At 38.7% G+C, this 142,301-nt stretch overlaps 12 protein-coding genes across 18 annotated transcripts; 7 read left to right on the top strand and 5 right to left on the bottom strand.

The window, feature by feature from the left end:
* The first annotated feature begins 10,154 nt into the window (after positions 1 to 10,154).
* Positions 10,155 to 21,439, top strand: LOC122653826 (sm-like protein LSM8). Its single transcript, XM_043847775.1, has 6 exons — positions 10,155 to 10,172; positions 10,301 to 10,386; positions 13,347 to 13,387; positions 13,477 to 13,551; positions 20,969 to 21,021; positions 21,144 to 21,439. The coding sequence occupies exons 2-6, from the start codon at positions 10,350 to 10,352 to the stop codon at positions 21,232 to 21,234; spliced, it is 297 nt and encodes a 98-aa protein (XP_043703710.1). The 5' UTR covers positions 10,155 to 10,172; positions 10,301 to 10,349; the 3' UTR covers positions 21,235 to 21,439.
* Positions 21,440 to 24,683: 3,244 nt separating this feature from the next.
* Positions 24,684 to 32,582, bottom strand: LOC122654228 (probable signal peptidase complex subunit 2). Its single transcript, XM_043848214.1, has 5 exons — positions 32,435 to 32,582; positions 32,099 to 32,250; positions 31,882 to 31,963; positions 27,423 to 27,565; positions 24,684 to 24,821 (listed from the first exon to the last, which is right to left on the bottom strand). The coding sequence occupies exons 1-5, from the start codon at positions 32,552 to 32,554 to the stop codon at positions 24,725 to 24,727; spliced, it is 594 nt and encodes a 197-aa protein (XP_043704149.1). The 5' UTR covers positions 32,555 to 32,582; the 3' UTR covers positions 24,684 to 24,724.
* A 3,445-nt stretch (positions 32,583 to 36,027) lies between these two features.
* Positions 36,028 to 37,155, top strand: LOC122654227 (probable 3-hydroxyisobutyrate dehydrogenase-like 1, mitochondrial). Its single transcript, XM_043848213.1, has one exon. The coding sequence runs from the start codon at positions 36,110 to 36,112 to the stop codon at positions 37,040 to 37,042; it is 933 nt and encodes a 310-aa protein (XP_043704148.1). The 5' UTR covers positions 36,028 to 36,109; the 3' UTR covers positions 37,043 to 37,155.
* Positions 37,156 to 44,268: 7,113 nt separating this feature from the next.
* LOC122654226 (hexokinase-1-like) lies at positions 44,269 to 51,184 on the bottom strand. The gene is made up of 9 exons (XM_043848212.1): positions 50,757 to 51,184; positions 48,589 to 48,739; positions 48,330 to 48,512; positions 47,078 to 47,152; positions 46,816 to 46,971; positions 46,494 to 46,592; positions 46,268 to 46,398; positions 45,121 to 45,202; positions 44,269 to 44,877 (listed from the first exon to the last, which is right to left on the bottom strand). The coding sequence occupies exons 1-9, from the start codon at positions 51,026 to 51,028 to the stop codon at positions 44,539 to 44,541; spliced, it is 1,488 nt and encodes a 495-aa protein (XP_043704147.1). The 5' UTR covers positions 51,029 to 51,184; the 3' UTR covers positions 44,269 to 44,538.
* Positions 51,185 to 66,296: 15,112 nt separating this feature from the next.
* On the top strand, positions 66,297 to 67,977 carry LOC122656186 (protein DETOXIFICATION 51). Its single transcript, XM_043850652.1, has one exon. The coding sequence runs from the start codon at positions 66,297 to 66,299 to the stop codon at positions 67,893 to 67,895; it is 1,599 nt and encodes a 532-aa protein (XP_043706587.1). The 3' UTR covers positions 67,896 to 67,977.
* Positions 67,978 to 77,569: 9,592 nt separating this feature from the next.
* On the bottom strand, positions 77,570 to 90,210 carry LOC122654557 (nuclear poly(A) polymerase 4-like). Of its 5 annotated transcripts, none has more exons than XM_043848689.1 (13): positions 89,500 to 90,210; positions 89,330 to 89,407; positions 85,659 to 85,766; positions 84,154 to 84,216; positions 83,895 to 84,056; positions 80,088 to 80,201; positions 79,938 to 80,000; positions 79,520 to 79,849; positions 79,273 to 79,437; positions 78,506 to 79,125; positions 78,217 to 78,445; positions 77,837 to 77,913; positions 77,570 to 77,739 (listed from the first exon to the last, which is right to left on the bottom strand). In XM_043848689.1, the coding sequence occupies exons 1-13, from the start codon at positions 89,626 to 89,628 to the stop codon at positions 77,715 to 77,717; spliced, it is 2,163 nt and encodes a 720-aa protein (XP_043704624.1). In that variant the 5' UTR covers positions 89,629 to 90,210; the 3' UTR covers positions 77,570 to 77,714. The 5 variants fall into 5 exon arrangements, with proteins under 5 accessions (XP_043704624.1, XP_043704621.1, XP_043704622.1 ...); XM_043848686.1 differs by having other exon boundaries at positions 78,121 to 78,445; positions 89,500 to 90,209; XM_043848687.1 differs by adding an exon at positions 78,121 to 78,216 and having other exon boundaries at positions 77,570 to 77,913; positions 78,313 to 78,445; positions 89,500 to 90,209.
* Positions 90,211 to 96,528: 6,318 nt separating this feature from the next.
* On the top strand, positions 96,529 to 98,631 carry LOC122653461 (protein IQ-domain 26-like). The gene is made up of 3 exons (XM_043847292.1): positions 96,529 to 97,125; positions 97,660 to 97,818; positions 97,907 to 98,631. The coding sequence occupies exons 1-3, from the start codon at positions 96,715 to 96,717 to the stop codon at positions 98,624 to 98,626; spliced, it is 1,290 nt and encodes a 429-aa protein (XP_043703227.1). The 5' UTR covers positions 96,529 to 96,714; the 3' UTR covers positions 98,627 to 98,631.
* A 2,005-nt stretch (positions 98,632 to 100,636) lies between these two features.
* Positions 100,637 to 103,259, bottom strand: LOC122653462 (probable pectinesterase 53). Its single transcript, XM_043847293.1, has 5 exons — positions 102,901 to 103,259; positions 102,444 to 102,633; positions 102,133 to 102,339; positions 101,490 to 101,725; positions 100,637 to 100,784 (listed from the first exon to the last, which is right to left on the bottom strand). Exons 1-5 carry the CDS (start codon positions 103,257 to 103,259, stop codon positions 100,637 to 100,639), a joined length of 1,140 nt encoding a protein of 379 aa, XP_043703228.1.
* Positions 103,260 to 110,081: 6,822 nt separating this feature from the next.
* LOC122655798 (probable glutamate carboxypeptidase LAMP1) lies at positions 110,082 to 130,345 on the top strand. Of its 3 annotated transcripts, XM_043850139.1 has the most exons (15): positions 110,145 to 111,105; positions 111,518 to 111,585; positions 112,376 to 112,457; positions 112,598 to 112,690; positions 113,551 to 113,703; positions 114,042 to 114,110; positions 114,325 to 114,415; positions 115,580 to 115,663; positions 115,980 to 116,068; positions 116,333 to 116,449; positions 116,537 to 116,680; positions 116,908 to 117,098; positions 120,435 to 120,440; positions 128,074 to 128,084; positions 130,313 to 130,345. In XM_043850139.1, the coding sequence occupies exons 1-12, from the start codon at positions 110,644 to 110,646 to the stop codon at positions 117,088 to 117,090; spliced, it is 1,635 nt and encodes a 544-aa protein (XP_043706074.1). In that variant the 5' UTR covers positions 110,145 to 110,643; the 3' UTR covers positions 117,091 to 117,098; positions 120,435 to 120,440; positions 128,074 to 128,084; positions 130,313 to 130,345. The 3 variants fall into 3 exon arrangements, with proteins under 3 accessions (XP_043706075.1, XP_043706074.1, XP_043706073.1); XM_043850140.1 differs by lacking the exons at positions 120,435 to 120,440; positions 128,074 to 128,084; positions 130,313 to 130,345 and having other exon boundaries at positions 110,082 to 111,105; positions 114,328 to 114,415; positions 116,908 to 117,159; XM_043850138.1 differs by lacking the exons at positions 120,435 to 120,440; positions 128,074 to 128,084; positions 130,313 to 130,345 and having other exon boundaries at positions 116,908 to 117,159.
* On the bottom strand, positions 118,998 to 122,270 carry LOC122655802. Its single transcript, XM_043850144.1, has 3 exons — positions 122,168 to 122,270; positions 120,187 to 120,410; positions 118,998 to 119,475 (listed from the first exon to the last, which is right to left on the bottom strand). Exons 2-3 carry the CDS (start codon positions 120,367 to 120,369, stop codon positions 119,203 to 119,205), a joined length of 456 nt encoding a protein of 151 aa, XP_043706079.1. The 5' UTR covers positions 120,370 to 120,410; positions 122,168 to 122,270; the 3' UTR covers positions 118,998 to 119,202.
* Positions 123,254 to 126,378, top strand: LOC122655800 (jasmonate-induced oxygenase 1). The gene is made up of 3 exons (XM_043850142.1): positions 123,254 to 123,810; positions 123,945 to 124,305; positions 126,160 to 126,378. Exons 1-3 carry the CDS (start codon positions 123,254 to 123,256, stop codon positions 126,373 to 126,375), a joined length of 1,134 nt encoding a protein of 377 aa, XP_043706077.1. The 3' UTR covers positions 126,376 to 126,378.
* On the top strand, positions 129,576 to 138,410 carry LOC122655801 (protein SAWADEE HOMEODOMAIN HOMOLOG 1). Its single transcript, XM_043850143.1, has 9 exons — positions 129,576 to 129,754; positions 131,378 to 131,463; positions 131,615 to 131,660; positions 131,819 to 131,960; positions 134,292 to 134,355; positions 136,815 to 136,866; positions 137,572 to 137,715; positions 137,817 to 137,936; positions 138,102 to 138,410. The coding sequence occupies exons 1-9, from the start codon at positions 129,698 to 129,700 to the stop codon at positions 138,165 to 138,167; spliced, it is 777 nt and encodes a 258-aa protein (XP_043706078.1). The 5' UTR covers positions 129,576 to 129,697; the 3' UTR covers positions 138,168 to 138,410.
* Positions 138,411 to 142,301: the final 3,891 nt, after the last annotated feature.

Here is a 142,301-nt window from a genome sequence, read left to right as displayed (position 1 = left end):
GAATAGAATAGGAGAGTCATGGGCCTCAGCCTAACACTTCCTTCCTTAATCGAGGGTTACTAGGAACACATAGCCGTTGTCCGAACATGAGAACACCACTCTCTGTTAAAGTAAAATCCAGCCCACGCGTGTCCCCCTTGATAGCCTCAATAACCTTTTGAATCTCCTCATCGAAGCCTCAGGCTGATTGAATTCGCCTACCAAGGTGGGATTGTATTGATAAAGCTGATAGAGATAAGGTAACACCATCAACCAAGAATTCCAGGTCCATCCTTCTAGCTTCCTCGATGAGTTTCTCACTGGCGCTAGTGATGCCAAGGACAAGGACCGAGATTTCGGCTCAGCGCATCCGCTACTACATTTGCCTTGCCTGGTGGTAATGGATAGTACAATCATAATCTTTCAACAACTCCAACCACCGCGCTGCCTCATATTGAGCTCCTTTTGTGTAAAGAAGTATTTGAGGCTCTTGTGATCACTTGTATATTTCGCTCTTCTCACCATATAAATAATGTCTCCGGATCTTGAGAGCGAAAACCACAAACAGCAAGCTCCAAATCATGGGTCGGGTAGTTCTTCTCATAGTCCTTCAATTGCCGAGAAGCATAGGCCACTACCTTCCCATCTTGCATTAGAACACAACCCAAGCCCATTTTAGATGCATCATTTGTAGACTACCATCCCTCCGCATTCCATTAGGAATGGTAAGTCTTGGAGCGAAACCAGCCTCTGCTGAGCTCTTGGAAGCTCTTTTCACGACTATCGAGACCACTCGAACTTCACTCCCTTTCGGGTCGGTCGTGTCATAGGAGCGGAGAGCCTTGAGAAGTTCTCAATAAATCTCCTGTAATAGCTACTAGTCCCAGGAAACTACGAATGTCTCGCCACATTCTTGGGTATCGCCACCAATCATCGACTTCACCTTGCCAGGGTCAACCTCTATACCCTTACCGAAACAAGGTGTCCTGAAATGCCACCTGTTGTAGCCAAAACTCACACTTACTCAATTTGGCGTACAAGCTGCTTCTCCCTTAGGCGTTGTAATACTAGGCGAAGATGGTCTCGCGTGCTCCTCCTCGCTCTTGGAATAGACCAAGATGTCATCAATGAAGACAATGACATACTTGTCTAGAACATCGTGGAACACCCGCTTCATCAACTCCATAAAGGCGTGGGGCATTGGTCAGCCCAAGGACATGACCAAGAACTCATAATGACCATAGCGAGATCTCAATCTGTCTTCTTGATATCACTATTTCGATCTTCAATCGATGGTACCGACCGGAGATCAATTTTCGAGAACACCTTCGCACCTGTAGTTGATCGAACAGGTCATCGATCCTAGGCAAAGGATACCGGGTTCTTGATTGTCAATTTGTTGAGCTCACGGTAGTCAATGCCAGACGCATACTACCGTCCTTCTTTTTCAAAACAACAGTGCTCCCAAGGAGATACACTGGGTCTAATGAAACCCTTCTTCAACAGGTCATTCAACTGCTCTTGTAGCTCCTTTAACTCGAGTTGGGGCCATCCGTAAGGTGCCTTGAATCTGGGGCTGCACCAGAATCGATCTATCATGAACTCGCTCGCGATCCGTGGCAACCGCGTTAGATCCTCGGAAAGACATCCGGAAAGTCTTTCACCACGTACAACTCTTCCAAAGGCCTCGCCTTTGGCTTCGTGTCATCACGGATGCTAGATAACACCGACATCCCTCTGCCAACAACTCGTACTTGGAGGGCGGAGATGATAACTTTCTGGGTCTCTCCGCTTAGTACCCATAAACACAAACTCTTCACCTTCAGGTTTGAATAGAACCTTCCTCTCTCGAACAGATTAGGCGGCTTTGTGAGTTGATAGCCAATCCATTCCCAAAATCACATCAAAGTCTTTCATATCCAGCGAGTACTAAGCTTGCTTGAGTCCGTGACCACCCACACATACAGGGCAAGGATCACAAACCGAGTTAAGTTCAACCTTGCTACCGTTGGTGTGTCGACTATCGGTTCGGGCCATTAGCTTTGGTTCAATGGACATCTTCTTAGCAAAACTAGGGGACACAAAAGAGTGTGATGCCCCGAATCAAATAAAGCATAAGCGGTGAGAGCAAACAAGAACGACACCGACAAGCAATGAGACAACCAATCATAGAAACAAAAGCTATTATATGCACATCTTAAGAGTAGAGTGCATTACCGTAATAACACTGGATCGGCTGGCCTCTTCATTTGTCACGTAATACACCCGACCTTGAGATCTATGGGCGAGCAGAAGAAGAGAACGCACAACCCTTGGCTTGGGGTGCCTTTGTGTAGCTGCACTGGAGGACCTATCATCCGCGGATGAGGACAGCCTCGAACCATATGCCCGGACTCCTTGCAATTGTAACATATGAGAGTCCTGGGAACCATAGTGAGGAGTTGATGTAGGCCTCAGGTGCTTGCATCGCATCTCGACCTCCGGATGGACCGGAAAAGTAGTAGTGTAAGATCCTCTCTTTTGGAATTTTGTGGATCCCCTAGGTTCGTGAGAGGTCATGGGCCTTTACCGGCTGAATGGCCCTGTAATTCTCTCTCTCTGGTCCTCAATCACCTTAGCGGCTTGGACCGTCTCAAGATAAGTAGGGTACTTGTGTAGCACCACGTAGTACTAATGCTAGGTCTAAGCCCCTTCTCAAACTTCCTAGCCTTCACATTCTCGGCCTTCATGTGTACCGGGGCGAAGTAAAACAGCTCCTCAAAAGCTTGCTGGTACTCAAGGACCGATTTGGATCCTTGAAAGAAGCTCATAAACTCGTGACTCCTTCCTATCACTAAGTTTTGAGGGAAGAAATTTTTGAAGAAGACTTCCTTGAATTGAGCCCAAGTTGCCTCTCGGGTGAGTTGCCCAAAAATGGTCTTTAGAGGAGAGCCACCACGCGAGAATCACCCCGAGCTGGTAGGTAGCACACCGGATCTTGTCCGTGTCATTGCATCAGATCATTCAAAGATTCTCTCAAGATCCCTTATAAATGTTGCCGGGAAAAAGGAATCATGGGCCATCTTGTAGAAGGTTGGAGGACGATGTTTCAAATCTCTCCGATAACCTAAGCAAGATCCACCTGCCGCCGAGTCACCGCTTGGACCAAGGAGCCACGATGGAAGGTAGAATAGGTGCTGGCACCTCTTGTGTCAAAGGAATTCCGGCGGTGGCTTGAGCCGAGAGGAACACTAGGTGCACAGAGAACCCACGAGGGCAGGTGGGGAGGATTGACTTGCACAGGAGGAGGCACTGGCTGCCTTTCCTAACAAAGGCTTGGAACATAGCCATCATGTTTTGCATAAATTGGCGCTGCTCTTGTTGCGCCTCCCTATGCTCTCGTTCCATGGATTGCAACCTATTGCTCAACAACGCGCGACATCCGCATTATTACTAATTGGCGGTGCTACTGGTAGAACCGTATTCAAGCCTCACCGGCCTCTTCCTAAGCAGAGAACGGTTGGCATTTGACCGTATTAACCATGGTTCACACCTGTTACATCAACACCACGCTTATAGGCACAATTGCAATATTAAGCAAACCAATCAAAAAATCGATTTGCAAAGGTAAACATAGGTTACACGAGGGGTAAGGGAAGCAATTATGAGGGTAATAAACATTAGAAACAAGTTGGTTAAGCAAAACAGGCCAAAAACCTTTTCTCGGCGGTCGGTTTACATGCGGTTTCACTAGGCCGCATCCGAGTGTAAATCCACCTTCACAGACCAAAGGATGGTCTCGGAATCCGCGGATTCACGGTCGGATTCAAAATCTTGCATCCGAGTGTAAAACCGCATGGCCTAAAAACAGTAATTTCTCACTCGAACTCTCTTTCAAAACCCAAATTTCTTTTTCCAAACACCCCCTACGCCCGGAGAACCCAAAACCGCACTCGTTCCTTGCTCCCTCTCCCTTCTAGGTGGATTTTGGCACTCAATCCACGCACACAGCTCCGATCGAGTTCGGGTATGCCTCTTCCCCTCTCTATCGATCTATCTCTTTCTCCTTTCGACTTCTATTATGGAGAAACCCCAAAATCCATTTCGGGTTTACAAGATTTGGGTTTTTTTTTTTTTGTTTTCTCCTAGCTATTTAGATGGATTTTTGTCCATCCTACCTTCTGCTTCCCTTCATATGCAACCTAGTTGGGGCATTTCCCCAATCTTGCACCATCACCAAGGGTTTGGGTTGGATTTTGGAGAAATCCCCAAACCCTAACCGAAATTCTATGTCTTTTTGCCCAATTCAAGTTCGGTTTTGCTAGGTAGGCTTGGTGTATATCATTTGGGGTTGTCTCAAGCCATTACTTATTTATTTCTTGCAAATTGGAACTTCAAGAATCACATCTGAATTTTCTTTTAGAGATTCAAGCATTATTTACCACAATTTAGCTCTATATATTGCTTGAACTAGGTATTTAGTATAAACTTCATGTGTTAGGTGTACTATGGCCATGTATGTATATTGTTTACCATGTCATTCAACTTCCAAACACAAAACTGAAAATTTCCTCTTTGGATCTCTTAGTATATTTCTTATCAAATCAGTCCAACTTTGTTTGAACTAATTGCTTGTATGATATAATGCTTCTCCAAGCATAATGTGGCCATGTACATTTATCCTCTATGAGTGCATCTACATGTTGGCCATGCATCAAGGTCTAGGTTCTAATTCCTTGTTTCTTTTCATTGTATATCTTCTTAGGCCTTAATATCCAAGCATTAACTTAATGTGTTTCTGTATTCTTGGCCTTCCTTGGTTGCAGGTTAGGGAATCTAAATGGCTCCTAGAACAAGGCGTGCACGGGCCGAACAAGCTGCCCCAGTTGCTTTGGATACGCAATGGTTCCAAGACCTAGAGAAACAGGAGATGTACCAAGACCACTTTCGCTTTAAGAATATCTTGGAGGGAAGAGATGTGGTATCGGAAGACCTCAAGGCCTACAAGGTAGGGCCGAGATTTGAAGCACCTGGGGTGGTCCAACCTCCTCAACCTTCCGAGCCATTCTATCCCAAGCTCGTTCGTCACTTCTACGCCAACCTGCACACCGAGAACCTAGGCACGCGAGATTACCGGATCTCTCTTATGTCAGGAGTCACCATATCCTTCACAGGGCACACGCTAAGGCATCCTCAATGTAGCTATCTCGGGAGAGAAGACTCATCACGCACCATGGAAGAATCCCTACTCCTTTCTCGGGAGAGAGGCATACAGGAGTTATACAGGGAGCTTACACGTGGGGCATTCGAGAAGAAAGTGCCCGAGACTTCTTTTGCCAATTCTCCCGGGCATCGAGCGGATTGTGCAGCACAACATCGTGCCTATAGCCGGTCACCGCACCATGCCTTCCATCTTCGTAGGCTATGTGGCCTATCACCTCTACAAAGGCATTCCCATCTCGCCGCCCTACATCATCATGCGGACCATGGATCATGCGGGCGAAATCCCAGGAGGAACTTAGATTTACCCTATGGGAGGTTGCTCACCACTATTTTCCAAGATTTTGGAGTTGACCTGAGTGAGGAGGATCAAGACTTAACCGAAGATCCACCTCTAGATCGTAACGCAGATGGCGAGGATGCGAGTGCGATGGATGCATATAGTGATGGGGAGCCATTGGTCCCAAGCAGAGGTCACGGGCCCGAGCCTCGTGCAGGAGCCTCCTCCTCAGCCGGCTGTGCATGCGGCCTCTTCATCCGGCTTGCTCCTAGTGGGTCTAACATCGACGGATTCTTGCAACTCGGGCCGGATGAGCACCAACATGGCTCGGGGTTTGAAGGAGTGAACACTAGGCTCGATGCATCGGACGGACGCATGGAGAGCCTCGAGCGGAGATGGAGGACTTGCACTCCTACCTCCATGATGAGGGCACGAGGGGACGAGCCTGGTAGTGATGATGAGATGGAGCAAGAGACCTCCGTCCATTCCCACCATGCTCTCAATGGACCCCTAGCTATTTGTCTTACCATGCGAAATTTATTTTTCTTTTTCTTGGTTGTAAGAATTTGAAGTCTACAGTCAAATGAATTTTGTTGTAATCACTCGTTTGGCTTATGGAAAATGTTTCACAAATGGAATTAAGGAATATATATATAAATATATAAACATGTCTTTTCCTTCCACTTGCCTATTCTTTGCTATTGTCTTCTGCTTTCTCCCTAAACTAGTCTTCTCCTAGCATTCGCACACATTCCAATTATGCATTGTTAGAAGCTTTTATTTTAGCAACCTATCGTGTCGAGTAAATCACAATTCCGCTAGATCAGGGTGGTGCGAGCATCTCGCTCGATACCACGCTGTCGCCCCTATTCCGCATAAGGAATATAATATCATATAAAGGTGACTAGGCGACGCGTGTCATCCTACTAAACCGCCGGATCACCGACACGGTGTCCCAACGCATACATATCCAATATTAACACAATGTAACATTAGAATGCGAAAAGAGGAATATTACATTCCAAGGATCGGTAGTATTGCGTGAAGCGTATAAATCGAATAGTTACAAGATGTTCAAAGCTAGATGATAAATACAAGAATTAGTTACATTTCCAATGATCATCTAATAACTATCAAAATGGTATTACAAGAAGTATTTCACCATAGGCCTTAGCCTCAAAAGTAATCAAAAGGATCGAGTCCCGAATATCCTCACGCCCGTAGGCACAATCATCGCAAGGACACCTGTCGCCATGTTCCTCAAACACGGCCTCCGGTTCCTCCTCACCGATCTCATCGTATCCCGAGGGCTGAACTCCAAGTCCCGCGAGATATCCGTCACTCGCACCATAATCTAAAAAAATGTGCGCACGAGGGGTTAGCTCCACGAGCGCTGAGGGGATGGGAATGCACAAACACGCATTCACATAGTCCAATGATGCATGCACATGTTAAGTCCATTTTTCCACCTAACAAACAACTAAGTCAATGGCATATGCTACTTGTGACAACTGAGACACGTGGGTCACTTAACTTATCGCCACAATGAAACCTCAATTGTCACGTGGGACCTACGCCGATCGAAGCCTCCAAGACCACTCGCTGGCACCCGATAACCAATACTACCATGATGGCCTCTCCCACCTCCACGAATCCGTGTACCGATTACCCAACACCTAAACCCTCGTTGGTAAGGGTCGAGCATAAGGGTGTGAAATCCTAGCCACAATATACTACATGCAAGTCCTATCGTCCCGAGAGGTAATCCGGGCGCATCAACTTTTCATCCGGTTTAGTGCCGGTTACCAAGACGCACGGCGCATACAACTCAACATGACATTCAACATAATTTCTTCATAAATGTTTATAGAGTTCGGGTTCCAGACCGTATCCACCAAGATCCGAGACCCATCAAGATACAACATTACCAATCAACATTATAACAAATAGATATAAAATTATGCAATATGCGCAAACATGCTTATTAATTATAATGAGTACATAATATATAATGCAATAATAATAACAAGCCCATACAACCAAACCCACTCACAACGTATACGCCACACCCGCTTATCGCTTGTCGCCTCGATCAAGCAATAAGCCACAAAGTGAATATTTTAACCTATACAAAGAGTGGAATAAGGTTAAACGAGCGAAAGGAACGGATCCCCAAAAGATCTCCCATAAACACTTAAGTATAAGGTTTCGTAGACGAAGTGGTTGCAGGAGTGGTTTCATGCCCAAATTCGCAACCACATGTAAATCCTAGGAAACCGGGACAGCTTTTAGTCAAGGTCGGATGCGATGTGGTTTCGTAAAAACTGAATCCAAGTGTAAATCCGAGCTTCACAGGGGCTCAGACAATTTTTGCCAAGGTCGGATGCGATGTGGTTTCGTAAAAATCAATCAAGTGTAAATCCGACCTTCACGAATCCTTCTCGGGAAGGTAGTTTCGGGGGGTTTCTTGCAGTCCGAAATCACATGTAACCCTCACACCTTCAGTGTCCAAAATCCGAAGGATTCCCCTCCAAGGACCCCATTTCAAGTGGTTTTTAAGGCACAAGGACTTCTAGAAAACTCTATCCTAAGCTCCTTAGGGTCCAACCTTAAATCCCCCAAATGGCAATGAGAACCTCACATTAGAGCTCATAATGGAGTGAACTAACTCCACCATAGCTTGGCTTTAAAGCTCCATCTACACCCTAGGTTCCAAGAGAGATCTAGGTCAATCTCTCCCATTACCCAACCCCTTTTGAAATCCAAAAATAGAAGAAGGAAGAAGCTTACCTACCCCCAAGATGAGAGCTCCACAATTTCGCCCAAGAGATGGGGTCTCCACCTTCCTCCAAGCCTCTCTCTCCTTCCTCCTTCTCTTTCTCTCCTCTTTCTCTCCTCTTTCTCTCCTCCACGATTTAGGTAGAAGAGGATGTTGAAGAAGAAGTAATGTTCTCTCCCCCTCCTCCTCTCTATATAATAAATGGGTCTATGGGTACCCTTAGTCAAATGGGTCATGAGGCCTAATGGGTCAACCCATTAGTCCTATGTGGGTAAGTGGATGGAATAACCCATCATTGGGCCAATAGGTTAATTGGGCCTCCACAACCTTAATTAGGGAAAAGCCCATTCTTAGATGGGCTCATATGAGATGGGTATAAGTCCCCAATGTACTTCCTAAAGGCACGCGGGACCCGAACTTAAATTATTCCCTTCTCTCATGAAATAGCTCGAGCGGTTCAAGCCCGGACCCGCACTTGAGGTTACCAAGGGAAGAATAATTAATAAGACTTGAGGCTAGAACTTACTTTTCCCCCCGTCATGGTTTATTACCCATGACCCCAAGCCTTTGCCACGCAACGCTAAGCTCATCACCGAACGAAATATCCAAATGAGGTGACGGTCCAGGATGCTCTCTCCAACTCCTCGCTTCCGCTGGTACTTGGAGGGTAGTCGACGAAGTCGCCACAACGAACTTTCCCATCGCGGTTGAGGAATCTTTCCTCCACAGGCAAACCCGTGTGGTCAACGATTTTGTAGCTAGGTTTGACCATCATGGAGAACAGTCACCGAGATACATGGCAATGTATCTACACGTCACGAGAAGAAATGATATTTAATTATATCCCTGGACGTATAACAGAAACCCTAGAAGAAAACCACACAGAACCTTAGAACCTGATGATCAATTAATATAAATGACATTAGAGCATACTTTGCACCTAGGTATGTTGAAGAAGATATCGTATAGCATCCTTACGATGAACACGATCAAACCCTTGTTTTGGATCTTCCACAGTCTTCTTCGCCCATTAGCACACCTTTTTTTTTTTTTTAATGTTTTTTTATGAGAAGAACTGAGAATGAAACCAAAGGGATTGCAAGGACCCTAATCGTATATTTATTATACAAACCTATAATCTTTATTCACCCCCACAACAGAAATGACTAGAATACCTCCATTAACTGTAAAATGGTCTCAAATCAGGTTTATGCCCATGGATCCACACCAATAGATAGGGTATAATTAATTAAGCCCACCAAGAACTCTAACACGCCATTCATCCTCTTGCCTCTTTCCTCCTCTCAATGTAGTGAAAAGGTTAGTGGGTATATGTGTTGAAAATTGTTAAACATATGAGTACTCACTACTCGACTAGTGAGGGGTAACTTGACATTTTGAGAAACTAAGGAGAGAAGGTGAGGTGAAATTTTACTTTATGGGAGAATGTTCTATATGCCACAGAGGCTGCACCCAAACACATGGACCTGTCACTCAGGGGGGCAGGGTGGTCATTACACCCACCACCATGTGCCTGGGCGCAGCCTGTACTGCGGCACGGAGAAGAGTGCCCCTTACTTTATTTATAAGAACAGAAGTATCCACTGAGGGAAGTTTGGGTAAATGGGTGAAGTTTAGGGGATCGGTAGAAATTTCCTCTTGAACCATAGGCCTCTAAAACCACCTCTAAAACCCACGTTTTCTCAAAATTTGATGCTGCACCACTTTCAGACCAGAACTTGTCTCTCTAGTCTCTCTAGTCTCTCTAGTCTCTCCTACCGGGATATATATTCTCGAGAATTTTGGAGAGCTTATGCTGCACAAGTACGCGAGATTTCCTGGATTATCTAATTATGGCGTGATAATATGTATTCTTGCCTTTAAGTGTATCGCCCCTGTATCTGTTTGTGAAATTATCTCAATGGTTGTTCATTGCGGTTTATTGCTTTTAACTAAACTATGTTTGTCGAGATTTTCACGACTATGTTGATCTCATTCTGTGGAAACTTTTTTTTGAATATTCCGAATAGGTGATGTGATCAAGCTTGGCTTATTTATTTTGCCGCAGAGTCTTCTGAAGTTTGGTAATTGATTTTCAGAGGGGGTTTGGAGATGTCAAGCGGGCCAGGACTCGAGTCGCTTGTTGATCGTAAGCAAACTATCACCGATTCTTTCTTGTTCCTTGTTTATTATGTCAGCATTCATTTTTTATTTTTTGCTGTTTATGATTTATCCGTTGACAGAATATTGGGTTGATGTAACTATCGACAATCTTCCGTGAAAAAAAGAAATTAACACTTAAATATTTGTGTTGTGATTATGGTGAATGGGAAAGTGATGGATGAGAACAAAAACTAGAGACAACTTAAGAAGTTTTAGACAGGATTTTGAAGTAAATTTAGTTTAAGAACTAATTTTTGCATATATGATATAAAGATGACGAGGCACATAATCCAGGAAGCTAGTAGGAAGCTTGATGACAGTACTCAGCCGGTGTGTCTATGGTATTTCAAGTCAGTTGTGGAGGACTACGGTAAAAGAAGTGATATTAGGAGTTTCATGAATTTAGGTTTTGGTTGATAAAATTGGGCATGGAAAGAAAGAGGGTAAAATTTGAAGGTGACAAGTTAGGTTTGGCTATATTACATGCATATGAGTTCAGCTGTTCGAATCTGACAAAGACATGAGTTTGCATTCAGCAAAGCATATTTGTTAAGGTGTCGCCTAGGAGCCGCCTTGGCGACAAGGCGGTCCTGGAGGAAGAAGGGTACTGCTTGCCAAGTTTCCTAGGAGCCCAAGACTCAAAACATAGGGGACAAATTGGGGGGGGGGGGGGTTGAGAAAAAAAGATGGGAGAAAAGAAAAGGATGAGAAAAAGAGCAAGAAAGAGCAGCAATGGCACAGCCACAGGCACCACTGATGAAGGTAACAGCAGAGTCACTGCCATTGTCACTCCAGGAGAAGAAGAAAAGGTAGCGGCAGCAGTAGTGACCATCATAATCGCCGCTTCGAGAGAAACTGCTGTCATTGCTGGTGCTGGAGAAGAAGGAGGAGAAGCAGCAGCAGCAGCAAGAACAGCAACAGTCATCTGCCAACGCCAGAGAAGTAGTAGTAGAAGATGCCTTCGAGGAAGCTTGCCACGACCTTCATTGGAGCCTTGCACCTTGTTTGTTGCTTGAGTTACAGAAACAAGAGCAACCATCGAGTTGCAGAGGTGAGATAGAGAGAGAGAGAGAGAGATAGAGGGGCAGAGGATTTGGGTTCGTCATTTGTGGATAGGAACGGAAAAGACAAAACTAGAAGAATATTTGCTTGATATATAATAGGAAATGATATCATTGATGCGGGTATGCAGCCAAACTATAGACCATCTCTAAAAACTGATGCAATGGTTTCATTTAAGGGAGGAACCAATGAAATATGTTCTTAACTTTTATAGGGTGCCTTACCTGCCTAGGCATCACCTAGGCGAGAAGGTGCCCAGCCGCCATGACGATTATGCAGCAAACCCAAAAAATTACGATTCCGGAACTCGGGACACCGAATTTCCAAATATTTTAATTTTACTAGTAGCTACTTTTATTTTATAAAAATAAATTTTTAGTGTTCTTAGAGGGATGAAAGTAAATATAAAAGTAGAAAATGCAAATCAATGCAAGCGCAGTGGCAGTTTTTAAGGACCAAGGACAAGCTTGTTTGGTGGGCCTCTGGATGCACACCAACTCTGGTGGTGTAACAGCATCTTCCATTTGTAGAAGTTGGATGACTTTTTTTTTTCTTTCTAGATTCTGCCGTCTCTTTTATACAGCTGTTGATGGCCTTGTATGGCATAGTGGGGCCTTCTCTTTACTATTAATATAACTTGCTTATAGAAAAAAGAGTACAGTTGATAAACTGGTAAAGAACTCTGAACAACTAAAATGTTAAACATATCAGTTTCTAACCTTTGCATTTACATATCCTTCATCGAAACCCTATCCTTTTTTCTTAGTTTTCATATAATGTCTCGCAGTAAGCAAAACTCAAGAATTCATATTAGTCGTCCTCCCGTCAACAATCGTTATCCCTGCCTGTGGCACATCTTCTTCCCGTGTCTTTATCATTGGTCTAAGCTGTCCTCCTGTCCCTTGAGGTGGTCTGCCTCATATAGCGAATTTTCAATTCTTTGGAATCTTCTTGTCAATCTACTGTTTTGTATAGTATTTGTTCAGCTCCCGTGCCAGAAGCTGTTCGTATCTCTAGACCTTGGGGCTATTGCGCTCCTCCCATATGAATGAGCCGGTGATGAAACGCCGGAACCACCCATCTTCCTATCCTCGGGTTAGGGATTTCGGATGCGGCAAAGGCATTTGTAACTCAAAGCTGCCCACCCACACTCGCATTAAGGCTACCGCGCAATGCTACATTGATTCTATAGACTAGAAGAGATGATAGTTCATCTGTGAATTATTTTATACACAAACTAAATCCACTTATCCACCAACTCAACATGTAAACTGTGAGCAACTAGCAAGTAGCGAAGAAAAAGTAAAATTTAGATTGGAGTATGCATATTTGAATATTTTGAATTTTGATATGAAGATTTGATCATGTGGCTTTGAACTTCTCAATTGTATTCTTCATTGTAATAGGAGGTTTGCTTTGTACTGGACACATACTACCTACCCTAGGCCGTGGTACTAAGGGGATACTTTTATAGGGGTATCACTTGCTTATCTTCCATTTACGTTACCACTTACCACACTAGGTTTATACCTGGTTTCTGCTTTTTGGTCTCATTCTTTGATTTGGACTTTTTCCGGTGTATTGTACTGTTTTCTCTAGCATGTTAGTGATGACCTCTTGTTATCTGAATAGAAAGACAAAAGAAAATGGTGTAAGGTTCCTAAACGCAATGTTTTACTAGCCTAGAACTATAGAATTGCCAAACTCTTGATTCTTATTATTGATGACAATAAACTGGTATGTTATGCATTAATTCTTTGGCAGTTCTTTTGTTGGAATATCAGTCACTTTATTCATCTTCAAGTGTGTAATTCTAGTCTTGATAGGAAGCTAATAAAGCCACTGCTCTACTGCTTTTTTTAAGTTTTAAGATTTTATGTGCAGAAACAATATCAGTTATAACGAATGATGGGCGTAATATTGTGGTAAGTGCTTGAATTCTGGTGAAATTTATTGGTGAGATTTCATTGTGAAAATATCTATAATAGTATTATCTGCCATTTATGGACAATAGGGAATCCTGAAAGGTTTCGATCAGGCTACAAATATCATTCTTGATGAATCTCATGAGCGGGTCTACTCCACAAAGGTTTGTGCCTCTATCTCCTTGATATAACCTCATGTTAAATCCTTCAATTAGTTCTGTTGAGAGAAGCACTTTTTTGTTTCCACCCTATTTGTGATATTGTTTCACCATTCCGTCCTTTTTCTTTTTTGTTTGCTTGTAAAAGATTCTAAGCTCTCATTAAAAAAAGTATTAATGTTATAGTTTTGTATCATGTTTACTAGAAAAGCTGCAGTTGTGATATGTCTCATAACTGTTACGACAATGGAGTGATAGACCTTTATGATGGCTGAGAAAATAATACGAGATGATTAATTTTAAATAATTATACCTTTTTTTTTTGTAAAATGGTATTAAATAACTATTTGTTTAAGTTATTTTCTTTTCATAAAGAAAGTGGGATGGATGAAGTGGAGAGGATCGGAGTATTGTGTGATCGGCGTATTCCTTTAAAGCTTAAAGGAAAGTTTGATAGGACTGTTGGCCGACCAGCTATGATGTGTGGGGTGGAATGTTGGGCAGTTAGGAAGTGCCATATAGAGAAGCTATGTGTAGCAGAGATGAGGATGTTAAGATGGATGTGCGGCAAAATTGGAAAGGATAAAGTAAGGAATGAACGTATTAGAGCTGATTTGGGAGTTGTCAATCAACGACAAGCTTCGAGAATGTTGTTTGAGGTGGTATGGCCATGTTCAATGGAGGCCTGAGGACACCCCCAGTAAGGAGGAGTGCTCTGATCCAGATCGAAGGAGCTAAAAGAGCTAGGGGCAGACCTAAAATGACCATAGGAGCGGTTGTAAGGAACGACATGCGTAGTCTGGGTCTTGTACCAAGTATGACCTCGGATAGAGCCTATTGGAGGGCAAGGATCCATGTTGCCGACCCCATTTAGCTGAGATTTTCCTGATTTCCTGAGTTGTGCCTCTTTCCTCTTCCTTTCATTTCTTCATTTCTTCATTCTTCTTACTTTCAGTAAGTTTTCCGTACTTCCTTTCCTTTCCTTTCCCTTTTTTTTGCAAGGATCCATGTAGCCGACCCTATTTAGTTGGGATAAAGCTGACTTTGTTGTTGTTGTATTTTCTTGTCATAAAGTATTCTGTGTAAGTAAAAAGGACACCAAGGGGTATAAGTAGATTTTTCCAAAACCCATGGGATCATACATACAAATGATGGGATCTTGTCATTCCCATTACAACAAATCCTGAGCTAAAAAGTGAACCAGTATTTGGCTTCTTCATAAAGGCCGAGCTGGGAATGCTTCTCCATCCATGTGATCTTAATATCAAGTTAATTGAAGTTAACTTCATACATTTTCTAGTGGAGTTTGACAGAATTATTAGTTTGTTTTTTGTGATTCGTAGGTTTTATGCCACCAATTTTTTTTTATTGATATTAATCCAGAATGATTGTCTTGATTATTTAAGTAAGACCTGATGTACTTTCTCTCTCTGTCCCCCTTTTTATTTGTTAAGCAGTGTAATTTTTTTTTTTACCAAAACAAAGAAAGAAATACAAGAGATTGTGCATCAACAACAATAGGGGACAAACTCTAGGGAACTTTTTTTTGGGGGGTGGGGTGGAGCTACTCAATAAGATAAGAACGCCAATATAGAGAACTTCTGGTCCCCCTCACCTCCCAGGGTTCAGCTAAGGAATTATCTGGCTACAATATGAATGCATATACGCAGCTCACCATCTAAAGCTTTTTCTGTCCAAGTTCGTCTTGTAGTTTCTTTGTACTGGTTGTCAGCAAGAGACTTGGTTTCCTCTTAAAACCCTTTCGAAACCCATAGACACTCCCAACATAACAGATTCCTTGTGCATGAAAACATTGAACACTGGGAAAAATGGTGCTATCTACTCATGTCTGGATGATGGCGTTTTGCAATTGGGGAATATACAAAGATAGCCGTTGCAGCTTTGTGTCATCCATCTGCTTTTGCTTCTATTTCTTATTTTGGTGTATCTTGGGTTCTTGTTGGAGATACTAGGTAAGTATTAAGTGCTATTAGGTGTTAACATTATTTTAAGAGTTTAATTGGTAGTTTGTGACCAAGTGGTCACAGGTTTGAGTCTTTGGAAACAGCCTCTCCGCGAAGTGGGGGTAAGACTGCGTACATTATGACCCTCCCCAGACCCCACAGTGGCGGGAGTCTTGTGCACTGGTTATGCCTTTTTTTATTTATTTATTTGGTAGTTTGTAACAAGTTAGGGTACAGTTGTAATTTATTTACTTAAGTCATGTCCTTGTCATTTTATTCAGTCATCTATAAAGACAATGTGGAGGTATCGGTTAGACATGCAGTCTAACCCAGACTCGTAATTTTTCCTCTCTCGATTCCTTCTTCTTCTCTCTTTTGTTTGCTGCTTTATTAGGATTTGATACTATTACATGGTATCACAGAGCCTAATTAATCCTCCTCAGTTACTGTTTTGATTGTCTACCAAGGATCCTTCATTTGTAGTTTGCAGCAACCTATGCTGCTATACCTTTTTGAAACCCTAGTTTGATTATGTGGAAACAAACTAGGTTTCCCTTCTACATACTATCTGCAACAGTGCTTCCATGGGTTTGTCTGGTTACAAGAATCAAGTCCTACCAAAATAGCTGCTGGCGGCACTGTTACTCTGAAGTTGGTGTTGGAGGCAGTAGAATTTCCAAACCATCAATTCTGGTTGGATCCATAGTTGTCAAGGCGAATAGACGACCTAAGGCGTTGGAGGGGCGCCACCTAGGTAGCTCTAGGCAGGCATTAATGACTATATGTAATTTAGGAATGATAATTTTATGTAAATATTTTTATATGTAGCATAAAACCCATATCATGCAATATGATATAGTTATGCTAGTAGTGGCCTAATGTATGAGAAAACCAACATATAATAAACAAAGCGTTGGATATAATATAAGCATATTCATCAAAAAACAACGCAATACACATAAATCAATGTAAACTGGTGAAGTGTCAAAAGGTGTGCTGTTTCCTTGGACCCAATAAAGAGCCTAGATGCTTAGGCACCGCCTTGACAATTATGGTTGGATCCGCCTCCTTGCCTCCTAGATCTGGCTTCTAAAAGCCCATATGCAGAAGCTCAATAACTGACAAGACTTTGCAATGACAACTGACGTTTCTTAGAATGCAGCGATCTTATATTGCTTTGATAGTGGTTCTGTTAAAGAAAAAGTTACTTAGAGATTATGATACTCTTAGAATTTTGGAGACTGAATCTTCCATTTCTCAGTTTATTAACTGAAACAAAAACTGGCTCTGGAATTTAAAGATTGACATATTTTTTGCTTTGGCGGGGATGGGTAAGTGTAGTCTATTGAAATGGTTGAAATAAAAATAAGGAAAATGCAAACCTAGATAGATAGTCTAGGAGAGTGTTCCCAGACCATCATCCAGCTCGGGAACGCTGTTCCCGTTTTTAACTATTCCAATGCTACTCCAATATTCTAGGAGTGAAACGTGGAGATCTCAAGCTAATTTAATTTAATGGCATGCCTCCCTCCTCTATCAGCCATTGTATATCACCAGAACATGTGTGATCTTCTTTTTCATGGTTCCTTCCCCTTCCCCAACCCTAACTTTGTAGACATGGACAATTCGGGCAACACTCGCACCAGTCCAGCAATTAGATACCCCATATATTTCTGTTTATGCGTGTGTATCTTTGTGGTGGTTCCTTGCTATGAATGGGTTACAATGAATAAAAGGCATGGAGCTATTGAGCTTAACAGAACTCCATTTAAAACCATCCTCTCATGTCTCAAGCCATCTCCCTCCTAGGGGTTTCCAATGGTGCAAAATGCATGGGAGCCCAAGCTTTTGTTTTAGTTAATTTTTTTCTTCTTTATAAACAATTGTTGCCTTTCTCTTTTTGTTTAAACTTATTGATTCTGCCTGGTGGGGCTTATCTATTTGTGAAATTCGCTATTGTTCAAGGGAGAGAGAGAGAGAGAGAGAGAGGGAGAGAGAAGGGTTTGTTACCCCCTTTTTTTTGGGGAGGGGGGCTAATAGAGGGAGATGGGTGTTTGATCATTGGATTGCTGTGTGCAGTGCCAGAATCATCACGGTTCATAATATCCTGCTTGGGCCTTGTTCACCTCCTTTGGGCACATAGGTGTTGATGAGCTTCTTTCAGATTGGCTCTGGGAGAGAAATTTCGTGAAACCCCTAGTCAGATGTCAAAAGAAAGAAAGGATTTCCTGAAGACTTTTCCCTCTCTCTAATTTGAGACATGGACTCTGAATCTCGACCCCAAAGTAACGGAAAACTCCTGCACCTCGGCTGTTTGCTGCTGATGCCAAATCAGTGATGATGGTGTTTTGGAGCTTGCTCTAACCACCGTCTGTTTGCATCTTTTACATGAAAAAAAGGGCGTAGGGGGGTTAATAGAGGGAGATGGGTGTTTGATCATTGGACTGCTGTGTGCAGTGCCAGAATCATCATGGTTCATAATATCCTGCTCGGGCCTTGTTCACCTCCTTTGGGCACATAGGTGTTGATGAGCTTCTTTCAGATTGGCTCTGGGAGAGAAATTTCGTGAAACCCCTAGTCAGATGTCAAAAGAAAGGAAGGATTTCCTGAAGACTTTTCCCTCTCTCTAATTTGAGACATGGACTCTGAATCTCGACCCCAAAGTAACGGAAAACTCCTGCACCTCGGCTGTTTGCTGCTGATGCCAAATCAGTGATGATGGTGTTTTGGAGCTTGCTCTAACCACCGTCTGTTTGCATCTTTTACATGAAAAAAAGGGTGTACCCAGTGCATGAGGCTCCCGCCACTGCGGGGTCTGGGGAGTATCATAATGTACTCATCTTTTACATGGATTTTGAATTAATAGCAGATTTGATGTGCATGTAAGCGTTTTTGTAATTTAAAAAACAACCGTGTTTTCATATTTTTTATGTTTAAAATCGAAAAAAGTGAAAACTGTATTTCTGTTTTCCTAGTTGGGGGGAGGGGGAGGAAGTGGAAATGACTGATATAACCATTGGAAAATTGATTTTTTTTTTTGGTGGGGGGGGGGGGGAGTTGGAGTAGGTAAGAAAATTTATTTCTATGAGGTGTAGTGGCACTGGGGATGCATGTATGGCAGGCAGGAGCTGGTTTTTTGAAATCTAGGCCCAGCCGGTGTCCCAAGTCAGCCCAACCTGACCTCAGGTTGGGATTAGGTCAGGTTGGGATTTCCAAATCCTATTCCAGCCCATGTGACTTGTGAGTTCAGCACAGGCCTGAGATTCTAGACCCAGGAAAAAAAAAAGAAGAAAAAGAGGATCCTACCACTGACAAACTTTTAGAACCCAAATAACCCTCATTTGGAATGCAAGGGAAATTTTGATCTGTTTAGGCTAGGTGGATAGGGTAAGGGTAAGAGCAAGGGCAACCGCTTTACCTGTTTATCCACCTAAAATAACAATAACAAAATCTAGTATTATATATAGAATACATAGGATTTAGCACATTACTTGCATATAAATATTAGGTCCAACCGACTCCACCATAGGCCCGACTGCAAATTTTACCAAAATACTAGATAAGGCCATAACCTGACCCCTCCCTGTTGCTGCCGTATACTAAAATATCTCATCTATTCCACCCCCTCTCCCAACCACCGTCCTTGTATTTCGTTTTCAAGCGTTTCATGTGCTCTAGTGGTGGATGTTTAGAAGCCCAAGGAATCGTCCTCCAAGGAAAGAAGTTTACAAGTCATTGCCTTAGGCTGCCATTGTTTGAATTTGCTTGACCCGAAGATTCTTGATGCTGGTATCTCTGGATGTCTAATTGCCATTGCCAGATGAGGAACATCCAAAGAGAAGTCATGCAGTTGGAAGTGGGAGGAGACAGGAGAGACTAAGAGATGGACGGTTTCGAGGGTGAGGTGTTGCTCCTGTGAGCGAATCCAAGCCCTAAAACCCATTGAAGAATCTCCTTCCGCTATTCCTTTTGCTAACCAGATATGAAGGTACTGTTTATTCATGTTTTCTTGACTAGATATGCTTAATTATTGGCATGTATACCATATATGTTATACATGTATAAATACAGATGCATACTTGTATTTATCAAAGAAATATACGTTACATTCCTGTATACATGTATAAATTTTTTGATTAGGGTCAGGCCAGGCTGGGCTGGACCCGAGGCCACCTTAACACAGACTAGTCTGACCTGGGGCTGGGATTTCTCAACCCTATCGTGGCCCATGGGCTGAAATCCCAGAAAACTTTCGGTGTGCTTGGATTTCTTGAGCCCAATTTTGCATTCTAAGTAGCAAAAGTTTGTTCTATGACTCTTATGCCATTCTGCTAAAATGACAAGAAAATGCTTTTAGTAATGTAGGGCTTGTCTACCCTTGCCTCGCTATTTTTTGCCTGTCAATCTGTTGTCCATCACTGACTCCACATTCTCAGCTGGAAATATTTCCAACTCTGTTTGATTTGCAGTGACAGGATCAGGGTTCACATGATTATAGTCCTTGATCCTAAGTGGCTTATGGAATATTAGTAGAGCCGTAGAGGTAGAAGAACACTTGTTTACTTTAAATAAGATATATTTATGGGTTTGAAAGCTTTACATCCTATCACAAACAATGAGCTGAAAGGGTACAGTAGCAGGATCTTTACTTGTATGGAATCTCCTTCTTGTCCAATCGGATTTTCCTAGAATAGGCTTCTCTACTTCCTTCAGCTGGAGCCGCCACAATATACAAGAGGGGATGCACCCGCACGATTCTACTAGCACTTGATGGGATGGCAAGGATGGCACATTTGTTAGGATGTTTAAAGAAATGGGTGGGAATGGATATTCTACTTAAACCTGATTTTCGAAGCACTAGGTAGTTTTTTTAATTCTATTTTGGTTTATTACCTTCTTGTATGAATTCTTTTAATCTCTGCAAATATTTTGAGAATATCTGGGTGACTTATGTGGAGAGTTAAGAGTAGAGTTGAAGATGTTAAGTTGTAGTCTAACATGCATCAATGGTTATGGGATTCCAGTTGGATTTTACACATCTGCAAATAGTTTGAAAATATCACATTTAGTAGCAACTAGCAATTCCTTCGTTATAAATTTGTTAATTTTCTTGCATTAACAAATTTAATGTTGAGCAATCAAATGACATGGTCCTGATTTATGGAGGCTTGGATATATTTACTATGCCTTTCTCTTCTGTGGATTATGGTGGGTATTGCTTACTGCATGGAGTTATAAACTTATAATTCATATTATGAACTTACAATTGGTGATGACAGATAGTACATATTGGCATGATCATGAATTGTTGTCATCTTTACAACCAGAGCTCCAACATTTTTTTTCACATCCTTACCTTTTCCTTTCCTTAAACTTTGGAGTTGTTTTGAATCTGAAAGTTCCTGCATCTCTTTTAGGTAAAGAACTCAAGTTATTGAATTGTCTCTTATTTTTTGCAGGAAGGTGTCCAGCAACTTGTATTAGGGTTGTACATCATCAGAGGGGATAACATGTCTGAACATTTCCATCCATATTAATCTTCATTTCAAAATTAATTTTTTTTATATTCATTGTTTACATTGCCTTTATTTTTGAAGTACTCATGTATAATCCCTGTTTTTTTTGCTATTGTAGAAGCATCGTTGGAGAATTAGATGAGGAGCTTGATTCGAATTTGGACTTGTCGAAACTGAGAGCACATCCCCTCAAGCCTGTAATCCACTAACTGGTAAGAATGTAGTGGAATTCTATAATTTTCTCAACTGGATCAATGCAAAATATGCTAAAACAAGGGATGTAACCTAAACCCAACACAAGTGGGCCTTGTTCCAACTAAATGAGGATGAAACAATGTTAAGGAATGCAAAATTTTGATGTTTACCAGCTACCTATATTGACAGAACGGTTCCTCCCAATTTCATTAGATGCTCCATTTGCTGTCTAATTTGTACATCAGTATGTATTGTCTTGTACTACCTAAATTCCTATCTAGGGCATAAAAAACATGCCTGATTTTGGACCTGGATACCTGATTGTAGATGTGAAATTCTGCAGATCCGTACGTCACTTGTATAGTTGTATCCATGACGAAAAAGAAAAGATGGATCCTTAAGTGGAACATATACATACATAAGATTTGATTAAATTTAAATGACCCTTCCCCGGTCCAACAAATCCTCAAATTGGGCCCGGTGTTGAGATTCAGACCCGGTTAGAATGGATGGGTTGCTGGGATTGTTCCTGCTTTTATGGTTACACATTTCTCAAATGGAAATGGCTATAGAATGCTGTGAACATGAGCCTTGTCTGTAAAAGGGGCCATGAATGATGAGGATATGTAGTAGCTGCCGACAAGGTCCCACCCTTGTATGTGCAGTACACTACTAGGCATTGAAATGATATGTGAACTGTTGAATCCAATGTTCAAGAGTACGGGATCGGTTCTGGAATAGGCCGGATGTGGTTGAAACTTTTAGAAACCTAGAAACACAGTTGGAATGAAGAAATTATTTCACAAAATCTGTGAGATTATTATTCAATAAACTTGGGGATCTTACCATAGGAGGTAAGCTTCATTGATTTTCTAAAGTTTTACCGACTAAAAGAGGGAAACGATGGCAAAAAATGAAAATCAAACATCATTTAACACCGATTCAAAAGAGGGGCTAAGATATCAGCTGGAACTAGGATCAGGTGCTGCTGATTTCTATTCGAATTAGCATTTCACCCGATCTGATTCCGTTTCCTCAGATCTTGTTGAATCACACCGAGCGGTTGTGCTGCCAACCCTAAAAATTATAGGACAATGGCCTTTTCAGACATAAGGATGAATACCTTGATTTTTTATTTGGGAATCAGAAGTGTTTCTCTTAGTAGTGCAGCTAGGATTATTGGGTTTCATAGAAAATCTTATTTTTATACAACTCAGCTCAGCCATATATGTGGTTTGTTTTTTTTTTCTTCCCAATCAGCTCTATTCTTATAGTCTTAAGCTATGCATGTATTTTTTCACCATTTCTCTTAGAGTCAATTTAACCTATCCGGACTCTTTAGCTCATTCAATTATTTGAAGGCCTCCATTGCACATGTCTATGCATCCTCTAATGACTTTCTTGCATTTTGTTAGTTATCAGAGCTACTCCTAATTTGGTCTTCATTGCCCAACATCCAGCTATATACATTATTGAGTGTTGTATAGTTGCTGTATAAAAAATTCCTTTGAATTTTAAAAGAATACACATATCACACAACACTTTGGAAGCACCTCTCCACTTCATCTTACCCTACTCTAAATTTTTTAGTAATTTCATCATTTATTTTTATCTTTTAATTAATTGTGATAGGTTACCATGAGAGTAGGAATGTAGGATATGGAGTCCTCGGCTTTATATTGGAAGTATGGGCTATATATTGATAAGATTCAATGCAAAAAAATATCTCTAGGTATTGGTTTAAACACCACAGTCAATTCAATTTCAACCCTTGCTACTGACCTGTTCAATTCAACTTCAACCCTCATATCCTAGAGCTTGCATTGGCATAGACACTAGGGATGTCAATCGGTTGGTTGGTATAGTTTCGATCGAGTAGGCTCTTATTGGGCCAAACTCTTCATCGTTTTTTTGGGGTTTGGTTCAGTTTAGATTGGTCCAGATTGATTCCCATCTGTTTCATAAACTCAAACCGATTAAGGCTCAATAGGGTTCAGACTGAACCATCGATTTCGATTGGTCCAACCAATTTGGGCTTGAAAATGACATTCCTACTCATCGATTTAGCATCAGGCCTCTCCAATTTTGGCCTGCTTTAGACGGCCTTGTTCATATCAACTTTTAACACCAATACCCCACACCTTATATTGGCATATAAACAAACCTACGAGGATGAATCAAGTTCAAGTCACTGTTACATTAGCTATACAAATAAAGATCAAAATCAGTTTTGTGTTTCAGAACTGCTAGAGATTGACTGGTTCCAAATTAACTTACCGCCACACCCTACTTTGTGTTGGAAATTGGCTTGGATGCTCATATCTAGAGATCGTATGACCATATTGAAGCAAAGGAGAGTAAACGGAATGTATTGGGTTAGCTTGAATCTTCAATTTCATGATTCACCTCTGGACAGACAATAAAACCTTACTAATACGATCAAAACAGCTATATAATTCTTCCACACGGCAAGAATGTAGTATAAACCTGGAGATTCTTTTATAGGACGGCCAAGACTCTCAACAGTAAAATGGCTGTTATTGCTACCACCCACAAGTGAACCTACTTCTTGTAAGTTTTTTATATCTTTCTTATTTTCCCTGTAGGCTCCAGCATTTTAATGCACAGTATTGGTTGCCGCTGATACTGATACTGATACTGATACCGATATGGATCAATCGTATTGGGCCAGGTCAAACTGTTTTTCCCCTCTCCTGTTCCGACTTCTGATAACAACAATAGGAGTGGCCAATACCGATATGGATCCCAATACCTAAAACCATGGTAGGCTCCGTTTGTTTCCGGACTTTCCGGGTGAAGGCCGCATTAACGGGAAATTAATAGGTCGTGGTGAAAAATAATAGGATATTATGGAACACCTCTGCTTTTCTATGGTAAGTTTCTTAATTTCAAATGCAATAGATACTCACAATGAAACAATCCCTTCACTGTGGTTGCCAAACACATTCTTATCGGTATTGGCCACTCCTATAGTGTTCACTCTTCACAGTTGCCCACCGCAAACACAAGAAAATGTGCGTGCATATTATATTCGGGATAAAAGATTTTACCTACAGTAGCAAGTCCTTTGGCTTGCTTTTTCAAAAAGAGGAATAACAATCATAGGGCCTCTCCCGTGAAATTATTCCAGAATTGGGAAACCCCTTCCCCCACCTTTCCATTCCCAAACATTTCTGGTCAAGCAACCAACATCAGAAAGAAAGGGGCTTCTATAGGAGCCCGGGTGGGTGGGGGGTGGGGAACCCTATAAAAAAGAGTGATTGCACAGATACTTAAGATGAACATCTATTCTATTTTAACTTAAAATTCGAGAAATGACACTCAGAGTTTGTGAGGGCCTTGGCTAACAATATTGAAACCAATATTAGTTTCTGGAACTGGGGGGATGTCTCACCAGAAACAGGTAATAGAAATTTATCAATACTCACTGTCACTGAAAAATCCCCCCTGGCCTTGATTCTACTGCATGAACTAGAAAACCATTCACTTGTTCTTCCTAGATTCTCCTGAATACTGGTTGATTAGTCCATCTACATCTTTCGAGAACAGACCCTCAACCAGAACTCCATCATTGGTAAACCTGCAGCATTACATACACAATCACCCATTAGTGAGGTAAACCCCAAGGTGCAGACGAAAATAAGATTTTCCATTAAGTTGCTCAGGCAAGGCCATAGTTAAAACAGGAATGTCAAAACAATGGTGTTTGTGTACGGTTCAAACGTAAACGTGACGGTCAAAAATACAATCGAACACTGCAAGAGCGGCAAAAAAAGCGAAATTGGACTGTATGCATTTTAAACGTTTAAAATTTTCAAATACGGGACCCAAAAAAGGGCAATGTACACACATCAATTGAGCAATTATTATCCAAGTGCCTGCATATGAAGTTCAAATCCTTTTGAGTTTCATTTTCAGTTATTGAGGTTGGAACGGATAAATCTGCAAAACCCCCAGTAAGATTCTGTTATTACTCATTACAAGCTTTGAGAAAATAGAAAAATGAAACGTCTCATAATATAACAAAACCAGTGATCCTTGTGATTCCATTCTTGAGCATGTGTCATTCCAGTGCTGTTCCATGTTATGTTTCACAGTTGGTATTGGTTGATTCATCCACTTTTTTAACGCTAGCTAGCTAGTAGATTGATTTGGACTCATAGGCATGCTCAATGGATTTGGTCTACACCTAAAGGGGGCTGTAAATTTGATATGTGGAAGCAGATCTTCTGTAATAGATACTTAAATATGAGGAATATTGTTTCCAGTCAGGTTTGATATGGATTACACCCTTGCACATTACATGCCTGAAACATTTGAATCCCTTGCATACAATGGCAAAATTAAGAAGCTGGTTTATGATTTGGGATACCCAGCAGAGGTTTGTATGCATCCTCCTGTGTGTGATCAAAGGGGAAGTGATTAGTAAATGATCTAATCAACACCCTGTGGTGGGAAGCCCGGGTGGATCTTTTCTTGTGTTCTTACTCTACTACTACTGCAAGCAAAGGATGTTGTCAAAGGTATTAAAAATCGTCTTGGGAGTAAGAATCCGAAGGTCCAGCTGCTTGCCCTCACAGTAAGCACCAAAAAGACCAAATATTTTTTGTCCACTCTTACATCCATTGTCTTACTTTCCTCTCCTCAATATAGCGAACAATGCAAGCTGTATGGAATTTTTATTTTTTTTTGTAATTAATGATGCCTTTTTGTCTATTTATTTATATTACAGTGAATCGTTACAGAAAAATCAACAAAGACTCATTCATTTAGGCTGTAACTTCCTATATATTTTTCTGGTTGAATTGAGAGAGAAGATCACTTTCTCCATTAAACCTGGGAAATTGGTCTACAGATGAGAGCCCCTGTCCTGATCTAAAGACAAGCCCATGCAGATAAAGATTTTTGATAATCATACTAGTTTAAATCTAAGAGGGTGGGCCTTGGTGCAACGGTAAAGGTTGCTCCATTGTGACCAAGTGGTCACGGGTTCGAGTCTGGAAACAGCCTCTCTGCGAAAGCAGGGGTAAGGCTGCATACATTATGACCCTCTCCAGATCCCGCAATGGCGGGAGCCTTGTGCACTACGTACGTCTTTTTTTTTTTCTTTTTTTTTGCTCTACTACTGGTTCTTGGTTTATCATTCTATTTCTTAGATCTTAGCCATTAACAGGTAAGCTTCATTCTGAATTTTCTGCAACTAGAACTCCGCCTTCTAGAAGTTCATATGCAGTACTCTTTTTTTGAGATTTAGCAAATCAGCCATTATATCATGTTGAGATTTGAATCACACGTTCATGAACACTAATGATGAACTCGATCCAAATTTGACCTCATTCTGATCATTCGATCTTGAGATATTTCAGATTTCCTATTTTGCCCCTACCCTTCATTAGAGCTACTGTTTAGGCCATTCCATATCTGAATCCGATTCTGATTTCATGAATCGAGCTACTGATTTTAGGTTATGTCTGAAATCAGCAACCTAATTTCAACCTTCAAACCCTAGCTTCAGTCCCTAAATTACTGTTTTACCCTATTCCTGTTGTCACTAGGAATCACACACAAGGCCTAACTACTAATCTACTCATTCAATTGAGGTCAGATCTCCAGCAAACCTTCCTAACCCTATTTGTTAAACTTGATATCAGTCCCAGCCCCATCCAGCCACCTGATTTTGTGTTATTTAAATCTCCCTAATCTGAACCTTTCCTTTGATTAAAGATCTTGTTATATTGGCTACTGAGTTGAGTGTTCAAATCAGTACTACATTAAAAAGCCAACACTGAAAGTGTCCTTCGTTGGCCTTATTGCCGACACACTGTCACACTCATGTGTAATGGTGGACCAACAGGTATAATAATTTATTAAATATTATACTTGTTATCTGAGTTTAAGAAAAGTTCTTTAAAGATTCATTTTTTATATATATAAAGGAATTCACGTTTTATTTTAAACGGTGGTTTCATATCTGACAGTTCTCAAAGGGGGCCTTAAGCCTTAGAGAACTGTCAGATATGAAGCCACCTGACAGCCATGTGTGTTGGCATGGATCTCTCAAATGAATAACTCTCACTAAATCCTAACACTAGAAATTATGAAAGAACCAGGAAATTTTGAAAAAACATTAGGGGGTGGAGAACAGACACACACAGAGAGAGAGAGAAAGAGAGAGACCGACCATTGAGTGACACTCTTTGTGAACTGGACAGGTTTCTTAGCAGAGACTGATTTTGGGTCTGCACTGGCTACTGACAATGTGTAAATGTCAGAGAATCTTGGCAACTTAGAAGAAACTACCAGCCCAGTGCTATTAAAGGATCCCTGCACAGAAAAAAACACAAGTGAAAAAAAAATAAAATAAATGAAACCTTTCCCAGTTTTATAAGGACAAGACATTTAAGATTTTCTACTGCACTATCTATAACTGTAGTGTGTTGTGACTGAAGGACCTGAACTAACAATTTATGAAGGATCTCATCATGTAAAACAACCAACAAAAAGGGAACAATTAAGATAATGAAGGATTATGTACAGCCCCGCAAAACATACATAAAGTACTTAATTTCAAGGTTCCAATTCTAATTTGGCACCGTATTGACAATGTGGGCCCCACTTGGAGCTTGAAGGATATACATTGTTTAGTTTGAAACATATTGGATGCTTTTACTTGGCTATTATTAGAGATATGAATCACTGTTTTGTTTTATTTATATATCTTATTAGTCAGTAGAGTCAGTTATGATTATAATTTTCTGGAATTGGATCCTAGTTCCTACCTTAATTTCAGAGCCTGTCAAAAAAAAATTGATTTAATACAAGACAATTACAAAAACTTCAGAAACCTGACTTTCCTTCATACACGGAACAGAAACTCAATCTCGGATTACCTTTCTTCATTGACTTTCTTTGGCAGAAGGAGGACAGAAAGAAGACATTCTTTCACTCTTTTAGTACGTCAATAGATGAGTGAAGCGAAGGAAGATAGAGTTGCGGTGGGGGTTTATGATGTGATACTAAAGTATGACCTGGGGAGATACATGCTAACTATGGGTAGGAAGCAGGAACCATTATGTCAAAAATGTCGGGGGGTTACAGATCTCCAGAACTACCATCGATCCAAAGGTATTGAGCTGATAAAGCCCCAACTTCCTGTTGGACGGCTTCGACGTGCTGCATAGAGCACACACAACCCATCACCGTTGGACATCTGCTTCTATCCTGGGCCAATAAGAATGCCTTTCCAGGTGAGCCAGAGTTTGTCAAAATTTCAAACAAACCCTTTTCATATCATAGTTCTAACGCTTTGGCACAAAACTTGGATCTCTTATTCCCCTTATACTATTCCACATTCGTCAAACACTCCCTGGCCCCCATTTCATCATATGCTGCAAGCTGATGAAAGGAATTTCACAAACAAGAAAAGAGGGACAGAGTAGGAAACAGACAAGAATAAGGATCGCAAGAACGTTGGTGTTAGTATGGCATCATGGCAATAGATGATTACCCATTCACTTGTCAAGAATTAATAATAATAGAAGTAAATGGCAAAGGAGAATCAAGTATTATAACTTTTTTGGACCTGGTTTTCTTACACAAATGTTAAGGAAAATCTCCTTAATGGGCACCTAGATTTGCCACATGGCAGGTCAGAGACCCAGATGGGGCTGAAATTTTGTGGACAAGTAGAAACTAAGGTCCTCTACTTACATTTCAGATTTCAGACCAATATGAGTTTGCCAAGCGGAAAATAAGAAATTGAAAAATATAGGATTACCAAGAAGGTGCATGGGCATACACGGGAGGGTATGGCATTAGAGATGGGAGGATAAATGCTTGCATTTGAGGCTGAAATTTGACAAATGGTCTTTTCAGACCATTCCCTAGATATCCAACGGTTAGATTCATCACATCACTCTTCCACATGTCAAAATTGGGTGTGTCTGTTAAGGATATTTCATTGTAAACAGCAGTGAGAGAAATTTTTTTCCTTTTCCCACTAATTTAAACTCCAAATAACAGTTTTCAAAGCTTTTAATTTTCTTGATTAAGTGCAAGGGGGAATCAGTGAAACAGGCCACAGGTACTACTAGGTTTGATGCAGATCAAGTAGCTAATAACGAACCCAAGAGACCATGTAGTGTTTATATTCATCCTCACACTTTGATGATAGTGACTTTTATATTCATGCTAACACTTTGATGATAGTGACAAATTTAATGAAGTTCACCGAGGCCAGAGGTATAGATAGTGTAATTGAGCTTTGGGCTTAGTATTTTAATGGGTGAAGTTTTAGTGTTCTGGTTCATAAATGATAAATCCCAATACTGGGGTTAAGTAGTACACACATATCTAGTGTTCTTTTGTCATATTTTTTTAATTTTAGGTTGTTGAGTAAAAGTGGGAGTCAGTCAGATCTAGTTTGAACTGTTTGATTATGATCTATCAGTTGCAAAAGTGGTCTATATGAAAAGGTTTAAATGTGGACATAAGGTTCTGTTCTGGTTTTTATAAATTGAATTGTTTGAAGATGATATATAAGGCCGAGGCTAGATGGTTTTTGGTTTCGGTTCTGCTGCTTTCTCATTCTACTTGTTGATGGTTCATACATGAACTACTCCAGGTCATAATATGTTCAACTGGTTGATTTGTTTCACTATTCCTCCAGACCATATTACCATTCTGTTAATCCTTCCCAATTCCTCTTTATCTATGATAAAATAGTGGTAGTTTCCTAAACCAATAACCTGCACATGCCTTGATTGATCATCTTCTTGAATCTGTTTTCAAGAAAATTTCATTATATGCTTTCAATCTTTCAAAATCCTCTTCGTAATTCTCCATCCGCTATAGTCAGCAGAAATGAACTTCCAATCCAATTGATTGGGTATTTGAGTCCTCATACACAGAGAACCTACCTAACTTTACTCAATAACTGGAAGGGGGAAAAAGTTCATAAGGAAAATTAAAGAGTGAAGGAAACAATATAAGACCTTCTAACTCAACAACATTGATCAAAAGGCACACTTTACAATACTCAACTACAGTGTCCCACTGAAAAGTTCTGCTGGAGGGACTTGGAATAGGAGATGTACAATCTTTTCTATTCTAAAGGAAGGAAGCTCAAAGATTAAAGATTCATTGAATTGTCAAATAAACAAGCTATTCAGCAACTTTTGACAGTCAAATCCTTGAAAACCCTGCATATAGCTTAAACATTAAAGTCTGATTGTCCTTGTAGTATCTATGACATCTTCATGCTTAACAAGAATAAGTATAACCAATAACCAGTTTACTAGCAGTCTGGAACTCCTTGGGAGCCTCAAGGTATTCAAATTTCAGGAAAACAAAACTGTTCAGAGATATTTGTCAATTATATGTAAGCCTTCTTATAAGTTAGAGTTCTCCCCAAATTGACAACTTCCCACCTCCGAGGGGTCAGTGCAGGGTGACGATCTTGAATACGTATCTTCACATCATGTATAAGAAAAGCCTGCAAAGATCTCAAATTCCTCTTTCAAACACCAGAGTCAGCATCACTAATGATCCATGTAATTTGTCAGAGATCTTTCCTACAGTCTCCCTCAAAAGGCATTCCACTAAAACTAACATCAGAACATCAGAAATTGGCAGAACTCCAGAGTGTCTGCCATTTCCTACTGGAAGCCCCAATTTATACGCTGCAGGAACCCATGGTGTTTTAGTTCTCATTAAAATTCAGAGATATTTAACTGCAAGTAAAAAATTGGAAGAAAAAAAAGACAAACCAAAGATACTCAACAGCGTTAAATTTCCCAATCCAGCTCTACACCCTAAGATCCAAAATACTCAAGTCTGCAACCCAATGCCTTGAAGTAATGACCTAATGAGTCAGCAGATGCCAGAATTTACTGTCATACACTTTTTTTATTAACACATGTATCAGATTGCCCAATCCCTACTCTTAGCCCGATGATTTGGCACCCTCGTTCTCCATCAATTCTCCTTGGGTTCACCGATTTACACACCTGTTGAGGAGTTTTCACCACCTCACTTGAGTTACCACCTTCCGTAATTTTCTTAAACCTGCTTCCCTATCCCTGCCCTTATTTTCACTCATGGAGCATACAATAGGATATACAAAGCTTTGTTTACTATATATATGTTTTCCCTATTGTAACTCTTTTCTATTTCCATTAAATCAATTTTTTTGGTGAGCCATACAGCGTAATCCCTGAAGTCCTTTCCTACGATGCTAGAGGGTGTGCATAACTTACGATGTAAAGAATGCTTCAGATCAAAATTTTGCTTCTACCCTCATCTTCCACATAATTTCATAAAGGTTAAGATTCAAGTCCAAATTACTAGTTCGTATGGGGACTTATCATTTCATAAAATAGAAAATCTCATTACGTAAATAATCTATTCCGCAAGTTCTAAGTACACAAAGAAAAGTTCCTTCACTAATCCTCCACTAGAGCTTACCAGCATAATGTAAAAAGGGAGTTTGCAACAAAAGAAGATGCACGCAACAAAAATTTGAATCCAATGAGGAGCTAAGAAAAGTTGTTGTACAACATTTCATATTTCAAAGTTTATATAACCGTTTACATACAATTGAGAGTACTGATTCAACAACATCCCTAATAAAAAATACTTACAGGGAGGGGATAGGTAAACAGGATTGCATTCTTCTCCTTAGAGTATGTGATCAGCTGCAACAATCCATTGAGGGCAATATACTTGCCAGAGTCAAAGATAAAACTTACTTCTCGAAGTCAAAATTATGAGAACGCAAGCATCATTTCGGACGACGTAACAATACAAAGGGAGAGAACGACAAATCAAATTACATCAACCAAAAGAAGAAAAGGATATAACATGATGCATCCGATTAGAAAATCTCTGTTCTCAGGGAACTTCTTTGGGTAGAACTGAGCCACGAGAGCAATGATTATGATGATGGCTCCCATGAACAATCTCACATTGCTCATCCTCACATCTTCCACGTATCCGCGACTGGTAACGATCTACGAGGAGGAAAAAAAAAAACAATAATAACTGAAAACCCCAAAAAAACAACAGGGTTTCAAATTAAAGGATAAACTGCTCGATATTGTAAGAGATAGAGAGTAGGGTTGTCGTGAATCCAATGGAGGGAGAGGAGAAAGATTTGTTTTTTTTCCCCCCGCTTTCCCTCTGTTCTGTTTTTACCTCTGTAGCGGTTTCGTCGAGAAGATGTTTGATAGAGTGAGGATCCATCAAATTCGCTTTTTTAGGGTTCTTGTTAGAAGAGTCACCGTTGCTCGCCATCTCTCCCTTCTTCTCCTGCATTTCAGAATGTTTGATTTTTGTCTGAATTCTCTTAATCAGAGCTTAGGGCTCTACAGAGTACAAAAGGGAGAGTCTATTTGAAGCCGGTTGGGACGGTTGGTTGAACCCATCAAACCGAAAACTCACTGACAATTCTGTGCTGTATCTTCTCCAAAATATTGGTTTTTCCGGATTTGGATTTGGATTTGGATTTGGGCTAATTTCTATAGGTTCTCTTACCAGAATTTATTTTTCGATTTCCTTAGAAAAGGTTTTTTGTTTTTTTGTTTGGTGAGAAGAAAATTTATTGAAAAACGAGGCATGAGGAGCACAAGGCTTCCTGGTTACAGAGATTTTGAAGCTAGTGAGTGGAAGTAGGCCAATATGTCTTACATGCCAAAGATATAGCCTTCTGAGCTAGGGAATGCACCACTGAGTTTGCATCCCTAGAAATAAGAGCAAAATTACAATCTATAAACTGAAAAATATCAGACATAATTCCGGCAATGCAAAGAGGGAATCTGGACATTGGATTATTCAAGGCATGGATCAAAGTGGAGTTATCCGATTTGACCATGATGAGAGTGAACCCCTTAGCCTTGGCCTCGAGTAGCCCTATATGAACCGCCTCCGCTTCACCTTGAAGAGCGCTGGATAAGGTGCTTGGCTCAGAAATGCCCAAATCCAGATGACCCAAAGAGTCGCGAATCACCACACCCAAACCTCCTCCAGGGGGGTCCAAAGAAAAAGCCTCATCGCAATTGATCTTCTTGTAACTCAGAGGGGGTATTGTCCACTGTCGCGGGACTTGCTACTCTACCATACCAAAACCGTGCATCGTCGAGGCTTGATTCTTCGATATGGACCAGAATTCATCGAAGGTCTTTTGAGCTGCATTAACGACATCCATTGGAGACTAGTCTTTTATGCCGAAAACAAAATCGTTCCTAGCAATCCACAATTGCCAACATATAAAGGCCTGCATGATAAGACTTTTGTTTCAGGGCCATGTTTATATTATAGAAATAAATTTTTTTATTTCTATTTCTGGTTAGATTTCTTGACAAAAATATGTGTTTGGTAATACATAGTAAATTCTCTTTCTAGGCTAGAAAAGAAACATAAATGTGTTTGTTATGGGAAATAATTTCTATTTATGGAACTTCGATAAATTTTAAAAAATACCATTGAATACCAAAAAATTTGGGGGAGGAGGAGTCTTGCGGAGATGAGAGTCATGGAGATAGGTTGAACACCCTCAGGACCCCTTTATTTCTCAATTTTTATTTCTGGAATAGAGAAGTTTGAAGTTTGAGCTTCTATTTTTCTAATTCTACGCTTCTTTTTTTTTTTTACCTGGTTCATTCCCAAGAACAAAAAAAATGAATTGGCATTAACAAACAGATTTCTACTATCTTTTTGCTCTCAATAACAAAAAAATAAAATAAAATTGAGAGAAATAGAAATGTTATCATGCATGTTCTAAAATTCTTCTTAATTAATTTCTCTCTTTGTAACTCAAAACTAGGGTTGTCAATTTAGGACCAAAACCGATAATCGGAACCGATCCAGACTGATAGGAACTGGAATCGGACCACCCAATAGCTTATTGGGACGGATTTGGTCCAAGTTTCCTAATGATTCTAGAACTAATAGCCCATTAAGGACCTGGTAGCATCGGAACCATTGGAACCGAATGATATGTAAACAAATTAAATGGAAAATTACATCTCTAAAACCCTAAAAGGCTTTAAACCTTAATCTATTAATAATATTAAATTGTTTGTGACTTTTAACTTACGCTCTTTTTTTCTTCCAAAAAAAAAAAAACTTACGTTCTTTTGTTTCTCTTTAAGTCATAAGTCTATGAATTGAGTTTGAAATGAAAATTATGAATTATTAAAACTGTTTCTTTATTATTATATATGTTTCTTTATTATATATATATGCATCAATGTCTTTATTTTGGGCTCTAGAAGACTATATCTATGTATGATGAAGCTTCCATTTTCCTAGAGAAACTCCCATTGTCCTTGTTTTAGGCTCAATAATGTTTCGAACTGATTAGGAACTGGAATCGGACCACCCATTAGTTAACGGTCCTGGGTCTCAGATTTGGATCTGGTTAGCTTATTGGTCCGATTATGGTCTGGACACCTTAGAGCCCAGAACCGGACCAATTGACACCCCTACTCAAAACCAAGATTGGGTTTCTTAGTGAGGGGTTGGAAAATGGCATTATCCACTACATAGGGCTCACAAGATTGGAATATGAGGAGTGTATAAAAGAATCTGTACAAGAGTAGTGTAACAATCTTTTTCTCTTTAAAACACACAGGTTATGATAATTTGAAACCAAGGCAGTATCTCCCTACTTCCTCAGGCACCTTCTTTGATACAATCTCTGATAGCCCCTTCCAAGAAAGTGTCTCGTGGAGAACTATTTCCATTAGGAGTGTCAAAAGTTGATCCACATTGGTAGGCGTAAACATAACCAACCAATTAGCAAATGGTTAGATCAAGCCATGGTGCTTGGTTGTAGCTTGATGGGTACCTGACCGAGACCGATTGACACCAGTAACCAAGAAAGACCATTTATACCCCCAATAAGCATGTTTAAAGCATAGTTAGAAAAATGGGTTTTGACTTCGGCAAGTGGCCCGAGTTGAGTCAGAAAATCTGATTTTCCATCAATGGTTTAAAGACCAATTAACTAAACCCCTCCACCCCCTAGTCTGTTAATGGCTTGATCAACTTGGCTTATGACAAGTTTACAGCCCATTTATAGCTCAAAAATAGAGTTTTTTTGTGGAAAGAGAAACTCTCTTTTTTATTTTTATGGAAAACATAGAAAGAGAAATCCATTTTTATTTTGGATACTCGAGAGAAAAAGCATGAAGGTGGGGGGGGGGGGATTAACAAAAAAATTACCTAAAATAAAGGGGATGAATCATCTCGTGGAATGGAATCACCCACGACAAACCAATGGGGTGTCGCCGCATAGTTCATGGGCCCACATATCAAGAATAATAGAAAATGTAAGAAGGCGCATGATGCCGGCAGCATGGTCATAGTTCATTCACCGTCACCGGCGTGCAATATGCTTGAGAGTGTATTGGGACTGTGTAGTTGGTATTAGGTACTCTTCAGTCTTCACTCCAAATAAAATAAAAAAAAAATAAAAAAAAAACTCCCTATTAAAGTGGACTGGGCGAGTGGGCGAGAGAAGATTCAGATTTTTGTTTTTTGATAATAAACTCAAGATTCAGATTGAGATGCCGTGGGACGGCGAAGAAATATTTTGGGGTTTATAGAGTTTTTAATGGGATTCGGGGAAAGGCTGATCTGTTTGTTTGCAAAGGAAGCAAGGTTCTTGTTCGTCTTCCACTAATTGATAAAGACCTTGTTTTGTAGTAGTTTTTTCGGATAAGACCCTTTCAGACCAGACTCATCACTCACTTTTATTATATAGTTACTTCATTCATGCGAACCCTTCTCCATCTCCGCCGCTCATTGTCCACTTCCACTTTCCTCGTCTCTTCTCCATTCTCTCTCCACCTTCGCCATTCCAATACCATGGCCGCCGCCACTACCCCCATGGAGCCTATCAGTCCGGCCAACACACGTGTGGGTTGGATCGGAACGGGAGTGATGGGGCGATCCATGTGCTCTCACCTCATAAAGGCCGGCTACTCCCTTACCGTCTTCAACCGTACCCAGTCCAAGACCCAGCCTCTCCTCGACATGGGCGCTCGCTACGCTCCTTCCCCTGTCGAACTTGCTTCCCAATCTGATGTCGTCTTCTCCATCGTCGGCTATCCCTCTGACGTTCGTTCCGTCCTCATCGGCTCCTCCGGAGCCCTCCAGGGCCTCCGCCCCGGCGGCATCCTCGTCGATATGACCACCAGCGATCCTTCTCTTGCCGTTGAGATCTCCGATGCCGCTTCCTCAAAGGGCTGTGTCTCCGTCGATGCCCCCGTCTCCGGCGGTGACCGTGGTGCTAAGGCTGGAACTCTGGCCATCTTCGCCGGAGGTGATGAATCGTTGGTCCGTAGTCTTAAGCCTTTGTTCGATTGTATGGGAAAGGTGAATTACATGGGCGGACCGGGGAAAGGTCAGTTCGCAAAGCTCGCGAACCAGATAACGATTGCGTCGACGATGATGGGTTTGGTGGAAGGAATGATGTATGCCCACAAGGCAGGGCTGGATGTTGGGCTCTACTTGGATGCCATTTCTACAGGAGCCGCCGGCTCCAAGTCGTTGGATTTGTATGGGAGTAGGATTCTCAAGAGGGATTTTGAGGCTGGATTTTTCGTGAATCACTTCGTCAAGGATTTAGGCATCTGTTTGAGGGAATGCCAGAACATGGGTCTTGCTCTTCCTGGCTTGGCTCTCGCTCAGCAGCTCTATCTCTCTCTTCAGGCTCATGGTGAGGGGAGTTTGGGCACCCAAGCTCTCATTTTGGCTCTTGAACGCCTCAACAACGTTTCCCTCCAATCTTCTATATGAAATTTTGTTACCACTGCTTTTTCTTCAGCGTGCTGTGTAGAGGTATGGGAGATATGAATACATGGATTGTATGCCCCTATCATGAACAATAATCTAATAAGATGAGCCTTAATGTAGTCTCTGTGGATGTGGATCGATTTCTATTTTCCAATTATTCCTGTATTCGTTTCTCTGGTTGTCTACTGAAGTGATTGATGCATTTGCCACTAACTTTTTGCCTGTGATAAACTTGGGATGAATAGCAGTCAATTATTTTTGTTGTAAGGAAATTGTTAAATTTAATTTTATCCCAAACAAAAACTGGGAAGTTGGTGTGGCTTGTAGAGATTGAACAACATCTAATTTCAAACAACATCGGCCACAGAAGAGTGGATTATGCAGAGGCTGCATAATAGATGGCCGAAGGTGCCAGTCACAGAGGTGGTAAGGGCCTTGGCTTGTCGTAGTCAGGTTTAGGATTTTGAATAATCCTGCCTTCACCTTGTGGGGGTTAAGGAGGGGTGGGGATGATCCAAGGAGAACACAATTTCAATGGAAACAAGAAGATTTCCCAGAATGAAGCAATAATAAGGAAGTTAATGAGAAAGGTTAGGTCACTTGGGTAGATTGCTTGGTAGCCCAATCCCATCTGGGATCTAATTAAGATAAAATGCTCAAGCAGAACTCAACCAGCTACTAATGGTTAAGAAATGTGAATTGCTACCTCCAGAGCAGAGCAGCTGGTCCGCTCTGGCGATTTCCTGAATTCAGATGTTAATTTTACTTTGTAAAGTAGCTCTTGCTTGTGGCCCATTCTCACAGATTTTCATAACTTCAATATTGTAAACCAGCTTCCAGTCCCTCCCACAATTTTCTAGATTTTTACCTGGAAACAAATCACAGCCTAAAAGGAAAAAAATTAAAACAAGAAATTCTACAAGGTTTATTTTCAATTCTGTTCGTATATAATACATGATCAGTATTGTGATGGCCGTTGAAGAAATTACCATTGGAGGAAGAAGAAAATTTGCATGGTAAGGTGCGGTCAGACTAGCTGGTTTGGACCATTGCAAAGGAGGAAATGGGAATCCCAATGTTATGGACAACCATGAGAGGCCCAGGAGAGGTGTAAGTCAGAGCAGAAACCATCCTTAACCTCCTAATGCACTGCAACTACCCACAATCCCACACCATTAGCACATATGCAGGCATGTACACTGCACAGACAAATTGAAATATGTGCAATAGTTTTTCTTCTCCAAAACGGGAAGAATTGAGTTCTTTTTTTTCCCTTTTATACCTTTCCCCCTAAGAAAATGCGGAAAGGATATTAACTTGATCATCAAGCTGTACATTCTGTATATGATAAAGAAGGCATATCATCTATATTTATCAAGGGAAAGAACTCAAATTCATTAACAGCATATTTTGAGTGTGTGTGAGTGTAAACATGGTGAAGATTATTTTCTGTTCTCTGATAAAACGGCTGAAATCTTTGAATTCAGCCATTTGCCCTCTGGAGCCCTTCACAGCGGTTAGTATTTGTTTGTGAGATAAGCGTCCATAGTGTTTCTGTGGATTAAAAGAAGATTAAAGAAATTGCCCAACACAGTGAGATGGACTTGAGAGACACTATGGTGAGATGAGATTTCTACTTAAATTCTCCAGCTTCCAGAAAGAATCAGGGAAGATGTAGGCTAGGTTATGGATTGGTGTTTGTTTGACTACCAAATAACTCCACTGCCCGCTTGATCCAGAGGAGAGGGCTGACGAGGTCAACCGAGGGAATTCTAGTCCTCTCCTGGAGATAGGGAAAAGCTAAGGGAAGTGCTGCTGTTTCTCTCTCTTATAATTAACTAAAAAGCTTAAACGGCTTGAGAAGATGAAGAACAGAACAGGACACTTGTAGAGCAGTGAGGGTGCCTGGTTTGTCTCCGATTCTACCTGCCATTGCCTTTCAACTTTCTATCCCTTTGTAAGAGCAAAGTGAAAACAGTATACGCAATACTAGGAGAGTCTTAGTGTACTAAGCCTTATATTTTGACAAGAACTTTCTCTATTTATTGTTTACCTGTATGTAACTAGTTAAGCCTTTCAGATCATCTCAGACATAACCCTGAGTATTCAACTGTGAACATTTACAATTTTACATCACAGGTCACAACACTCCACCCTCCTCTGCTTCACCCTCTCCGAGCGAGTGCATCTGATCAGGAAGACCTGAGAGTGACTGCATACTTTTGGGTTGCAGAAGCCAGTTACCAAATTATCATTATTGATTGAAATGTTTTCCCTTTTCACTGTTAAACCTCTCTCTGCTCTTCTGTTCTATTTCTCATTTATCTACTTACCCTCAATTGGACCTACTTGCCATGTTAAGCAAGTAGGTCCAATATACAAGCACATTTATAGAGTTCTCATACAGACCTGAGAGGCTGAGACATTCTCATACACAACGTACAATAGAGCGCTGTTCCTGGTTTGTGGATTCACTCAATATGTCACCTTTGCTGCACTTGCAATTGGCTTTACAGTTACATCGAAAAGCATGGGGTAAGCTCTAATGGGCCATATACAAATCATATTGCTATCATAAAAGAGGTCATCGAGTGCCATGCAAGATCTCTAATAGTTTCTTCACTATCATTTCAGGATTATTGAGATCATCCTGTCTCAGATTCCAAATTACTACAAGCTGTCATGGCTCTCAAGTATTGCAGTAGCAACACCTATTGTCTACACACTAGTAGAAGATGCAGTTAGCTTGGCAAAGATTGTCTCAGGTTAGTTTCAATATCTCTATCATTCTATTTTTCTTTTGGTTTCTCTCTATCTTTAACATAATTGATTACCCACCTTAACCAAGGGGTGTCAATGGGTCAGATATGATTGGATCTAGGAATCCTGGATCGTATTTCTTCATTATGTTTGTGGAGACAGTTGAGTTCAGGTCTTTTGAATGTGTCAAGTGAGATACATGTATAAATGAATACAAAGATAAATAATTGGGGTTTTCACTCTGCACAAATGAATAATGAACGTCAATGGGATGTATACATGGCTGATCGAGTCCATCAATCAAGCCCAAAATGTTGTGACCTTGATACCATAAAGATTTGAATGACATTTAGTTTGGGATTTGAACAGGAAAAACAGGGAAGAGCTCTAAGTGAGTGGGAGATGAGATTGAATCTCTCTGAAGCACAGAAAGTGTGGAGAGTATTTAATGCACTCAGGAGACATTGCATTTGCTTATTCATTTTCTTGCATTTGATTGAAATCCAGGTGAGAGACTACCTAACAATGGTCACCGCCGAATTCCTCAAAATACCAAATCAGGGACAAAAGCCCAAAATTCTCTTTTTTTTTTTTAATCTTTCCCCCTCAGGAAACTATAAGATCTCCAGGGGAAAACAAGGTGATGAAGAAGGCTACCTGGATAGGCATGTCCACGACCACACTGTTTTATCGTTTTCGTTCGTTGTGGTTGCATTGGCTATGCTGCATTTTGGAACCAATCTCAGGTCAACATGCTTTCTGAGATGGATTGTATTCTTCACTTCTCTTTTACTTCATCCCACTCTTCAATTATGTCTTTCCTTATGACTCAAACCACTCTTTTCCTTCATCTACCTCCACTCTTACTCTTTCTTCCTCAATGAGATGGATCTCTCATTGAACTCTCTATTAGAATACCTGATATCACTAATCTCTGAATTGTGTTGCATATCGTGGGTTCATATCAGGCGCTCTCATCACACAGTCATGTTATACTAAATTCACAAGTATTCAGACACACAATGAAATGAAATAGCTAATGAACATGACAGATTGAGTTGACTGGGTTTTTGTAGGTATTGAACCAACTGAACCAACTACTTTATGCTGCACTTGAATCAGGGATTTCTATAAGCTTTTCCCAAGTCAAAGTTCATAAAAGAAGAGTACCCAATAAACATTACTAGCAAACATTTGAGTTTCAATTACTGTTTCTGGAGGACTGCTTTTGCTACTGTGTTGGCTATGGTGATTCCCTTATTCAATGCCATATTTACATTCCTCGGAACTAAGAAATCGAACATTGCTCCATCTTCCTTCAAGTGTATTAGTTGTGTTTTGGGCTTCTGTAACTGAAAGCACAGCTGAGAATATCGAACATTGCTCCATATTGCCTCAAGTGTGCCCATAACTCCATTTCTTACTTACAAGTTCAAACATTACTGTGTTCTTTAAAGGTGAAACAAACTTACCAAACGCCCACTACTGGGAATGTTCTTGTAACGCAGTGGATGGTAGCCAGCGGATCTTTATACCCTGCAATTCCCTGTTCGGTCCATTTCCCCTAGTGCCCCTAACAAGGGGGGGCACAATGACTATTCCACCCCTTCTCGAACACTCTGCCCGGGTGGGGTCTACCCATGACCCACCTCTTATTACGGGCACTAGGGAATTGGACTCGGCAGGGAATTGCTGGAGATAATTTTCCCCCTTGAATATGCCCCCCCGGTTGGTAGGCTGTTGTGGTTACTGTGTAGTCAATGACGCATACAAAAACAAAAAAAAACACTCCCACCTCTTCAATGATTCCGATTTTTGGACTGCCATCCACGAAATTCACAGTTTATAATATATTTTTCAACATACAATATTTTTTTTTTGGGTGGGTAAGTGACAATTTATAATTATATATAAAAAAAAAGCATTATAAATATACTTATTTAAATGGTAACTCAAGTCTCTAACTTATATTTCCATAACTCATCCCATTAAAATTGTGCTTTAAAAAATGGGAAAAAGAGTTCTGTCCAGGAGTCTGGCCTAGCACTCCTATGAGGTCTGTCGCTCCTCTCCTATAAAAAGACACCTCTGCTTCAATGTTTTGAGGAGGAGAGAGATAAATACATGGGAGTATTGACCACACTCCTAGATAGAAAACTATTTCCCTTAAAAAAGTTTAAGGACAATCTTCCCAGTCTAGGAATAGAGGGTGTGCTAGCACCTCCTGCCTTCTGTCTATCTCCTCTAGGTATGAAATGACCTCATTACCTAGATAGAGTAGAAGGTGCTGGCGTACCCTTCGATCTGGACAAACTATCTTTTTTTATTTTTAGTAAGAATCCAGATAAACTATCGCCAAATATTAAACACAATTTGTAATCGTTTTTTTGAGTTATGGGAGAATGTTCTCTGTGTTGTAGCGCAGCCTGCGCTCAAGCACATGGGCAGCCTGAGCAGGGGGCAGGGTGGTTATTGCGCCCACCCCCATGTGCCTGGGTGCAGGCTGCGCTGCGGCATAGAGAACAACGCCCCATTTTTTTGGGTTTGGGTGGAGAGACTAGGGGCTGTTTTCTGATTGCCCAAGATAGAAAAATAGTTAGTCATGGTAATCCATAGAATCTCCTCACCATAAAAATCTGACAATTCGGTTAACAAGGAGAAAGACACTTTTGATCCATACAATAGAAGATGGAAGTTAATAATAATACAAGAATCTAATCATAGGATCACATCACTAGTGGTGAAAAAATTCTCATTTCCATGGTGAAAGAAAACTGAATCCAATAATTATTGCCTACCATATATTTTTTTTAGGGGAAATTTCTTAGATCCACGAGATTAAAAAAATAATTACACTATAAGTATTTTTAAATTTGTTTTACATCCATAAATAAAGATCTTGAAAAGATTTACCTAAACCCCAAATTAGTTACGACACGTCCTGCCCAACATTAAAATGAAATTAAACTTACTAAAATACCCTTTGATTTCACCTTTTTTAAAAACTTTAAGACTAAAGATAAGACTAACCGTTAAACTCATATCAATTGCATAACTGCCGGTTTCCTTTTTGCTCTATTTGGCGGGGAAACTTGTAGAGAATCGCAGAAGTCGAGTTGGTCAAGTGCTTCTCTGATTCTCTCAATTGCATAATTGGCGGTTTCCTTTTTGCTCTGTTTGGCGGGAAACTTGCAAAGAATAGAAGAAGTGTAGCTTCTTTTCTTTTCTTTTTTTGTTGGTTCAGTAATCTATATATTACTTATCAAAAGTTTAAGTGAGTCACGGTGGATACCAACTCAAAGAGGAATAATTTACAATGTGTTTAGTATCATCGATTCCTTACAAGAACGACCTGATTGTTGAAGCCTACATGGGGATTGAGTAGAAACCGTACACAATAAAACTATGTAGCATGTCAAGGATGCAAGGAGTTCTCTTCAAGAAGGAAAACTCGTTTAACTTCTGTAGTTGTGAGTTGTGACCTTCTCTCTTCAGGGTATGAAAGCAGAATGAGTAAAAGTAAAGTTGCATGGAACAATAAGTTCTTTAATGAGAGAGCGAGAGACTTTAATACAAAGCCACGATAAACTGAAATGAGTTTATCGCCTATCGGTTAATCTAATAAGGTTATCTTTAATCTTAAAATTTTTTTAAAAAGTGAAATCAAAGGATATTTTAGTAAGTTTAATGTTATTTTAATATTAGGCAGAACATGTCGTAACTAATTTGGGGTTTAGGTAAATCTTTATTTATAGATGTAAAACAAATTTTAAACATACTTATCTGTGTAATTAATTTTTTAATCTCGTGGATCCAAGAAATTTCCCCTTTTTTTTATGAGAGAATTTTCTCTGACCCGCAACGCAGGCAGCCCTAGGCACATGGGGCTACCACTCAGGGGGCAAGATGGTATTACGCCCACCCCCATAAGCCTGGGCATAGCCTACACTGCGGCATAGAGAACAGCGCCCCTTTTTTTCATTTTTATTTAGGGGTGAGGGGGTTTCTCTTTTGCTTTTTTATTGTCCCTCTTGTTAAAATCATATCCTAGGTAGAATTATGCAACTGTGCCAATAATTTAAAAAACACCTTTATTTACAGATAAATCAAACTTGTCTGAAATTTGATTAGTTAACCCATGGTTAGTAGGACAACATCAATGTTACAGAACCAAACAAGAAGCCATATGGTAATGACGATGAAAAATGCTTCCTTCTGCCCACATTTATCCTATCAAATCCAGGCATAAATTGTGCACCCAAGATTTTCAGCAAGGCAAAGGAAGTAAAAGTTCATTCAACAACCCCAATCGGAACAGAACGCAATACAGAAAAAAAAAACAGCCAAAGTCCCCTCTTGGAATCCTGCTTTGTTTTATTAAACTAGTGAAAATAATGTGCCAAAAGTACTCAAAGAACAGCTAATGCCTCAGTTTATTCTCCAAAATGAGAGATTAAAAATACAAAGCATGAAACCCAACCCCCACCTAGCAGCAGCAGGAAGACAAGAGGTAATGTGGCAGGCCGAAGTGAAAAACATCCAGTTCCTGTAATTATACATTTAATCTACCTCTCAATTGTCATAAATCTGCCAGGCAATAAATACAGGATTCTGGAACTTTTCGTTTCTGCAACTCTAAAGAGGCTCAAAGTCGAAACAATTGAATGGCAAGTGAAAAGAAATAAAAAGGTGTTCTATCCTTGAAAATATATATCAGTGTACCTAAATTCTCAAGTCTCCTAGACCTCCAGGTACTGAGAGTTCGAAGCTGCGAGAAGTGCAGCCCCAATGCCAGAGCCATCATTGGCATGCTCGATGAAAATGCAGTCCGCAACCTCCTTCCCCACCAACTCTTTGAGTGTGGCCTGAAGACAATGGTTAAATTCTTTGTAATGCTCAAAAAGCCCACCGTCCAATGCTATCACTGTTCTCTGCTTCTCTCCCTCCTTGACCGTATCTCTTCCCAGTTTCTTCAGGATACCCAAGATTCCTGCCGCAGAAAGACGAGCCCCACGTGTTGAAACAATATTACATAGTTCAACAATAACTTTTCTTGTTTTCAGGGAGGTGTTAGAAATCTGAAATGGGAAAAAAGAAAGACCGAGATTAGGAAAATCGTGCAGTCATTCCAGTAATAAATTACAATTTCAATCCCACTCTTAACAATTTTCTAAATTCGCAGCTTTCTTTTTAATTCTCAAAGTTGATTCCTGCAGTATACAATGTTCATCATGGTTGCATTCCAAAATGTTCAATTATAGAAGGGAATTTTTTTTTGGTAAGGGTGAGGAGAAGAATAAGATACAAGGAAAGTGCTATACCCCTAAGATATCCTTCAGTTTGTTCCCCACCACTCTCAGATCAGAAGATTTGTCGTGATGCATGGCAGACATTTCAGGTGTCCTACACATTCCATAATTCAGAATGTAACTATTTGCATTTGCTCTGTCATAAAAAAAACTGACAAGCATCTGATGTAGACAAACAATAGGAGCAAAATGAAAATTTTACTTGGATTCCCAGAAAAAATAAGTAAATATGATAACTTTAAGGAGGAGCACAGTAAGAAATTAGGCATGGGACAAGTGAAACTGTGGAATAGACTGCAATTAAGTTGATACAAGACAGCCAACTCATCATGTTGGATCACAAGTATAATTCACACCGGCGGTTGGTTTATAATTGTCAATGCCTGTTCTCTCTGTTTTACCATTGGTATAGGCTTGTCACTAAAAGCAACAATCCCTGGCATTTTTACTGAACAGTTGATAACATCCATGGCATTGCACTTTTGGGTTTCTTTGAAGAGAACCAAACAATGCATCGAGAATTCACATACATGCAAGTGCAAAAAGGAGGGAGAAAGAAAAAAGTAGTGTTGCTAACCATCGATGCCAAGGAAACTACAATCTCCGTTCAGATTGTAAGTCCACAAGCTCTATGCTCATAGGCAGTCGAATGATGGACAATCAACCTTAGCATCAAAATGGTAATAAGCATCTCATACTGTCATACATGAGTTTACTTTTCTTGGGTGCCACTTCACCCAGCCCTTTGATAGAATGTAAGGAACATGTCCCCTATTAAGATGTTTAGGGTACTACTTCTAATACCAGGACAATTTCAAATGTCTTTGCCAGATTCTCATCATTGCCAACATTTGACAAGTCAGTCCTTTTGCAACTCAGACATAGCAATTCACCACTTCTGTATGTTCAGTTATCTAAAGTGCTAGTAATATTAATTGTACGATGAATAGAAGTTATGAATCCTATTGGAACCTGTCTTTGTCAATAGAAACAAGTAGAAGCGTTCCAATCTCACATATGAGACCCAAGTCATAACACAGGAACTACAATTAAAACAAACTTGTAGATAAAAAAAGTAATAAATAAAGTATGCAGCGTGCAAGGAAGAGCCATACTAGAGATAAGGTTTTCATCTATTTCCCATAGCATGCTAGCATACCTCAGTATGAATGGAATTTTAAGTTTTTCCGGAACAGTATCACCAAAAAAGGCAGCTTCTTCAGCCATCCTACACAAGACTTTGCGTACAATCTCTCCTAAATACATACCAGAAATTATCTTCTCAAAAATCTGCAGAAGATGAATGAAAATTTCATCAAATGCACAGTAATAAACATTATTCTGTGAACGACATGACAAGAAACAACCATGTGTAGACAAACTACCTGTTCACCAGGGTTTAAACTCTCAGCATCCAATGCATGATCATACTCTGTTAAAGGAATATGTGATGACCGGAAGCTACCCCATTCCATATTGATAACCTACAGTATTGAAAGGACAATTGCTTCAACTTGCCTTTACACTCTGGGTTACATCTATAGACATCATTGGTCATGTGCAATTGGTTCCATTTCTCAAGAAATAATTATCTTTATCGATATCTTTGAAACCAAGATGGAGGGGGAAGAGGAAGAAAGAAAAGGAACAAAAGATGATAAATATGAATAAATAGTAGTAGGTCTTAGTCACAAGATAACTGCTGACCATCTCTTCTGACTTGGGTACAGGACCATGCCACTTGGGAATTGCCTGTACACGCTCAACATAAGCTGCGTTTGTTCCAGTACCCAAGATGACAGCAGCAACGACATCATTGTCATAGTATCTTCCACCAGCTAACGTTCCTATTGTATCATTGACCTGTACAGACAGTGCTAGTTAAGTACTAACAGAAATAGAATAAGAGTCTGCAATCAAATTGATGTCTAAAAATGTGGCTTAAAGCCAGAACAGCACTGAAACTTACCAGAGCTGTCACACGCATATCAAGGCCTTGTCTTTCCACAGCTTTCATCAATTCTGCAACTACATCTTGCCCAATCTAGTAATTACCAATCGAGAACAGAAACAGAAAAAAAAAAAAAAAAGTGATGAAGTACGAACTTACTGGGCAATAATTACACTGAATCAACAAAGAAATCCCAATGTCTTTTTGATACCATACATTTTGATAATATGCTTTCGAGTAGAAAGCTTAACACCTTAAGCATCAACTATACCACTGGTTGGCCCTGAGGGCCATCTTTGGCATTAGTTATGGATAAGTAAACTGTCCATATTTGCATGAGGTCTTATAGATAGATTACAATAGCAGAACAAGGTTCAGGTGGTAAAGTCTCTGAAAGGTCAAGGGAAACCAAAAATTCCAGGAGGTCAATTAGTTTCCAACCCCTACCTTCCCCTTTTGTCTTTTGAAAAGTCAATTAGGGTCTTTCGTTATGTGAAAAAAATTCTATTTCAACTTGGAGTCTCAACTGAACAACGTTTTGTGTCTAGAGCTCATAGGAGTAAAATTTGGAAACAGACAACTATTGTCTATACCAATATGGTGCATCATCTATTACACATTCTTTTAACATGAATGCCAACTTATTATTCCTAATCACAGGTGAAAGGAACATAGTTGACCATAGTAGATAATGAGTTTGCCACAACCCCATAATGTATCTAGTTTCTAGATTCTGGAGAACATAAAAGGTAATGAGAAGAAGAATCGTAACAATGCTAATAGCAAATAAACATTTTTTGTTTCAAACTAAGTTATATCTAAAGCATTTTAGAAACAAAGAAAACAGAATGATAGCAGGGCAAATCATTTTTATATCGATTAAACACACTAATAAACTTTTCTACACCTAGAAATAGATATAAAAAGGGTACCCAGTGCACGAGGCTCCCGCCACTGCGGGGTCTGGGGAGGGTCATAATGTACGCAGCCTTACCCCTGTTTTCGCAGAGAGGCTGTTTCCAGACTCGAAACTTTGACCACTTGGTCATAATGGAGCAACCTTACCGTTGCACCAAGGCCAGCCTTCAGAGACCTAGAAAGATATCTACTTCATTAATATCCTAGGCATGGAAAAATCTTACAGTCTAAGTACAGAAAACAGAAAAACGACATGAATACTCAATTTCTTTTAAATTTGACCAGCAGATACTGCTTCATTTATAGAAAGATTAGGATCAACATTAAAGAATATAAAAAAATCAGGATTTACCGCATCCTCAATTGAGAAGCCTTTCGTCCACTTCATAATGGTCCCTGAGACAATTGATAATTGCTTCACAGGAAATGAGAAGGTAAAACCCAATTCCCTCTTCCTACCAGGAAAAGGTTGAAAGTCTTCACCTTCAGAATCAACAAATTTTGCAAGTTCTTTTGCAATGAACTCAAATAGGTCCTGAAATCACAATCAGTTTAAAATATTTAGAGACATGAGGTGTGATCTGGGTGAAGCTGTAGATGTAGTAACTTACTTGCGAATTCCCAACCATCAAATGTGGAGGAATTGCCACCTCAGTAAATTCTTGTTTAGCAACACGCCCTTCTTTCCCTCCCAATTGTACTCTCAACACACGGAAGTTTGTTCCACCAAGATCCAAAGCATAAAATACTCCTTTCTCATCCCTATAGCAGGAACAACAAAATTAATAGACACATTCAACATTAATCTCTTGTATGTTCCTCAAGAACTTCATTTCTCTGTAACAAAAAATGATAATGATTATTATGACAACAAATACTCCTTATCAGACACTGCCTATTGGATGTTACAATTGCATTTCACTGTAGCTTCCTTCCTAGCAGTCAGAAACAGACTGGCCCAATAACTACCAAGTACCAAGTTAAATCAGCATGGCATCACAAATGGCAAAATGTCAAGAGCACATGGAAGATGCTATTTATGTAGGCATTAAGACTTGAAAAGAAAACAATACTTTGGTTGGTTTACAAGCGACTTGAACTGATGAACAAACCAATGGAGTGTTACACTAAGAAATTCCATAACAACATAATTTACAGTCTATAGGCAGCTTGTGAGGATCACGTATGCCCTTGATAAGGCGGTACCTGAATCTATCCATGCCTCGAGCATAAGCCATGAGTTGTCCCCATGTTCAATTTACAACACTCCATAAACAGTACTCCCTGTCCCTTCTCATTAATTTCCAGCAAAATAATTGAAACAGCTACCCACCAACTAAATCTCATAACGCCGATCATTGAAGCTAAAAAGTGGAACTGTACAAAAGTCCATAAATTTGAAATAAAAAGTGAAACCCAGTTCATTAATCCATCAAGAGGCACCAACAGCAGTTCATTATCTAGTCGACATCCAAAAAACCCCAAAACTGATAAAATCAGAATATTGGCAGGACAATTATGAAGACCAAAATCCAGGATAAATACAAGATAGAGGACACTAAAATTAAAAAATTGAGACCGGACTAAATAAAAAAAAATTTAAATAAAGCAAGGCAGGCCAGAGAAGAAACATGGTGATAAAAGAGTGTTCAGACTTTGCAAAGAAGACCTTTTTTATAAGTATTAAACCATCGAATTTCAATGATCCGAGACGGAGCATATCCTCCAAACTCCCCTGGACTTCAAAGCAAAAACCAACCATACAGTTAACAACTCTTAGTTCTTCCAAACAGCCAAATGCAAAACATGCCAGTTTCTAGTTATCATTAAATAAAATTGTGTAGTGATTTTTTCTTAACAAAACACTACTTTTGAATATATATTCACATTCAACAGATAGCCAATAATCCCCTAAGGCTCCATCCGGTTGCAAGGGAAATAAAGGGAAGGGAAGGCATAAATCAAAACTAAAACGCAAATTTTTGTAGTCATTACCTAACATGATTGTGTAACTAATTACCAATCATGAAGGGTTGTTAGTCCAACTGGATACACGGAAAATGAAAATAAAGATTACATATGAAAAGTATATCTACCAAATATGATATATTTGATTTAGGAGAAGGTTCCCCACGACACGCAATTGTGGGGAGGAATCTGCAAGCCACACCAATGGCAGCGCAGAGATGGTATCATTCACGAGGGATGCCAATCTCATTATATGAGAGATCGCATGCTGGAATCCACTCCTCGTGTGCGTTTCTTTTTCCTATTTGGTTTTTAAGTAGATTAAATAATCATGATTACAAAATTTTTTTTTTTCTTCCTTAAAATCAATTTCACTTCCCTTCCCATCTTTTTACTTGCAATATGCCCGAGCCTAAGGGAAGAGAGAGAGAGAAAAAATAAAGAAAAAAAAAAAGAGGGGGGGGGGGGGAATTAAGAAACGATGATGTAAATAACAATCATCTGGATCTCACTTCATGCAGAATACGAATCTCACAAATGAATCAGTCCAATAAAGGAAAAATTATTTGTAGTTTAATTAAATTATAAATTACTTACAGTTCGTGCAAAACTGTTCAAAAATTAATAATTTCTCCAATATAGAGGAAAATATAAATGAAATTTTTCAAAAGAGGTTAGAGAAAACTTAAATTGAAAATCCTTGGCCACTATCATCTAATCAAGATTTATCATAAGTGGATAAGATGAAGAAATCGGCAATCCACAAATACAAAACAACCGTGGGATAAGAAGAATTTGTAGGAGTACCAACCCAGTGGGGAGATTGTCGACGAAGCTGAGGAGCATCTTAAGCTTGCTTCCTCCCTCGGAGGCAAGACCTGCATGCATCTCAACGGTCATAGCATCGGCGACCTGTTTGAGTTTAGCAATCGGCGTCGCAGACTTCTCCTCGAGTTCTTTGACTATGGCCATAGCTCGAGCCCAGTTACCAGAACTCCGCATGCGATGGCGAACGATGAACGTCGCCGCAGCAACAACAGTTGCAGCGCATATGACCGCGGCTCCAACCTCCTTCTTCCCCATTAAGAAAAATCAAAGCAGATACAACAACACTTCAAATCTCTCCAAAGCCCCAAATTTGCTCTTCTTCTTTCCTTCTTACAAGGCAGAGCAGAAAAACCTAACCAAACCCTAAATTTCTTGAGAATACCTTGTGAAATTATCTCTAATCAAAAGATCGAAACAGAGTTTCAGAAAAATGAATTTCAGGCATTCACAGATTCATAGTTATCCGAAGAGAAAGAAATAATAATACGGATCCTAAAGAGAATATTGTAGGTAATGGGTTGGTTCTATATTCTAGAATTGTAGCAGCTTAAAAAGTAGATGACGATTTTGATGTTGATGTTGTATCTCCAATGGAGTAGGAGCTGAAGCCTGAGGTGGAGAAGAGAAGGAATAAAAAAAACCCTCTTTTATAGATCGGGAGAAAAAGAAGAGAGGTTTTTCGTTCGCCTTTTTCCACGGATGCATGCAAGGAAACAAAACTAAGATAGGGAAAGACCCAAATTTTACAATTTTACAAATTTAATCTATCCAGAGAAAAAGAGAGAAAAGAGGAGGATGGAAGATGGAAGATGGAAGATGGAAGATGGGTAATCTGGGACAGCTCACGGGAACTATGGCTGTCCGAAGAAGAGAAATAAGAGAAGAGCAAAAACACAAAACTCACTCTCAGGTCCGAAATGATTCCGGAATCAATAATAATAGATAGGCCTAATTGCCTAAAGATATATTTACGGATTGCCATTAGCCTGGCCAGACTGCCAGAGTAGAGAATATCAATGGAACGGAACGTGTTGCATTAGAGATTCTAACAAAAACACGTGTCAGGGTATCATTGAATTCACAACTGGAGGAGACCGGTTCCCCAGGATTAACTTCCAGTTAATTGTATCATTTATCTATCTATTATGGATCATGGATGTGTCATGTGTATGTGCGCGTGTGAGAGAGTTAATAATCAATCTCGGAGATGAGGATTCCACGTTGCGTATCGTTACCCACGTGCGGGTGCGGGTGCGGTGTTAGGACTTAGGAGTTAGGACCACGACACCACCAACACATCGGGCCCTCGCAGATCATCACCACTTCGGGTGTCAATTCGATCCGGTTTCAGTTAGGTTGAATCGCACTTGATCTCAATTGGGTCATACGAAGTCAGACCAATAAGAAAAGGATTGGTCCGGTTTGGTTTTGGTCATTGGTTCGGTTCGATCAATCTATTTTAGTCACCCAATTTGTTTTAGTTCCTACCAGTTTTGTAAAAGCTTAGACCAAGCTGGTACAATAAAAAAGTTCAGTTTGGTTCGATCTAGGTTGAAGCAGTTGGTTTCTAATGGTCCAACCAATTCAAGCTGAAATTTGACACTCCTACTCTTCGGTGAAACAAAGTTAGCGATCCAAACTGCATGTGTAGGTGTGGGTGTAGAACATGATAGATCGGGGGTTTTAATTTTATGTATAAGTAAACCTCATTTCCTTGATCACATGCAAGTCTAGCTCAAATCGGAATTAGCCATATGACAAAACAAATCATGAAAAATCTTCGATTACCAAGAAATGCATGGGACTGTAAGGGGTGTGCATTGACATATGGGTGTAGAACATGATAGATCGGGGCCTTAAATTTTATGGATAAGTAAATATCATGTCCCTGATCACATGCAACTCTTAGCTCAAGCCAGCATTAGTCATATGACAAAACAAATCATGAACAATTTTAGAGTACCAAAAAATGCATGGGACTATAAGGGGTGCATTGACATGGAAAGTAGTGCATAAGAGCGTAAACGATTGAATTTGAGATTGAAAGTAAACATGTGGTTTACTTAGACCGTTTCTTAGATATTCAACAATAAGAATTACCACATCATCCTTGGAATAAATTTCCCAACTAATTTGGAAGTTGGGTGGAGTACACATGGAGTTAGCAAAATTTTAAATTAAAGTACAAAGAATAATAAATAAATAAATAAAACTACACAAATGAAGAAAATTGTTTATCAGGCCGGTCTATATATGTGTATATGTATTGTTTCAATTAATTAATAACTCCAGTTAGGTAAAGTTCTGAAGTGGTTACTTATAAATTAATCACAATCAAATCAACAAAGGGATTTTAAGTGTTTAAGCAAAGGAAGGGAGACCTATCACACCATCACAGATTCACAAAATTAATTCATTCTTAACCTTAAAACTTTCACATTCCATTAAAAGTCTAACAATCAGCTTTTAATCATTCAACTCAGATCCAACTATGTGTTCCTATAACTGCCATTTTCTTAAACTGCATGATGCATGGAATTTCATTCCTCCATTCTTTAAAACCTGTTGATGTTGATTTTTGGTTTTTTTTTTTAAACTATATCTCATTTCTTTTTCTTTTGAACACTAACACCACTTACTTTTGCTTGTTCTCCAAACAGTCACCAGACACTACTTACCAACAACCCCCTTCTCTTTTGAAAAAATAATCAATACTTCATCAAATAGGTTACTTCTTATATCTAACAATATTTTGACTTTTTTCATAAATAAATAAAAAATAGTTTGGCTTTTATTCTAATTCTTTTCTTTAATTATAATTATTATTCTTTTATGGTGGATACCTAGACTCCCAAAAACGACGAAGGGCATAGTAATGATGAAATGCTTCTGGATATTGAAAATAAGCATCAATTCAGAGATTCTGGAATATGTCAACCTTTTGAAATGCTGCTGAATCCATTGGTAGGTAAGAAACGACATAACGTACTAACTTAAACATCTTAGTAGCCAGAGGAAAACAAAACAAAAGCGATTCAAGTAATAGCGACAAATGAAATGAGAGTAGCCTAAACCATTAAAATGAGGTTGTGGGAGAGCAATACAAGTGTCGTGCTGCTAGAAAAAGTGGTGGACTAATGCACCTTAGATCACAAGAGCCCAACAGTCAAAAACACTATTCTTAGTTAAGCCAAAGAGATGCTTGTCTTGTCCCCACTTACAAGGACTTGCCCATGTGCTATGATATGGTATATAGTGAAATGTTACATATCAGACAACTTCTCCTGTATTTGCAATGTTCTAGAATTGATTAATGAAATTTTTAATCTTAATCATTATACATAAAGTATTTGATTTGGGCTCCAACTGATCTGCAAAAGATAAATATGGATTTTAAAGTGATGTATACATAGGATCCCAACCTGATTATCATAATATAAAATGAGCCCTCACTTATTAGATAAGAGAGAGCCTCCCAATTCGTTTACCATTTTTTTTTTAAATATTTCCAATACCAACTTGACCCTAGTTCCTAATCTCAAATAAGAAGATGAGCGAAGGAGAGGGGTGGGGGGGGTGAATGGAATCTCCACCAGTTTTGCTTTAGGATTTATTGACTTGAGGATAGTAATATTCTTGGATTCCTTTTATTGAATGGATTATTTTATTTTCAACCACAGAAAAAAGGGAAACTATATTAAAGATTTAACATTAGAAACAATATAGTTTTACTCCAGAGATCCTTAGATCAGGTTATATCTTATACATATTGAATAGTCAATTTTTAATATAAAACAAAAAAATAAATATACTTCGCTTTTATATAAAAATTTGTAAAATAATTTAGAAACATGAAAAAAAAACCATCCTATATATAATGCAATATTTAATGTAGGGATACAAATATATTTTTCAAAAAATTGAAAATCATTTAATACATTTTTATTTGAAACAATAGGATTTACTCTCATTAAGAAGAAGAAAAAAAAAATATTGTGTTATAGTATATATATATATATATATATATATATATATATATATATATATATATAGAGAGAGAGAGAGAGAGAGAGAGAGAGAGAGAGAGAGAGAGAATGCTACCCGGTCGTGTGCCTTGCGTGGATCCAACGCTTAGACACACAAAGCGCCTTGGGCGATCGAGATTAAGGCGGTAATTTCCAAGTGCCCAAGGTGCTTTATGTGTCTATGTGTGGGATCCATGCAACGTGCACGACCAGGTAGCTATCCTAAATACATGTATGTTTTTCTTAGGCGGGACTAGGGCTTAACTTGAAACTGGCCAAGCCTGACCTTGAGCTTTAATTTAAGCCCAAATCCGGCCTACAGGCTGTGAAACCCAACCCAAGGCCGGAAATTTTTAGAGCTGGCTTTGGGTGGACAGCCCAGATAGAGCTGGTCTTAGTAGGTTAAGGAGTCTTTGTTGTACAGTTGTACCCAAGTGCTATGAGTTTCAATGGGCTTTGTCATAGTCACCCACTCTCTATGGTTTGAGATTGGATTGGTCGAATGGGTCTACCTCGGTTGATCAGATTGTCTTTATTGGATGATATGTATCGGTATTTCTAACACCGATCCCGGTACCATATCGATACCATACTTTTTTTTTGTGTGCAAATGTCGATACCATACTAGCGAAACGGTGATTAAGAGTAAAATAGTCAAAAAATCCCATTTTTTTTAAGAAAATCAAGGGCAAAAATGTATGATTCAAACCAATCCATATTTGATATCGTATCGGTTTTGAAAATGACCGATACCCAATCCGATACTATCACTAACACAATGCACGTGGAAGAGTAATACACAATTCAAAGAATTTGTGTAAAGAACTGAGCCAAACCTTAATATTTAAACTTCAATGGTCTCACGTTGCCGCTAGAGTACTACTATATTTCCCTCACTTGGGATTTTATTTTATTTTTAATAATCATTGCCACGTGGATGATTTTGTTAGTTGACACCGTCATTGGTCTGATGTGCAGATTCCTAATCTATTTATTCTTCCAAGTTTCCCTTCACCCATCGAGATCAAGAGACAAAGATGCAAAGTTGACCACTCTTAGGGCCCAAGCCCATCTGACTATTCCTCAATCCTCAGTGTGTTGGAACTTTCAAACTTACTATATAAGCAAAATCTCATGAGAAATTCATGCATTTATCAAGGGAACAAGGCAAATTACAAGTTAGACCAAAATTGAATGAAAGCATTAAGTTTCCCTCACCATCAGATGAATGAAAAGCCACCATCCTAGGATTCACAAATCCTTCCTAAGTTTTAGTATGTTTTCTAAAATACCCTCTGATAGTCCCCTCGCATTTGAACTCGTCCCGGTGAATGGGTTTCTATTCACCGTGATTAAAGGAAAACTCGATCCTTCATTGAAATGAAATAAGACTCGAAAAAATGTCAAGTTTAGAAACAGACACCTTCAAGAAAAAAGATACCCAGAAAACTTTTTTTTTTTTTTTTGAAACTCCTTGAGATTTATTTTACACATCATCAACATCTGGTAGTTGAGGCAGATTAAATCTTTGTACACAGAAGAATTTCATAAACTGTGGGTGTTCAGTTCAGGACAATGCTGCTATTTGGTCGAGTTAAATCTTTAGCCAATAGATTAAACTGTTATTGTGTTCTTTAGCCAATAGATTAACCTGTTTATAACCTGTTATTGAGTGAGTTGTTGGACTCACATAATCCAATCTGTTGACTGCAGAGCCCATTTCTTGTAAAACAAGGCAAACAGAGCCCAAGCTCTTTATGTTCAACCAAATAGGGCTGGGCGTTTGGCAGGTTAATCGGGTCTTTTTTGGGGGGTTGGGGCCTGGGGGTGCAGGACGAGGTGGGATCCCATTCTCGTACGTTCATCTGCACAGATGGCATCCACCATGTGAGATCCAACTCAATAGAATTTGATCCATCTTTTTTTCTATCGTTAAGGTGAAGAACTGAACCAAGAATTCTCTTTCTTCATCATCAATCGAATCACTGTTTGCCACCCAGGATTCTATTTTATCGTCAATCCAATCACCGTTCTCGTATGTGAATGGGATCCCAACTTGTGGGGAACAAGGTTTAACACCCCAGAATCAATCCCGGTGGATTAAGGGTTTTTCTTCTTCTTTTGGGTCAATTCAATTCGATTCAGATTGAAATCTTTTTCTTTTTTTTTAAACCCGAATATTATTTGGAAACCCCTAGAGCTTTATTAAACAAAGAAAATCAACATAAACAAGATACAAAGGGGGACATAAGTACATAACCTGCCTTACCCCTACCCAAGAAAACAATCAAAGACTCTCACCATTCAAGCCTTTCCAACAAATCAGAACCTCAACCCTAAACAGACAAAACAATTAAAACCGAAACACTAATAAACCCGCCTTATCTTCTCTAAGGATAAGATAATATTAGGGTTAAAATTCTTATTCCGAATACTCGGACCCTAACTCTATCCAGTCCCCGGAAAGGAAATTTTATTCTGAAATTTCAAATACAGATTTTGAAAATTGCTACTACAATATAGTTACATGCAGCTCCATAGTTTGACTATTTTCCTTCTCAAATTCTTACAAGATCCAAGCCCACCACTCACCCATCTTAGCGCTATTTTATCTCCACACAATAAAATCAGTTGAAAGTTTTTATGCAGTCAGCAACCAGTGGACAAAATTGGTAGATGAATGCAATTGTTCTGCCATGCGGAAGAGTGATACGCAATTCAAAGAATTGGATATCAAAGAAATGAGCCAAACCTTTATAACCTTCAATAATAGTTAAGGGAGAAAGAACGCCACACGGTTGCGTCAGACATGCCGCCCCTTTGTCGTAGCACAGAGGCCAAGCACTCTCAGGTTTAACACCCGGAATAAATCCTGGTGGTCTCGGCCAGAATCGATGGAAATTGATTAAAAAATCCTTAAACCCTACTAGTTTCCATACAAGAATAATCCAATTTGGATCAGCCAGAATCAGGATTAGCCTTGGTCGATTCCGACCCAGATCGGTCCAAATCAGCCAATCCAACAATCCGTGTTTTCAAACCCTACATGGGGATCGGAGACAAGGCTAATCCAAGATCAAGAAGGGGAAGAAGCTCACCCTAACCAAATCTTGGTTCTTCACTAGCCCAGAAATCCAGCATGAGGCCCAACTCAAACAAATTAATTAGTCTCTTGCTCCAAAAAGATTTCCCTACAAAAAAAAAGTACATTTCAAGGAATTGGTATTAACACTCAACCTAGCTCCAATTTTCTCTAAAATGATTTTTCAAAATTTTCACTCATTTTTTCTAAAATGTGGATTCCAATTTTAGCCCTTAGATCAAATTTGGGTTGGGTTGTTAGTTCCTACGGTTGGGCTGTGGTGGTTTGGGCTGCATGCATGTTTGCCCAACCAAACCAACCCTCCAGTGTACAAAAATTACATATTATGGGCTAAAATTAGTACTTATCCGGCCCAGCCCATAATTCAAGCCAAGTGTGGTTCGGCTCAAATTTCCCACCTAAAGTTCAGTCAGGCTTTTATAGACCGGGCCAACCGATGAAGCAAAGTGCCCAGCATGTGTTATCCTCTCTCCTTCCACTTTGGAACAGAATCCATCCCTAATTATTTTCTTGTGTCGAGACCTGTTAGTGGTGTATGCCGCTAGCTTAGCGAAAGCTGACGGCATACCCAAATAAATATAGGGAGAAGGTGCAATTGAGGTACTCCCTAATACCTCTAAGCTCAGAGGGAACTAACCCTCTCTCGTAAATATAATCTACCGACTAAACTAAATGTCATTATCACCCCTTTTATTGAATGCAACACTAAAAGAGTGAGGAGGCCAGGGGGTGAGCTTGTGATCAAGGCAGGTAGATCATGATTATGTCTGAGACCACTAAAACATTTGATTTTTAGGGTTAGCATCATCATTAGATTCCCTTAATCCTAATCTTTGATTTGTCACGACACTAACCCCTCTAAACACTTTGTAATCTCCTTAATTTAAGACTAATCTTATATATGCTCCCATGATCTTACAGTATGATTCTCTCCACTGTCTTCTTCTTCTCCTCCTTTTTTTCAGTTGAGGAGTACAAAAAATAAATAAAAAGAATATTCTCTCTCTCTCTCTCTCTCTCTCTGTGTGTGTCTGGTTTGGATTTGAGAAGACACGGAAGTCAAAAGGATAATTAAAAAGGGGGATCGATGATAGATGATGTCCTTAGATTGTGAAGATCGAAAGAGAGAGTAGAGTAGAAGAGGGCATAATGAAGAATAGAAGAAGTTTGTTTGGAGGTCTAAAATTTCAAACTTGTCAAAATCAATTATTTAGGGATGGTCTGTGGGAGGGAGGCCGATGGAAGCGGTGGTTAAGCGGCAAAACTATTTTAAGCAAACGGGTAGGCTTTGAGTGGAGTTTTCCTAATTTCCCACTTTTTATAGACAAACCTTTATTTTTGAAAACAACTACTCATTTCATCCTTCCATCCATCCATTTAATTGCTCTCCTTTCCCCTTTCCCCTCCCCCTTTTTTTTTTTTCCTCTCACTAGTTAAAACATGGTTATTTTTAAAAAAAATAAAATAAAAATAAGGATTATAAATAACCAACAGCTGCCTAATGTAGTTGGTGAGTCATGGTGCGTTTCATGTCAATGCTCACCAGGAGATCTCGAATTCGAGTCTCATGGCTGGTATCTTACCCCCTCTCTATTCCTCCCCCCTTAAAAAAAATAAAATATATATACAAGTTCCCAATTTCAAGAAAAAAAAAACAAAAAAAATTGTAAGTAGCAAAGAATAATTTGTGGGTCTTGGATTGGATTGGCCCATATCTGTCTATCTATCTATCTTCTGGATCTGCAAATCCAAAAGTCCATCCATACCCTTTAATTTGCATAATTATTCATCTATATAGGATAGGAGGAACCCAATATTGTTATAATCTCGAAGAAGGAATGATTTGGCAGAGCAATTACACCTTCACACCCATATCGATCTACTACTAATCATTTCCATAAATTTCTTTCTATAATGCTAATGGAAGTTGAGATCCACTGGTCAACAGATAAGGATTTCATCCCCTTTTGTTCTTCCTCTTTTAGTAGTGGATACCGTTGACTTATTACCTCTCCCTTTAACAAACGTAAGACCAAAGTAGAAGAAGAGCAGTAGTAGTAGTACATACATGCAAATACATATATATATATATATATATATATATATATATATATTACAGAGATTGAGATTGAGAGTTGAAATTAAAGTCCAGGTCCAGGTCCATTATTAATTATCCTAATCAATAATGAATATGGTTCTACATGGTCCGGATGGGATGGGATGGGATGGGATGGATAAGACATAAGAGGGAGGGAAATGGGCCCACCAAGCTCATCAATATTGGAATACATCTCTATCGAGCAGTAGTCATAAAAACGATCTGATGTAGAGATGAGATAAAATGAGATCATCTTTTTTTCTTTTGGAAAGAGTGGCATGGTTTTCTTTGGTTCAGGAGTGAGGAGGAGTTGGATGAGTCAAATTTTTAAGTTTGAAAAAAATTAAATTTGGTGAGGGTTGAGGTTGGTGGGTCGTAGTGTGCCACATGTTTTTTTTGACACTTTTGAAACCAATAGGCCCGCCCAACCTGTGGGTACTAGAGACTAGAAAGAGAAAGAGAAAGAGAACATGGAGGATGGTAGACCTTCAAGTCCATAATAATAATGGTAATATCCAGTCCAGTTGGTAATTTGAAAGAAATAAAGAAAGAAAGAAAAGGGAGGATGAAATCTCTCTCTCTCACAAAGATTCAAACACACTTCCATTTGAAGCAATATGCTTGGCTCACCTCACCTTGTTTGACCTTCTTTCTTTTCCTTTAAACTCAAGTATCCAACTTTCTTTTAATGGATCCCTCTCTCTCTCTCTCTCTCTCTCCCTAAAAAAGAGATGGTGGGGTCCTTTGCTGGATACTTGGCAAGGAAATTTTATCATTTTAATTGGAGGGTAGGAGAGAAAGTGTGTGTGTGTGTGAGAGAGAGAGAGAGAGAGAGCAAGTAAAAGTTAGAGTTGATTGGGGAGACAAATTACTAGGATTAGCAGTAGGAGTAGGCAAGTAGGAGAGTAAGAGAGAGGAAGGGAGGGAGGGAGGGAATGGCGCCGTGTATATCTCGACCATGCAAGTTGAGGAATGCGGCCCACGTGGGATATCAAAAGCGTATGGGTCTCTCCCTCTCTCTCTTCCCAACCAAGTGGTTTGTTTGTTCGGTTGGTCTCTTGGAACTCTTGAAGAATTAAGCATTTCTCTCTCTCACAGAGTCCAATGTCTCCTCAATTGTGTTGGGAGTGCTTAAAAGACAGCAAATGGAAGGTAGTTAGGGTAATAATGTAAAGATCCCCACACCTACAGTATATAGAATAAGAAAGAAAGAGAAAAAAAAAAAAAAAAAAGGGGTACAACACCAAATTAATATATAGGAGATACCAACAACAACCCATATCGATCGCGAGATATCCTCCTCCTCTCATTTGCTCATTTGGTCTTTCTTTCATGAACCCAAAAAAGCAGAGACGACATGCTTACACGACTCAGTTTTCGATATTAAACAACATCGATCAATTAGGGTAACCCCGGCCCCATATCTATCAAATGTGTTTTACTTAATTTTTAACATTTACATTTATGTATGGACATTAATTGCACAAACACATAACTCTTTCTCTCCTTACTGGAAGGAGATCCAGATCGAACACACACCCACACCCACACCCACACCCACACCCACACCCCCACACACACAAACTCTTAATTACAAATATACGAGGAGACATGCATTGTGGTTAATTAGGGTACTTACGTACTTGTTTTGGTTACTTTGGAGGTGGAAGTGAGCTGTACGTGCCTGTGAGGCAACAACTAGTTTTGATGATTTCTTCTTCTTTCTGTACTCTTCAGATCATCATCTCTTATATCACATCACATGCCAAACAATTACTTTATTTTTGTTGGGAGGAGAGATGGGGGGGGATCCCGGCCTGTATATTTTGTTGTAAAGGCAAAGGCAAAGGCAATCATCCATCCTCCATTAATGTCTAAGAGAGAGAGAGAGAGTGACATAAGACACCAACTGTAGAAGGAATAAAAATAGATTTAAGATAAGATAAAGAAACTGCATTTTTATTTACAAATTTGAATGAAAAAAGGAATATTAATTACTTCCTAGCTACTTTATAGTGGGCATTACAATGCCATTAATAATACTAATAATAAAGTAACTCAAAATTGTTTTCTACCTAAATATCAGAACGGATGACAGTTCTTAGAATGTAGAAACAACTATTCTTAATTAATTCTCCCCTCCCAAAAGAAAAAAAATCTCTAAAACCTTTTCATTATAAAAACACTATAAGGAGAAACAAGTATGTGGGGATACGTGCCACCATCCCATGCATGCAAATCACATAACCGCCATTCTTTGCTGAGCATTACAAGCCTTAATTTGCAGGACTCTCTCTCTCTCTCTCTACCCATCCATGAATGACTCTCCATGAGGATCGAGGGCCATGATCTGAGACATCAAAACCCATTTGAAATCCATTAATTCCTTAATTTGTTACTTTCCTGATCTACATTAAAAAATAAATGAGAGGGGGCACCAAACTGTAAGTGTGATGAGTGAGGACTGATGAGGCAGTGACTATGAGAGTGAAAGGATAGTTTCCTTATTTTCCCCCCGCGACCATCTCCCATCTATGAAACACCTGTTCTTACTACTTCTCTTGAGATTTGTAAGAGATAATGTGCTTACAATTCATTTATATTATAATCACTTTGTCATCCCCCACCTTCATCTTCATGTGCGTTTAACTGTTCAAGTTCCCATCTCTCCTTATTTTTTTTTTTTTTTTAAATAATAAAAATTGAGAATAAAGTCTCTGCAAAGGAGAATATAGACACCAATCTCTATTATTCCCAATGGTACTACTTACCACTTTTAGTTAAGAAAGGCTCTCTCTTCTTGTCCTGAAATAGGAATTGAGATCTGTCTGTAATCTTCAAGGAATCACTTACCCTGTACCCATCCATCCACCCTTCTCTCTCTCTCTCTCTCTCCCTCTCATAACCCATTTAAATGTTGTACTTGTGTAGGCCATTACTAAATACTAGCTAGTGCATGCCACACTCCAAGCACCCAAAAAAAAAATAAAAATAAAATAATATTGCCATCCTGGCTTGTCGAGCCCAAGCCCAAAACCTATCTGAACTCACATTTTGGTTCACTAGCCCAACCCGATCTACTTTTCTCAAAACTCAAAGCAATTTTGAAATTAAACCTTACAAAGTAACAAAAATTATACAACACTGGGAAATAGATACCCACGACGTCAAAGTGGAGATTAATTTCTACACCATCTCATATAATGATTCATGGGATTCACAATGACATTCTTTCTTCTCTTATACGATGTGATGTGAGCATCTTACTGAAGATCAATCTCTCGTCCTCTCATTAGTGCGGTTTCCAATTCTAAGTTGTCTGAAATCTCTGTCCATATTGAAGGAATCATTTTATTCAAAAGACTAGCCTAATAAAGAGAAGATTTTCCTTCACCCACAGTGACACAAATCTTTGCCTATGGAATGATTCCTTCAACCTGGCCTATAAGGAAACTTGGTCCGCCCAATAATACGATATTTTTGGCCTGGTTCAAGAGTTGGGTTTTTTTTTTTTTTTTTTTTTTTTTTGGTGTGTTGGATAGGAGGGGAGGGGGTTATGATTCAAAAGTATTGTAGTTTAAACACTTGAATAGTTCCTTGTGGTGTGTGAGTTGGATTGTGGGGTTTAGTTCTAAAACCAAAAATGATCAAATGGAAAAGTTGGTGGAGATTGAAGTCAATATTTTATAGGATTAGACACATCTGAATTTGGGATTGATAATGGAGTCATTGTTTAATTTGGTTAATTAATTAATCAAGGGAAATAACTAAAGTAAAATGGCATATTAATATTTTACTATATTTTAGATCTTACTGGGGAAGGGCGGGTGGTGATAGCTACCAATCAGTTTAATAGTGCACTTTTGCTCCCCATGTACATACAAACTGTACTGTTGAGGCTTGAGGGGGAGAAACTGAGAAACTGAGAAACTGAGAAACTGAAAAACTGGGGGCGGAGAGAATTAGAGGGGACAACAGCTTGACAGGTGACAGCCTCTATATATTTATGGTGGTAGATACTGTACACTTGTGATGAGACATAAAACACAGATACTCTGATGGTTCCTGGATACCTCCTCTCTTTCGGGTCCGGGTCGGATCAATACAGCCGTTGTGGGATTGGATTTCTAGACCAACCCCAAACAAAAAAAACCCAGATTCCCTACTACAAACTGTCGTCCCTGAGACCCTGACCGTCCTGCCTTTGAGCAGACTGAGCACACTAAAACTAAAAGCAGACTAAACTAGAGACGACCCGGAAAAGGAGAAAAGTTAAGGGGAGGAGTGAGTGAGATCGAGTGGGTGGGTGGGTGGGTGGGTTGTTGGGTTTGGGGAGGCTAAATGGGTAATGTCTCCTTTGTCCCATCTGTCGGCTACATTCAGGTATGAGTTATGAGAAAAGGTTTAACACAAAACCACGTGCCCAACTCCCCAAGTCTTTAATTAGGAATTTGCCAACGAGAGATCACCCGTTAGATTTGGATCTCCTATCCAAAATCTGTGGAGCAGATTCCCATCCCCTTCAAATACACACACACACACACACACACACGGACGGACACAGTCTGTGCTACTGAGACTGTTGGACTGCCAAAATAAATAAAAAAACCTTCACAGATCATCATCATCATCTCTGTTCTGATCATCATGGTTTGGTGTGTATTGGAATGCCAACCAGTAGGGCCCCCCACCAGGCCAGGCCAGGCCCAGACCTGCTTCGTCAGACATCATGATTTACGGTGCACCACACAGAGTTGATAGTACCACCAGACGTATATATATATATATGTAAGATCGGACGGTTTTAAGCTGATGGAGTGATTCCCAATAGCCCTACCCCAGCTGGATCCCACAAAAATCTAGAAAGAGTAAAATAAAAAGCTCTCTAATAACCCATAAGGCCATTCATCCCCTTACGAAGAAAAATAATATGCTTTAGCTGACGTGTACCTTTGATTACTAGGACAGTCAAACGGCCACCCCCGAATCGAGCCCTTACCCTACCAATTGATTGGGTCCTGTTCATCTCGGTTAGACCTAATGTGTTCCACCCATTTAAGTTCTTATTTTCTTTTCGTCCATAGGCCAAGGTTTGGACATGTTTCTATTTATTTTTGGTCATTTACTAATCTATAATCAAACTCAAGAGCTATATGTGAACTATAATTGGATTACAAATAGTCGATATCGACAATAGTCAGATAACTATCTTGTACCAACAATGGTTGATTATTAATTGGACAGTGCTTGAAGGTGAAGAATCTAGTAATCAATCGAGCTAATCTCGGGGGTTTAATTGTACAAATCTATTGGTGGTGCTGACCAAATTTATTGGAAAAGAAATTCCAGTTGCCCAATCACACCCAAGAAAGTGAAAGTGTGAGATTGCCCACCCAGCGTGTCAAACCAAAAAACCCAAAAGAAAGAGCGAAAAAAAAAAACAAGAAAAAGGGTAATCATCCTTAACCCTCATACGTAATCCTTAATAGTAACAGTAGTTTGAGTTTTTGCCTCGAGGGAATTTCTATATATAATAAAAACTGGGGGTGGAATTATGGAAAATTTTAAGCATTTGGTCTTCTACACTTTAACTCTGACTTTTCAACTGTCAAAAAAGTAGTAGTAACAGAAACATGAATTTTAGCATTCATGTACTGACTTTACTTTACATTTCCTTCTCTCTCTCTCTCTCTCTCTCTCTCTCTTGTAACTTTTGTTACAATATTAGCTAGTACAGTAATTGAGGTTTTCTTCAACGCCTAATTGAAGAAATTCCTTATGTCCCATGAAACGAGTACATTAATTAACAAATTAATTAATTAGTTAATTTCACATTTGAGATTGCAATTTGCAAGAGAGAGGGAGGTAGGGAGGCAAAGAAGAAATCTAGGAGCTCTGTAAAATTCCTTCCCTTTCTTTTTTCTTATATCGGAAATTGGAGCTACCCTCTCAGTGAGGGAGTCATTCTTGCCTGCCTAAAAAAAGCCTATGAAGGTAAAGAAAGAGAAAAATTAGGAGAGAAAGATTAGAGAAAAGATCCAGTCCTGTAAGCAATTCTTATGACTGACCCATGAAAATGAGATATAATACCCCACCATCTTAGCTCCTCTGGCTTTCTCTATATTAATGCTACCTCCTCTTCTCTAGTTTCTACCTGCTTCTTCTTCACTCACACACTCACACACTCACACATAGAAGAAGAACAGAGAGAGGGAGGGAGTGCTCTTCATGAGAGTATCTCTCAGTTTCAGAGAATAAGCAGGTAAGAGATTTCATTCCCCAACCACGACCACTACCATGTGTAACCCAAACACCACCTCCACCACCGCGGCTGTGATCGAGAAACCGGCACAACCACCCAAGTTGTATTGGGCTCTGTTATCTGTGTCCAACACCATAAAAGAAGTGCAAAAAAACCCAAAACCAGACGACCCAGAAAAACAAAGGCAGCAATTCACATACCCAACAACACTCCCAGATATAATCATCAAAGAAACGAAATCCCTCTTCAACCTCTCCTTCCCCATCGCTCTCACTGCTCTCCTAGTCTACTCACGCTCCATCATTTCCATGCTCTTCCTAGGCCACCTAGGCGATATGGAGCTCGCTGCCGGCTCTCTCGCCATAGCTTTCGCCAACATCACTGGCTACTCCATTCTCTCTGGCCTTGCCCTCGGCATGGAACCTCTCTGTGCCCAAGCCTTCGGTGCCCAACGCCCCAAACTCCTCTCACTCACCCTCCACCGTTCCATAATCTTCCTTCTCTTCTCTTCCCTCCCCATCTCCTTCCTCTGGTTCAACATCTCTAGAATTCTCCTCTACCTCCACCAAGACCCCAATATCACACGTATCGCCCACACGTACCTCATTTGCTCTCTCCCTGACCTTCTCACTAACTCTTTCCTCCATCCAATCCGCATTTATCTTCGCTCCCAAGGCATCACCCATCCGCTCACGTTAGCCTCCTGCGCCGGCTCCATCCTTCATATACCCGCCAACCTTCTTCTCGTCTCCCACCTCCGGTTAGGTGTCACCGGCGTCGCCGCTGCTTCCGCCGCCTCCAATTTCTTCGCGCTCTTATTCCTCTTGTCCTACGTGTGGGCAGCTAAGTTGCACGTGCCCACCACATGGGATTACCCGAGCCTAGAGTGCTTGACTGGCTGGGAGCCACTTCTCCGGCTCGCCGCGCCTAGCTGCGTCTCTGTATGCCTCGAGTGGTGGTGGTACGAGATCATGATCGTGCTTTGTGGTCTCCTCGCGAATCCAACGGCTACGGTGGCTTCTATGGGTGTCCTCATTCAAACAACGGCTTTGATTTACGTGTTCCCATCCTCTCTAGGGTTTGCCGTGTCGACACGTGTTGGGAATGAGCTTGGGGCCAACCGTCCAGACAGGGCTAAGGCATCAGCGTTCGTTGCTGTATTACTAGCGGCTCTGATGGGTTTATCAGCAATGTTGTTCGCATCAGGGATGAAAGATAAGTGGGGCCATATGTTTACTGCAGATGGGGAGATCCTACGGCTGACGTCTTCTGTACTTCCAATCCTAGGGTTGTGCGAACTCGGGAACTGTCCACAGACGGTGGGATGTGGAGTACTGAGAGGGAGTGCGCGACCCAGCACAGCGGCTAACGTTAACGTCGGCGCATTTTATCTGGTCGGAATGCCCGTGGCAGTTGGGCTTGGGATTTGGCTTGGGGTTGGGTTTTGTGGGCTTTGGATTGGATTGCTCTCGGCCCAGGTGTGCTGTGCTGGGCTAATGTTGTATGTTGTGGGGACCACCGATTGGGAAGCCCAAGCCCGAAGAGCTCAATTACTAACCTGCGAAGAATGCGTAGAAAATCATGGGAGTGAGGAGAAGGAGCCCTTGATCTCAATTAAGGTCACTCAAATCTAAAAAATATTTCTCTTTTATTTAAGAAAAAAAATGGGATATAAGAAGATCAAGCACATGTAATTACTTCTTTTTTTCTTTTTTCCCAATTCTTAGTTGGGTTGGGTTGTGAATTATTGTTAATTTTTTGCTTGGGGGTAGAGAGATAAAGGAATTTTTTTTCATCTTAGTATCTTATTTTGTTATTATTTTTAGCTGCATTGATATTTATGGTAACATATTTCCAGATTACAAGACAAATCTGAATCATTTATTTTGACCTTTTTTTGTTTTTTTAATTTAGATTGTCTATTCCAATTTAGAATTGGAAGAGTGCATAGTAATATCTAAAGTACTAGTGCTCATGCATGGAGGATATACAGGAGAAGTACATGCCAATATAAAAAAAGGTAGTTGATTAATTTAGTCTCTAAAATTTGACACGTGGCTAATTTAGACCATCTTCTCTCTATCCAACGGTTGAAATACATGGACACATGACAAAATAGATGATGTATGACATCTGAAAAACAAGACCCTTGTGACAGTAACAATTCGCCTTTTTCCTTCCCCTTTATGTATTTAGGGAAAAGGCTGGGCATGCCCCATGTCATTGTCTCTCTCCCCACCATTGGAAAAGACTCCCTTCCCTTCCTACCATGCGCTCCCCATTGTTACATGCCACTAACACTTACAAGCGAGTGGTGTGCCCATCCTCCGCCTATGTATATAATAAGAGACCTATTATGCAGCTCTACATCTAGCATTAGGTCAACCTCATCATACAATAACTATTCTAATTCTATCGTATCGTTTGTTTCATTTTTTCCGTAATAATCACAAACAATGAATTGGGGTTCAAATCTAAGCATAATCCATTAATCAATCAGATCCTTCCCACAGACATGTCTTGCAAAAAAATGTAAGAGATAGGTCAAAATTACCACATCATCATTCCACAAGGCACAATTAGGTGAGTCATTCATACACTCCACAAATGAGCACGAGATTGACCATGAAACCTTTTTCCTTAAATAACTTATAGATAAAATCGTAATTGTATTGAGTTTATTTTAGTTTTGGGGTGGTGACGTGGGATGGTTTAAAAAATCTAAGTATGAGTTCTTTCCTCTTAAGAGATTTTCTTATTGACACCTTTTTGTCTGTTGTTTTATTCTCAAAAGTTATTGAATACATACTTATGTGTTTATTTAATACAAGATTTTAAGGGTAACAAAAGGGTTTTAAAAACAAATGAAAATCATTTAATACAGTTTTTATATGAAATGACAGATTTACCATTATTAAAATAGTGGAGGAACAGAGAAAAATATGCCCTGTGTTCGTCTCTGGTTTCATAACTCAAACACCTATTGCTTTAAGTTAATTAGAACTTGAAAAAGGTTACTGAGATTGGTTCATGAACCTGTTTTTTTTTTTTTTTTTTTTCCGTCTATCCTACTCAAGGGCCCAAAGGCCAACTACAAGCTAAGGGGAAGGCTAAAACAAGCCCATAATCTACAACTAAGGGGGGAGGGGGAGAAAGGTGTCTTTTTTTTTGGCACAATATGCAATCCAGGAGAATCGAACCCTTGACCTCCTGGGGGGCATGCACCAACTTGCAATGCCTCTAGCCAACCGAACTAGCGGTTCATGATCTTACTAAAAGTATCTGACTACATAATTAGCCACGAATGTGGATGCTCTCAACTGTGTTATCAACCTTAATTAGCCTTGTCTTTGCTTAAGTATTGAATTGAGAAGGGGGGGGGGGGAAACCGTGCTAATTCCAGCGGATGATCACATGGTTGTTCAATAAACTAACCCAAACTCCAATTAACAAAACCCCACAAACAGGAATTTTCAATAAGAATATTCCCAAATCATGTTTTAATTACAGGATTATAGTCATCCTGTCGTGCCAATCATGGATGATTAAGTTCATTAATTTCCCCCAAGATCAAAGACTAGAAAACATAGAACTAGCATGAGGAATTTGTCCATTTCTTCATGTTATCTTGTAGTGATCTCTTAGCCCACTTTCTTTAGAATATCACCAAATTTTGTCCAATTGGGTTACTAAAATAGCATCATTTTGCCCTTGACGTGTAGGACTGTCTTGTTTGGGTTGAAACTTTCTTTTTAGAAACGCACCAAATAGATATGTGCACGATCAACAAAATACAAAAGAAAACAAACACATACACAAAGAAGAGGTAAGAGATTAACCTGGTTCGACAAAACTACTTAAGTCCACGAAATGAAATCTAACTTTCATTATGTATCAAGAGAAGAGAAAAAAGTACAACTCCTGCAGTTTGACACCCAAACCCAAGCCCCCATGTATACCCTTTTCTCATCTGTCAGTCACTCAACATGTTCACCGTGACTCCTTTCTTAGCACCCACATTGTATCTCTTGAACTCTCACTTGGATCCTTACATTATGGTTCGTTACTTGAATCAACACTACTTTCTTTGGTACAAACCTGTATCATTTTATAGGACTCCTTCTCTACCTTGTTGTTTTCTCTCTCCTTAGAGAAATCCACTACATGCTTCTTCCAAAGTATCTCTTAGAAGACTCTACCTTGCTTAATATCTTTAATCACCAATCACTTCCCTTTACTTGGAAGATCCAACCTTATTGAAGACTCTTCACTTCTCATTCAAATGCACAATGCAACCCATGAACCAACCCATCAACCAGTCTAGATAAAAGCCAACAAACCCAACATATTACCCTATTTCCACTCCATGACTTCTTGATACTTGAAATTTGGAATCTGTGTACTACATGCTCTTATCAATAAAGCTTTGGTTACCAAAAAAAATAAAGAACTAATTCAAAATTTAAACTTTTCTAAAAAGGTTGGAATACTTACAAAATTCTATATGGTACAAGTCTACCAAAATAATTAAAATTTAAAATCTTATCTAGATCTAGCCGCACCATTAATGATATTAAGATGAAATGTCTAAAAAAATGAGATGATCCCATGTTAGTGAGTACATATTTTGTTAGTTTAGTTGATCAACAGTGTCTTGTTCACAAATCAAGTTAATATTATGATTGAGCACGCATGCCACTACGCAAACCTAAAATAACTCTATAATATGCAGACCAATCAAAAAAATAAAAAGAAGAAGAAGAAGAAACTGTAGAATGTGAAGCCAAAACCAAGTGTGGCTTATAAATATCAATAGTTATAATTATTAAAAACTAGGGTTCCAGTAGTTGTAGGTCAAGAAGTACTTTTGGGACATGGCTGCCATTCCTTGATGTTTAAAAGGAATAATAGAAGAAAGCAAGAGAGAGACAACATCATTTCTGACCATGATGCTTCTCACATGGCTAACATTGTTGGACCTTGTTTATTGTCCCCTTAACTTAATCCCCCTCCCCCTCCCCTATAGCTTGCTACCCTTCCTTATTCCCATTCCTCAATTAATGGTGACCCCCTTCTCCCTCCTATCATGTTATTTGTCTCCTTATCTTCACATAAGTTTAGTTAGTTTATCCTCATTTTTAAAGACTAAATGCCATAAGATCAATCTCTCAAATCACTGCCCCCATCATGGATGTCTATATTTTTTTAAGAAAATACACTAAAATTCTTCCTAAGAAACTAACATTGTAGGAGAGCTTAGAGCATATATATATATATATATATATATATATATATATATATATATATATATATATATATATATATATATATATATAGGTGTTGTCTACCTTCTAAGCAACAAGTGGACACCAAGAGATACTTATAGATATTCTTCATATATATATATATATATATATATATATATATATATTACTATTTTTAATTATGTAAGGATTGAAGGATCTGATCAAATTGCTCAGCATTTTAGTCTTTCATTCTGTCCTTCTCTCTCAAATTGGCATGACATGTCCCCTCAGTAGGATTATCACTCCATCTTCCTCATCCTATGATGGACATGTTGACCCATTCATCAAGTTGTATGGATGTGGATGTGAGAACATGTTGAGGTTTGAGGGTTACTTTTGTAACTTCATCTTTATTATTGTTGTCCTGTTTTCGTAGTAGTTTGGGGGTATTTAGGGTTAAGGATTGTAAGAGAGGTTTAAGCTAAAAACACTTTGTATGCCTATTTACCCCATCGATCAAAAAAGAAACATCATCCCCGTGGACGTATGCACATTGACCGAACCACGTAAATCGTTTTGTCTGTATGTGTGTAACCACTTATTAATCCTACATGAAAAACACAACATGCATGCATGTCCTTCTTTATTTTCCCAATGGAGAGAGAGAGAGAGGTTTAGAACCAGAAGCAATGGCTTAAGACAAATTAGGGTTTGTAATGTTCTTTCATCTAATCTGTTGCTTTAGTACTATCTGTCCACAAGATAAATTTGTGGTCAACAAGTTTCTTGGTGGAGTAGGGTTTCATTGCAGAAGAAGTTACACAAGTCTGTTACTCTTCTTCTTCTACTATAAAGGAAGAAGCTAGCTAGGAAGAATTAATAATACGTGGCAAGCATAGAAAGTACAAGAAATGTATGGATATCAAACAAACCTTTCTTGACTATGGAAAGAAAATGGACCATTGGAAGCAAACATACTTGTATAGGGCTTTGATTGTAACAGAGCCAAAACACAGCAAGTATAAGAAAATGTATGGATATCAAACAAACCTTTCTTGACTATGGAAAGAAATGAACTACTGGAAAGCAAAGATACTTGTATAGGGACTTTGATTATAACAGTCAAAAAAGAGCCATGGCCCTGAATAAGAATACTGACTTTTCAAAGCATAAAGGGTTAGTGGTTACAATGACACTAAAATATATCTTTTAAGTAATGTTTGTAGCTTAAGTGCAAGATTAGATTAGATTAGATATTTTGGTTTTGAGTTAATATTTGTCTCGACACACCTCCATGCAGGAGTGACGCAGTAGGAAGTATGGGGGCCAGATAGATCTCGTTCTAATGCTCACGACTCTTGAATTCTCAGAGTAAAGAAAATCCTAATTCCAACGAGGATGAAGAACATACAAACCAATTAGGTTATTAACTTTAAGATACTTTACTTTATCCAAAACGACCCTTATATAAGGAGGTCGGATTACAAAGGAAAAGAAAACCTAATTACAATAGGAAACAAAATATTATAATATTCTAAATCGCACACAAACTTTGGAGGCTGCGTACGCCCATTAAACGCTCGAATTTGGCTCGAAAAAGTCAGTGGACAGATTGAAGAGCACTGGCTACCCTTTCCAAAAAAGTATTATGACTCATGTAACTCCATACTAATCATAAGACTTCAAAAGTTTTTGATGAAAAATTAATATCTTCAACCCGATCGAATGGATTTTTTGTGGGTCCATTCAAGAATTCTTCGAAAATCTTCTATACATCAAGGAGAATATTCTTTGTGGTTATGCATGGTTAGACAACTTTGATTTGGAACGTTTTCCATGCACATATAGAAAGATAGATATATAGATGATATGTCTTAATTGAGAGACAGTATGTTTTAGGAATAAGAGTAACGGGTCTTCTCAAGCAACCCACCATTATCAGAAGCGGGTCTGCAACCTTTTACCATTCAAAGTAACTTTTCAGTGACTTGCATGATTCAAACATGTCATCTCTTAGTCAAGAGTAGAGGATGGATGAATGTGACTTCCATTTAGAGATGATCGATCCTCCTTTTGCCACAAATAAATAATGAATTTGGATCCTCTACTACCGTCTGCCCGTGCTGTGCTGCGGGTGTGTTTCTTCACACAGGTAAGGGGCACAATGACCGTCCTACCCAGTGCCCGAGCAAGGATATACATATATATACTAATTTAAAAATGATAGAACAAGATTGCGTCTTGGAGCTATAAATTTGTTCAATAATTGTTGTTTGTTTTCTTCTCATTCTTCACCCTTGTTTGAGTAAGACTTGTCTTTTTGGCTCCTTCATTACTTAACTGCAAGAAGTCAGAACATGGACATACAACCACAGTAATTTGGGATTAAGAAAGTTATATAATTAGTGAACTAATTGGACAATTTGAAGATTACCTTAAGTAATTAATGGGACCTGAAAGCTAGGTCTTCTTTAATAATGACTTGATCACTCACATCCTTCTTCTAAACCAAGTAATTAAGCTCTTTATCTCCAGTGGCCAGAACCATTCTAATTCTAACAATACAGGATGAGTGGGATCAGCAATGTGACTCCAAGTGATTGCTACTTCCACTAAATCCTCTAAACCAAAAAAAAATGGAGCTGTCAAGTAGAGGAAAAACATGTTGGGAACATACAGGAAATATAGAAAGACAATTTTACCAAAAAAATTTAGAAATACAAATAGACAACTACCCAACGCAATCAGAAATATGTTTAAAGCCTTACGCCGCGATGTCAGAAGGTGCATGCATGTGATATATAGTTTCATAAAAGGGTGTTTCCTGTTGTCACTAAGTAGGTGAATTACGAAGTTGTAACCTTATTTTTTTGTCTCGTCTGATTATTGCAACTAAGAAGTTGTAACCTTATTATTTAAGGCATGGGTTTTCTTGTCATTTCACATGGACAATGACAGCTTTTGAAATGGCATAACGATGTCATTTTCAATTTATTTTGAAAACTTTATTTTACCTCTCGACTAAAAGAACTTTTGAGAATAAGATAAAAGGCAAAGAAAAATAATATTATAGTAGTGAAATGAAAATTAATATTGTAAATCCGTAGTAGTAGTACACAATTTCAACCCCCAACTTCACCTCATTGCATCATCTTACACTAACAAAACCTTAATAAAACTCAGGACAAGGGTTTACCATACTGCCGCTGCTGGTGTGGAGGGAATCTCCCACACCACATCAATCATGGCCATTTCGTCAACAATAGAAAAACCCACATGCTCAGAGAGGAGAGAGAGAGAGAGCTGGATAGTCTTGCCTTTTAATCTATTTTATAAGGTGAGCAATAGAACAGCAAAGAAACGTTAATTGCAAAGGGTAATGTTTAAATAAGGTTGCTTCAAGAAAACCATTGCCTCTTGATTTTACACAGTATGTAGTTGGGTTTAAACTTTGATAATCTTTTATTAACAATAGAAGATTCCCTTTATACTAAAATTGCCAACAATGACAAGAAGAAAAAGTTTCCATATATCAAAGATCGAAGGATAACCTACCATCCAAGGGTCATTAAACATCTCTCTATTAGACGAAGTTGATAATACCAACCAGGTCGTGTGCGATCTCCCTCCTCCCACCCATCCAAAAGCTTTAGTCAAATGATTCTCCCTTGATTGTGGCTGAAGGAAAATTGTCTCCATACAATATTAACAGTTAAAAGTAATAAACTCAGAAATAAAGATGATGTGGCTAATCCTTAAACCAATCAAATCCCACATCAATACCATCCAATAGACTCTTCTCTTAACATACATACATGTGGCTTTCAATAATTATTTAATTATCTAAACAAAGGAAAAAATAACAAGATATGCAAGAAAGAGCGTCATGGAACATCCCTACGCCACCTGCATGAAAATCTTTTCTCCTAAAAGTTAAGGGCACAATTTTCCTTCACTAGCTTAGAAAGAAGAATTGTGTCATCAATGGTGATTGGACTCTTGTATCCTTATAAACTTCCACCCCCGATTATATAAGTCGAAAACACTCTTTTTAGTTCAATCAGACATGATCGACGGCAATGATAAAGGGATTCCTACTTTTCTTTGAGGGTGTGAGGGTGGGGTGTTGAGTTAATAATTAAATTATGTCTCAATGAAGGGAGAAAATTACAAGACAAAAAATACCATCAAGAGGAATTAGGCCCCAAACAGACAAAGAGAAAAACAATAGAAACAAAAAAAATCAATCAAAAAAATTTTGATAAGTCAAATTAAAATCGTCCCAAAAAGGAGCAATAACAAACTTACACTTCAATCTTCCAAGAAGCATCAGAGTCCAATAAAACAGTTGCAAATGAGGAGATAAACTATTATGACGAAACTTGTCAGAGTACGTGTGGATGTCGAGATAAGATCCCAAATATTACCAGAGAATGTTGATTTGCAGCAAGGATCATCCGCTCATGTCCCTAACAAGTCCCCTGGTCAATTTGCAAATTCTGTAATTTAGGCTGAAACTTGACTTGGTAAGACTCAAATGGAATCTCATATATCATATTAGACGAATCCATCCATCGATGTCACTCAGAAATTGGTCAAGCCAACCAAGAATAATTGATTGCGACAGTCAAACTTGGAGCAAAGAATAGTCTCTAAATGGATGTCTTTATTCAATTCTTCCTACTTAGGGACCAGGGAAGGGAGCTGCTAATAAAATCAAGGTCGTCTTTACGATCCAAATGCGGGCTTGACTACAAACAAAAAATATTCAGTGTATATTGTCATGCCCTCCGCGAGTGGGTTTGTTTTTTCGATTTTTTCTTTTTTTCAAGCATTATACACTTAAAAGAGAGGATTCTCTGCAACAAGAATGGGAAAGCACATCAATAAGGCACAACAAAACAATATCCTATAGGAGAGGGGTTGTCTGAGAGACTGCTTAGCCCCTGCACCCAGCTAGGAGACATTGAAACATGCACAAAACCACTTATAACCGCATTCCCTTCACCAAAAAGGAGGCAGGATTGTGATCCAATCGATGAGAGATCACCTCACCTCAATAATAGATTACGCAGTTGATCAAATTCATATGAGAGAGGGTTGGGCATGCAGCCACTTTCGATTAAGGAACAGCACACGCGCACACACCACAATCACTGAATAGCAAAGACGGGGTATTTTATAACCCGGGGGGGGGGGGGGGGAGAGGATGACACTTGCACAGCCTTTTCACGTCCCACTCTTCCCCTATCAGAAATGACATTGCAGACCCCAAGAGGAGAATTCAAATCCTATCCAGCGCTCATCCACAGGCTGGGTAGACATGACGCGCATGAGGATATGTGCCTTGGAATGCATCATCACAACCCAGACTTTTGATGCACGCAGTACTGGCACCAATGCTGGAGATGATCTGGTTACGAGAGAGGGTGGGTACGAGACATCATCCACTCCCAGGCACGAAAACATTATCCCGAACCAAAATTCCGCAGGTATGTTAACGACCATAATAGTATTTTAGGGTAAAAAAAACCAATTTCACTACAGCGTTTTGATAGACGACAATCACAGGCAGAGTTAGGGCAGAAATTTTATAAAAACAGACGCCAAAGATCCCAGGCACACACAGATGGAGAGAGTGAGAAAGAGAGAGCACCAAGTTACAAGGGTTTAACCCTTTCCCTATTCTTTTTTTTGTTTTTTTGGAAGAGGAGGGGAGGATAAATTCAACTTACAAAGTCAGAGACCTGGAAGAGCTAAAAAAACGAAAAAAAGGATCCACCCCAAAACACATGGAGTGCCATCCCCCAACACCCACCATCATTAAAACATACCCACCCCAACCTACGATAACTATCATGTTCATGAAAACAACGGCAACACTTTCCCAACACCCAATCGCTTGACAATATAGAGAAACAGAAAAGAAAACCTGACCCCAAATCAACAAGTATCCAACCCATCTCTCAAGAGCATCGGGTTAATAACCTCTGCACAACAAACGTAATGCACTACAACTACTGTACACAAAACTAGCAAGCTATAGACACAAGCTCTTTGCCTCACTCAGCTTTGCCACCAGCTCCCGGTCTGCACAATAAAGTAGAAGCCCACACCTGAAAAACCATAACGAAAGCCAGCGTTTCAAATCAATACTTACCCTTCAGGTGCTGGCTTTCCGTCCAGTCTTCAGCACCCATCAAGTCCTCAGGCCGTTGATGTCAAGCTCAACCTGCCACGAACATAAGCAAACAAACCAAACAGGCTAGTATAAAGATAACACAGTACAAACATTCCCAAGACAAACTTTAGGGTTTGTAAACACATGCCTTATCACTGGTTTCTGAACAGAATCTGAACTTACTCCACTTCGAGCTTTTAAGACCATCCCTAGTGCAACATTTGGCTTCAGAAAAGACAAAAAAGAGAGGGGGGGGGGGGAAAAACACAAAATGAAAATTCATGTCAGAATATAAAATTCAATGCAAACTCTTCCAAAGAAGATGTGCAGTATGCGTTGAAGGATGACAAAATAGAAGCAAAAAACTTAAAGCAATGAGAAAATGTAAAGTATGCACTTAAGGCCGAAATAGAAACAGAAAAAAACAAAGACCTCCAACTCTTCTGTCAAGCCGTTTTGAAAAATTGCACTCCCATTTACGCATCCATTATCCAATAGTGTGTCAGAATCCGCTTCACATGCACCAACCTGCAATGACCCCAGGTTATCACTCCATTCATAGCTATCTGCATTCTCACAATAACCTGCTACAGATACTGATTCCACATCCTCAGAAGTACTGACCACGGTATTCAGCGTGCCACTAGCTCCATCCCCAGAAGATTCAGCCCCTATATTCTCCACTCTCTGTGATGCCTGATCCCCTACTTTGTACTCAACAATGTCATCCTGAAATGTTTTGCCTAACAGGGCAGTAACAACAGCTGGAGCAAATAGCTCTACCCTAGGGCAAATTGAAGTTTCTCTCTCTGCTTTATCGGGCGGCATATCATTCCCGTCACTTCTCTCATTTCCGAACTTGCTATCTGAAAATGCAGACTCAGCATGATTGTCCATATTTACAGCTCCTGAATGCTCCACTTTACCCTCGGTTTGAGATGTGTCGCCAGACCTGCAGTTAGATAAAGGAGAAAAGGAGCCTGGTCTTGGTGGGCTGATAGAAACACGTTTCTCAGGTTTTGAATTTGCCTTCAAATCGGCAACTTCAGGATCCTTCTTCCTCTTGAGTCTTCTCTCTGCAGATCCATTCCTACACTCATCATCTTCTTGAGATGATTTATCTGCTTGAAGTCCTGGACTCCTTGTTGGCCTAGGTCGTCTGTACCCATCAGGAAACACATATGATGGGATCTGCTTTCTACGAACATGAGAAACATAAATTTCCATTCCTGGTTTCCAGAAAATGTACATTATCACTGAATTCCTGAACTCATCAACTGTCCCACGTATATCAAACTGCTGGCCTTCCTGGACTCTCAAGCCTTGTTTCCGCTGCAAACCCATATAAAAGGCACAATGTGCACACTGCTTTGAAGTGTCAACATATTCATTTGGATAAGGATGGCACTGCAACATCCCAAATGTGTCCCGCTCTATCTGCAAAATGAAAAAGGGGAAACAGAGATCAGAACGAATTTATATCTTCCATTTCTTTTTCCCTGGTTCTTTTACCTTCCTTCCTCCCTAATATATGAAAGGAGGTAAGTCTTATCTATAGCACGGAAAAGAATGCACAACTTGTACCTTCAGAGTAAGTTGCCTAAGCCGAGACTCCACCCAGCCCTTCCAAGAACGCAAATCATCAGCATCAGCTGCAACTATGTCAACCTGCAGATAGTTTTTATACGACTCGAAGAAAAAATATGGCTCAAATAAGGCACCCCACTGAGCTTTATTCAGTACAATTTCCTGGACAGAGAGAACAAATAACGTAAGAGCATCAAAAGTCAATTTGAAAACCAAAGGGAAAAGAACACTTCCACACACTTACCTCACAGATCTTGTTTCCAAACTGGAACTGCTCCATCATAACCCGGAGGGTACTTGTCGAAACGTTGTAGCTAGAGTTCATGCAAGGATATGCAGGTGTAATTATTGGCATTACATGAGTCCGATCACGGGGGTTTTTACGAGGATCCCAAACAGCGAACCCAAGTTCGTCCTCTTCAATTGAACAAAGCATCACAGGATTTGGCCAACGCCACTGAGTATAAACCCTGAAAAACCGGGAAACCAGCATACTCGGATTTGCATTAGGATAGAGCTGGCAAACCTGAGCAACCAAAAGAGCCCAATTCACACCACCAAGAAATCCAGTCACCTGATTATGATGTATATTAGAAATGTTAATTTTATTGTCAAATTAATATGACAAGTTATACCAACAGAGCAAAAAAAATTGATCTTACATTAGAATAAACACCACGTCTTTTGGCCCAAAATTTTAAACACCTCAGTGTCGTACGGAAATGCTACAAATTGAAACATCAGGAGTTAGATTAGGATTAGTAACCCACAACTGAAAGAAAAATCGAGATCAAGCATTTTAAAATGTTCACCTCAACATTTGGAACAAGTCGAAGAATTTGATCTGCAACCCGACATCCATTTAGGCTTCGAACAGTTTGTTCATCAACATTGTACAATACAGATCCATGGGAGATATCCAAATCCTGTACACAAGTTAGTTGTTGAAGCACACATACCAAACCAGGAGCTTAAAGCACACACACACACACACCTATATATATATATATATATATATATATATATATATATGATGCAACTTGGAGAACCGCTATATATAACACCCCCCCATATATATATATATATATATATATATATATATATATATATATATATATATATATATATATATATATATATATATGAGATCCAACTTGGAGAAACGCTATATATAAACCCCCCCCCTTGCATGCTACACAGAACAAGGAAACAATTAGGTAGTGAACACGAACAATTTCAATGAGATCAAAATTAAATGCGACTTATCCAGAAATAATGCCCGCAATTTGATGCAGGGGGTTTACAACATACTTCCACAGGAAACACAAAGCCAAACAGGCCTTAAGAGGCCGATGTTAGGTTCTGCCAAAGAGGCCTCAGTAGCCTTTTTTTTTTGAGTTGTAGGCTAGATATTTAATTGTTTCAAGAGTTCTTTTCTTAGCTTTTAGTCAGTAGTAGAGATATTGTAGGACTCCCCACTTGGAGAGTTCCTTTTTGCATTTTATTTTGAGCTTCCTAATAGCAATACAATTGTCTAGCAATTTTAGTTAGTTATATTTAAATTTTATAAGAGCCAAGCGCTCCCCACGCTTTTTATGAATGAAAAGCTCGTCTTCTTCGATGGAGTTGCTGTTAGACTCGGTAAAGGGTGGGAAATCCTTGGGATTAGTAGGATTCTTGTCCAGATTTGTTCGTAGGAAGCCATGGGTTCTTTTCTCCTCTTAATATTCGGTTTTTTCTCCTCTTGATCTGAGTTCTGGTTTGGATTATCATCCCTTTTATGAGTTGATTACATAATGTTTTTGCAGAGGATCAAATCATAGCCAGAATGAACCATCTCTGTCCAATCGGACGGCAGGCCTGTTTTGGGCTTGATTTTGCCTGAACAGAGATTTCTTGTATCTAGGAATCTGATGGTCAGATTCCATTCATATTTGTAAGCATTACAGGGATCATAGTTGTCAAGGCGTCGCCTAGGCGTCCAAGCGGATTATTTGGGGTCTAGGCAACTATCGCCTTAATAGTATTGAACGCCTTAGTGGTATCAAACTAAGTTTGGCCCTTATTTATGCCAAATTTCATTTAAATAAATGTTATAAATGTTCTTATCACATTTACTTAAGATATTATTCATAAATAGACAAATACCCCCCGATTTGAATCCAATAAAACAGTTAAAAAATAAATTCCACAAAAATAAAAAGTCAACCCTCCAGTTCAAGAAAAAAAGCTGGATTATTTGCGGTAGATGTAATTTTAAACTTTCTAACATTAAAAACCAGCAGAACGGTAAAATATTCATTTGTTTTGATATCTAAAAAAAAATTCATTCAGAACGATTTTGGCAACATTCACGCTTACCAAATAAGGTTTGAACGGAACATAACTCCTTCAATATAAATCATATTTAAGCAAATCTTGGATTTTTGTTGGAAAGCTAGTTTTATGCTCTACATAATACAAAATGTCTCATGTAAAAATAAAATCATTTGACCAGTCAAACTTCTTAGAGGACAAGACCATGTCTCTAAATCGGGAGTAGTTTAATTACTTATAGATACTTTCTAAAAACAGTATAAAACAAATGTTAGACTAGGTATACCAGGACAATGATCAATTCGAAGAACAGTATAAACCAAAGGTATGTTTTGAATGTTTCAAACTTCCAATAGCTTGCTTGTTCAGTTCTGTTGCCTTCTAGTTCTATGTTGATATTTGATGACTTGATGTGACTTAATGTGGCTAAATGTTGATTTTTTATGCTATACGGTATACATGGTTGCATACTATAAATAATGTTGGTAAGAGGGGAAACAAAAAATAAAACTTGGGCACCTTGTCGCCTAAGCACTTAGGCACCCCTCCACCACCTTGGGTCGCCTCGACAACCATGACAGGGATACCCAAGAGGGTCCCCTCGACCTGGTTTTGAAGGTGATAAGAGCCTCTTATCTCCCAAATCTGTCCAATTTCAATTTCTAGATTTGATTATTGACTGTTGACTTCAATCCAGCCATAACAGTCTACTACTGTACCAAAATTTGAATCACATCCATAAAGATCAACTTTGAACCTGTTAGTTGATCTATTTTCTGTTTTGAGGGTTATTTGTGATCCTGTATGGTGTATAATTCTGAACCTAGGCTTTATTCTATTTAACCCCCCCCCACCATAATTCTTCCCTCTGCCTATCATTTGTTCCATACAACACAAGCATTCCCAGAACTTCAATTGTAAATTCAAATGGTAGAAGAAATAATTAACAAAGGAAATGAAAAAATAACTCTCCTATAACTAGCAAGGTGCATATGCTCTACTGGCAAAATGAAGAGACACCTCTCCTTTAAGTAGCAAGGGGCGTTTCTTTAGCACAGCTAAAAATTGAGCTTTTCTTCCTTGATACTAATGTTCACTCATGCCAGAATACAAGCAGCAAAATATAAGATAGCCAGTGCATTAATTGTTAGCCTTGAAATGGCATGGCATGAGCTGCGTCATCCAAAAACATGAATAAGATATTAACCACCAAACAAAAATGATAAGCATCAATTATAAAACAACTTGATAAAATGAAATTGAAGTTCCGCCAAATTTTGCTTCACAAAGATGTGAAATAGAAAAGAGAGATCTATTAAATTATGTATGGATCTCATCTTACTGTACAAAACAACTTTCCTCTCAAACAAAAGAATCATGGCTTATAAGTTCTCATAAAAATAAGCGTAACACTGAATTGCTGATTCATGAAAAATAAATACATATGAAGAAATAAGAATGCATCGCTGAACTTATTCAGCAACCTCCACTTCACTACGTAGTATAAATTGAGTATCAATATCCAGGTTGCACAACTACATCCTTCACAGAAGGATACTTCAAATCTAGCGTCAAAAAAGGTAAAATGGACCAATTGGTACAACTTATAAAATCAGAGCTGAGAAAAGAAAATCCAAAGCACAATAAGTGCAAAACTTCAACAACGAGAAGTGACAAAAGTAGAAGCGATGAAAGGAAAGTTAATCCTAAGTAGAAAATAAAAATGGAAATAGTAAAAAACTAACAAGTTCAAAGTTGAGAACAAAAAGGAACAAACCTAAAACCACTTCAGCGAAATTCTCCATTGGTTAGAAAAGAAAGAAACAGGAATTCAACAAAAAAAATAATAAGTAATTCACACAGAAGCTGTGCTGAACAACATCAAAGTGGAGAAAGCAAAGAAAAAGGGGCAAAGTGGTGAGCTGAAAATAATAATCAACACAATGATGCACTGTACTACAGTGGCGGGAGCCTCATGCACAGGGTACGCCAATGATGCACCATACTGCAAAAATATATACAGCATGAACCAAAGGAGTAAAGTACAATTCTCCCGTCTAATCCCAATTTTTTAGAGCTAAAACAACAGGGTTGTAATAAACTATGAAACCAGTCCAGAGAAAGCATACAAAACTTGACGAAGGAAAAAGGTCATCAGCTGATATTTGAGCTTAAATACTAGGGACATCATGGTATAAAATCATTGAAGTTGTACCATGAAAAAGGAAAACATAGAAAAATTATTATGAACAAAATGAAGAAGAAACCAATACAAACACAGAAACATTCTCATTCACACTTACTTCTGGAACAACCAAAAGAGAGACACTAGCATAAAGAAGATCAATAGATATTCCCCGGAACTTGAATTTCATTACAGGCACATGAGCATCAGGAACGGGTTGAAGCTCCGCAACTTCTTCAATGTCAGCCAGGATATCATGCAAAATACTAAAGAAATCTTCCTGAGGGGAAAGAAAAAAAGCAATGCAACAAATTTAAACCCAAAAATCGCCAAGGTTCTTAAAACCAATAGGAGTTAACAATAGAACTATGATTCACCTCCCGATTCACATAGGAAGGCCCAACACACAAAGTATCTATGTCAGCCCCAGGACCATGTACCTGCCAGCACAATTAGTGACAGTAAGTTATCAAAAGATATCAGAAACCAAAATATTAATGAAAGCACATTTGTTCAAAAACAAAAAAAAAAAAAACATAGCTAGACACCAAATAATTCAAGCAGAAACCTTTTTTTTCCCAGCAGCTGAATCATACTTATCAAGTTATCAATAAGAATAGATTTGCAAAACTTGTGATCTGCTTCGTATGCAAGAAGTAAGAGGTACAAAATTCCATGACCAAATGTGAGACAACATGAAAATGTTAATCAAGGCTTGAAAGGTTATTAAAAATTGACCAGCACAGAAAATTAGTGACATGGACCTGAATACATTGCCATGTCCTTACGACAAGGGGATACGTAATTTGAAAGTCAAATAAATAAAAACCACATTAGCTGGTACTTTTTATTCCTTGTTTTGCATCAACAAGGACATCTTTTCATACTCTAGGCCAGATGAGAGAGATTCATCCAAAATTGGTGTCGGACTCGAGTATTATCGTAAATCTAGCAGCAAGCATTCTCACATTGAGCAAATAACTCAGAGATGCAATCAGTACTGGTTTCAAGAATAAGATGAACTCCAATGAACTCAAAATTCAGAACTCATATCCAGTTGGGAACCCAAAAGCACAAGGGAGCAATCAGCTATTAATATTTAAGATTACAATTCAGTTTTTTCAGGAAAAAAAGCATAATGTCTAGAATTGACATATGGTATAGATAACTAGTGAAACAATAAAATAAAATCATGAGAACAAAATTCAGGAAACAGAAATTAAAATCATAATTCAATAAGAGAATAGAAAGTTATCTGAAAACCAGATATAAAGAAGGAAATACATAAGAGGCTAATTATACATAAGAATCTACAAGCTCTATTCTGACCAAGTGGTCACAGGTTCAAGTCTGGAAATAGCCGAATCGTTATCGTCTACGGTTCCCTGACCGGTGCAGTTCCCTAGTGCCTCTCACAAGAGGGGGGTGGGACCCACCCGGGGCACCTGACCAAACACTTTGCCCCGGTGGGGTCCACCCTCCTCTTGTGAGAGGCACTAGGGAACTGCACCGGTCAGGGAACCGCATACAATAAAAATTAGGAAATAGCCTTTTTGCGAAAGCAGGGGTAAGCCAGCATACATTATGACCCTCCCCAGACCCCGCAATGGTGGGAGCCTCATGCACTGGGTACGCCCTTTTAAGTCTAGGCAAGTCTAATGTGACTCTGGTATAGATGTCAAAACGGGACAAAATATTTTAGACCCTAAAATAATCGACATTAGATATTACATAAAATCTTTTCAACATAAAGCAAGCAATCATAGTAAAAACTGCTACTAATAAAGCTAAACTTTACATGACAACCAGTTTTTAGAACTACAAAACCAAGTCAAGATTTAGTTTACGCATTTACAAAACAGAATGATCATCTCAAACTTACCCCAAGCCGATAAGACCCAAACGTAAATATTACAGCGTTAGCATCATCCACCATTTGATCAGTATACCCTTTCTGCCGTGTTAGCTGCTTCACCCAGCCTTTCACAATCTAAAAGGAAGAGAGGGGGAAAAAGTAACATTAAAAACAATTATCCAAAAACAGTAAACCATTTGAATAAACAAGATGAAAATCAAGTCACATGATTAAGGGGCATCATTTCATGCCAATTAATGGCCTTTGCTCTAGGCAATCACATGCATGCTTCAGCCACTTCATTTAAGTTTGACATTAAATAAATAAAGGAAACAGACTTTTCATAACAGTTAGCACAGCTATACAAGAGTCAACCCTGCTCTAAAAAGAATTCCAAATCAATAAGCAAGTATAACAGTTAAGCTTCAGAAAAAATCAATCTAGAACAGGAATTCTGGGTTTTCACAACATAACCAGAAATTCTTTCGATGTTGATGCGGGCCAATCAAACCCTCGTACAGATAATGGGCCAACAAAGAACAAAACAAGGACAGATGAAAGAGAAATCGAGTAAGATATGAGAGGAAAGGTCTGATCCTAATCTAATAAGTTAATATTGGATAGTTTAGATGGGAATCTAACGACCCAATTAGATACAGATCAGCATTAGGTTTTGATATTTAAAATTACAGACCCAAGAAATATTGGTCTAAATCTGAGATATCAAAGGGGAGGTGGAGGGGACAGAAGACTGTCGACGGTGTTGAAGAAAGAAAATTTAGGACATTGAAATATTACTAAAGAGAGAATTTAGGAAAGTAAAGAACAGCACTAATGTGTCCCTGGGAAAGAGAATGTAAGAGAGAAGATATATTGAAGAATGAAGATATCGAAGAAGAACAAAGAGTGGAGAGTGAATAACTAAACATTGGGCGAGAGAGAAAAATAGGAGTCGGCTAAACTCAAACTTATCCCAATCAATTTTCATTCATTCAACTCAACTCAGACTTATCCAACTAAATGGAGTTGGCTACATGGATCCTTAATCTCCAATCAGCTCTATTCAAAGCCATACTTGTTACAAAGCCTAAGCTATTCATGTCTTTCCTCGCCACTTCCCCCAAAGTCATATTAGGTCCACCCCAGGATCTTTTTTTGCTCCTTCAAATCTGAATCAAATTACTCCTCTGTATTGGAGCATCCAACGATCCTCCTCAGTTGTAATAGAGTTATTTATTTTTTTGGAAAAAAGAAATATCATTCAAGAAAAGAACATGAGTAGAACTAGGCTAATTGTACATTTGTACTAGTGTAGAGAGGGAGTGATAAAATAAGCTAAAAGTTCACTTTGTTTATTTTGTGAGCTTGGTGGTGGTGGCGATTTGGTTTCGTTCTGTACAGGAGAAGACTCAACTCGTGTACTAGGCCATGGTATTTTCAGAGAGCCTAGAGCAAATGATGGTTTTCCTGAAGTTGATTGACAATTCTTGTGTTGTGTACATCTCTTACAGGTTCAACCCAAGTCGACCCCGAATGCAACCGTGTAGATGTTAATTCCTAAGCTCTCTCTCTCTCTCTCTCTCTTGGCTCTTTGACAATACGTACTCGCATTGATAAACAGTCTCTCTGATTTTGCTTTTACTGAATTGAGAAACTAGGGAATATCTTGTTATTAATGAGGAGAGAGAGAGAGAGGAAGATATTCTTATCAACATGTCTCTTGTAGCACGTACCTGCATTTATTCATCTCTCTCTCTCTCTCTCTCTCTCTCTCTCTCTCTCTCTCTCTCTCTCGGCTTGCATGCATCATGCATGGCCTTAAATAGTGTCTCTGATTTGAGCCTCATTTTTGTTGCCTTCTTAAAAAGGCAAATAAAAGCAATGTACATCATGTTATCACAGGGCCTAAAGGCATGAAGGATTGAACTGCTTTTTATCACACAAAAAAAAAAAAGACAAAATGTTTCAGAGACTGGTAATTAAAAGGACTTTCTGGTTGCTCAAAATCCATAAACTACAGATAGCTAGGTCGTGTATCTTCTTTTCATTTTCAAAAGATTGATATAAAGATCATAAGCTTGTTACTGTTTCCTGCTGCTGGACCTCCATTAAAATCAGTAAATCACAAATTTGCTTGGGAGATCTCAGAAAGTTATTATCACTACAGTGTGAGCTACGTTCTGTCCATGCAATTTCTATATGAAAAATGGATGTAGATCCTTACATAATAATCTGTGGCCTTGTTAATAATCTATTCAAAAGTAAACAAGGAATTTTGCTAGTAAAGAGTGAGCCTAGGAATTTTCAAACCTCAATCCTTCAGGCCCCGTGATAACATGATGTGCATTGCTTTTAAGAAGGCAGCAAAAATGAGGCTCAAATCAGAGACACTATTTAAGGCCATGCATGATGCATACAAGCAGAGAGCCAAGAGAGAGAGAGATAGATGAATAAATGCAGGTACGTACTACAAAAGACATGTTGATAAGAATATCTTCCCCTCTCTCTCTTTCCTTATTAATAACAAGATATTCCCTAGTTTATCAATTCAGTAAAAGCAAAATCAGAGAGACTGTTTATTAATGCGAGTATGTATTGTCAAAGAACCGAGAGAGAGAGAGAGCCTAGGAATTAACATCTACACGGTGACATTCGGGGTCGACCCGGGTTGATTGACTTGCAAGAGATGTACACAGCACAAGAATTGTCAATCAACTTCAAGAAAACCATCATTTGCTCTAAGCTCTCTGACAATACCATGGCCCACTCCGTACACGAGTCGAGTCTTCTCCTGTACAAAATGAAACCAAATCGCCACCACCACCAAGCTCGCAAAATAAACAAAGTGAACTTTAGCTTATTTTATCACTCCCTCCCTACACTAGTACAAATGTACAATTAGCCTAGTGCTACTCACGTTCTTCTCTTGAATGATATTTCTTTTTTCCAAAACATTGTTCTTTTGTTTCAAAGATTTAAAATTTTGTCTCACTTCAAAGAGGTAGGTACTCCACCACCAATGGTAATTGACAACAACTTAAAAGATAGGAACAAAATACAAAGCAGAGAAAGAGGCAGAGCAATGGACACAAAAAAGAGATGGCAAAAAGTATTTTCTTAATACAGCAACCCTAACAAGAAGGTTTGACCAGACTCACCAGAGCCATCCACTAAACAGCCTTCATGGCAGCAGCAGGAATTACACTGCTCCTTTTTAGTTTTTTCCAACCACCCCATTCTGAAACCGAACAGCAGAGATCTTTTTCTCTCACATCAGAATTAGTGAGAAACACGGTAAGAATATGGAAATTTTTTATTTCCATTTTAATCTCTCATGCAGATAACGCAATATCCTCAGTTTTGCACACCTACTTTTTACAAAATGATACTTACACATAGCCCTCTTTTCGACATTAACTTTTCATTAGCTTTGCGCATCTCCTGAACATATTTTTTTTTGACCCAGTTGCTTTAACTATCCAACTACGTACAGACGTAAATTATTTCTGGGGGAGAGGTGAAGATATCTACGAAAGTATTACAAGTATCAGTTCTAGAATATAAAGCTGTATTTTTTATTTTTTAATGTTTATTGGGGGGGGGGGGGGGGTGGGGGGGATCTAAATCACTGAATAATAATTGAGCTCGCGCAAGGTAAAAATATAAATATAAATCATTCATATAAATGTATCATGTACCTGACCGATTTGGCCAAGAACCTCTTCTCTCAGTGCAGCTTCCTCGTTGCTTTCATAAAGCCCAGCATCAAACAAGAACTTGCAAACAATCAAACAGATGTCAGAGCAGGTGTACATAACCAGTAAATAAAATCCAAGTAAGCATCTACTCCTAAGGACCTAACAGATACCTTCTCCATTTCCAAGCTTCTCTGAATGTCGGCCTCGGTAGGTCCAGCAAAAGATATAGGTTTTGTTACCCCATACTGCTGCACTGCTTGTGTAGGCGGGGAGCCGGACGGCGCCCCGGAAGCAGCCATCCCAACGTAAGAAACGACACCCTAGAGGTAGAGACCTAGAAAGGAGAAGTGCGAGGAATAGGTTTAATAATAAAAGAAAAAAAGAGGGAAAGGGAAAGAAAACTGCTCAAGGTATCAGCAATGGGAGAGAGGGATAAATCTCAAGGCCTAGCAATCAGTATCACATAAAAGAAAGTGCTGGAATCAGATCGAGAGGGCTGCATCACTAACCGCCAAACAAAACCCTAGAACAATCAATAAAAGCCTTCCCGATAGAAGTCAATGAACCAAAATGGATCGAAACTGCAAGACCAGCAAGAACGAGCAAGCAACAAACAAAATAGACCAAAATCACAATAAAAAGCGCAGGCAGGCAAGCGGGAAGACAATCAGAAGCAGATTTTCCAGAAATAAACAAGATCGGAAGGGGAAGGACATAAGAAAAGAGAAAGAAACGAATAAATCGATGGATCTATCGGAAACCCTACTAGACGATTAACGAATCAGAGAGGGGAAAATAAAAAAAAAAGAAACCCTAAAACCGGATGGCAAAGCAAAAGCGTTTTTGCGGATTCTCACTGGGTGTGTTATTGCAGAGAAACGTAAGAGAGAGAAAGCGGTGAGAAAAGGGAGAGAAGGGTGGCTGCAGTTACAGCGAAGGGGTGTAGACACGTTTATCTCAAGTGGATCCCACTTGTAGAATGGGTGGGTTTTGGATTTCAGAAGTCAAAAAGCCAAAAGTCAAAAGTCAAAACCTTTTCGTAACACTAAAGCCCCACGCGCATTAGAAAACACAGTTGGCAATACTAACGGTCTAGATACGATTTCATAATTGGGACCCACTCTAAAATATCATACTAAAGGATCAGAACCGTGCGTGGCTATCACACGCCCGTAATGGACGTTGTTGGTCTTCTTCTATATACGCGGATCTCATCTACTGTGAAGATTCCCTTTGCTGACACATGATGAGGACATAGCACGAAAATTCAAAGACAGGAATTAAAAAGTAGATAAAATAGCAACAACCACCACGAAGAGGAAACTTCTGGACGGTGGTATAGAGAAGAAACTAAACACCAAACCACTGCACCGACATAGAAAATCATTTTTCCCTGATTTTATGATTGATTAATGGATACACTCTGATATGTTCGTTTAATTTATTATTATTCGTGGGAATAGTTATCCACAACCCTCACGGTTTTTGTATTTTTTAATACCACAGTGAATGAAATGACCGTCCCACCTCCCATGAAATACTAAGATGAATTTTGAAGGAGAACTATTATCGTACACCTCATATGCATATAGATGGAATCTACTCACTCTTGGATTCCATATGTGCCCCAAAATGCATAGAAGAACTAGATCCAATCTTATTTTTTAGGGAGAGGGGAGGTACCAAATATAATCTTAAGGATTGGCTGAACTAGATCAATCAAATCAACGGCGAAAGTCGATTTGATCGATCCTATCCTAAATATAAAACATTAGGGATCTACATATTATAACAATGAAAATGTGAAGAACGATATCATCCACATGGGCTCGCGTTGTTAAAGCAAAAGAGAGAAACTAATTATAAAATAGAAAGAAACTCATAAAGGGTATACCTAGTGCACAAGGCTTCTGCCACTGCGGGGTCTAGGAAGGGTCATAATGTACGCAATTTTACCTTTGCTTTCGCATAGAGATTGTTTTTAGATTCGAATCTGTGACCACTTGGTCACAATAGAGCAACCCTTACCCTTGCACCAGGGCCCGTCCTCAACAAAAAGAAACTCATATGAGAAGAAAATAATATATATCATAAAATCTATGAAAATTTTTCCCTTATTCTTATTATGCTCAATTATATCTCTCTACTTTAATCGGGTTCGGCCTAAGGAAAACAATAAAAAGATAGTCTTGACCAAATCTGTTATTGGTTCGTAGGGAAGATCTTATGGTAAATGGTTTTATTCTGCAATCATTTATTGGGTAGGAAAGGATAAGGCACACCTTTGAGGAAAAGATAAGGATCCATAGGTATGTTTGCTCTTTGACATAGACTTGGGGTAAGATTAGGCCAGGAGTTTATATATATAAATACTAATGATCTTTTAGTTTTGGTTTTAAACATATGATAATTTTTTAAGGGAGATTGTTTCCTGGGGGGGGTGTAGCCTCCATTAGCATCCCCTCTATATCTATCTCTTATCCCCCATGAAAATATGAAATAAACTCTCAAGTCCACGTATTCTCCACTACCCACTAGGAAACACCCTCCCATTTTTTAAAACATGGGCAAGAGAACGCTATCTGATCACATGGCCCCTACATCAACGAGGAGGCCAATGGGAGCATGAAGGCTAGCATCATGGTGGATGGGATTTTTACCTTTCTATGGAGGTGGAGTGGTCATTTTGCATCGCACCCCCTGTGTCTAGCACTCTAGACACAAGGGCCACACAATCAATTAGCGTTCTTTTTCCCTATTTGGATACCAATCGATTGAATCAAAACCCTCTCAAAAACCTTGTGAGGATGCGTTAGTGCCTTCTCTCTCTCTCTCTCTCTCTCTCTCTCTCTCTCTCCATGAAATTATTTTTCTACCCTCTCATATATGAAACTATTCCATCGCACCTCATTGATACATTCCATATATATCACTTACCTAGATAACCCTTTACTCCCTACATTTATATATACTTTTGACCTATGTGGCATGCTACATTTAAGATAATATTTAAAAATGAGATAGATAGGGTTTCTTATAAAACAACCCACCTAGTGTTTTACAAATGAAATTGTCATGGCAATTCATTTCACTAAAAGACATAGTTACTCACGTTTATTACTTTTTAGAACTAAGTAAATCTCATGCATGTCTTTGGGTTGGATTTTATATGGGTTTGAATATTTTAAAAAGGTCAATATGATATTGGTAACCTTAACATTGAAGTGTGTGGAACTCACCAATTTTGAAATAGGCAACATGTCCCATGGAACATAAAATATGTGTGGAACTTGTCGATTTGGATGGGTAACTAAGCTCAATAACACAAGAAGGCAGGCCAAAGGTGTCATCTAGGTGTTCTTGTACCATATATACCATAGAATTATGTGGAGTATTTAATATTTGGGCAAGAGAACATTAATCGGTCGTGTAGCTTCTGCACCAGTGTGGTAGCCAATGAAAGTGCACACAAAGACATTAGTTTGTTTATCGACGGAAACGCTAACCACACGATCAGTTAACGTTCTGTTTCCCTTAATATTTTTATACTCATTTTATTCGTCTTTATTTAATTATACATACTTAATCATAATGCCCCATGTTTGCGCAAAATAAGCACACATGGTAGGTTAGGGAGGAGAGGCATTTTAGTAACAAGTAGACCTGACCATCCCCTAGTTTCATGCTTTTTCCCCTCCTTTGTGGCAACGTGGCAAGTTTGAAACACACAAAATTTATAGCCTCAAAATAAAATTAAAATATTAGAACATTTTAAAGGGAATTTTTAAATCTCTGATGTATTCATAAATACTCCCCTATAAAATACTTATTTACAATTATATCAAGAATCATAAACTTAAAGGTTACTTGTATCTCCTTCTTGATAGGTTAATATTGATTTTTTTTAAAGAAAAGTTTTGCATCTTTCACCTAAGGAAAAAAGTTTGTATCGCACAAGTGACTAAAGAACACATGAATCAAAGAGATACTTGTGAAGTATAGAGACCCTATTACCTAAATGGATCAGGTCAATTAGTTTTCTCTTAATTAGGCTCCATTTGTTTTCATGTAAAAAGATAGATAGTGAATTTTTTTTTCTATAAATATAAATTTTATCTGTTTATTAATGTAAAACATATATATATATATATTTTAAAAGCGTAGAAAAAATTTACATTACAAAATATTTAATGTAAAATATAAGGGTCCTTCTATACATCATTATAAAGAGTGAAGTTCTTCACTGTCTTTTCATCTATCCATCTAAATCGTTTTAATGAATTGAAGTGAAGGGTAATATTTGTAAATTCACTTACAATGGAATCTTGTAGAGAGATACGCCTAACTCTAGGATAGGATAGGCAGGTGAGAATCGTGAGATCGAGTGTGTAAGGCATGTGTTTTACACCCACAGGGTAAGTGTTGACATTTTTTGTTTTTTGGGTCAAATAGAAAATCATGTTATTTTGAAAAGGGAAAAGCCCATTGGGTGTGTGTGATGGGCTGAATATGCTTATATGAGATGGGCTAAAAGCACAACCTTCAAACTAGGCTCTTTACTCTTCTAAGAAATTCCTAATTATGTCTCAAAGCATTTTTTTTTTTTTCCATCTTCTCATCCAAATTAGAACTCCTGTTGTAGTCCTGCACCATTTTGAAATCTCACATTTTATTTGCTAAAAAAGTGCATCAAGGACAATCACTGAACTTATTTGTTTGTGTAGTTAGCAAGTTGGACCCGGCCTGAAATTGAAGAAAGTGGGTTATATATTGGCCCATGGACCATATCCATTAGTAAGATTATGTCCTAATGGAATCAATGGGCCAGTAAGGGTGTCAAAGTAACAGCTCAGTCTGGTTTTATTAGGCCTTTTAAAGTTTTTTTTCAATATACTTGGCCTTACTGAAATTCAACTGATAAGATGTTTGATCTCAGTCATTCACATATAAAAAGGAGGGGGGGGGGGGGTGAAGTGAATTTTATCAGTTTTATCTATTTTTCTTGTTTTTGTTTTTCAATTTCAATCCGAACAGTCCCTATTGCTCGATTTTATTGATTAGTCTGGTCGATTTAGGCCTCTTAATCGTTTCTAACGATCGAAACCAAAACCAAACCAATAAGAAAAATTGAGTGATCGATTTAGTTCCAATTGGTTCAATTAATTTTTGACACCCATATGTGCCAAGCTTAGAAGTTAGAAGAAACCTAGTCGTAGGAGTGTCAATTCCTAGTCCGAACTTGTTGGACCGAAAATCCATTTCGGTTTTTACTTACATGAAACGGGTAGAAAATTTGAACTAGATTAATCGAATGGACTAGAAACCAAACTTAAACGGAAAAAAAAAAATAAAAAAAATTGTAAAAATAGGAAAAATATTATAAAGAAAGTTTCTTTTTCCATTATTTGTAATGAACATTGGACTTAATTTTCCTCCATCTTAGGTGAATGAGAATCCATTCATCGTAGGTATGGATGGATAGGAGCAGCGATTGGGAAGGTATTTTAGGAACATACTAAAATGCTATAGCGGTGGGTGAACCATGAACATGTATGAAAAATCGAAACCAAACCAATAATAACCTAATAATGGACCGATAAGAACCCGTAAACTCAATCTGATAAAAGACTGAATCAGATCAAATCGGATCTAACCGATCGATCGACACTCGTACTGGTGGGGCCTCAATCTAGATCCCGTCAACTTCGCCATAAAAGATTCCGGAATAATGATGCGATTTTCACATGAGAAGTGCAGGGCCTCTGAGTTATGTGATGGGACTAGTGGACCATTCAGATTTCACTATTAATTCCATCGTACAGGCGGGAGGTTCGACTTTCGAACTTTTTACACTGTTACAGAAAATTATTGTTAGAAAGAGCGATACCGTGATAGCCAATAGGAGTTTCGCAGGACTCCCTGTCTGGGTCCCTCAAGTTTTACAATGGATCAAAACTGACGGTCGAGATCATCATCCAAAGTGATATGATATATAGGTATTAAAAATGGGCCCCACATGGACGGTATAAATGTACGTTACGAACATGACGGCAGCAATCGTCAATACTCAGTTAAAAACAGACCAGGCGGGTGGCTCTAGGATCGATCTTAAGTCTTAACCTGCAACTTCTCCCCTTAATCCACCGTTGGATCTGAATAACCATTTTTCATTGGTCTCCATCACCTGTTCCAGTCCAACTATTACCCGACAGAATCCGTCATTGAAATTACAATATTGTCCCTCAATCGCTTCGAATTCGTAAATTTTGAATCTCTCGTCCTGGCTTTTCCTAATAATTGCATTTTTCCATTTTTCAAATTGCAGTATTGCACCCAGATTTTCTTTGTAAAGATCTCTGGAGAACCAGATGATACGGAGACCAACAGAAAGATCTTCTACAAACCCAAAAAGATGAGGAGAAACTTGCAGGCTTTGGTAAATCATTTGCCAAAGAAGTGAGATATCCATAAGTGGTTGGTCTTTAATGGCGACGATGCAGAAGACCAAACCAGACTGGGGAAGCTTAGATTTCAGAATCTGAATTCTGAAATCGAAACGAGTTCCTCTATTTTGTAACAGAAAATTTCTTCTCTCTGTCTCTCAAGAAACGCAGGAGGACCAAAGAGTAATTTTGATTCTCCTCTTACGTGGGGCTGAAGTGACAAAGTTGGATTGCGATTTGCGATAGAGAAAGATCAGTTCAGAAAATAGAAAAAAAAAGAGGGTAACAAGTGCGAATCATAGAAAAACTGAGGAGACTCACGAGAGCGTCAGTGGCTGTGAACGTTGAGGTATCTTACTATTTTAGAGGACATGTCGTTCCAGACAGTTTGAGAGTTGAAAAGTATATAGTAAGGCAATACTGCGAGGGGAGGGTGAAAGAGAGAAAGCCGGATTGAACAGAGTGGAAAAAATCCGGGGTTTTGTTACCCCCTGAAATTTCAGAAAGGTAGATTGATCTTTCTCTCTGCAATTATTTCTCTTTTTTAGTGGCTCTCTGTGCTGGGTAATGGGTTTTGTCTATAATTCATTTGTTTAATTTGAGTTTCAAGATTTTATTTTACAGTCTCTGTATCTTTCCGTGACATTTTTTTGTCTTCTAATGTAGTTAGTTCTTCACTAAATTTTGATATGTTCCCATTTTCTTCTTTTAATCCTTTCTCTCTCTCTCTCTGAATATTTTAAGATTTTGCTTCATGTAATTTAATTTTTTCTCCACTCTTGAATTGTCAGGTTACTCAGTTCCCTGTTTGCAACATGGAAAGCTGGACTTGGGTTTTCTCATTTTGTCCCTTATCGAATTAACTTCCTGCTCTGTAGAGGCGCTCATCGAATATCTTCTAGCACTTCCTCAAGGTTTCTTCAATTGAGATTTTCGGAGAAAATGGGAAGAGCAATGAGATGGTTCAGGAGCTTGCTGGGGATGAAGAAAAAGAAGGAACAGAGGGAGAACTCTAACGGTGGTGAACAGAAAGATAAGATAAGGTGTAGTTTTGTTAAGTCGGGGAACGATTCTGGTGGGGCTACTCAGATCCTAGCAAGTTTACCGGCAAACATTTCTGCAGTTGATGCTGCTTGGTTGAGGTCTCATTACACTGAAACGGAGAGTGAACAGAACAAGCACGCAATTGCAGTGGCTGCGGCCACGGCTGCCGCAGCTGACGCTGCTGTTGCCGCTGCACAAGCGGCGGTTGCAGTTGTGAGACTAACTAGCCATGGGAGAGGGACGATGTTTGGTGGAGGGCGGGAGAAGTGGGCTGCAGTGAAGATTCAGACTGTCTTCAGGGGTTATCTGGTAAGTGGGTTTTTGATTTCTTGGACTTTAAAGGCTAAATCTTTAGGTAGTTGAGTGAGTTTTATTTTAATAAATTTCCCTCTTTTTCTCTTTCAAAATATTAACGATGAACAGCCCTCGCTCTGTTTAATATTCATCTCCTTTTCTTCCCACTGTAGATGAACGTTTTTCTCAACTTCATTTCTCTTCTTTATTTGTCCTTGCCTGCGTCGGTTAGGATTTACCCCAGACTTGGCAAATTTAAGTTCTTCTGTTACCTTATTATTATATTTCGTTCTGTGTTCTTGCGCTTTGTTTTGAATCCGAGTATGATAGTTGTTTCCTAATTCTGTAGTTATTTTGTTTTGCTTAACTTAATTTCTCCTGCTACTTTACCAGCCAAGTCTGCTTCTCATTATGTCCGTGTCCGTGAGTTTGTCTGTTTTTGCTTTAAATCGATGGAGTAGGCTTCACATCAACCCTCTTTGCTTCGTACTTAATTTGTTCTATTTCTGGGAGCTTCTTGGCTGCTTAACATGGTGGTGTCTGTTGCAGGCTAAAAAGGCCCTTCGAGCTTTAAAAGGGCTGGTGAAGTTACAAGCCCACGTTAGAGGTTACCTTGTGCGTAAGCAAGCAGCTGCAACTCTGCATAGTATGCAAGCTCTTATAAGAGCCCAAGCGACTGTTCGCTCGCAGAGAGCTCGAAACTCCTCTGTAAGTTCAAACTTTTCACGTTTAAAATCCATTTAAGTGGTTGTACAAACAAATAACATTTGCTTCTCTTAAAAATCAAAATTTTCAGGAAAGGTTTGAGGAAACAAGAAGCGACCACACGGCTTCAATTCACAGTAGGAGGCTATCGGCATCATTGGAAAGTGCAATCAACAATTTGGATGAGAGCCCAAAAATTGTGGAGATCGATACTTGTAGGCCAAGATCAAGATCCCGAAGAACCAATGCATCAATGTGGGATTCCGGTGAAGACCCACCTTATGAAACGATATCGTCACCTCTGCCGTGCCAAATTCCTTGTCGTGTCTCCATACCCGAGAGCCGGAACTACCAAGATTTCGATTGGAGCTTGACGGGTGATGAGTGTAGGTTTTGCACGGCACAGAGCACCCCGCGTTTTGTGAATTCGGGAGGTTCGAATGCACCCGTAACGCCGGCAAAGAGCGTGTGCGCAGAGAACTTCTTCAGGGGTTACTCTAACTTCCCCAATTACATGGCGAACACACAGTCCTTCAAGGCCAAAGTGAGGTCCTACAGCGCCCCGAAGCAGAGGCCTGAGCCGAGTCCAAGGAAGAAGCTATCGCTGAATGAAATGGTTGAGTCGAGGGCCAGTTTGAGTGGAGTTCGGATGCAGAAGTCATGTTCTCAGGTTCAAGAAGCATTTTTTAAGAACGCGATAATGGGTAGGCTGGACAAGTCGGCAGAGTTTGTAAGGAATTCAGAGAGGGAGTACCTGCAAAGAAGATGGAGTAGTAGAGGGGAGATGGCAATGGCAGAGAAGATGACTTAATGGAGCTTTCTGCTGTGAATTATGCTATTGCTATGAGCTCTGGTATAGAATACCCTATAGGACGATGGAACACAACAATGTCAATGTGTGTTTGTAAAGAAGAAATCCAGGGAAAAAAAAAAAATTCACCACCGAATTCACATCCAATTGTGATGATGAGGGTGGTGATTTCTGAGATGAAATCAATGATCCATCATCATCAATGTTCTTTTTTCTTTTTCAGAATTGAATAAGGGTAATGATTAGGGATTGATTTGACTGAATCATCATAGTCTTAGTCTCTCTTGGGCTCCGTCCCTTTCTCCTTCTCTTCGAGGCTTCTCTGTGTCGCCAATTCTCTTCCCTTCTTCGAGACATCGATTGCTGTTAAAAAAGCTTTCGTGAAGCGTGTCACTGCGAAGTGCGAGCTGTGAAGTCTCTTTTTCTCTCTCAGACAAACATACAAACACTTCATGTTTGTCAATTTCCATGGATAATGATCATAGACTACTAATTCCTAGGCTAAAAAATGGCTAATAATAGCTCTGCCCTTTTTGACGAAACCAAACCAATCAACCAACATTATTGTATACCTGGGGGCGACTGAGCTGCCTCTCTTTCAGATTGGCTCATTTGTTTTTCATTTTTATGGATCATGTTGGCCCCTTCTCATAATCCTCACCAGAACGGTCCACTATTTTGACCCAAATGAAATTTGAGGATCAAATTCAATAAAATACCTTTTTCTTTCTATGTCCACTGATCTGGTGCGAGAGATCCATATAGGGTTTATAGGGCTTAGGCAGAATCTGGTTGATTTTAATCGATTCTTGACTGATTCGAACAGAATTGGAATGGAATTAGTTCCCTAGATTTTGATTTCATACAGGCTTTTCTAGAATCAGTCCCAAAAATCTTAGACAATCTTATGGTTGGTCGAGCACATGTTAGTCTCCTTATATCCATTATTTACTGGTTTTACGTGGGGAAGGGTTGGGAGTTTAATCTACTTTGAAAGCTCTTTGAACGAGGAAATAGAGAAAAGGGATAGGGGGTTCTGGTGTGGGACGTCAAGCTTAGCGGTCTTCCGTTTTTTTTTTTTTTTGGTAAACTTAGCGGTCTTCCGTTAGAAACATAGATTTTAAGAAAGAACACTTGAGATCATTAGTATTATTATAAGGAAGTGTGACCTTTTTAACTATATAGCTTAATCCCATTTTGAAAGCTTAGGTTAGTTTAAAAACTCCATTAATACACAAATCGAGGAGCAGCTTCCCTCTTCCCTTATTTTTAATTTCAAAGTTTGAATTTTGAAAGGGTGTTTTCCAAAACATGGTATCAGGTATGGTATCGTTCATTAATGATCAATAATGATACCAATATCGATATTGGTATGAAACGGCGTATCGGACTGATTCAAGATAAAAAGGTACTTTTAGATATTAAAAAAAAAAAAAACATTTTTAATTGTAGCGGTCAATCTGTATCGACTTAGTATCAGTATCGGTTTGGCTGATGCAACAAGATTACCGAGGTTTGCTTATACCTTCTTCATTGTTTTAAAATTGGGTACATTTTGTTACCCTTTGGGAATCGCTTGTGAATAGAGATGGGCTTGTGGTTATCTGTTTCCTTACCCATTATGGGCTGAGATTTTACCTAAGAGATGTGTACAGTTCTCTCACATGAGCTAACTCATGTAGGGGGATTTTTCATTTTTTTTAAGGGCGGGACAGTCATTTCAAAGGTGTTGTGTTGTATTTAGGGGTAGACTGCACACGACTAGACATCATTCTTTTTCCCAAAACGAACTATCACTAGAAAATTTTTATTGATGTTATTTTAATGGGAAAAATATCTCGATGTCCCTATGTGGGGATATTTCCCACATCCTCTGTCATCCATGACACTCTCTATGACGTCCCTATGTGGGGATATTTCCCACATCCTCTGTCATCACTGACACTCTCTATCCTCTTTGATCATATAGACCGTTTTATTGACGTGCTCCAATTGATATAGCATAGCGCATTACAGGTGGATCCACTCAGATCCGTCAATGAAGCTGAGGGAAATAAAAGACTTGGCCTCCTCATCGCTCAACTCTCTCGACCATTTTACTCTTCCTGAAGTGACTGCTCCTGGCCCAGTGCACTTGTACTGTCCATAGAATACGGTTCTGTAGAGCCACAATGAAAACTTGGAGTTAGAAACTAAACAAGCCAAACAAGAACCTAACCCAACAAAAAATTTGGACTTGGGTTGGTTTTTGTTTGGTCTAATCTTATCTGTTCTACTTATCACCTATTACACTCTGAGAAGCCCATGAAAAAAAAAAAAATTTTGGGTAAAAAAGCCCATGAACAATGAAGTAGGGGTGTCAATTGGTTAATTAGGTTTGGTTTCGATTGGATTGAACTGATTTGGGTTTGGAATTAGCTCAAATTGAAACTAAACCGTTAAGACAAAGTTTGGTTGCAATCCTATTTAGTTCAATCTTTTATTGAAATGCCTTAATGGCTTCTTATCAATCCATTAAAAGTATTGGGAAAATATGTTTTGTTTCTTTGTATTTTTTTAAAATTTTTTTTCTTGATTTGTATTGGTTTTTTACGGTGTTTTCCCGATTTCAGTTTCCGGTTCATTTAGTAAATTCGGTAGATCTGATTGGGTTATCTACTGGTTTCAAACCAAAACCAAACAATTAGGGTTTGGTTCAGTTTATCCAATTTTATGGTCCATTTCGCTCAGTTGAATTGGTTCGAGTTGGAAATTGACACCTCTACAATAAACAATGAAGTATATCCACAGAAGAAAAAAAAAGTGAAAAACATTAGCAAAGACAAAAAGAAGATGAAAAGAGAAGGGTTTTGGTTTTACTTACATTTCCCTTTTGGGGTCTCCCCAGTCATACCAGCCTTCGGGAATGATAATGTTGTCCATATATGTATAAGCAAAGACAACCCTAGAGAAGGTACCCCATGCCCTACCAAGATAGAGAGCTCCTGACCCTGTGACCTTGCAGTTCAGAAAAGAGAACCCAGTGTCTTCTAGTAGGCTTCCCCTCCTTTGTGCTGTGAGTGCTCCAGTGATCTGAGCTATTGCATGCACATGACACCCCTGGGAATTGAATACTCAAATGTTAATCACCATTAACTTGCTCTCCATTATGGGCTTAGCAATGAACAGCAAGGTTATATAACATGGTATCGGTACTGGTATGGATCGATTGTATCAGACTTCGAGACCAAAAAACGACTTTTTGATTAAAAAAATCCATTTTTAGGTATCGGTATCGGTCTCAGGGGATACTGATACCTAAAACCCTGATATGCTTAATTGGAGCTCTGTATGGTTTTACATGAATATGTAGCATTCCTACTAATGGGTTAGGATATCTCTTCTTTTGGGCCTACAAAGTGGCAGCTGCTGCTCCTTTTTGTTTGTATAGTACTTTTCTTTTCTCTGAAAAGGGAAGGCTAGAATTTCAGAAAACAAAGGGAGGAGAGGAAATTTTAGAACCAAACCTCATAAAGTGAGAGACCATTGCCAAAGATGAAATCCACAGAGCCTTCAATATAACAATCCTTGTAATAGTGTCTACCCATGTGATCATATAGTGTATCTTGGGCTCCCAAGAATCTACAACCCCAAAAGGCTGCTGTATCTCCTGATATCCTAAATGCTACTGCTTGCTTTCCCACAGCTCCTTGTGGTGGAAGAGGTGCTGTGTTCTGCATCAGACAACATATAATTACAGTTTTTTATTTGTAATTTAATATCAGAACAGATGGTGGGGGAGAGAGAAAGAGAAATGAAATAGAGAAACTATTATTACCTTAAAAGTGATGTTTTTTGCTATGAAATAAGGGGAATTCACAGCAAAAGTTGCTGAATTGAAGGTACCAAGAGGCTCCCCTTTTGGCCCGATTGTTTCAGCTGTGTCTCCCCATTGGATGATGGTTGTATCTGCTCCTGCTCCTTCTATGGTTATGAAAGATTTTAAGTTTGGTATATTCACCTTCTCCCTGCAAATTTCATGTGGTGGAATCAAATCCATATCACCTCTTCTTGTAATCCAAAGACAAAACAAATCCCAACAAGGCAAACGATGCTAAAAAGTACAATTCATCTGCACATGTAACCAGAAAAAAAAAGAAAAAGAATTACAGTCATCAATGAAACTTCACTGCATTCATTGGAAACATACTGATATTATCAGACTGGATAACAAACAATGTAACCTGAGTACAGAGAACTCCCAAAAACCTCAATGACAAGAACCCAACACTCACATATAAACTCCTGCATTGACCTTGATCACAACTCTCATAAGATTAGTCGAGGGAAGTGAATCGATGGCGGCTTGAATCGATGTAAAATCTCCAGCTGCAGGGTTCTTATGGACAATAAGAGTATAAGAAGGGAAGAATTTGTTCTTTGCTGAGGAGAAGAGAGAGTGTCTGAGGCCCCCAACAAACCTGACCCATTTCGTGAATTGCTGTTTTGTAAATTTGGTATAGGTTGTATTAGGTGATAAACGCTTCCCTGTGTACTTCTTCAGACTGATTCCTTTAGTTTGGCATAGTGTTTGGCTTGAATTAAGGAGGAGAAGAAGGAATATAATACCCAGACTATGTCTAAAATTTGACATTCTGATGAGAGATGGAGGAGAATAAGAATGTCTGTGTTTGTGAGAAAGAGGAGATTATATAGAATAGTAGCTTTGAAGATTCAAAACTCTTTATTTCTTCAGTTTCTGGAGACTCCTTATTGTCTCTCCATAAAGGCTTCTTAAAGATAATTTTTTGTTCAGTTGCTAGAGAATCTTTATGTTGTCTCTTCATGAAAGCTTCTTAATGACACTGTATTTTCAGTTTTTTGAGACCCTTAATGTCTGCTCTTAAAGTCATCATACCTCAATTTAATTGCAGGTTCTGATATTTTCAATAGTTCTGAGATAAGGATAAGTTTGGATAAGAAGGGTGTTAAACCAGTTATGGCTGAACAAGAGAAAGATGAAACCATGACTGAAGCATCAGGGAGAGTTGCCAATGAAGGAACTCTGAAGCATAAAATTGATTTGTGGAGGGAAAGTACAATTAAATGGATGGAAGAAGTTGAAAACATTTCTAGGGAGAAGAGCAAAATGTTTGAGCTACTGGATAGAGTATCGAAAACAGCCAATTGTCTCAAACCCAATTGATTTTGGGCGCGAAGGAAACCAAACATAAAACTTCTGACGTAGTGGAGGAAGATCAAATCAAGTGCATGAATTCTGAGTTGATTCCCAGGGCTGCTGTTGGAGTATCTGTAATTGCCATATCCATGGTTTTGGGGCTTCTTCATCTCAAGAACAGAACTGTAAAGGGTTCACACTGAAGGGTTCAGTCATATTCTGAATCTATTGTAGTAAAGACAAGAAGCTCAGAACTTTCACCTTCTGAATCTATGGCAGAAGGTGATTCTCTCATCTTCCACCTCCTGTTCATTCTAAGGACAGGGCTTTTAAAGATCTATCCCGTTCAGAGTCATCTGCTGCAGAATTCCTTTTATATGAAGCTTTACTGCTCAGGAGAACATTGTGAATAAAGAGGGCAGCACATGGTCACTCTTTTTCACTTTTTTGTTTGTGGTTGCAGAATTCTGATTTACTTAGAACTTCAACTGCAAATCTTCTGGACTACACAAGAATACTTGATAAATTAACCCTTACCTCTCTCCATTGTGCATATCTACATGGGGGGGGGGGGGGTGCTATGATCATTGTCACCATAATTCCAATTATTAGCATTATCGGGTGAGCGAGTGGCCTGTTGCCCTCGCCAATATGTTTTAGGACTAAGTCGCTTTTTTAGGCTTTAGTTTTCTTTGCTTTTATATGTCTTTAGGTTTGTTTGCCGCCTCTTTAATTTTCAATAAATTTTTTATTTAAAAAAAAAAAGAAACATTATCATCATTAATAATGTCACTTGTCACTTTCTCTCTAGGCCATAGAGGTGTAGCTTATGGAGACTGTTTTGGCTGTTCTATTCATTAAATGGGTAGGTGGTTCTTTGGAATCTACTATGCCCACAAGTTTCAGAATTTATCTCAATTCTCAATCATTTGACCCATCATGTATGAAATTTTCCTTAAAATTTGCATGAACCCCAAGGCCTGTGTAAAGAACTCTTTTTATTACGGGGGTCTTCAAAGTGAAATTATAATCAAAACATCTTGAAATATGTTGAAAAATTATTTAATATTTTAAAATTAAAGATTCAAAATACGTTTGGTTTTTTTTGTTGGGTGTCTTTTGAAGATATCCCTTGATTGTGTCTCTTCCTCTCAGATATATGTATGTATCGATCGATACCTAAATCCATACATATAGCACAAAATGATGGTGGATTCAATCTCCGGACTTGACAACATCATGTCATGGACTTTAACAGCTGAGAGAGTTGACAGGTTCATCATCATCATCATCTCCATTGTCATTGAGTTAGTCAGCATTGTTGACATCACTTCCTTTTATAATTCTAATCTTTTAAGGGAAAGGTGAGTCAGGTGACACATGACGATTCTTAAAATAAGAGAGGGGTTGGTAATTTCGACCCTCATTATTCCCATCCAAGGGCAGTCAGCTTTTAGTGAAGGAATAACCATTCTTCTAAGAGAGAGGGCACATAAGTGCAGAACTACACAAGCTAATAGTGACAAATGGTTGAAAACTAGCAAAATTTGGAATCCTTGGAGAGCTTCATAGCCAAATAGTAGTCACTTTTATTCCAAAATAGAGAGTTGCAAGTTTGCAAATCTCTTCTCCAGTAAAAACCTTTCAAAGGTGCCATCTCAATTCACAACCAAATATTAGAATGGAGAAAAGTTTCCTATGGGAGAGTGTACTGCTCATGTCTAGAAACAGTGGGGGGGCAATGAAAGGCGAAAATCCCGCCCTCATGATTCTTCTTTGCACGTGTCAAGCTCCCCCACAAAAAACTCTTGCCCAATTAAAATATGGAGAAAAATTCTCTGTGGGGGGAGCACAAGGGCCACGCCCAAACATAGTGGGAGGCAAAATGACCCCCCACCCCCATGAAAGTTAGAAATTTTGCCCTTGAGATACCAATGCACGCTCTCATTGGATGCCGCACACACATGACAGTTGCGCCCCCAACAGATAATACAATTTGAGTAATTTTCTTCTGAAATTTTACAAATTTGATTAACAAATGATTGGGAGTAAAAGTCATGTCAAGTTCTGAATCTCCAATTCAAGTATTAACCAAATGCAGCAGTGTTTTTTTTTGTTTTTTTTTTCGTTTTTTCAATCTAAAGGAGGGATTAGTTGCTATGATGGACCTAGTAATTTTTTTTGGTGCAAATTGGAATTTATTTACGATGCAACAAAGTCCCAGAAAGGTCGTCATACAAAAGATGGCTTCATAGGTGCCATCTTATTTTTCAACAAAGTATATATATAAAAAAGGGAGATGGTTTCCTACATAGACAGTATGGATAGTGTATATGTTATGATTGGAAGAACTCACCCTCATAAACCGGTCTACAAGGGGAGGGAACCCAATATCATATATGCCCACATCCAATCCCTTATGGGACCGATGTGGGACTATTGCACATAACATTACCCCACCCTTTAACGGCCAACGTCCTCGTCGGCCCACTCCGGATCAGGTAGCCCTTTCTAGGCGGCTCCACTCTGCTCCAGGACCCTTTCTCGACGACAGGTAGTCCTTTCCTAGTGGTTCACACTCTGGCACCAGGTCGCCCCTCTCGAGTAGCCAACCGCAAAGGACGAGTCAATGAAAGCACCAATGTTATGATTCCAAAATCTGAGATGAGATTCAAGAACCATAGAAGGGGGATTTTCTCACTATTTCGAGTAAGTGAGGGTACTCCTGGGGAAAATACAGAGGAGGAGAGACTAAACTATTTTATTTCTTATTTCATATTTCATATCCAATGCATATGGTACAATCCCTATTTATAGGGTAATACAATCCAACTCAACCCTTAGTAACAACTAAGCTAACTAACTAACTAACCACCAAGACTAACTAATAATCCTAATCTATCTCTTAATCCACATTTATAATAGTATAATTTCATGCCTTGAAGAAGGGGGTATTAAGGTATTGGGTTCATGTTCTCTGTGCCGCAACGTAGGCTGCGGCCAGACACATGGGCTTGCCACTCAGGGGTATGGAGGTCATTGTGCCCACCCCCATGTGTTTGGCCGCAGCCTGCACCCCCAGCACAGAGAACATTCTGTCTAATATATTATGAAAAAACACTAAAAATAGAAAAGTTATATGAGACATTTAACAGAGGTAATGCTACAATAATTTGAATGTGCATAAAATTTTAAAATTAAAGTGACGTTGTACAAATTTTTTATCCTAAAAAGAAAAGCGTAGTATAATTTAATGGGTTTTCTTTTAGAAATTTGCGAATCTGCTGATGTTGGCAATGACGGTATCAATTTAATATAATAGAGTACCATGGAATCCAGGGTAGGAGTATCCTCTGAAGTCTTAACAAAGACAAAAATGTTTGTATAAAATAGAAGAGTGAAAAGATATAAAGGAAGGCTTTCATAGCTACACTAATAGAAAAACAAAACCAAAAGGTTCCAGTGGTCCATTGCCATTGCCATTGCCATCCATACAAACCAGGAAACTATAAGGAAAAAACAACACTAAAAAATATTTCTTTTTTGGTTTAAAATATAGGGTTTGCTATGTACTTTGTGTTTTGGACTTTTGCCCCACTGGCTACACATATACTAGTGGAAGTAAAATTGATTTATATTTTAGGTAAAAGATTCTCTTAGCTGTGACGCAGAGTACACTAGCATCTTCATGTTTATCTTTTTTCTTATATAAAATAATTTTAGGGAGAAAGTTCTCTATACGATCTCTTTTCTTCCTATTTGAAAAGGGATCCACATCCTTTACTTCCAAACTCGTACTTCCATCCTACTTCTAACAGCTCACAGTGCACTATCTGGCCTCACCCGCATCCAACGGATGATATTGAATATATTCAAAATATTTTGAAAAATCATGAGTTCTTGTTTAAACCACATTGAACCTCAAACCAAACCCACCCAATCGGTTCGATTTATCAACCCAAACCCATTTCACTCAAACTAAACCCAAACCTCTCATCCGCCTAGGTTTCAGATTGTTTAGGAGAAATCCGAAAAATTCCCAAATCCTCTCCATGACTCCATCGCTCCCTTCTTCTCTGCTTCCACCAGATCGGGTTAGGCTTAGCCTTCCACAAATTTGATCACAGTGTTAGCTCCATAATTTGTTTTGGGGGACAGCATTCTTGTTTGCATCTTCCCATGGATTTCAAGTTGACGTAGACAAGCTCTGCTACCTCTAAGAATCTTGAACATGAAGCATATGATAGAAAGCCCTCTTGCTGTTATCATGTAACATTTCTTCCGCCTTCATTTGTCATAACAAACAAAGGTTCCGACCCTCTATTCTTTTTTTCTTTTACTTTTGCTTTATTAGAAGCAAAGTCTAATCCCTCTCTCTCTCTCTAGTTGCTTGACAAGGGACATGATATGGGTGTTGGTTGAGCAACGATCCAGTCTACATGTACAAATAAAAATTTTAACTGTGACAACTCGTAATAAGCAGGAAGAAATTGTTTCTCTGCAATTACAAAGCTTCATGTCTTCAATCTTCAAAGTCAGTGGCACATTCACATTCATCGATCCAAAAACTCTGTTTTCAGCCAAGTGAGAACGGCTGAGCCCCTGTGTTCATGCTTCCAAAGTTGGGTGCTTGCTATTGGCTTATTCGAAACATATTTAGGAATACATCAACCATGAGTAGAATAAGTTCTCTTAAAACTCAAACAGAAAACCATAAGAAAATACAGGTTTGTTCTCTCACTGATTGGGTCTTTTACTTAACACGAATTGAAGGCTGAGAAAAATTCCAGAAAAGGTAAAATTTGTAATCTAAACTTTCTCCTCATTTTTTTGCTCTAGCTTTTGAGTCTTTTCAACAAATCAGTAGCGGGAAAGAATCAGCCATTTTCTCTCGGATTTAAGAAAAAAAAAACACAAATTTCTCATGAATCGGCTGCAACTATTCTGTTCTTGTAGATGAATGATTCATTGCTTCTTTTTTTTTTTTCCGGAAATCACCTAACACCTAAAACCCTAAAATCATTGTTATACTATGTTTCCTTGGGCTTTCGTCACGATGGAGGAACAAGAGCAGAAGAGGTTGAAGACGCGTCTTTGCCTTGTAGTAGAGCAGCCGGGAGGGAGGAAGAAGACGATGGCCCCAAATCGATTTGAAACCCTAGGCAAATGAGAGGATTTGGGTTTAGTTTGAGTGAAAAGGGTTTGGGTTGATGAGCCGAACCGATCGGGTGGGTTTGATTTGGGGTTCAATGTGGTTCAAATAGGATCTCATGATGTTTTCAAAATATTTTGAATACATTCAATATCATCCGTTGGATGCTGGTGAGGCCAGGTGGGACACTGTGAGTTGCTGGAAGTAGGATGGAAGTACGAATTTTGGAAGTAGAGAATGTGGATCCTTTGAAAAGACACTTCTACCTCCTTGTTTTGAGGAGGAAAGAGATAGATACATCGGAGTGTTGGAACATAGGAGTACTGGTGTAGGCCACACTCCTGGACAAAAAACTACTTCCCATAATTTTAATACAGTTTTATCGCACCTCATTGGTCTGTCCGAAAATATGGTCTATACCAATACACCCATGAGTCTATCTCTCTCCTCCTCATCTGAAAAGACATCTCTTCCTCCTTGTTTTGAGGAGGAGAGATATACACATAGGAGTGTATGCCAGCACTCCTGAATAAAGTTTTTTTTCTCATATTTTTTTGTTGGTAAACCCCTCTTCCATATGTTTAGAACCGAAAACATACATTACCAAACCCTGAACATACACACACACACACATTCTCTCTCTCTCACACATATGATAAACCTCTGAAGCCAAACATATACTAGTGGAGGTGAAATTGATTTAGATATTCGTTTTTAAAATGAAAACTAAATTTAATAAAGGGAAAAGGCTGAGGCTGGGCACGCTGGTATATCAAAATGCAATGACGACTAATTCTATCTCTCTTCCCTTATTTCAAATGATTCCCCTGCCTCTCTTATATGACGTTTGGTCTCAGTCCTGCGTCCCCATTGGTGCCGCCCACTTGTTTACCACACACGGGTGATGTGTCTATTCATCTTCCTTTAATAAAATGCACCCGAATTTTTTAATCACATAGTTATGTTAATAAAACAAATCCAATACATTAAACAAGCTCAGAAAACATAGTAGCCATTGTGTATTGACTATTGTCTGATAGTAATCTAATCCCCAAAAGCCAAACCTTCCAATATCCACAAAAACAGAATTACACACAAGAAGCGCAGCAAGAATTATGAGTTCTTCTCCCGAGAACTAAGAAACCCTTCTTGACAACAGAAAATCAATCCATGCTCAAGAGCACCACCACCACCATCACCGGCGGAGGAGGTGCCGCCACCTCCTTCACCACCACCACCCTACTCACAGCTATCTTCCTCTCCATTTTCCTCCTCACCACCTCCTTCACTCCCAAGTCGACCTATCACTCCCTCTTCACCTCCTTCTCCGACAACACCTCCATCTCACACAACCTCTTCAGTCTCACCCGCCGACCCCACGTCGCGGGTACCCAAGCCAACGCCGACACCGCCGCCTACGTCCTCTCCACTCTCGCTTCCTACACCCTTCGTTCTCACATCACTTCTTACCACGTGTCTCTCACTTACCCACTCTCCCGCACACTCATACTGACACGTTCACCGCCGGATGACACGTCTATCACCAAATTCGATCTTCGACAGGAAATCTACGCCGGCGACCCCTACGCCGACGTGGCAGGCGAGGTCCTTCCCACCTTCCACGCCTACGCCAAGTCAGGGACCACAGCGGGACAGGTGGTGTACGTTAACTATGGCCGCGTGGAGGATTACGTCACCTTGAAAGCGATGGGTGTCAACGTTTCCGGCAATATCGCCTTGGCAAGGTACGGTCAGATATTCCGCGGCGATATCGTACGGCACGCCTACGACGCCGGTGCCGTTGCCGTCGTCGTTTTCAGTGATACCAAGGATTACGGCGGTGGTGGAGGTGAGGGTGCGAGATGGTTTCCTGATGACAAGTGGATGCCTCCAAGTGGTGTTCAGGTAGGGACGGTTTATGGTGGGACCGGAGATCCGACGACACCTGGTTGGACTAGCACCAGCGGCTGTGAGAGGCTGTCCGTTGATGAAGTAGAGTTGCGTGGAGAGCTCCCCTTGATACCATCATTGCCAGTGTCAGCAGCTGATGGTGATGCAATCATTAGGTCCATCGGTGGACAAGTGGCCGGCGATGATTGGCAGGGTGGCATAAACGCTCCGGTTTACCGGGTTGGTCCTGGCCCTGGTTTCCTCAATCTCAGCTACACTGTAAGTGATAATATTTCTGGGACCCTAATAAAACTTCTAGTTCTTCTGGTTCACTGTTTGTTTCCTCTGATTGTTACGTTGGAAGAGAGTTTTGTGCCGGCCCTTCAAAACTTGGTAGTTCTGACTTCTGGGTAATGAATGCTCTGTTCAACATCTATCTTTGTCTATATTTTTTATTGGTAGTAGTCAATTATCAGCTGTGATATATAGATTGCTTGGTTGAATATCAATATTTTGTTGAATTGGTTGATGGATACTTGATTTGATCTTCAGATGTTTGATTGGTTGTGGTAAATTATCACCTTGTGATCCATAGAGGGATTGGTTGACTATCGATATTTTGTTCAGCTGGCTTGATGGGTACTTGATTTGATTTTCAGATTTTTGATTGGGTATTTGATTTAAACTTCAGGGAAATCAAGTCATAGCTACAATCCAAAATGTTTTTGGTGTTATCAAAGGATCGGAAGAGCCTGACCGGTATGCTTCATATTCATGCTTTATGATTCTCTCTTGCTACAACTTTGTCATAAGCCAAGTGATCAACTTCATTTAGCCATTCAATTAATTATTTGAAAGCTAGCTACCTAATGGTTGTGTCCTTGGACCATACAGGGTTTATTTAGCTGTTCTGGGGATAGTCTTTAATGTTCATTTTTGGTGCTTAAAGTCCCTGAAGAAGATTTCAATCCACCTGGCTTTTATTCCACCAATTATTTGTGACTTACTAATATACCACCATGGTTCCACCATTGTTTCAAATCTTAAGTAAAAACAGGAAGTAGATTGTAGAGTTTTGAGATGTTGAACTTTAAGTTGTGTTTGGTATGCATTCCAGGTCAATTTCGCATTCTTGGGTGATAAAAATAGTTGTTTTTATCATCTGAGAGTGCGAAATTGGCCTGGAATGCGTTCCAAGAATGCATACCAAACACAGCCTCAGATTCTTAACTCAGGAAGCCTCTGCTCTCATCTCATATCTGTACTGGTTACTGATAGCGAGATGGACCAGATGGTTCACTGTAACCAATGATAATCGCCTTTAATTAGTTGAGATCTCATCTAACAACCATCTTCCATTGGTACATGTGATTTTTATTAATTACACCTTGTGCTTTAATATAAAAAAGCTTACTATCATGAATAATGAGAAAATATTTGATTGCACAATGGCAGCATTAAAGAAGCAGAGGTCAGAGAAATATTCCTAAATTTTAGCCAACTCAATTTATATTTTATTCAATTCTAATTATGTTGCAATTATGTATAGATTTGTGCTACTTGGTAACCATCGCGATGCTTGGACATTTGGCGCAGTTGATCCGAACAGTGGGACCGCAGCACTACTAGAGGTTACTTAGGATTGAAATTTTTTTCATTCTCTTCTAAATTGATTCATGTTTTTCATGAAGTGGATACCATGTCCAATCCTAAAAGGAACAAAATATATTTCAATGGTAACTCTAGAGTTAATATTCTTTGGTGTCTGTAGGTTGCTAGAAGGCTTGGGAAGCTGAAGAAAAGAGGGTGGAGGCCAAGGCGAACAATTGTATTTTGCAATTGGGATGCTGAGGAGTATGGCCTGGTATCTTTCTCACACTCCATCTCTTGACCACCTAAACACATGCCATACCCTTACACGATTAAAATAAATATATAATCAGTATCACCCCCCAACTGTGGAACATTTGGTACCTTAATACTGTAATACTAAGAAGGATGCCAACCAAACAGGGCTGCATCCCTAATTGGCATTTGAGTCACATAAGGGCAAGAGAAGAACATCCCACTATGCAGAACTTAATAAACTAATAACCTTACTCGTAGAGGAATAGTAAGCCAAATATACCTACATGTATTATCAGTGTTTTTAATCACAATGTGACAAGAGCGGACCATATAGTTCAGTTGAATCATGGCAGGCCCCATAACAAAACACCTGTTTTGCTCATCTCTGCTAAGGTTAAAACATCAGTTGGGTGTCCTGCCCATGTGGTTTGTATTTCTTATCATATTATTAAGATTGAGTCCTTAATTAATAATATTTAATTTGTAGCTACTAAAATTTTCTGGTATCTTCTTTTTTCAATGTTTTCTCATATTTCTGTCTTTTACTGTTTTATCATTTTATGAGTATTAAATAAAGATATCTATATATACTTAATATGGTATATCTTTTAGGATCAAATTGTTTACTTATGCAGCATTTATTGTATTCCTTCTTACCAAATTTTTTCCCATTCTTTACAACAGGAAAAAAAAAAGGTGCATACCCAAAACTATACAATCTATTTTTTTTTATTAATAAGAAAATATTGATAGCAATAGCTCAATACCTAACGGCTTTGGTAATCAATTGGTTCCATGTATCCTAAAATATGAGTTATTAGGGAGTCAATCATATAGGAGCATGTGATCCACTTTAACCAATCCAGCCTTTTGCAGGTAGGATCAACAGAATGGGTAGAAGAGAATAGAGAAATGCTAGCTTCAAGGGTTGTCGCTTATTTGAATGTAGACTGTGCAGTCTCTGGGGCAGGATTCCATGCCTCTGCAACTCCTCAGCTGGATGAACTACTCAAACAAGCTGCTCAACAGGTCTAACAGCGGTGATGTATATTTACTGCATATTGCAATATATGGTGCAACTTTGTAACAGTAGAGGCAATAGCCTCCCCCCCCCCCCCCCTCTCCAAAAAAAAAAGGTAAATTAAATAAGCAATGGGAACAAAATCATTCACAACTACAGCAGCAACCTGAGTAGGGGTTGCATTATCATTGACAAAGTTCAAACAAGTACTTGTTGACGTTGATGTTGTACAAGGAAAAGCTTTTTGTTTTGGTTGTTTCCATTCTTGTTGAAAATATCTAGATTACTTTACTAGTTTTACTAGTTTCTCTTCGATCCTCCTTAACAAAGCTCATGGTTGTTGAAGGTTCAAGATCCAGATAACTCCTCACAAACAATGTATGATTCATGGATCGGCTCTGATGATTCCTCCAAGGTGGTTCCTGACCAAATTTCAACCTTTAGGTGATATTATGTTAATACATGCCTTTCAAGTATGAATAAGTCATCTTAATTAAATAAAAAAGGAAATATCCAATATCCTGCATTACCTTATTTATGCTCATTAAATGACTATATTATTAATGAATCTGGTTAAATTGTTACTTAGAAGTGGAAACCATTGATGAGTAAAAATTCTTCTCACTTTGAAGATTGGGAGGTTAGGAGGCGGGGGTTCAGATTATGCGCCTTTTATTCAACATGTTGGAGTTCCATCTGTTGACATGTTCTATGGAGGAGGTATGATCATATGCTTTTGCAAACTTTTGTTTATTTATAAACTGTAAGATACTCCTTATAATGAGATGCTTGCTGACTACAGAGCACAAATTAACTTTGTTGCAAAAATAAGGAAAGGGAGTGGGATAGGGAAAGCCCTTGTATAGAGACTAAACACAACAAAAAGATAATGAACCCATGAAAATATAAGAGAGGTATCAATGAAGGCCTCAAAAGTAAGATGATGAATGCCAACAATGTGTAAGTAAAATGTTATTCTTTGATTGTGTTCCATAGGTCGATTAGAAACCAGTTCAAAATTTTACCAACCCCAACCCCCCCCCCCCCTACCCACAAAAAAAAAAAGAATCTAGTGAGAAGAAGGCCATTCCATCTGTGTCACTCAAGTTATTTTTTCACATTTGGTGGTGGGTACTATATTTTTACCATTACTGCACAGTGCAAAAGTTTCAACCACCTCATCAGTTTTTTCAATGCATAAGCTATTTGGGTCTGATAGAAACTGAACTGCCATCCATCAGTATTCATCTTTAGAGACCAAATTAATTACTCTCAAATTATACATTTTGTGTTTGAGGTCCTTTCCCTCTTCTTAGCATGCTCAGAAAATGCCTTACTCCTAGATTTTTCTAAGCTATATTCAGTTAGCAATGTTATTTAAATTCATTATTCAACTCTGTATCTCTAAAGGTCCTCTTACTCACCAAAGAACTCCATGTAAAAGATTTTTTGAAACATACATAATGTTACTTTCTAATTATTAGAGCTGTCTTCTCTAAGGAAAAATGCTAACTAACCCTTTGTGTGTTTAATGCAATTTTAATCATTTAGTTCTGTTACTTAAAACGAAAAGGAAAAAAGAAATCTCTCTTCCCTCCCTCCCCTCCCCCACTTCTGACTTTTACCATGGATAGAAGATATAAGGTAGTGGTGAAAACCTATGTTTACTAATAAACATATGCAATATTATAAGATGGTATCAGCGTTGGATTTTTTTTATCGATTTTGCTGTATCATTCTGTAAAGGTGCAATTAAGTCTCTTTTCCATGCATATGCTTACTAGTGCCTTCAAAAACATATGCTTAAAATAACAACTTTTAATTATTTGTACTACCTTTTAAGGAATTTGCATAATTATGCTCTTCAATGTTTTTCTTTTGCAGCATACCCAGTCTATCACTCAATGTATGATGACTTCGAATGGATGAAGAAATTTGGTGACCCAACGTTCCATAGGCATGTAGCAGGTATTTCTTCTATTTCTGTGTATTCAATCTCTTAGATAATGTTTGATTCTGATTAACAAACTTTGGCATTTGTCTATCTGAATCATATTCAGTCTTTCACACTTTTCTAGGATAAGAAACATTGAATATGATTTGATCTGTCAGCAAAGTTGTTAGTGCTTAGCTTCTTTTCTTTTCATATATTTGAAGAAAATAAAAACAGCACAGAAAAGTAGCTTACTCATAAAGGTCATCTTAATTTTTCAAAGCCCTTTTCTTCAAACATGGTCCCAGCTGAATCTGGTTTCTTTGTTTTACTGTTTTTTACTTATAACAGTGGCCAGCATTTGGGGACTAGTTGCTCTTAGGCTTGCAGATGAGGAATTCCTGCCGTTTAATTATCTTTCTTATGCACAGGAGCTTCAGGTATGTCGATGATGTTTACATATTTTTTGCGCATGTCAGTTGTCTTCAATCTGCCTCTCTTTTTTATGCTTATGTCTTTGCGTATTTTACATGCATAGATTAATGAACATACGAAAAAAAAATAAATTTCCATCTCGTGTAACATGTATGAACCAAGGTTCCTATGTGCATATCTTCACTGCTCCACTTCATAGCCGTGCAACATGCATGTAAGAAGGCACGTAGTTTTAATGAAAATGCATTTAATGAGTCTCTAAATTACAGGAAAGCACAAAGAAATTTGAAGATGAAGTTTCAAGTAAGGGAATAAGTCTCCTTCCCTTGTACAAGTCCATTGATAAGCTCAAGAAATCGGCGATCAAAATAAACAAACAGATAAAGGTATTGCATAGATTTCTATAACAAATGATTGTTTATGATCTATTGTTCAGCTAGTACACGTAAACTGATGAATTGATCATGCTTTAGGTAATACAGGAAAGTAGGGTCTGGCCATCATTATGGAAAAGAGACCACCTGGAAGTGAGAGAGATGAATGACAGGTTAATGATGGCGGAACGAGCATTTACAGACCGAGATGGGCTCGTTGGGAGGTCATGGTATAAGCATTTGGTAGGTTTCCTTCACTTGCATAGTAGGAGTTCTTCAATATTCTTATAGCTTTTAACTTGTTCCTTAAACCTCCCCCCTTCCCCCCCCCTCCTCTCTTCCTGCCTTCTTGTTGGCTAGGACCATGGAGCCCTTGTGTCTGAATCACTGTTGCAAGAAGCTAGACTCAATTGGTATTCTGATACTGTAGTTGACGTGACTAAAACTTTGATATTATTTTGATTTTTCAGGTTTACGGGCCATCAAAACATGATGATTATGGATCAAAATCATTTCCTGGGATAGATGATGCTATTGAGAAAGCAAAGATCTTGAACACTGCAGAGTCATGGCATTCTGTACAACATGAAATTTGGAGGGTTGCTAGAGCTATCACAGATGTATCCCTAGTCCTTGGTGGTGAACTAACTTGAAAGTGTGTGTGTGTGTGTGTATATGACTACGACAAGAGAATAGATAATGAGACATGCAAATACTCTGAATTCAACTAGAAGATGGAAGCCTGTCAATCATGCATTCTCTAATAAAAAAATCCATTCAAGGGAGGGGGGGGGGGGGGGGGGAGGGTGTGAGTGGGGGAGAGGGTTTGCCTTCTGGCTGAAAGGATTTCTTGCATCTCTTTCTCCTGTTTCTCACACATGTTGGGAGTTCATAGTTGATGAGTCGTGTCATTATGAGGCATAAAGCTGTCTAATTTTCCACAAGTGATTAGCAGGAATTTAGGTACTGTGAAGAATTTTTACCATTTGGGGTTTTTCTCTCCAACCCAATTCGAAATTCTGAATTATTAACATGAATAATTACATAAAATGCAAGGTGTATGAGAAATGGACTTCCTTTGAAGGTTCATTCCAATTTGCATACATTCTGCACCGAAAAAATAAATTTGTATGCATTCTGAACAGAAAAAAATTTATAAACCAAGGAATAAAAATTCAATGAAAGAAGATAATATGTGGGGAGAAAAAACCTTTCCTTGGATGGGTTAATAAATTGATTTTAATGAATCATAACATAAAAAAAAATTATTCTTATGAATTTTCTCTGCTATTTTTATTTGATTTTGATAATAACCAGCCCCGTCTTATATTTTTAAAATGTTTGTTATGGTATCCACATTGGTCTAGGCCTCAATATTGGCCTTTTTAATAAGACAAAATTGAAGAATTCTCCAATCAAAATATTTTTTCAATTTCAATTTTTCTACGTCTCAATCTTATTATTATTGTATTGCATATTGTGAAATTATAAAATGAATTGATGGGGGAATACAATCCCTATCTCGAAAATTTAAAAAACATACTTAAACAAAAAGGCAAACCCAAAAGCTTCTATCTTGTGCTTATACTTCTTTATTTATATCTATATATTTATTTTATTTTATTTTTATTTTTAATAAGATAATTAGTATCTTTTTTAAAATTCAGTAAATAATAATTATTCTACTGTTCAAGCATCATTGATTAACGTTCATAAATTTATATTTATTTCAATAGGAACAAAAATTCAACTGATTCAATTGAGTAATTAGTGACTAGAAAGGATATAACAAAAACATAGATACATCTTAATAAGTATATCGGAGTAAATATATATATATTTTTAAATTCTATACGTGACAAATATGAAAAAAAAAATAGAATTGATGTAAATACAGATGGGATAACTCAACATATTCTTTATTAATTTAGATTTATTTGGATATCTAATCCTAAGTTTTTTTTCCCATTGAATCACTGATGCGTCATAGCAATTGCACCTATCAAGGCAACTGAAAGAATTATAGAAATGGGTTCAAATGGAAGAAACAAATCTACTGATAAATGAATCCCAATTTATTGACCTTTACTTATCAAGTCTTATTCTGATGAGTTTAGGATAGTATTAAACAGTAAAACAAAAACATTTGCACAAACCAATGAAGTGACCCCCCATCTCCAAGAGTCCAAAATGGCAATCATTTTAATATTCTACACCATTCATGAACATCATAGCAAACCTGATTAAGACATCAATGGCTGCCACATAAATAAGAAGCTGTGCAGCAACTACACAATGGGAGTTCAATGGAATATACAAGGGCACAAACAAAAACCCTAGATATCCCTGATCTAAGACCTGATCCCACCTGATCCCAGAAATACTAAAAGAAAATCATGTATTTACCCAAGTAAATCCATTATATATTCTATTTAAAATATGAAATTAATAACCCCAACACCTCTTTAAGGACCAGGATGTGCCATAATGGGAGAGTTATGCAAAGTAATACTCAAACACTGACCCGAGTTATGCTTGCATTCTGGTTGTTTGTAATACTATTAGGTTGGTTGATCAATCATCAAACCAGAATGTTAATTATGCATTTACAAACCAACCAAAAATAAACACAACTTCAAAGCTACATAAGATTCAGAATTCAAAAAGACATTTAAGCCGATTAAATGAACCTGCGGTACAAACTCTCTTTAAAACGGATAAAATCATAAAAAACATAAGCAAGACCAAATAGTTCAATTCACAGTTCAGTTTTTCTTGGCCTCCTCTTCGTGTATCTCATATTCCTCATCGTCATCATCATCATCGTCATCATCAATGTCTTCCTCATCATATATTCTACTCCTGGGAAACTTATTCAGCTCACCTTTTCCATCATCTTCACCCACAAATTCCAGCCCATATTTTGTGTCCCTGTGCTTCACTAGAAGCCATCGTAGTAGCCGATCTTCCTTATTCAGGTACTGTAGCTCCTTGTTGAAGTTTGGCGTAGCCATCATTGTCATCTGCATCAATTGACCCTGTTCAAAGTTCAACAGTTTCAGAAATGGGTAGTTGAATCATGTATATGGGACAATAATCATTGGAATACTCAAATTTTCTAAAAACTGTGCTTAGATTGGATCTGGATAATTAACTCTTTCAATACATGACTAATTATACATTAATAAAAAAAATTCTCTTCAAAATTTCCTCTTCAATCTTCTTAATTTAAAGGTTATTTCAATCTACTGCAGGTCTGATATTACTGACATAAACCTAATGAGTGGTTAATAAATCTACCTATGAGGTATGTTCTGTCAGAGTAATACAGCTGGTTCAAAGTGGACACACACTCTCTCTCTCTCTCTTGGATTTTTTTTCCCGCAGAGAGTAAGATGTGCTCTTGCATTTGGAGTTTTTTTTTTCCCTTCTCACTCCCCCCTTCTCGGTTAAGATCAACCAAAAGTGAACAAGAATTCATTATAATAGCTCCCAAAGTAAGTAACCTTCCACAACCACAAGATACAATAGAACATAAGAAAGCCCTAGCTACTTAATTTCCAGGGAGAAAAATAAATTGGCAAAGTGTTGAAAATATAACCACAAAAATTGATTAAGCTCCCTTTTGAGAAAATGGACTTCAAATCTCAAAAACAATAATGAGAGCCCAGTCTGTAAAAAATGGCAAAGAAACCAAAGGCAAACAACATCAAATAGAATTGAAAACAGAACTGCAAATATAGATGCACCTTGTAATGTCTCCCATCGAGTTTCCTAATACCATAACCCAAATGAACAGTGCCAAAAGATTTAATGTCGGTAAGAACACCATTCCTTCTGTAAACATGTCCTCCTACCCGAGCAACCAAGTCCATCAGAGCCTCCTTCTTAACATGGGGCTTCAACAACAGCATACAATCATAAAGCGGCATGTTTCTCAGTTTCTATTTCCTTTGCTGAATTGGCTTCTCACCTTTGGGGGGGGGGGGGGGGGGAGGGAAGGGTGAACCAAACAAGAAATATACATAAGGATAGAGAAAAAAGATACAAGGAATAGAATAAAATGGATCCCAATGATCCACTGATACTCGCTTTCAAAACTAAAGGTCCTGTTTGGTTAGATCTTTGAGTGAAGTATTGCCTGAGAAAAAAGAACAGAGTTTTATAATGATTACCCAGAACACTTGTGTAACAAACTAGCTCAAAATCACACTAAATGTGGAAACTAACTGCTACACCACTTTTCAATCAAAACAATCCTAGTTTTATTTTAACTTCCTACCTTATATATGTTCCGGGTTCCACATGTTATCGTATCAGTTTGCATCAACTCTCCTTCCAACCAAACACTTCCAATTGCAAGTTTCTTTTATAATTTCTTCCTCATTCCATTTTGTTTCAGTATACCACTAAAAATTATATCTTACTCCACTTTTAACCAAACAGGGCCTAAGGAAAGCCCATTAAACATGGTCTAAAATGAACTGAGCCAGACAGAATTTGAAGAATCAAAATACATAGTAAGCAACCAACATATAGTAAACCCATCCAATTATTCAAATATAGAAAATCCTTTTGAAATGGCACAAGAATGAACAGAACAGTATAAACAACGGAAAGACAGAGTAATTTAATAATGAAGAAATATAAAAGACACAAAACAAGAAGGAATTTAACTTTTAAATGAGGGGTATCCAACACTTACTAATACTAATCACAATGAAGCATGATTATTAACTATAGACACTCCTCATGGGAGTGGAAACTGATCATCTAGATAACAATTGGATGACATATAGCCAATACAGAGTTACAGACTGTGCTGTATCTACCCAACTGTTGAAATTTAAAATTACCATCATCCTTCCAGACAGCACATATTAAGTGGAACATATTGGAATCCCTTCCTGTGTGGATCGTGCAAAAATTTATTCATCTCAAGAGGATGAGAGAGAACAGCGGAAAAAATGAAGAAAAACACCCAAAGGGAAAAAAGTATCCTGTTTAAGAAAAATACAACCTAAACATAGTCAACCTCTTACACATGCTCTTGAAGTTCAATCTAAAAGAAGATCACAATTCAAATTCTATAACCAAGAACCATAAGAATAAAGAATGGCAAAAATTCAGGAACCTAAATGTTCAGGTATTAAACGTTTCCAACCAAAAATTCAGCACCAAAAACTCATCCATTTATTTCCATGCGAAGAAACTAGTACAAACATGAATATCTTGAATGTGATTTAAACTAGAAAATTCTTCATTCCCAACATATGAAGAAATTGGTCCATTTAGAGATTCATAAACATGTGAAGAAATTTCTCTGGTTTGGTAAATTTCTGTGAAATAAAGATGAACCAAAACAATAACACAATTTCCCAAGTTACCTAAAAGTTGAGAAATTTCACATATATCACCATATCAATCACAAATTGACATCATCCATAACATAGTAACTTCTGAAACTCCAATCAAAGAATTTATATTCCTAAAACGGCAAAGCCGGTTGAGGAACAAGCCGAGTTCAAATTGAAGTTTCTTCTAGCAGTACATAAGCAATGGAACTTAGCATATTTGCACGGAGATAACAATGGTACTTATCTTCCCCCTTGTGTATGTGTGAGAGAGGGGTAAAACACCAGCAACCTCCTCGGAAAACCCGAGTTACAGAGGTTGAGCCACGTCCTTACTCTCCCGTAATTGAGAAAGAGAGGAAATGGGCGGATTTACCTGTAACTAAACGGTGTTCGCCGTCGATAGCTAGCCGTAGTGGTCTCACTCGCACCTTCTCCGCCCGATGCCCTAGCACAGAAGAAAGAAGAATCAAAAGCCCCATTTGTTGTGGTTTTAAAAATTATACAATTGAAAAGACAAATTTACCCCCTGCCCCTCTCTTATTTGCACGTGCATTAATGTACTAATAATAACTTAATAAGCTTCTCCAATGTTGCGGGACTTGGATCTTCTTAACGGCAAATGGGGAAATGGGCCCTCTTTTGAGCGAAGTGTGAAGGAAGAACCGAAGTAGCTCTGAGAACTAAGGGGACGGCCCCGTTCAACACTTGAACCGGAAAAAAAAAGTGTTCACATGAACCTGGCTCAGGCTTATCTACCCAAAAACAAAAACAAAAACAAAAAAAAAAGACCTGGTCCATCTGTCCATGTCCGCCAGCCTTGGTTTAGGAAGGCAGGAACACAGCTAGCTAGCTGTAAAGACAAAAAGGAAATGTTTCTCTTTACAAAATCCAGTGGGTCCTTCGTTTTTTTTGATAGGTAAATCCAGTGGGTCCTTATCCGAGAAATGGCCCCAACTAACTCACCCTGAGGCCTGCTCTGCTCTGTAAGTTGTAAAGTAACTAAAACCCTTTCTCTCTCTCTATTTTTTCTACCAGCATCAATGGCAAACAAGGAGAGAAAATGGCGGTGGCGGGGGACTGCTATTATTCATATCGATTATTGAATTTACTATTATTCGATGGATTCAACTACTACTGTTCTACTGACATTGAGTTGAGGAGTTCGGATTTCACGTCGCTTCTTGAAGAATTTATATTCATGGAAACAGGACAAAAGGCAAATTAAAGAAAAAGGAAAGGAGGAAAAGGAAGAACGCAATGATGATGTGATTCTCGGATCTGTGATGGACGCCGGAGACAATGCCATCATTGCGTCTACCTTTGCTTTTCCTTTCTCTCGCCGATAGAATTGTTATATAGAAAGCAAAGAAGTTAAAAGTCAAGCCATGAACATCATCTCACCTTCAGCTTCAGATTCAGCTAATTCACATTTCACAGCAGCATCCACTACTCCTCTCCCATGGCAGCATCGCCGGAAGCTCTGCCAGGAAGGCCGCCGGACTTCCGAGCTCCACCACCTTCTCCCGTCGCCAACGCAAGTGGTCGTCGATCTGGTGTGATAAACGACGACGAGCTCACCGAATTCTTAGAGCAATCGACTCGAGTTCCTGCTCTTGTCTTGCCTGATCTCCTCTTCCCTCGACAAATCTCGATCCAGAGCATGCCTCAGATCGACTTCCGATCATTGATGTCCATGGACGACGATAACTCCATCGATATCCTAAACTTTCAAGAATCTGCCGCTGCGATCGGCTGTTTTCAGATCGTTAACCATGGAATCTCTCGAGATTCATTCCGATCGGTTTTGGTTGCCGCCACTGAAATATTCGGGCTATCACTGGAGAATAAAGCGCTAGCGTCGAGATCGTCCGGAAAATTATACGGATTCGAGGAATTCTCAGGCGATGAAGAGGTATCTGATGATGGAGATGCCAGTGAAGAATTCGTTTGGTGTAGAGACGATGGTTTGACGTCGGTAATGGAGGGAACATGGCCAAATGGATATTCAAATTTTAGGTAAAATCACACTCTCAAAGAATTAATAATTCCAAGTTACGTAATAATAAACATGAACTCGACTTCATTATATCTTCTTTAGGATTATCATTTTTCCCTGTATTAATTTCTATTAACAACAAAACTTGTCTCAGCCAGAAAATGGAAACCCTCTCCAAGGAGATAGAGGAAGTGGCCATCAGAGTTCTACAAGTGCTCTCGGGAAGAAACCTCGAAAAATCAACCAATGGAACTGAATCCTTAGAAGGACAGGAAAATGTTGGCTCAATCTGTTGTCTTTACAGGCATTGCAGAAACAACGCTGCAAATCAATGGTTGAGCTCTTTGAAATCTGATATAATTCGGATGCTGATAAAAGGATCTGACTATTCTCATGCCTTGTGCGTACACATCTGTGAAGGAGCTTCGGATTTTCATGTCTACTCAAAGAAAGGTTGGATGTCTTTCTGCCCAGAGAAAGATGCAATCATTGTCACAATTGGTGATCAATTGCAGGTATATAATTACTAAACGTGTACATAGATTACATATTTACCCCTTCTCCAGTGGAATCGTTATCCTCTCCTGTAACTACATGATGCAGTATTGCATCGTGCGGTCAGCAGAGGCCATGTGGCACAATGGGCCCCACATGATGCACATGACCTCTGCAGCCATCTCACGATGCAGTACTGCACCGTGCAGTAACTACATAGGATAAAAATTCCTCCCCCCCCCACCCAAAAAAAAAACATAAAAATACACAAGGATAATGATTTCTGGGCCAGGCCTAGCCTATAAAGGCAATATGTTAGACCTGGTCCAGGTCTGAGTATCAAGCCTACGACTAATTAGGTCGGGCTTGGTCGGGCTTGGTCGGGCCCTTGGCCTGTCAAGATATCTTACTATAGTCAGGATTTTCAAAATAATTTAAAATGACAATCATATTATTTTCAAGAGCCACCAATGTCTATGTGATATGTTAGGATTTACCTTTGTTGAAAAAATATATTAATCTATATAAAAACAAAAAAAAATGTTTATAATTTCTTTTTCACTAATTTTGATTATAATAAGATTTTCCCTCTTTTCGTAATTTATTATGTGGCGTGTGAGCTAATTCCTTGATACAATAACCATATTGGAGTTATGCGTCTACACATTCCAATTTAAATCAAGTGAATTTATGTTTGACAGCGCTTAACAGAAGTGTTTTTATGCATATTTTCATCTAGGGAAGAGGTTCTCTCTCCTCCTTATATAAAATGACCTCCATGCCCTCTCATGTATGATACTCCTTTATTGTATCTCATTAATGCACTTCCCTGTACAGCTTGCTCTCAGAACACGCTCCCTTTTCATTTTAACACTTTTAAATACTTCAGAGACATTTTGCGTGTTTTTATATCTTCCACATGGCAGCCAAATTTGATATCTAAGTGGACCCCGCATACCCATCCATCTACGAAATTTCAGCTAAAAATATAAGCAGTTGACAATCCAAGATGGACTCTTCCTATCCATACAATTGGAAATTGCCACTAAAAATATCCGTTTGCTTACCTTTCTGCCATAATGAGTGAGTTGATTCTTATATTGTTTGATAACTCAAATGAAAAAAATTATTGAGCCAAAAGCCAAAAATAGCACTTGAAAGTTGAAACAAATGGAATGTGAATAATCCGTTGTCCTCTCTTTGAAACAAATGGCATTTCCGGCCAGCAGTTCTGTTGGTGCTTCCAACCATCACTTCCTTGTCCCTTTGGTTTCAGACTGGCGTCAAGGATGCTCAGGAGTCAGGACACTCACAGTTCCCTGGAGTCTAAAACACAAAGATGTCCTGTTTGAACTGTCCCAAACTGTTTGTCCATTTAAAAAACCCAAGATGTGAATTTTTGTTGAATTCCTTCATTGTACTTACTTTTCATATTTGTTTCCTTTCATTACATAAGCCAAACTAATAAGGGTAAATGGGTAATGTTAGAAACAAGATTTGAATTAGTAGGTGATTAATGCATCAACAATAATATATATATATATATTTTTTTTAATTTTAGTGTTTTTGTTTTTTAGATAGAGGGATTATTACTAAACACTGGATCATATAGTGTAAGGAAGGCTTTTCTACAGAGGAAGTGACGTTTGGAATCACGATTGCTGGCTAGAAAATAAATTCTCTTCATGATTGTCTCTATTGAGTTCATGAGACAAAGTATTAGCAGTAGGCCAACCAAATTCTCATTTTGAAACATCAAACTGTTGTACATTTTCTAGTATTTCATCGTCGACCCTGCTTGGCTGAAACTAGCACATCATTTAAACCATGGAGTTTATACCCTTATGACACCCTTCTCCTCAATTTTTCCTCAGGCATGGAGTGGTGGAAGATACAAGAACGTGATTGGAAGGCCAATTTTCAAAGTGGAAGAGTCTATATCACTGGCTTTCCTCATCTCTCCCGCAACCGTTGGTCAGACTTGCCGAAGGAACAGAGAAAAGGCCATATCAGTTGGCCAACAAGCAGTATTTGCCATCATCTTCACCCTTTTAGGTCACCTTTTTATCCACATTTATCAGAAATTTTGAAAATCCTACTTGATACAAATCATCCAATTGAAGCAGTACTTTCTTTGTACATTGAGCATAAGCAATATATGAATGTAAGTCTTCCAGTCCAGCACAAGTGGTTGATGAGATGAGCAAGTGGTTATTAAGAATTTAAGATCAAAACTTTCTCTGCTATTTAAAGCAAAATGTTTTATTTTGGTGGATTACAACCGGAGTCATCATCTTCACCACTGAATGTTGCCTGCTCCAGCAACCATGGCTTTTTTATTTATTTTTGCCTTTTTCTTTTAATGGACTATAACAACTGTATCCATGGCTAATCTTCCATATTTCTTCTTGAGCTTTCAGGTGTTATCACAAAATACCAATTCATTTTATGCCTGAAACATTACTAAACTAAAAAGATGCAGTAAAAATGATCCTACAAGGAGATGAGGTTTAATTTATGACAAGATTAGGGCTAGTTCAAGACCTCATGTAGAATTGATCATGAACACATAATTAATCTTCCTGCATTTTTCAGTGAAGCTTTCAAAGAGCTTGACCAGAGACTATTCAAGCAAAGCTACACTTACCAGCATCATTCATTTTCTTTGCATAATCATATAATTGAATTTTTTTAATGATAAAATAAAGAAAAAGATTTCCCCCCTAGTGTCATTATTTGTCATTTGGTAGTACAAGGGTTAGTCCAAGAAAATTATTCAAACTTTGATTCAAGGTTTTAGTAAATTATCAAAATACTATCAATTGGAGATGAATATAAAATACAAAGTGACACCTTTAGTAATTTTACGGTTTTTACCTATTTCCTCTACTTTTTTTATATTAAAATTGTACCAATGAGATACTTTCCCGGTTTCTATCACATGGAATAACTCATGTACCGATGTACTATCGTATGACAAATAATAAAGTGTTATACTTCATTAGGCATAGTGACGTAGAAGAAAACCTATACATATAATTGGTTGCACGAGAATCTATCCATCATGTTGTGTCATCTCCAAGAAGGCTGGCTTAAAATATCATAGCGACAAACTTCTTCTTATCATCTTTTCTATTAAATATCTTTTTCAGATGTCGGCACTCTTCTTGAAATAACCTATCTTGCCATAATGATGACATGGACCCTTTTTGTTCTTATTAGGGTACTGGTTCTTTGTTGAATTGGAATTCGAATTCAACTTTATCTTTTAGTTACCCTTTGTAGGATTGTTATTCTGTTTGAAATCTTGACTTTCATCCAAAACTAGAACTTTAGAACTATCCATGCCTTCACGACATTTGTCTTCTTAAATTTTCAATTGACTTTTTAAATTTGCAAGAGAAATTTCTTCCTTTTTGTGTTTGAGACTCTCCCTATAGTCCTTCTAGGAGGATAATTTATCTATAATGTCTGAGACAATAATATTCTCGTCCATTTTCATGTCATGCTATTTAAACTGATTAAGAGTTTTCTTAATTTCATGAAATTGCTCAATGACCTTTCCACTGTCAACCATTAAATAATGAAAAATTTTACTTGCTAGGAATTTCTTATTGATTGCATCCCCACCAGATAATTGTTCTCCAATGCTTTCCAAAATTCTTTTGCAATTTGCTTGTCGTGGTGCATATCAAATAGAGTATCACTCATGGAATTGCAGATGTGACCCTTACATCAGTAATCATCGATCTTGTTCCCATTTTAACCTCATTTCAACATGGTACCAGCCTCTGCAATTGTTTCATTCTCATGTGCTTTCGGGTTGGGAGTACTGAGAACATACACAACAATTAGTGGCACCAAGAGGAAATGCAGCTCCTTTTGCTAAAGTTTGAAGTTGTTTCCATCAAATCGGTCAAGTCTGATAATATTTGCAACAAGTTCCTTGAGTGACTATGCCATTTGAGAGGACTTGAAATTCCATCTTAAGATTGTTGGAGAAAATCGTTGAGAATGACATAGTTCTGAAATCGAAGATTGTTGGAGCTTCAATGCATGTTATAGTGTCGCTTTTCTTGAGATGTAATTCGGCCCCATCAACTTTGTGCAAACAGATCACCGTCCAAGATACAATGATGCCCAACTCTTGTTGACTTTCTTGATTACGTCTTGCACAAAAGGAATCAAGAACAACAGAATACTGTTTGAGAATCACAATATTACCACATAAAAAATCTATTTCCTGTAATGAAATAGAAATTCTGCAAGATATTCAAAAGACAACAAAATGAGAGAGATTGATTATGAGAAAATCAATTTGGAATTTATAGATTTTCTGATTTCTTTCTAGAACAGTCACAAAATCGTGTGGCCACACGATCTTACATCCAGATTAAATGATAGTTATCAATCGGCATTTAGCTGTTTATAATAATTATAGTTCATGCCTTGAACCATGCCATGTTTGAATGTTAAGAAAAGGAAAACATAATTATTCCACGGGATCCGAATGTTGTTGCATGGTCATCCATGGTCCTGTCTAAAATGTCTATAAAAGATTGACCAATTTTCATTCATTGGCTCCAAGACCTGTTTGGAATTCAAGACCCCTAACATGATTATCAATAAAGATTCAATTTATCAAAAAAAAAAAACAAAAACATAAAAAAAAACCAAAATGAGGCAAAGAGTTTTAAGAATTGATATTAGATCCCTCGTATTAATATGGGCCACGATCGATATCAATCAAGATACGGTACATAATATAACAACAAGAACCTCAGCCTTATCCCAACTTAATGGGACCCGACTACATAGACCAAAAACAAACAAATGGTGTTTTTGATATAAAATCGGACTGATATGGTTTCGTACATATCGGTATGTGCGGCAAGTCGGCGACGGACCATCACCGAGGTATAAGTAGTTGACGTGAGGGTCTCAAAGGGAGCGCAGAGCTCCAAATAATTGGACAGGAGCCATGGTTTTATAGTTATATAAAACACGAGTTCTCCTACTTACTACATTCGGAGGAAGCAAACATTCCCTTCCCTTCCCTTCCCTTCCCTTCTCTTGTCTTGATCTTAAATAATATAGAAGACGAGAAGCGTAGAATCGAAGAATCGAAGAATCGAAGAATCGAAGAATCGAAGATATCGAAGGGAAAGCTAGGGCCAAGTGGACGCTTAGCAAAACAGAGGTCTTTGGATTTCCTTCGTTTTTAATAGTAAACCAGATTCTTTGGACTAATTATTACATTGTACAAATCCCAAGAAATAAGAGGAAGAAAAAAGGGCCGAGAGTGGAGAAGAAGAAGAAGACTCTTTTCGTGGCAATGCTCATGTGTTTCTGTTTTGCAGGAGCGAACTCACAAAGCAATTACAATTTTCTTGTACTTCAGAATCTCTGAAAATGGCTCGGCTTCGGCCTCGACAGAATCGGGCTCTCTCCGGTTTTACAGAGGTTGAGGTAATGTCTTTGTGTTTTATTTTTTGGGTGGATAGGTAATGCTTGTGTTATTCTACATTGGTTCTTGGATTCTGGTTTACTGTGGCTAGCTTGAAAAACAAGGAGTAGTTGATGTTGTGGGTATTGGGTATGTAATGTGACTCGTGAATCCAAAATAGACAGCTTCTTTTGTCGCTTATTCTGTTTTCTTTTGAGGGTCTTCAATGAATTTTAAAGTTTCCCTGTGCAATGCTTTCATGGGACGTGAATTCCAGTGTGTATGTTTACGTTCTAATTTGAAGGGGAGATGCTCTTTCTCTCGTCTTTGATGTTTGTTTTCATGTTGTTTTTCTAGTGTTTTAACTTAGTGGAGGTTCTTTGTGCTGTTTTTTATTTGTTGTTCAAGGACAATCATGAATTGAGCTGTTGATGAAGCTCCACTTTAAACTATTTAACCCTCTTGGAGAACATTTTTCTGCCTTTACACTTTTCTTCTGTTAAATCTATTGTTTTACTTCTGATATTGGAAATTACATGCTTTTTGTGTCTTTTGAAGTTTGAACCGGTGGGCAGACTTAGACAGTAAGAGAAGCTGCTGAATTTGAGTCTGTTCAGCATGCTTTATAACCATTTATCAGAACTGAAACAGGGGAAGCTGCACATGTGGCCAATACAGAGATTACCCTATCTGATGAATGTTCTAGTTTGCTGACTTCATTACCTCCAGATGGGTCATAGGGTGCTACCCAGCAAATCCTAGAAAACCTTTTTCTCAATTTCTGGGATTTTGCCTCACGCCGGATCCCATCAAAATTTGATAATGGAGCTGAGGAGTATTTTCACTGTACTGCATCAATGATGCGTTCACAAACTTAGTCATGTTTGTGGTTATTTGATTCAAGCGACATAGATTTGGAATGTGACAGCGAAGGCTAAACCTTGTTTATAAAAGTGTTGCCTTAGCAGGACAATGATTCCTGTATCCTTCCATAACATGGTATGTATGGTTTCTAAAAGGGCAAATATGTTTTTATATGTTTGTTTGTTTACTTCCACCCAACTCCTGTACATAGGGAATGAGACTCAAATCTTTTTACTGTGAATTTTTAAGCTGTTTTGTTTCACTCATATAACTATCTGCTTAAGTTCATTAACTGGAATGATCAATAAAAAATAAAGTAATCTAGAAAATAAATTCAACTTCTTTAATAGAAACCAAAGTTAAAGTTCAAATAAAGTTATAAAATTAATGTAAATTAGAAATTTAAAGTAAATTAAATAAAAGTTTATGACCCAACGAATCACACGTAGAGATATTGATAACACACATTATTATCTTCCCAACAATAGAATTGAATTAGAGAACAAGCATCAGTTCTTTTGGTATTAGTTTGACCTGCAGGGGAGCAGATCATTACTCTGTGTTTCTTTGGGCCTCTTACAATTAACATAGTAATTTGTCACTATTCTTAGTTGTTTTCCTCCCACCCATTTACCTTAGTTCCTAAATGCTGGATGGTGACATTTTGATATCAGTTGTTTTTAGCACTGTTAAAGAGTGTGTGTGTTTTTGTGTCTTGTGTCCCTTCTTTCTATTCTGTTTGACTAGTGATACAAAACTAATTGTTTCTCTCTGTCTCATAGACTGTGAGAATGGAGGATTTACTCAAGGAAAAAGGTGAAGAAACCCTAAAACAGAATTCCTGCTGCAAGCTTGCAAGGAGTTTTAAGTGAGTTTCATCCCAGGAATATCCAACTTTTGTTTTGAATGGATTGAAAACAGTTGGTTAGAGATTTGAATATACGTTCTTTGCTTTTTCTGTGCAACGCCTGTAGTGTCTGACATCATTTCCTCTTCTTTTCCTATGGTCTTTATTTCAGTTGTTCTGCAGGTCGTGTTGGGAAAACTCCCGTGACATGGAAACAGGTTTTTCTATTTTTGGAACATAATTTTGTTCTTAATATTTCGTTCAATACTGTATGGAGAAAGTTTTCTTTCACTGTGGCTTAAGGAAAACTTGGTCCATACTGTATTGTAGTTTTAGACTGCTCTGTGATTCTTCCAGTACTGCTATCCTCTGTCAGATACAAAGTTGGCTTCAAAATAAGCAGCAAGATTTGACAGCAAAAACTACTTCCTCACCTATTGCCTCCAATGAACCAGTTGCTCCTCCACAAGTGCCAGTTTCAAATGATCTGCTTGAGTCTTCTTCTGAAATTCCTAAAGGTGCTCTTTTTTTTTTAAACAAAAAAAAATAAAAGAAAATAAAAAAAATAAAATATATATATATATATATGGTGCCAATGAAGTGGAATCTCTGGAAAAGATGTTACCGTGATTACACTCTTATGTCACTTAGGTGAGAAATTTTAATACAACTGTAAATTGAATTGTTGATGTGGGATTTGTTGAAAGAAGGAATATTCTCTCTTGTCATGTTTCATCCCAATGCTCGCTGCTTTTCTTCTATTTTGATGTCTCAATCTTGTGTTTGCTTTCCATCAACTAAGATTTTAGCTTATGCCTACATGTTTATGTAATGCTTTGGTCTTAGTCTGCTAAAGGAAATTAAGCCTTTTTTCCTTTACCATTTTCTGCGCCTACTTCAATGGCATACGCAGTGCATGAGGCTTTCACCACTGCGGGGTTTGGGGAGGGTCATAATGTACGCAGTAATGCAAAATCGAACTCAAACCAGGGAAAAAACCAATGGGAGATCGATTGCAGCAGGATCTATAAAATAAGGGAGAACAAAATTGAATAACTGATTTTTTTTTATTTCTCCTTTTCTGTTTACAGATAAAGAAGAACATTAAAGGGTATGGAAGAAGAAGAAGAAGGGGATATGGAAGGGGTATAGGGGACTCTCTCAGTCCAGGGTCTCTCATCCACGGCCTCTCACCATCACTGCATTCCACAGCCACTTCCTCTCACAGCTTCAAGTCATAGCTCTCTATTTTCTTTAATCTTCAACCGTTGGAGGCCTCTAAGGGCATTACATTATATAGACTCTAGGGTTGAGCCCAAAATAGAAAGTGTTTGCTACCAAGTAGCTTACAACCAAAATAGAAACTTCCTATAAATGTAGCTGCCATACATCAAAATAGAAACTCCTGAAAACAAAAATAGTAACAAACTGAAATTAGAAGCTACCTAAAATGAAATAAAATATACTTTCTAAAACTGAAAATAGAAACTAAACAATGGCAGCATTGTGATAGAACCTTTGTCCACTTGATGGGCCCACAAGATCTTCTAAAAAGTATGCCCACACAAGGCAAATATGGGCTGTGGCACTGTTCACGTGAACAATGTTTTGGTCTTTTTTTCTTCATATTTCGATCTACATCATGCAGCCTTACCCCCGCTTTCACAGAGAGGCTGTTTCCAGACTCAAACCCGTGACCACTTGGTCACAATGGAGCAACCTTACCGTTGCACCAAGGCTCGCCCTTTCTGCACCTACTTGTTGTATAGAAATTTCTAATATGAGCCTCGACCTTTTTTTTCCTTTTTGGTAATTAAACATGTTTAGAGATGTGTTATTCCAAGTTTCTCTACAGCTACTGCATGAAGTTGTAAGTATGCATTAGATTGGCACTTCATTAAAAACCTGACCAATATCTAGGACCTTGGTGAGGAAACATTTGAAAACCATTCAGCTTCGAAAGATTGTCTTTTCCCTGGGTAGGACAGTTTTCAATGGTTATTCTTCACCATCTTTATTGTTTTCATTTGGTGGAATCGAATGAAGCTAGGCCTCTCCTAGTCGCAGCACCTTGTTAGGTTTTGTATGGGACAGCCAGCAGTAAAAAAACAAAAGTAATTTTTTCCCTTTTAACAAAAGAACCACAACAATTGATGACATCTTACTGTATGTACTATTATGTAAATGTTTCCTCAGTAAAGCAGGATGCAGCTTGCATATGGCTTCCTTCATTTTTTCGAAGCATATGCATCTATATGTTTTTTAGGGTGAAACGTGCTGCAATCTAGTTATTGTCTATAGGATTAGGTTTGGGCATTGTTTTGATTGCTGACCTCGTCTGCATTGCCATCTAGAACTTACTCTTCCCATTATATCAGCATTCTTCAGAGTGCCTTTCCTCTACCATGCTATTTGTAGTTTCTTGGTATGAAACAGTAGACTAACACATTTGCAAACTACTTGTAAATGGAATGATGGATATTTTCTCTGTGAGCTTTTGAACCTCTCACAGTTGCTTTGTGTTAAGTAAATGGCCATCTTTTTAAGTAAATAAACGGAGACATTGGAACGCTGAATGCATCCCATGTGTTTTTTCGGGAGTATCTGATGGTTGCTTTTCTGCATATTATTTGCATTTCAGGTGTTTTTTCGGGGTCCTATCTGATGCTCACTTTCTGCATATCATATTTAATATTGACATTGAACTGCTTTTATCTATTGTGTCAATGGATGTACCTTTATGCTGTTACAGAAATGAAACACTTTTCGTGTTGTTCTTTGTGCTATTAAATGTATTTATATTTTATATTGACTGTCATTGAAAGCTTTCCCTCAATCTTGTTGAACAGTAAAAAAGGATCCAGATCTGTCCGATTTGGAGTTTGAGGCTAGGTCATCGAAAGATGGGGCATGGTAAGGATGGATTTAGTATTGTAGGTTTTGCTGCAATGCTTTGCTGCTGCTGGTCTGTTCTTTTTCTTTATTCCTCCTTTTTCTTTTCTTTTTAGAATGTTTCTTCATAAGTGCTGTGATGTACATGATATTTGCCTTGCATGATTCATGGTGTGTATTGTGACTGATAGAGACTAGACCCATGTAGGGGTTCTAGAAAATGACTTAAGCTAAACTCTCGATACATTATTGCTGTTGAATCTTTACTTAAATGAGTAAGTTGGTCCTTTTGCTATTATCTTTGTCATGTACCAAGAACTTAATTATTGCTTCTATACTATAGAATCTTTGATCTTGTTGCTATCATATTTATCTCAAGACAAGTGACTATAAACTTTTATATGATTTGTGCTCTTGTAGATTATAGGCTGCAGACTAATGTGAACTAGTTTCAATGTTTGCTTTGGTTGGGAAAGTTATCACTTGTAGCATGTCCGCTTCTTTATTAAATATTTAAATTGAATGTGTTTGATGTGTGAATAGTGTCCGATGTTTGCTTCCTTGTTTTTGTTCGTTGAGGTGTGGGATGTCTAGTTCAAAAAGCTTTGTGTCCTTGGCTGAATAAAGTCAGATGTTTAAAGGGTGAATAGAGGTGAGGCATGGAAGAGGAACATTTTTAGTGGGTATATTTGCTATAGTTTTGTAACCAGATTTATCTTTATTTATTCCATTTTCCCTTCAATGAATGATGCCGTTAAGGTAATGTTACACAAAAGAAATCTTCTGTAATGGGATTTTAGTTAGAACAAAAATTCACAATTTTCATCTTGTACCAGGTGAAGTGCAAATTCTTTTTGCGAGATTTCTCTAATTTTTTATAGTATGTAGGTCACTGACCTAGCATTGGAGGTACTGGTCATTTCTTGTAGAAGTGATATCTGATACCATCATCTATACATGTTTTCTTTTTTTTTTGGGGGGGGGGGGGGTGTTTGGGTGGGTCAAATTGGTGTATGAATAATGATTTAGATTCAATGCCTAAAATCATAGTTATCAAGGCATTGCCGACCCTCTCCAACGCCATTGTCACCTTGCCGCCTTGATAACTGTGCTTAAAATGGGAAGCTTATGATAATGTACTTCCTTAAGAAAGATAGATTGGGAAGTCAGAGTATTCCTGTCTTAATCAAAAGCATGAGTACCAAGGAAAAACACCAAATTTCCAAAGCTAATAATATCACTTTGTACCACTGAACTGGATAACTGAACAGGTTGAATGTGAATGATCGGCTTTTATGGTTTGATGAATGAACATATCGTTTGTTATATTTACAAAAGTGCGGAGCTGATACACCAAATTATCTAAGTCAAAACTTGAAACTGAAGCTTAACTGTGGATGCAATTAGAGAAATGGAAATTCAAACTAGAACTTGTATATATTGATATTTATCTTTACTGAGATGACCATAGATCTGATCTCAATTCCATTGCTCTCAACATTGCCATTAACCTAAGACCTGATTTACATATCCCCAACTTGCCTTGTCAAAGAGGTAGTTATAATTATCGTTTTATTATGCTCACACCAATTTGCATTCATCTAGAGGGTTTTTTTTGCATCAAAAGAGCTCTCAACTTCAACAATCCACCAATTGCGATAGCCCTAGAAGGTGCAATTTGAATCATCCCTCAAATAGCTTATTTGCAACTTCCACCATTCCACTTTGGGCATAGCTTGAAAAAATTGCATTCCCACTGCATATTGAAGAGGGTGGGGGGGGGGGGGGAACTGAGCAATTAGGGTAGTCATCTAGGTTTTAACGACAATATTTCCTTTATTTTTTTTTATTTATTCTTTTTATGGGTACGGGGATATACGCTGAAGCCTGAACCCAGCCACCCAGGATGGGCATGGCCTAGTAATACTCGGCGGCCACTACCAACTTGGCAAGATTGCATATTCTAACTTGTTTTGTGTTGCTGTTGGGTGGGCTTTTCCTGTAGTCTCTCTTGCATCCTGTAAGATCAGGTGGGCCTTTCCTGTAGTTTGTCTTCCAAAGACACACAGATTCAACTTTCATAAGCAGGAATCGAAATATGTTAATTTTTTTTTTCCGATTTGTTAACCTCATTCTATCAACTTTAAAAAAAAAAAAAAAAAACAGTTACCACTGCATGCCTTACGGTTTCTCCCTACCATTAATGATCTACATCTCCACATCATTCTTTAATGTTTATGCTGTTGCAATTTTTTTTTTCTCAATGCCATTGCAAGTTGGAGGAAACAAACAAAAATTTTCCTGAGTAACTTGCCTGCATGTAGTTGTAGCCCCTCTGAATAAAATTGTCAATTGATGTCTAAATAATTTATAGCTTTTGTGTTAACAAGGCTCAGAGTTGATGTTTGATTACAATGTTGCTTGAATGTACTTTTCCCTTCTTCACCTGAATATTGTAAACGTAACCCTTGACTTTGCAGGTACGATGTTGCTAAATTTGTCACCCACAGAGTTCTTCATTCGGGCGAAACTGTAAGGATTCTCTCTCTCTCCTTTTTTCTAATTTATTAGAAAAGTATCAAAGAAAGGAGAGGCCAAAGAAGGCAGATATAATTTTTTCAGAAGGAACCTTCAATACATTAGCCTAGCCCATCCCTTTCACAAATGGACTCCCATTTTTTCCTATTCAAAAGGGGTTTTTTGAGGGAGGGGGAGAGAAAGGGACTCCCATTTGAAAAAAGTTCTAATCCCCTTGATGCCTTTTTCACTCTCTTTTCCACCCTATGCAAAGATGTGTTGCACAGATGTCCAGATTTCCTCAGCTTACAAGGGATGGGATTTGTATCAAGCAGTATAAATTATATAATCAATGCAGCAGATATGGGAAACCTCTTCCATGGCACCTTCTTCTTCTTCTTCCTTTTTTTTTTTAAATTTTTATGTGCCAAGTGTAATTGGTAGAGATTCAGATCCCACACTGGCCTTATTTCTACCTCCTTGGACAATACGTTCTACTTGCCATCTAGGGGCTTATTAGTGTGGGTGCTGGATATCCATATTGCTTTTGTCATTTGTACCATAATAATACAGTATTTTCTCTAAATTTATGGGGATTGTTTTTCAATAATTCATAGAGGTAATTGGCTAAAATGAATGAAAAGTTCCATCTTGAAGGTAGATCATTTTGTATGGTTTCTAATGACTATGCATCAAATGAAACTCTTTTATCTATTGCAGGAAGTACGAGTAAGATTTATTGGATTTGGTGCTGAGGATGATGAGTGGGTTAATGTTAAGAAGGCAGTACGTGAGCGCTCTCTTCCTTTGGAATCTTCAGAATGCCAGAAGATCAAGGTTGGGGATCTTGTCCTTAGCTTCCAGGTAATTTAGTCTGAAAACTGATTTTCTTTTGAGATTTCCCCAATTTCTCGTATCCTTGGTTTGCTATCATGTTCAATTTTGTTCTTTGGATGAATTTTCAGGAGAGAAGGGATCAAGCAATCTACTATGATGCACATGTTTTGAAAATCCAAAGGAGGTTACATGACATAAGGGGTTGCAGGTGCATATTCCTAATTCGCTATGACCATGATAGCACTGAGGTAAATTTATTTATCCTATTTATTTCTTGATTATATGGCATTCTTATGAATTCCTTTCTTGGTTTTGTTGAGTTGCCATCTTAATGTGATTCCAAAGCCAATTCTTGGTTGTGGGGACATTATTGCAGCTTTAATTCTCTTATTTTCTTCCCACAATTGTGCCAGGAAAGTGTTCGTTTAAGGAGATTGTGTCGCAGGCCATCATTTTATGATCCAGCTGGCAATGCTTGAACTCTTAATCTATCGTCCTGCTTACTGTCTTTATGTCCTTGATAGATATGTAGGCTTAGATTTTGGAGTTTGTTGGGCAGAATTGAAATTTAAAATCCATTGTGTTGTAAAGTTTCAATCAAAAGAACGAAAAGGAAAATGAAAAAGAGGTTTTCATTTGTAACATGAGATAGATTATAGAAGAGAAAGTAATGTATTGCCTTTTTTTTGTTAATAATCTTTGTGCAAGAATTTCCAAATGCAGTTTGCTGTTGTCAACTGGTGTTCTATGCTGCAAAATGCAAAGACAAATCATACCATCTCTTTTTGGGCTGATCCCATGTTTAATGATATTGGGATAATTTGTGTGCTTTACAGTGGGCAAGTGTTTTTGTTAAGGATAATGCTCTTAACAGCCTACTTCCCACTCCCCATTTGCCATTTGCAATTTTTTGTTGAAGCTTTAGACCTTTAATATGAATAGAAAATCAGAAATTGTAATAGATTTAGGTTGTGTTTGGCATCCAATCTCAGAATAGATTCTGGATCTAGAATGCATTCTGAAACCCAGTTATGTATTTACTTGCTTCAGAATTCGTTCTAGACCCAGAATCTTAGAGTTTGGTTTGCAAGTCCAATGAGTTGCCTTCGACTGGAGAATCTTGATATATTTTTGAAATGATAATGGAATCCTTCCATTGTCCAAAGGAGGTCGAGAACTAAAGAAAACAAGGAAGAAAGTCCATAATTGGGCCATAAAGTTTGACTGGTCAGGTGACCCGTCAAGGGAGCCCCAAATCCATCCGCTGTTCAAATCATCGATCTATGAGGTTAAAAAATAATGGAAAGGCTTACAGTCAAAGCACAATGGGAACATTTTCTTAAATTTATTATTAACTAAACAGGACGGTTCTGGGATTGGCACCTTTGATTCTGATTTTAATACAAATACTGTTCCAATTGACACCCTTACAAGTGTATATCTCTTTTTACTCGCATGAGATGATTTTGGTGTCTTCTTATGTATGATATCATTTTGGAGCATCTCATTGGTGCATTCCTTGTGCTCTAGCTCAGAGCCTTCCCATGGTAAAAAAAATAAAAAGGGGAAAAAAAAGAATGGTCATGTGGTTCCTATGCTTAGCATAAGGAGAGAGTGCAATTACCGTCCAGTCGATAATGATAAAAAAAAGGGTAAATTACTTATGCCTCCCCTGTACTTTGTTCTAATTACACATTCTTCCCCTTGATTTTCCCACCTTACATACGATTCCCCTATAGTTTTCAAAAAATTACTAATTCCTCCCCTGTCGTTAGCATCCGTCATTAAGTGCGACATGGCATAATTAGATTTTTATAATGCCCAAACTAACCCTTGGTCATTGTGAGATGACCCATTTACCCTTTTGATAAAAACCAAAATAAGAAGGAAAAATTTGCCCTTTCTCCTCTCCCAACTTCATCTTCAACCTCTGAACCTTGTAATGCGCGGCAACGATACCCCTACCAAGTGCTCGAGTATTTATGCTCACAGTGACCATTGCTATTCATTGATTGTTTCGGGTTCTAAAGATTCCTTCCCAAACCGGTTTCTTTTTCTTTCTTTTACAATTATTAGAAGCCCTTCTCCATTCTTGTATTATAGGATTCAGTTTCTAGTTTTAAGTTTCAGGGCAGCCAGCCCCCATTCTTGTATTTGTGGCTTGTTAACGCAGGAGAGAGAGAGAGAGAGAGAGAGAGAGAATGGAGTTACTTCTTCTTCTTCGCTATCGAAACCCATTCCCACCTTCAGCCTCAATTTCACCAACTTCTCTTCATTCCATACGGTTCTCTGCTACAAGGTATGCTCTCTTTGTGTGTGATTTCAGACACCTTGAAAAAGCCTGGATTTATGAATTACCAAGAGAAAGGAAACAAAATTCCATTGAAAAGAGTGATAAAAAACTACCAATTATGTTGGTGGAAGTGAATCTTTGGTGCTATTTTGGATGAGAAGGGAATCAAACAATAAAATGCCTGTTAGAATTCAAGAAGGAAAGACATAAAAGCACTGCCGAAATAAGAAGCGAAAGAAAATAATCGGATCTTTCATCTTATCTCATCTATTGACAGATAAAAATTCAAAAGCTGATAAACAAATAAAACAAAAAGAAAATTTAAATACAGAATCTCTGCAACTGCATTGAATTCCGTCTTCTCCTTCAATCTCTCTCTTTCTCTCTAGTCTCTCCTTCCCGAAATTGATTGCCCTCTCGGTCGGGAGAAACCAAAGGGCTCCTTCGCCTCTCTGTTTCTTCTTCTTTCTTATTTTTCTCTGGCAATTATGGAGAAGATGATTTAGATGAAAGACATAAATATAAACGTGGGTAGAACCGAGGTTCACGGTGTTTTTTTTATGTGCGCAGGATGAGAGGTTGCAGCCCTGTTCGGTTTCTAATGTTTTAGTCCTACTGCGCAAAAACCTTCGTGATCTTTTACCAATCGGTATCCCTTCTTTCTCCTCTAATCTCTTCTTATTTGTTTGTGGTGGAGCGGCGGCGGCAGTGGTGGTGGCGGTGATGGAGGCAAGCAGGCAGTGGTGGCGGTGGTGGTGGTGTGCTGCAATGGAGTAGGAAAGATATGAGTGTTTTAGGTTGAAGATGATGAGAAAGGTAGAATTGAAAATGCAGTTTTAATTTGTTATTCTGTGATTCCTACGTGATAGAACAAGAGATGCTCCAGCGTGTTCAAGCGAGAATCGGAAGATTGAAATCAACACCTTCTCGTGCTTTTCACGCGGTAATGGAAGCTATGATGATGAACCCATCTCTTGCTTCGGTCTTTGCAGGTGTGAATTTAAAGTTTTAGGGAATAAGAGTCCGAGGAGGAGGAGGCGGCAGCGCATGTGGTGGCGGTGGAGAAGGAGGCGGCGACGTGGTGGTGGTGGCGCGGTGGAGGAGGAAAGAAATGAGTGTTTTAAGGTTGAAGATGATGAAAAGGGTGTCATTGTAATTCAACTTGTGTTGTTTTAGAACAAGGGTAATATTGTCTTTTCAAATCATTAACTTACAGCAAACTAACACCGTCAGCCATAAGGGATCAAAATGTAAGGTGAAAAAACCAAGGGGAGGAACGTGTAATTAGGGCAAAGTACACGGGAGGCATATGTAATTTACCCTAAAAAAAATGTCATCCAAACTAATACCCCCGTGTGTGTTCTCATTGGTTTTGTACTGGTACAATGGTTATTTGATTGGATAACGATTTCCTGATCAAATAAAAAATAGGGTTTTATTAAGTTAAAAAACGTTTTTTAAGGCAAAAATAAAAAAGAACAACTATACCAAAACGCCATGGTTTCAAATATGGATCGGCCATATCGGTATTGATTGAGACTGATATCGATAGTTAACTGATATTTTTTTTTGGCTAAATACTTATTCGATGTCATGGTCTGTCTTTTAGTAAGAGGCTAAGAGCAAAATCGTCCAAGCAGTTTTCTGTACGGAAGTGTGGCTTACACCAACACTCCCATGTGTTTATCTCTCTCCTCCTTAAAATAAGGGGGCAGAGATGTCTTTTCACATAGGGAGGAGAGAGATAGACTCATGGGAGTGCTGGCGTAGGCCACACTCCCGTACAGAGAAAGGGGTAAAAGTAATGTGGGCAGATTCGTATCAGTCTCGGTATCGGTATTAGCCGAGACCTGTACCGATAATTAAACCCATGTGTCCGCTAGCGAGAGCGAAAGGCGGGTTCAACTGCACGAGTTCTTCGATTCCTCTGAAGAAGAGTAAACAGAGCAGAGGACACTGAGGAAGAAAGCATGGCAGAGCTCCCTCAGCTTTTGCAACAAGAACTTTAAGCGGGCGCAGAGTCTGGGCATAAGCTTTCCTTTTTCTCCACACTTCCCGTGGATTAGGGTTGTGCTCAATCATTCATGCCATTGCAGAGTGTTGCTCACTTCAATACATTCCTTTGAAAAGTTCAAAAGATGGAAAATGGCTTTCTCAAAGGTGGAGATCTATAATCAAAAGAGGGAGAGAACCTGTCGAAAGAGAGAGAGACAGAGAGAAGAAGAGCTTGCTTAGGCGTCAAGCGGAAGTAACTGACTAACTGAGCAGGGCCCATTTTACAGGAGGAGACACATTAGCTGACATTATCAAGGAACCGTTC

This window comes from Telopea speciosissima, chromosome 3 (assembly GCF_018873765.1).
Source record: "Telopea speciosissima isolate NSW1024214 ecotype Mountain lineage chromosome 3, Tspe_v1, whole genome shotgun sequence".
Taxonomy (NCBI): Eukaryota; Viridiplantae; Streptophyta; class Magnoliopsida; order Proteales; family Proteaceae; genus Telopea; species Telopea speciosissima.
This window is presented reverse-complemented; position numbering and strand designations above follow the sequence as displayed.

Bases quoted from the DNA above. Each gene is read 5' to 3' on its own strand.
- LOC122653826 (XM_043847775.1), top strand. From the start codon at position 10,350: ATGTCAAGCGGGCCAGGACTCGAGTCGCTTGTTGATC. The intron at 10,387-13,346 runs GTAAGCAAACTA...TTTTATGTGCAG, and splicing joins ACTCGAGTCGCTTGTTGATC to AAACAATATCAGTTATAACG. The intron at 13,388-13,476 runs GTAAGTGCTTGA...TATGGACAATAG, and splicing joins ATGATGGGCGTAATATTGTG to GGAATCCTGAAAGGTTTCGA.
- LOC122654228 (XM_043848214.1), bottom strand. From the start codon at position 32,554: ATGCAGGAGAAGAAGGGAGAGATGGCGAGCAACGGTGACTCTTCTAAC. The intron at 31,964-32,098 runs ATATCCTTTTCT...TGACTCTGGCAA, and splicing joins CTAATCGGATGCATCATGTT to GTATATTGCCCTCAATGGAT. The intron at 24,822-27,422 runs GTCGGTCTCTCT...GTAATGCTGCAG, and splicing joins ACAAAGAGTGTCACTCAATG to GTTTACCAATGATGGAGTTC.
- LOC122654227 (XM_043848213.1), top strand. From the start codon at position 36,110: ATGGCCGCCGCCACTACCCCCATGGAGCCTATCAGTCCGGCCAACACA.
- LOC122654226 (XM_043848212.1), bottom strand. From the start codon at position 51,028: ATGGGGAAGAAGGAGGTTGGAGCCGCGGTCATATGCGCTGCAACTGTT. The intron at 48,740-50,756 runs GTTGGTACTCCT...TTCCTGCTATAG, and splicing joins GTCGACAATCTCCCCACTGG to GGATGAGAAAGGAGTATTTT. The intron at 44,878-45,120 runs GTATAGCACTTT...TTCCCATTTCAG, and splicing joins AACTGAAGGATATCTTAGGG to ATTTCTAACACCTCCCTGAA.
- LOC122656186 (XM_043850652.1), top strand. From the start codon at position 66,297: ATGTGTAACCCAAACACCACCTCCACCACCGCGGCTGTGATCGAGAAA.
- LOC122654557 (XM_043848685.1), bottom strand. From the start codon at position 89,628: ATGGCTGCTTCCGGGGCGCCGTCCGGCTCCCCGCCTACACAAGCAGTG. The intron at 85,767-89,329 runs GTACATGATACA...TCTTCCTTTTAG, and splicing joins TTCTTGGCCAAATCGGTCAG to ATTGTGAAAGGCTGGGTGAA. The intron at 84,057-84,153 runs GTGAATCATAGT...CTTTCCCCTCAG, and splicing joins CTTCCTATGTGAATCGGGAG to GAAGATTTCTTTAGTATTTT.
- LOC122653461 (XM_043847292.1), top strand. From the start codon at position 96,715: ATGGGAAGAGCAATGAGATGGTTCAGGAGCTTGCTGGGGATGAAGAAA. The intron at 97,126-97,659 runs GTAAGTGGGTTT...TGTCTGTTGCAG, and splicing joins CTGTCTTCAGGGGTTATCTG to GCTAAAAAGGCCCTTCGAGC. The intron at 97,819-97,906 runs GTAAGTTCAAAC...CAAAATTTTCAG, and splicing joins AGAGAGCTCGAAACTCCTCT to GAAAGGTTTGAGGAAACAAG.
- LOC122653462 (XM_043847293.1), bottom strand. From the start codon at position 103,259: ATGTCAAATTTTAGACATAGTCTGGGTATTATATTCCTTCTTCTCCTC. The intron at 102,340-102,443 runs GTAATAATAGTT...TGTCTGATGCAG, and splicing joins CAAAAAACATCACTTTTAAG to AACACAGCACCTCTTCCACC. The intron at 100,785-101,489 runs GTAAGTAAAACC...GTGGCTCTACAG, and splicing joins GGAGACCCCAAAAGGGAAAT to AACCGTATTCTATGGACAGT.
- LOC122655798 (XM_043850140.1), top strand. From the start codon at position 110,107: ATGCTCAAGAGCACCACCACCACCATCACCGGCGGAGGAGGTGCCGCC. The intron at 114,111-114,327 runs GTGGTTCCTGAC...CTCACTTTGAAG, and splicing joins GCTCTGATGATTCCTCCAAG to ATTGGGAGGTTAGGAGGCGG. The intron at 116,069-116,332 runs GTATGTCGATGA...TCTAAATTACAG, and splicing joins CTTATGCACAGGAGCTTCAG to GAAAGCACAAAGAAATTTGA.
- LOC122655802 (XM_043850144.1), bottom strand. From the start codon at position 120,369: ATGCCGCTTTATGATTGTATGCTGTTGTTGAAGCCCCATGTTAAGAAG. The intron at 119,476-120,186 runs GTGCATCTATAT...AACTTTGAACAG, and splicing joins TCGATGGGAGACATTACAAG to GGTCAATTGATGCAGATGAC.
- LOC122655800 (XM_043850142.1), top strand. From the start codon at position 123,254: ATGGCAGCATCGCCGGAAGCTCTGCCAGGAAGGCCGCCGGACTTCCGA. The intron at 123,811-123,944 runs GTAAAATCACAC...AACTTGTCTCAG, and splicing joins AATGGATATTCAAATTTTAG to CCAGAAAATGGAAACCCTCT. The intron at 124,306-126,159 runs GTATATAATTAC...ATTTTTCCTCAG, and splicing joins CAATTGGTGATCAATTGCAG to GCATGGAGTGGTGGAAGATA.
- LOC122655801 (XM_043850143.1), top strand. From the start codon at position 129,698: ATGGCTCGGCTTCGGCCTCGACAGAATCGGGCTCTCTCCGGTTTTACA. The intron at 131,464-131,614 runs GTGAGTTTCATC...TCTTTATTTCAG, and splicing joins AAGCTTGCAAGGAGTTTTAA to TTGTTCTGCAGGTCGTGTTG. The intron at 131,661-131,818 runs GTTTTTCTATTT...ATCCTCTGTCAG, and splicing joins CTCCCGTGACATGGAAACAG to ATACAAAGTTGGCTTCAAAA.